Source organism: Pristis pectinata, chromosome 7 (genome assembly GCF_009764475.1).
Source record: "Pristis pectinata isolate sPriPec2 chromosome 7, sPriPec2.1.pri, whole genome shotgun sequence".
Lineage (NCBI taxonomy): Eukaryota > Metazoa > Chordata > Chondrichthyes > Rhinopristiformes > Pristidae > Pristis > Pristis pectinata.
Window position 1 is genome coordinate 7621876 of NC_067411.1, and position 144179 is coordinate 7766054.

Consider the following 144179-nt stretch of genomic DNA (forward strand, 5'->3'; position numbering starts at 1 on the left):
CTCTGAGTATCTACTCTATCTATGCCTCTCATAATTTTATAAACTTCTATCAGGCCTCCCCTCAGCCTCCAATATTGCAGAGAGAACAACCCAAGTTTGTCCAACTTCTCCTTATAGCTCATGCCCTCTAATCCAGGCAGCATCCTGGTGAACCTCTTCTCTCCAAAGCCTCCACAGCCTTTGTCTCAGGAACAGCCCATCGAGTACAGAGGCCTGTGTTATGCAACTGCTCAATGTGAACCACAAGTTCAAGTTCATTATTGTCATAGGCATACACAGGGTATAAATGCAATGAGAAGCAGTTTTTTGCAGCCGCAGCATGAGGGCAAACGTAAGTTAACATAAACTTAAATTAATATAAATTATACATAACTTACATGTGTGCAAAATAAATGACAAAATAAACATGACAACATTAAATATCTTTATTAGTCACATGTACATTGAAACACACAGTGAAATGCATCTTTTGCGTAGAGTGTTCTGGGGGCAGCCCGCAAGTGTCACCACGCTTCCAGCGCCAACATAGCATGTCCACAACTTCCTAACCCATACGTCTTTGGAATGTGGGAGGAAACCAGAGCACCCGGAGGAAACCCACGCAGACACGGGGAGAACGTGCAAACTCCTTACAGACAGCAGCCGGAATTGAACCCAGGTTGCTGGTGCTGTAATAGCGTTACGCTAACCGCTACAGTAAGATCAAGAGAGAGGAAGAATTATATAGTCTGAGGTAGTGTTAAGGTTGTTCAGGTCAGTTCGAGAACCTGATGGCAGTGGGGAAGAAATTGTTGTTGTACCTTGAGGTGTGGGTCTTCAGGCTCCTGTACCTCCTGCCTGGTGGCAGCATCGAGAAGAGGGCATGGCCCGGATGGTGGGGGTCCCTGATGATGGATGTCACCTTCCTGAGACATTGTCTCTTGCAGATGTCGTCGATGGTGGGGAGCGCTGTACCTGTGATGGAACTGGCTGTGTCCACCACTCTCTCACGTTCCTGTGCATTGGAGTTCCCAGACCAGGCTGTGATACAACCAGTCAGAACTGTACATCTGTAGAAGTTTGTAAGAACCTTCGATGACATGCCAAATCTACTTAAGCTTCTAAGAAAGTAGCGACCTCGACAAGAAAGTAGAACCTTGCTAAGGACCACGGCATCCCTTGCTGGACCTTCTTCACAAACATACAGTCCACGAGGAGGTGAATGACTGTCTCATCTGCACCACAGCCACCTCAAGGGCAGTGTGCATTGTGCTGCGCGTGAAGGATGTGACGGGCAGGGCCCTTTCCACCGCCAGTCAAGCAAGATCTTGATGCTTGTTCAGGAGTTCTGGCGATAAGGCATTCTGCTGAATGTCTCTGGCAGTCTTTTTTTCTTATTTTCAAAAGTAAACTTTATTCATAATAAAAAAATAAATACAAAGGAAGAAACAGTACAAAAACAAAATCTTGAGACACAAGAAATTCTGCAGATGCTGGATACACAAAAAGTGCTGGAGGAACTCAGCAGGTCAGGCAGCATCCATGGAGGGAAATAAACAGTCGACGTTTCGGGCCGAGACCCTTCATCAGGAGTGGAAAGGAAGAGGGCAGAAGCCAGAATAAGAAGGCGGCGGGAGGGGGAAGAGCACACAGGCAGGGGAGAGGCGAGTCCAGGTGAGGGGGGGGGAAGGTAGGTGGGTGTGGAAGGGGGAGAAGATGTAATAAGCTGAGAAGTGACAGGCAGAAGAGGCAAAGAGCTGAAGAAGAAGGAATCCAGTGGGAGAGGGCAGTGGACAATGGAATAAAGGATGGGGGAGGTGAGGAGAGGAGATGGGCAGGTCATCAAGGTAGGGGAAGGGAGCCACAGGAATAAGGGAAGACAAAGGAGTGGGAGGGGTGGGGAAAGAAGAAGAAGGGGTGGGGTTACCAGAAGTTAGAGAAATCGATGTTGAGGCCATCGGGTCAGAGACTCCCAAGGCGGAATATGAGGTGTTGTTCCTCCAACCTGCATCTGGCCTCAACGTGGCAGTAGAGGAGGCCGTGGTCAGTCTGGGAGTGGGATGTGGAATTGAAGTGGGTGGCCACCGGGAGGTCCTGGCTGTTGTGGCGGACAGAGCGAAGGTTCTCGATGAAGCGGTCACCCAATCTGCGTCGGGTCTCACCGATGTACAGGAGGCCACAAAATCTTAACATCTTAAATCTTAACATTCATGGTTATTACATTCAGTAGTGTAAACTTTAAAGAAAAAAACACACAAACATGGCACCATTGCCACTCATGTGGTCTCCTGCGGTGATACACCTTTCATTGTTCGAGGTGCTTCCCCACACAACTCCGTCCCTCTGTGTGCAGTAGCAGAAGGAGCCCAGACTGTGGACCTTCCCCACAGAGCCTTAGCATTGGCTGCACTGAGCTTCAGTGCGTCCCTCAGCAGGTTCTCCTGCAGCCTGGACTGTGCGTTCCCTTACGGACATCTCGCTGTGCTGGGAGACCAACAAGTTTCAGGCAGACCAAAAGGCGTCTTTCCCTGAGTTAGAACATAGAACATAGAACATAGAAAACCTCCAGCACAATTCAGGCCCTTCAGCCCGCAAAGCTGTGCCAAACATGTCCCTACCCTAGAAATTACTAGGCTTACCCATAGCCCTCTATTTTACTCAGCTCCATGTACCGATCTAACAGTCTCTTGAAAGACCCTATCGTATCCGCCTCCACCACCATTTCCGGCAGCCCATTCCACACACTCACCACCCTCTGAGTAAAAAACTTACCCCTGACATCTCCTTTATATCTACTCCCCAGCACCTTAAACCTATGTCCTCTTGTGGCCACCAGTTCAGCCCTGGGGAAAAGCCTCTGACTATCTACCCTATCAAGACCTCTCATCATCTTATACACCTCTATCAGGTCCCCCCTCATCCTCCATTTCTCCAAGGAGAAAAGGCTGAGTTCTCTCAACCTGCTTTCATAAGGCACGCACTGCATTCCAGGCAGCACCCTTGTAAATCTCCTCTGCACCCTCTCTATGGCTTCCACATCTTTCCTGTAGTGAGGCGACCAGAACTGAGCACAATACGCCAAGTGGGGTCTGACCAGGGACCTATAAAGCTGCAACAATACCTCATGGCTCCTAAATTCAATTCCCCGATTGATGAAGGACAATACACCATATGCCTTCTTAACCACAGAGTCAACCTGCGCAGCCGCTTTGAGCGTCCTATGGACTCGGACCCCAAGATCCCTCTGATCCTCCACACTGACAAGAGTCCTACCATTAATACTATATTCCGCCAACATATTTGACCTACCAAAATGAACCACTTCCTACTTATCTGGGTTGAACTGCATCTGCCACTTCTCAGCCCAACTCTGCATCCTATCTATGTCCCTCTGTAACCTCTGACAGCCTTCCAAACTATCCACAACACCCCCAACCTTCGTGTCATTCGCAAACTTACTAACCCCCACCTCCACTTCCTCATTCAGGTCGTTTATAAATGTCACAAAGAGTAAGGTTCCCAGTACAGATCCCTGAAGTACACCACTGGTCACTGACCTCCACTCAGAATATGACCCTTCAACAACCACTCTTTGCCTTCTGTGGGCCAGCCAGTTCTGGATCCACACTGCAATGTCCCCTTGGATCCCATGTCTCCTCACCTTCTCCATAAGCCTCGCATGGGGTACCTTATCAAACGCCTTGCTGAAATCCATATACACTACATCTACTGCTCTCCCTTCATCCATGTGCTCAGTCACATCCTCAAAAAATTCAATCGGGCTCGTAAGACAGGACTTGCCCTTGACAAAGCCATGCTGACTATTCCTAATCATATTATACCTCTCCAAATGTTCATAAATCCTGCCACTCAGGATCTTCTCCATCAGCTTACCAACCACTGAGGTAAGACTCACCGGTCTATAATTCCCTGGGTTATCCCTACTCCCCTTCTTGAATAAGAGAACAACATCCGCAACCCTCCAATCTTCCGGAACCTCTCCCGTCTCCATCGACGACGCAAAGATCATCGTCAGAGGCTCCGCAATCTCCTCCCTCGCCTCCCACAGCAACCTGGGGTACATCTCATCCGGTCCCGGCGACTTATCTAACGATGCTTTCCAAAAGTTTCAGCACCACCTCTTTTCTAATATCTACATGCTCAAGCTTTTCAGGCTGCTGCAAGTCCCTACTACAATCCCCAGATCTTTTTCCGTGGTGATTACTGACGCAAAGTATTCGTTAAGTACCTCCGCTATTTCTTCCGGATCCATACACACTTTCCCACTGCTGCACTTGATAGGCCCTATCCTTTCGCATCTTATCTTCTTACTCTTCACATACTTCTACGCCTTGGGGTTTTCCTTAATCCTACCCGCCAAGGCCTTCTCATGTCCCCTTCTGGCTCTCCTAATCTCTTTCTTAAATTCCCTTCTTTTAGCCTTGTATTCCTCCAGATCTCTAACGTTACCTAGCTCTCTGAACCTTTTGTAAGCTTTTCTTTTCCTTTTGACTAGATTTATTATAGCCTTCATACACCACGGTTCCTGTATCCTATCATGACTCCCCTGTCTCATCGGAATATGTCTACGCAGAGCTCCACACAAATATCCCCTGAATATTTGCCACATTTCTTCCGTACTTTTCCCAGAGAACATCAATTCCCAACGCCTTTCTATTTTGTCTGTTCCTATCTGTCTCCAGTGCTAACGTAAAGGAGGTAGAATTATGATCACTATCACCAGAATGTTCACCCACTGAGAGATCTGACACCTGACCAGGTTCATTTCCCAATATCAAATCAAGCACAGCCTCTCCTCTATTAGGTCTATCTACATACTGTGTCAAGAACCCTTCCTGAACACACCTAACAAACTCCACCCCATCTAAACCCCTCACTGTCTGGAGATGCCAATCGATGTTTGGCAAATTAAAATCTCCCATCACAACAACTCTGTTATTCTCACACCTTTCTAGGATCTGCTTCCCTATCTGCTCCTCAATAACCCTGTCACTATTGGGCGGCCTATAAAAAACAGCCAGTAAAGTCATCGACCCTTTCCCGTTCCTAACCTCCACCCACACAGACTCCGCAGACAATCCCTCCACGACGTCCACCTTTTCTGCAGCCGTGACACTATCTCTGATCAACAGTGCCACTCCCCCACCTCTCTTACGTCCCTCCCTGTCCTTCCTGAAACATCTAAAACCCGGCACTTGAATCAACCATTCCAGCCCTGGAGCCATCTAAGTCTCCGTAATGGCCACCGCATCATAGCTCCAAGTATGGATCCAAGCTCGAAGCTCATCCGCCTTGTTCACAATACTCCTTGTGTTAAAATAGACACGTCTCAAGCCTGTCTGAACACGTCCCTTCTCTATCACCTGCCCATGCATTCAAATATATTGCAAGATGATCATACTCCTAGCCTCCTCTATTTGAGAGCCAAACACCTCTTCCCCAGTCTCTCCAGTACGGATCCCACCCCCCAACAATTTTAGTTTAAACTCTCCCCAATAGCATTAGCAAAGCTCCCCGCCAGTATGTTGGTCCCCCTGGGATTCAAGTGCAACCCGTCCTCTTTGAACAGGTCATACCTGCCCCAAAAGAGGCCCCGAGTGATCCAGAAAACTGAATCCCTGCTCCTTACTCCAATCCCTCAACCACGCATTTCACCTCCTCCTCATTCTGTTCCTCTACCCACTGTCGCTTAGCACGGGCAGTAATCCGGAAATTACTACCTTTGAGGTCCTGCTTCTCAACTTCCTTCCTAATTCTCTATAGTCTCTTTTCAGAACCTCATTCCTTTCCCTACCTATGTCGTTGGTACCAATATGTACCACGACCTCTGGCTGTTCTCCCTCCACCTTCAGGATATCTTGGACGCGATCCGAAACATCCCAGACCCTGGCACCTGGGAGGCAAACTACCTTCCGAGTTTCTTTCCTGCGTCCACAGAGTCGCTTGTCTGCCCACATAACTATAGAGTCCCCTATCACTAGTGCCCTCCTCACTCCTTCCCTACCCATCTGAGCCACAGGGCCAGGCTCTGTGCCAGAGACACTGCCACTGTTGCTTCCCCCAGGTAGGCTGTCTCCCCCAACAGTACTCAAGCAGGAGTACTTATTGTCAAGGGGTACAGCCACAGGGGTACTCTCTAGTATCTGACTCTTCCCCTTCCCCCTCCTGACTGTGACCCAATTGCCTGATTCCGATGGTCCCGGCGTGACCACCTGCCTATAACTCCTCTCTATCACCTCCTCACTCTCCTTGACCAGACGAAGGTCATCGAGCTGCATCTCCAGTTCCCCAACACGGTCCCTCAGGAGCTGCAGCTCGACACACTGGGTGCAGATGTAGCCCTCCCGGAGGCAGGGAGACTCCAGGAACTCCCATATCTGACACCGAGTACAGGAAACCGCACTCATACCCCTTACTTAACTCAAGTCACCTCCCTTTCCTCGCCCCTTTATGCCAAAGCCCCTTGAGCCAAAGCCCAGAACACTCTGCTCCCTCTCACTCCGCTGCCCACTCCGATGCTGCCCACTGGATATGGCAGCTGGCTTTTTAAGCTGCTCGCGCCGCACCTGCACAGTCCAGCCCCCACTCTACCACTTAGAACTTTTACAACCCTTATAAAAGTACCTTATAAAAACACTAACCCTAATAAATTACAACCCTATTAAAAACTAAGCCTTATATTTAAAACCCTAACAAAAAAGATAAAAAAGAAAAACTTATCTGCTCCGGTCCTCCGAGTTGATGACCTCCCAGCAGCACCTGACGTCTGTCTCAGTGTGTGTGCCGCCGGGAACAGCCCGTAGATCAGAGAGTCCTCTGTCATGCAGCTGCTGGGGATGATCCGGGACATGGACCCTTCCATCCGTTTCCACACGTCTGTTTGGGCAATCAGTTCAGAGGTAATTAGGGGTAAGCCAGTGATGGCTACATCCAGTGAATGCATCAATAGAGATCACTGAATAACATCTAGGTGGGTATGTCTGAAGCAGCTGTTGTGACTGAAGCAGAAACACACCATTATTAGCATTCCAGACCCGAGTGAGACCATGGTTGAATATTCATCACTCCTCAGAGGCAAATCACTTTTGACTGTGACATGAAAAGAGTAAATGAAACCATTGCATCTCATTCCCCTGAAGCAGATTACAATTGATGAGGGAGCTATTTCATTGCAGGCAGATTTACACTGAGATAATATTTTTGTGATCCAGTGGTTGAATGAATGCTGGAAGATTGAATCTGATCTGTTTCCCTTCCAGGGATCAGACCAGTTTGCGTCCAATTTGCACAACAGGGCAACAAATGCTGTTCCGGATTTGAGTCCCATTCCAGAGATTATGTACAAATATCCGCGCTGTCGTGGAAACACGTGTCCAACAATTGTGTGAGAGAGAGAGAGCGAGAGCGAGAGAGAGAGAGAGAGAGAGAGAGAGAGAGAGAGAGAGAGAGAGAGAGAGAGAGAGAGGCATAGATATACACTAGAGCACAGTACAGGCCCTTTGGCCTACAATGTTGTGCCAACATTTTATCCTGCTCTAATATCTGTCTAACCCTTCCCTCCCACATAGCCCCCCATTTCTCCATCATTCATGTGTCTATCTAAGAGTCTCTTAAATGTCCCTAATGTATCTGCCCCCACAACCTCTGCTGGCAGTGCGTTCCACACACCCACCACTCTCTGTGTAAAAAACTTACCCCTGACATCCCCCTTATACCTTCCTCCAATCACCTTAAAATTATGCCCCCTCGTGCTAGCTCGCTCAACCTATCCTCAAAAACCTATCCTCAAAATAGTACAGTGAAGAAGGTCATATGATTGACACCGGGCAAGAGCATACGTAGCTAAGACAGTTTCCTAGCTCTGTGACATGACCATGAGAAATAGTACGCACAAGGTAAGGGCGTCTGGGAACAACCATCCTGTGATGGGACTGTAGGATGAGAGAAGTACAAACAGGTATCCTTATAATTAAGAACTCTCCACCCTGATAAGGACAGATGTGTTTTGTTTACCCAGGTCTGGGATGAGTGACGACTTGAAGTGACTGAATCACGAGAGCCTAGGCTGGGGTAAGGACAAAGGAAGCCTTTGGAAGATCCGGGGGAAAATTGTATAAAAGAAGGGTGGTCCAAGCAAAAGATCTGGAGACCAGCTATCGTGGATGTCCCTACATCTGAGACGCGGAGACTGCGTCAGGAGTCACACCCGGCCAGAGTGAGCTCCTACTCCCCAGTACTGACCTCTCCATTCTGATTGACTGTTCAGCAAGTGTCAGGGAAACCTAGTGGGTGTGTGTACGGACCCGTTATCTTGTGTGAGTTGTATGCTTACTATTAACCAAACTGTATGTCTGTCTTTAAACCATGTCTGTCTTTAACTGAACCAATAAAGGGAACCAATAGTTAACACAGATTCTCTCTGTGCCGAACCAATCTTGTTGCTGAGGGCGGGAATACCTGCAACACTGTATTTTTAACTTACTAAGAGCTCAGCTCCAGAACTACCTTGAAACTCATCTGGTTCTGTTCCCAAGTTCCCTTGAAAGTTACCAGGACCTTGTTTCACACGCTCCCTTTAAACTTACTGGCTCTACTGGAAAATGTATTATTCTACCAGGTAACATTGAAAAAAGTGAATTAAAAGGGTGTTGGAGTATTAATTGGAATAATATCCAATAGTCTGGAAAATCTACCAGTCCAGCATGAGTAAATTCCCAAAAATGCTGGAGTAATGGAGTTTTACTGTACTTTGAGATTGCTGTACGATCAGAGCTCTCCTCTTTCAGAAGAAACATTAAACCAAGACCCAGCGAGCTCTCAGGTGGGTGTATAAACTCCCATCAAACCCACGCTGGAAAGCAAAAAAAACTGCAGATGCCGGAAACCTGAGATAAAAGCAAAAGATGCTGGAAATACTCTGCAGGTCGGGCAGTGAGCACAAGAAGGTAGGAGCAGGAGGAGGCCACTCAGCCCCTCAAGCCTGCCCCACCATTTAATATGACCATGGCTGATCTGTGCTGGCCTCAACTCCTCAGTTGTGTCCGTGAAAGTTTTGGTGAAAGCTTATTAAGCTGAAATATCGACTGTTTCTCCCTCCACAGATGCTGTTCAACCTGCTGGGTATGTTCAGCGTTCTCTGCTTTTATTTTATCAATCTGTTAATACTAAACATTCAGGGTCACAACGAGAAGACCTGGTGTCTTGGCGAACGAAGGAACCCTCAACCAAATACAAAATCATTATCAATGATTTGATAGTAATTACCTCCATAAAACATTTTGACGTAGTTCTGAGAAAGATGAGTGAGTTACCATATAAATCTGCACTTTCTCTTTTATTGCTATTTCAATGATGTTCTCTTGCAGAAAGCCAAATTGAATCGCTCCATCATTTATAGCCAAGCCTTCAGCTGCTTTGATACTGTGTTCAGTAATTTCCACACTGAACCTCTCCCCTCTCACTCCAGCTTTAAGACTTTCCTTTGATCAGTGTCTCGGTCATTTGTCCCAACATCTCCTGACAAGGCTCTGTATTTGTTATATAACGTTCCCAACAGAAGATTCCGTCCCTTGAGCCTGCTCCTTTATTCCAGTCGATACGTCCTTCTCACGAAAACCAAGATAAATCCAATCACAAAGAAGGCATGCCAGTGGCTCTACATCATTAGGAGTTTGAGGAGATTTGGTATGTCACCAGGGACTCTTACAAATTTCCATAGATGTAGGATAGAGAGAATTCTGACTGGGTGCATCACCGCCTGGTATGGAGGCTCCAATGTGCAGAATCTCAAGAGGCTTCAGAGGGTTGTAGACTCAGTCAGCTCCATCAGGGGATGGCTGTTCCCAGACACCCTTACCTTGTGCGTACTATTTCTCATGGTCATATCACAGAGCTAGGAAACTGTCTTAGCTACAAATGCTCTCGCCTGGTGTCAATCACGCGACCTATTTCACTGTCCTATTTTAAGGATAGGTTTTTAAGGATAAGCTGAGCGAGCTAGCACGAGGGGGCATAATTTTAAGGTGATTGGAGGAAGGTATAAAGGGGGATGTCAGGGGTAAGTTTTTTACACAGAGAGTGGTGGGTGCGTGGAACGTGCTGCCGGCAGATACATTAGGGACATTCTCTCTAGCTAGCAGAGTGTCCTCCCAGACTCAGCAGTATACTTGACACCTTGTCACACATTCACTACCCTCTGGTTGAAGAAATTCCTCCTCGTCTCAGTTTTAATGGGACATCCCTTTATTCTGAGGCTGTGCCCTTGGATCCTAGACTCTCCCACTACTGGAAACATCCTCTCCACGTCGACTCTATCCAGCCCTTTCAGTATTGGTAGGTTTCAATGAGATCCCTCTCATTCTTCTGAATAGGCCCAGAGGCACCAAACACTCCTCATGGGTTAGGGATCATCCTTGTGAACCTCCTCTGGACCCTCTCCAGGGCCAGCACATCTTCCCTTAGATACAGGGCCCAAAGTTGCTCACATTATCCCAAGTGCGGTCTGACCAAATAAATGTTGATCCTGAAAATGAATAAATTAACAAAAGAACCACTGGGCTGAATAACTGCTTCTCTGATGTAAATGCTGTGGTTCTGTGTTCCTGAGCATTGGTTAAACACTATGAACAGAAAATGCTTGAAACACTCAGCGAGTCAGGCAGTATCTGTGGAGAAAACGGGAGTCAAGGCTTTGAGTCAAATCCCCTTCATCAGAATCAGTTAAGGAAATTTGCTTTTGCCTGTATTAAGAATTTTAACTTACTGTTATGATTGAGCTTAAATAAAAGTTGATTGATAAAATCCAAAAATAACACACGGCCTGCATCAGTGTATTTTTCAAATCTAATCACCAAATGTAAAACTTTATGCTAATGTTATTTTCAGAAGTAAAAACATGATATATTGCCGCAATAAATATTAAAATACAATTAAAGCCTTTTCTATCAATGTAGATGTCTCCCTTATCCAAACACATTTGCCTTAATACTATTATTATGATAAATAGATGTAGGGCTTAGACCAATTTTCCACAGATGAGAGTTATACTGCATGTTGCTTAACCAAACTAATTTTTCAAACAGCAATCCATTTTCATAGTCATAGAGTCATACAGCACAGAAAGAGGCCCTTCGGCCCATCAGGTGCATGCTAACCATCAACCCATTTCGGATCAGACTCAGAATCAGGTTTATTATCACTGACATATGTTGTGAAACTTGTTGTTTTGTGGCAGCAGTACAGTGCAAAGACATAAAAGTTACTATAAGTTACAAAAATAAATAAATGTGCAAACAACAAATAATGTTTATGGGTTCAAGGACCGTTCAGAAATCTGATGGCAGAGGGGAAGAAGCTGTTCCTGAATTGTTGAATTTGGGTCTTCAGGCTCCTGTACCTCCTCCCCGACGTTATTAACAAGAAGAGGGCATGTCCCAAATGGTGAGGGTCCTCAGTGATGGATGCCGCCTTCTTGAGGCACCGCCTCTTGAAGATGTCCTCGATGGCGAGGATTGGAGTTGGCTGAATCTACAACGCTCTGCAACCTCTTGCAATCCTGCACATTGGAGCCTCCATACCAGGCAGTGATGCAACCAGTCAGGATGCTCTTCACCGTATATCTAGAGAAATTTGTAAGAATCTTTGGTGATATACCAAATCTCCTCAAACTTCCAACGAAGTAGAGCTGCTGGTGTGCCTTCTTTGTGATTGCACAAATATGTTGGGCCCAGGATAGATCCTCCAAGATGTTGACACAGAGAAACTTGAAGCTGCTCACCCTTTCCACCGCTGACCCCTCAATGAGGACTGGTGTGTGTTCTCTTGATTTCCACTCTCACCTCACCTCAGGACTTCAGCTGTTCCACGTTTGGACCAGGGCTATAATGAGGCCTGGGGTGACTCTTGTGAAACCCAAACTGATGAGTAAGTTATTGCTGAGTAAGTGTCATTTAATAGCACTGTCAATAACACCTCCACCCCTTGGCTTACGTTCTGGGATAGACCAGTTGGGTGGTAATTAGCTGGATTGGATTTATCCTGCTTTTCATGAGAAGGACATACCTGGGCAATATTCCACTGTTGTGTAGATGGCATTGGTTTATTATGGTTTATTGTTGTCACATGTACTGAGATACTTTTGTTTTGCGTGCCATCGAGACAGATCAGTCCATACATAATGACACGGAGAGAGTAAAAAGAAACCAGAATGCAGAATATAGTGTTACAGCTGCAGAGGAAGTGCAGTGAAACAGAGAGAGAAACAAGAGCTGCTGTTTCAGGATGTGCTTTCAGCAGAAGTGGGTAGGTCTGAGGTAGGGTCAAAACCAAAAGAGACCAAGTGATACCATGACCATAAGACATAGGGGCAGAATTAGGCCATTTGGCCCATCGAGTCTGCTCCGCCATCCGACCATGGCTGATTTATTTTTCCCTCTCAAACCCATTCTTCTGCCTTCACCCTGTAACCTTTGATGCCCTTACTAATCAGGAATCTATCAATCTCTGCTTTAAATACACCCAATGACTTCCCTTCACAACCGTCTGTGGCAATGAATTCCACAGATTCACCACCCTCTGGCTGAAGAAATTCCTCCCCATCTCTGTTACAAAGGGACGTCCTTCTATTTGGAGGCTGTGCCCTCAGATCCTAGTCTCCCCCACGAGTGGAAGTCCAGGTACAAGTGGAGTGGTGTCGCTTGAGAGAGGGAGGTGCCCGCAGAAGGACGCAAATGAAATCTGAAATTACCACGCTCCGCTTGATTTTCCGGTGAGAATAAACGCAGACTAGGTGACCGTTTCGCAGAACACCTACGCTCCGTCTGTAACCGCGACCTGCATCTCCCCGTTGCCAGTCACTTCAACTCCCCCTCCCACACCATCACTGATATGTCAGTCCTCGGCCTCCTCCACCGCCAGGAGAATTCCAAGCGCAAACTGAAGGAACAGCAGTTCATTTTCTGTCTTGGATACTTGTGGCCTAACGGCATGAACATTGAATTTTCCCACTGTAGGTAATCCCCACACCCCTTCCCCACCCCCCCCCCACCACGCTTCTTCTCTTCTTCCCTTTCCTAACCTTTTTTCTACCTTTTTTCCTCGCTCTCCTTACCTTTGACCCATCCCTCGGTGGATCGCTCTCCTCTCCTCCCAGCACCTGCCTGTCACGTATCTCTTACCTGCATCTACCTATCACACCCTGTGCCCACCCCGCCTCCCCTCTTTGTCCACCTATCACTGCTCTGCTTTTCCCTCCTATATATTGGGCTTCCCCTTTCCTATCTTCAGTCCTGAAGAAGGGTCCTGACCCCAAAACGTTGACCGCCTGCTTTTCTCCACGGATGCTGCCCTGGCCTGCTGAGTTCCTCCAGCATCATCGTGTTTTTCATCCCTTTGACCTGCTGAATTCTTCCAACAGTTTTTTTTGATTTTAGTACTTCTGGGGACCTATCATTCTTTGTCAGTACATCCTAACGTTGTTAGCATTTTCCAAAAGTAACAACTTACATTTTTCAGGGTTATATTCTAACTGCCATTGGCCCTGCCCATCTTGTCAACTGATCAATATTGTTCTGTAGCCAAAGGCTGTCCTTCTCACTGTCAACAACCCCACTAGCACAAGCACGCTGGCCTTCGTCAGTCAGGGCACTGAGTATAGAAGTTGGGATGTTATGTTGCAGTTGTACAGGACATTGGTGAGGCCGCATTTGGAATATTGTGTTCAGTTTTGGTCACCCTGCTATAGGAAAGATGCCATTAAGTTAGAAAGAGTGCAGAGGAGATTTACGAGGATTTCGCCGGGACTCGAGGGACTGAGTTTTGGAGGTTGAGCAGGTTGGGACTTTCTCCATTGGAACATAGGAGAATTAGTGGCGATCTTACAGAGATGTATCAAATCATGAGGGACATAGATAGGGTGAATGCACACCTTCTTTTTCCCAGGGTTGGGCAATCAAGAAGAGGGCATAGCTTTAAAGTGAGAGGGGAGAGAGTTAATAGGAACGTGAGGGGCAACCTTTTCACCCCGAGGGTGGTCAATCTATGGAATGAGCTGCCGGAGAAGTGGTTGAGGCAGGTACATTAACCTTTAAAAGATACTTGGACAGGTTATATGGATAGGAAAGGTTTAGAGGGATCTGGGCCAAACGCAGGCAAATGGGACTAGCTTACATGGGAATCTTGGTCAGCATGGCACCCAAGTTAGGGCCGAATGGCCCATTTCCTTGCTGTATGACTCTATAATCACTGATCACTGTGTCATTTGCAACTCCCTAATCATACCTGCTACAATTCACATTCAGACTGTTAAACTATATAACAAACAGAAAGGGTCCTAGCACTGATGCCTGAAGTACACCACTGGTCACAGGCATCCAATGACAAAAGCATCCCTCCACCATCTGCTTCTGTCTCCTATCGCCAGGCCAATTTTGGATCCAATTTGCCAACTTCCCTGGATCCCAATGGGCTCTTACTTTTGGACCAGCCTCCTGTGTAACCTTGTCAAAGGCCTTACTGAAGTCCATGTAGACTATATCATACACCCTCCTCATCGATACATGTAGTCACCTCAAAAATTTAATCAAATTAGTTGGACAAGACCTTGAAACAGGATGCAACTAAGTGGTTTTTTGAGGATTCGCATCAATGATGGAGAAAGAACACTTTATAAGGTTACAAAGTAGCGTGGTGGTTGCAGAGATTTACCAGGATGCTGCCTGGATTGGAGAGCATGTCTTATGAGGATAGGTTGAGTGAATTAGGGCTTTTTCTCTTTGAAGAGGAGGAGGATGAGAGGTTGTTTGATAGAGGTGTACAAGATGATTAGAGGCATAGATCGAGTGGACAGTCAGATGCTTTTCCCAGGGCGTAAATAGTTAACATGAGGGGACATCATTTAAGGTGATTGGAGGAAGGTATAAGGGGGATGTCAGAGAGTCAGTTTTTACACAGAGAATGCACTGCCGGCAGAGGTTGTGGGGGCAGATACATTATGGACATTTAAGAGACTCTTAGATAGACACATGAATGATAGAGAAATGGGGGGCTATGTGGGAGGGAAAGGGTTAGATAGATCTTAGAGCAGGATAAAATGTTGGCACAACATCGTGGGCCAAAGGGCCTGTACTGTGCTGTAATGTTCTATGTTCTAAAATAATAAATTTATTAAGATATAGCAAAGCACAGAACAGGGTTAATAAAGCAATTAATAAAATAATGTCACTAAGAGTATTAATAAAGCAACATGTCCCACGGCCTTCTGCCAGTCTGCGGAGTGATTGATGGTTGGCTCAAAGAACTTCGAGGTCTGAGCACAGCTCACGATCCCGGTCCAAGGAGAAGTCCGAAGAGTCATAACGAAGCTCCCGCTTTATATACTAAGGCTACACAATTTCTCATGGCAATCACTTATCAGCAAGTTCGACTGAAAAAAGAAAAAAAGCTTCATACTGCTGTGCATGTTACCCTGCACGTACCAGTTTAACCATTTATTGCTGGATATCATTACAGTTCTAATTTCATTCCCATGACAGATCTCCCTTTAGCAATCAGTGCTGACTATCCCCACCTCTCCAAGTGCAGGTTAATCCTGTCCCTCACAATTTTTTGTAATAATTTCCCTACCACTGAAGTTAGACTGACAGGCTTGCAGTTACTTGGCTTATTCCTGCTTGACTAAAAGTTTCACATTTGCTCTCCTCTAGACATTCTGCCACCTGTAGCCACAGAAGATTTGAAAATTTCAGTCGTAGCCCCAGCGCTCTCTTCCCTTGTCTCTTGTAGCAAGATGGTCCTGATGTAGGGTTCGAACCGAAACGCCGACAATTTCTTGTCCTCCCACAGACGCTGCTCGATCCGCTGAGTTCCTCCGGCAGATTGTGTGCTGCTCCAGATTCCAGCATCTGCAGTCTCTTGTGTCCATCTGTGATTCCATCTTCAATGTAGGTGGTCATTGGTTTGAAGCATTGGTAAAAGGATTAATGGGAGTCAAGGGAAGGAGTTTTTCACCCAGTCTGGAATTCCCATCTTGGAAGTGTAGGAGTCAAAGACAAAGTTGAGTTTATGGTCATCTGCACAAGTACATGCACGCACAGGTGCAAAGAAAAACTTTCTTGCAGCAAAAACCCCCGTCATGTTTCAGAAATACTTGAACTGTGACCTGGAGAGCCATAGATCAAGTGCTGGGCAGCGGATCAGGCTGGGTATCTCTTTATCGACAGACACAGACACAATGGGCTGAATGGCCTCCCTCTGTTATAAATGGTCAGTTATGATGGCTCTGACAAAGCTATTGGGAGGTATCAAAGGAAACCTCAGGAAAGTCACCGAAGGGGTTGAAGCTAAAAACTTCAATGGTAATAAACCTTTACAGGATGGCAGTGCCGAAAACTAACACACGCCTGAAAGCTATGAGCAGGTTTGGGCCAGAATCTCAGGGCAATGGGTGACCCACGTCAGTCACTGCCTGGTCCAGATAGCACTGGTTTCTTGGGTTCCCCACTTTACACTACGTCGACATTTAGTAAACCTTTTATTGGCGGCAGAGCACTAAGAGGGGTTCCCAGTTATTTCTCTCTGTATTTGGGCCTTGCAGGGTCTGTTGGAAGGATAAGAAGGGTCATTATTCCAAAGGCCTTGACTTGACATTGGAAAGGTAGACAGGGATTAAAAGAAATGCTCTGGGTCAGGGCTGAATTACTGACTCAATGAAAAAGATCATTTGGCCCACTGAGTCTATGCTGGCTGTCTGTAGAGCAATCCTATTCCTTCACTCTTTCTCAGATTATTAACAACATTTAAAAAACAATTGGATAGGAAAGGTTTGTGCTGACATTGGAGAGGGTTCAGAGAAGATTCACTAGAATGATTCCAGGAATGAGAGGGTTAACATATGAGGAACGTTTGACGGCTCTTGGGTTACACTCCTTGGAGGTCAGAAGAATGAGAGGGGACCTCATAGAACATTTCGAATATTAAAAGGCCAGGACAGAGTAGGTGTGGCAAAGTTGTTTCCCATGGTAGGGGAGGTCTAGTACAAGAGGGCACGACTGCAGGATTGAAGGCGCCCATTCAGAACAGAGATGTGGAGAAATTTCTTTAGCCAGAGAGTGGTGAATCTGTGGAATTTGTTGCCACGGGCGGCTGTGGAGGGAAAGTCATTGGGTGTATTTAAGGCAGAGATTGATAGGTATCTGAGTGTTCAGGGCATTAAAGGTTATGGTGAGAAGGCGGGGACGTGGTGGCTAAATGGGAGAATGGATCAGCTCATGATAGAATGGCGGAGCAGACTCGATGGGCCGAATGGCCGACTTCTGCTCCTTTGTCTTATGGTCTTATGGTTTGGAGGGATTTGGGCAAACGTGGCAAATGGGACGAGTTTAGATGGGTGTCTTGGTCGGCATAGACCAGTTGGGCCGAAGGGCCTGTTTCTGTGCTGAATGGCTCTATGACTCCAGCCCAGGTTCTAACCCAATTCCTTTCTGAAAGCCCTGATTGATTGTCTTTCCACCACCCCTCCGCATTCTAGTTCATCAACCCCCTCTGTGTTACATCACCCTCCAACCCCTTGTGGACTTTGAAGTACAACCCATACGAGCTTCTCCCCTCCCAAAAAAAACAGAAAATGGAAGATTAATCAGCTTTGTCAGAAGAGTAATTTTGTAAAATGAATTCAGCACTGCTGTAAATCTGAGGGGAAAAAATGAATTTAAAATGTCATCTGACTTCCTGATAAGTTTGTAGAGTCTCTTTCAAGGATAATTCAAACAGAATTAGTTTAGTTGCTCATGTTACTGCAGAAATGGAGAAGCTGAGAGTTATTCAGAGATAATCCTACATATAAAGGAGAAAAATTTTCTCTTGGCAATGTTAACTTAAAGGATAAATGCAATGGTGCAGAATTTTCTGTGTTGAGGTACCAAGGTACTATTGTCATTCAGGCAAAGAGCTTTGCTGGTGGACAGGAAGACCAACACTGGGGGTCTCTGACCACACAACCATGTAATGCAGGTGCGCTGATGGAGGTACAACATAGGTGAGCCTTCGGTGTCTCTCATGATTTTACCCTCATGATTCAACAGACTGATGCTGGAACAGACACAATGGGTCGAATGGCCTCTTCCTGCGCTGTAATTTTTTTTCTGAACTTCCATCATTCTGGTCGTTGGAACTGCACTCATCCAGGCAAGTGGAGAGTATCCCATCAGGCTCCCGGCTTGCGGCCATTGGAAGACAAACCGGACACATCCCCACAAGAGGTAGCAAAAGTATGCCAGATGCTGATACTGTGGAACAATCAAAACTATGATGGCGGAGACAAGAGGTGAGGTAGGTGCCACAGAGTACCCAGACTCTGACAAGGGCAATGTTACGGTCAAGCACATCCTCCACGCAAAATATTCAGCAAGAACAGAGCAGTCAAAGTGGAGAAGTGATGACTGTATTAATCAAAGGTGGTGTGGTTTCACATGAACCTAAAAATGATAAATGGAGCTGGTAGCAAACCTGAATGGTTTTACTTATTGTTCAGCTTGTAACTCTGCTGGGAGAAGATTGCTGATTGCAGAATGAAGATAGAAGAAGGCATGTGCAGGCTAATTAAAGGAATGTTCAGAGATAATGAACCGTCAGAAAGAAGTGACTTACTCACAGATAATCTGTAGTAGAATTAATGCGTGTGGGAAAGTGGGAGAAGGTTTTTCACAGTGCAGTCCAAACTCTCTTGTAGGTCATTTATGTTTTCAGTCTAACAAAGAGGGATCCAGTTCCAGACAATCTGACCATGCATATTGATAATAAAAAGAAGATTTAGGTTTCATGAGAAATGAGAAAATCCACAAGGTAAAGGGAGAGTCTCAGCTCAATGTGCTTGACTGGGGAAGGGAAATGCAGATTTCCAGGGGGACAGGTAAGGAACTATATCCCTGTTAGCTGCCAGCAAAATATTGTCTCCCTCCAGCACCATCTTGTTTCCAGTGGAGAGGGTCAGCAGCTTTAAATTCCTGGGCACTAACATATCGGATGACCTGTCCTGAGCCCCGCACTTAGGTGCAATCACAAGGAAGGAGCCAGTATCTTTACTTTCTTAGGAGGTTCGGCATGTCACTAACACCCCTCACAAACTTCTACCGATGTACTGCTGAAGAAGGGTCCTGACCCAAAACGTCGACTGCCTGCTTTTCTCCACGGATGCTGCCTGGCCTGCTGAGTTCTTCCAGGATCATAATGTTTATCATCTAGATTCCAGCATCTGCAGTCTGGTATGGCAATTCGAATGCACAGGAACGTAAGAAGCTGCAGAGAATAGTGGACTCTGCCCAATACATCACAGGCACATCCCTCCCAACCATCGGTAGTATCTACAGGAGGTGCTGCCTCAAGAAGGCAACATCCATCATCAAAGATCCCCACCACCTGGGCCATGCCATCTTCTCGCAGCTACCATTGGGCAGGAGGTGAGAATAAAGCACTGAACGCAGTGGATGATATTAAGGGAGGTGCAGGTGAATCTCTGTCTCACCTGAAAGGACTGTTTGGGTCCCCGGATGTAGGTGATGGAGGTGGTGTAGGGGCAGGTGTTGCACCTATGGCGGGGGGCAGTGGACAGTCCCCGGGGTGGGAGTGGGAGGGGTGGGGGCGGAGGAGTGAACTAGGGAGTCGCGGAGAGAGCGGTCTCTGCAGAAGGCAGAAAGGGGTGGGGAGGGGAAGATATGCTTGGTGGTGGGGTCCCTCCAGGTCAAAGGAATGGTCGATATTTCAGGTCGAGACCCTGTATCAGGACTGAGAGTGGAGGGAAGGTAGCCAGTGTAAAGGGGTGAGACCAGGGCTCATGGGTGGGGCCAGGTGAGGTGAGGTGTAATGGGCAGTGGGGAGGGTGATGGAGGGGAAGGGGGAGTTCTGAGACTGGTGGGTGATAGGTGAACATAGATAAGGAAAAGACTGGGGAGGGGGTGGGGGGAGGTGGAGATAGGGACAGAGGAAGGTGAGAAGTGAGACCATATAAGGGAGGGATGCTGGGCAGGTAGAACCAGATGTGGGAGGGTTCAGGAAAGGTAGGCTCAGGGATAAGTAACCCAGGTGGATAGGTATGTGGGTGATGGGGAGGTTGAACCAGGTGGGGGAGGAAAATAAATCAAGGTAATGGTGTCATCCTGAAATTAATTTTCCCCTTCTGTCCGCTGTAAGTAACACAGTGCCACGAGGTTGATTCGAACAAATACCTTTATTAGCAGTGCACCGCCAGGAGAATTCTCTTCAGCACTCACTGAGGGTCACTTCCCGAGTTCTCCCTGCACAAAGGGCAGACAGACATTTATACAGGAATTGTCACGCACATCCCATGCAAATGGCGCCGCGAGTTTCGGTCAAGCTATAGAGATCCCGAGACAGCTATCACACCTCTTGTCTTAGTATAATTGAGTTATAACCAAGGCTTTCAAAGGCAGGTATCACCCTTCGTTGTTCACACCAAGCCTTCACCTTGATGTTAATTACACCCAGTATCGCCACCGTCTGACATATCGGAATGGTCCGTTACCCGAAACAAAGGCAGTTAACATACTTAACATTCCAACTTAACTATCGGGCCAGCAGCTTGCTAGTCCTTGCTGGAGAAATATAAATGCATATATATATATATATATATTGTTTACCAGTTATAGGTATGGTTGCAATTCTTAACCCTTCACTTCCTCAATGGGGGTATGAAAATGGTGAAAAAAAAGGGAGAGGGAACCTCGGTGGACCAGTAGGAGACCAGTAGGAGTGGGAAAGGAACACAGGGGGTGTGGGTTACCCGAAACTGGAGCATTCAGTGTTCATGCCATTGAGTTGTAGATTGTTCATGTGGAATATGAGGTGCTGTTCTTCTAGTTTGTGTTTGAGGGGCAACTTTTTTCACCCAGAGGGTGGTCCATATATGGAATGAAATGCTAGAGGAATTGGTTGAGGCAGGTACATTAACAACATTTAGGTACATGGGCACATGAATAGAAAGAGAGATATGGGCCAAACTTGGGCAAATGAAGCTAGCTTAGATTGGAATCTTGGTCAGCATGGACCAGTTGGGCCGAAGGGTCCATTTCCATGCTGTATGACTCTATGACCACTGATTATCGTGTCATTTGCAACCTCCCTAATCATACCTGCTGCATTCACATCCAGACAGCTAAACTATATAACAAACAGCAAGGGTCCCAGAACCGATGCCTGTGGTACACCACTGGTCACAGGCATCCCATGACAAAAGCATCCCTCCACCATCTGCCTCTGCCTCCTGTCACCAGGCCAATGTTGGATCTGATTTGCCATCATTCCTGGATCCCATGGGCCCACCTCCTGTGGGACCCTGTCAGTGGAGAAGGCCGAGGACTGACAGGTCGGTGTGGGAATGAGAAGGAGAGTTGAAATGACCTGCAATCAGAAGCTCATGACGACCGTTGCAGACAGGGTGCAGAACAGTTCCCTCGTCTACACTTGATCTCGCCGATGTAGAGGAGGCCACATCACAAGCACCGAATGCCATACTCTAGGTTGGATTGGTATCGGTATTGGTTTATTATTGTCACTTGTACCAAGGTACAGTGAAAACTTGTCTTGCATACCGCTCGTACAGATCAATTCATTACACAGATCATACCAATCATTCATTGAGGCAGTACAGGGTAAAAACAATAACAGGATACAGAGTAAAGCATCACAGTGCTTTTCAGTGCAGGTAGACAGTAAGGTGCAAGGTCAGGTAGATTGTGAGGTCAAGAGTCCATCTCATCGTATAAAGGAACCATTCAATAGTCTTATCACCGTGGGATAGAAGCTGTCCTTGAGCCTGGTGGTACGTGCCCTCAGGCTCCTGTATCTTTTACCTGACGGGAGAGGAGAGAAGAGAGAATGACCCGGGTGGGTGGGGTCTTTGATTATGTTGGCTGCTTCACCAAGACAGCGACAAGTGTAGACAAGAATCCATGGAGGGGAGACTGGTGTCCGTGATGTGCTGGGCTGTCCCCACAACTGTCTGCAGTCTCTTGCAGTCCTGGGCAGAGCAGTTGCCGTACCAAGCCGTGATGCATCCAGATAGGATCCAGCTAGGAGGAGGTGCATGTGAATCGCTGCCTCACTTAGAAGGGCTGTTTATTAGGTCCCTGGATGGTGGTGAGGGAAGAGGTGTAGGGACAGGTGCTACACCTCCTATGGATGCAGGGTAAGGTGCCAGGGAACTGGGTGATGGCAAGGGATGAGCGGACAGAGGAGATTGGTTTACATATCCAAGGATTCCTGAAGGCAGCAGCTGCACCAGCTTGACAAGGTGGTTAAAAAGCATCTGGGATAATTGCCTTCATTAGCCAGAGCACAGAATGGTACAGTTATGGAAATCATTAGTTACACCAAAGCTGGAGTAGTGTGAACAATGATTACACTGCAGAGGAGATTCACCAGGATCTTGCCTGGGCTGGAGCACGAATGGGATAGATGGTGAGATACTCTTCCCTTCAGCAGAGGCATCTATGACCAGAGGGCATACATTTAAGTAAGTGGTAAGGACTTTAGAGGGGATCTGAGGAAGACTTTTTTCACTCAGAGGGTGGTTGGAATCTGCAAAGCACTGCCTGAGGTTACAGTGGAGCCAGGTACTCTCACAACGTTTCAGAAGTATTCATGTGAGCACTTGAATTGCCAAGCCATAGAAGGCTACGGGATGAGTGCTGGGAAATTTCCTTGGTCTGTTAATACTTAAAAGTTGGCAATTGAGACCTGGTGGTCTTAGGGATCTGTTTCCATGTCCCTTGACTCATGGAGGTATCTCCTCTCATCTCAGTCCTAAGCCTTATTCTCAAACTGTGCCCCCTGACCTTAGACTTAGTCAATGGAAACATAGGTAGTGTAGCAGTTAGCGTAACGCTTTACAGCGCCAGCAACCCGGGTTCAATCCCCGCCGCTGTTTGTAAGGAGTTTGTACATTCTCCCTGTGTCTGCGTGGGTTCCTCCGGGTGTTCCGGTTTCGTCCCACATTCCAAAGACGTACGGGTTAGGAAGTTGTGGGCATGCTGTGTTGGCGCCAGAAGCGTTGCAACACTTGCGGGCTGCCCCAGAACACTCGACGCAAAAGATGCATTTCACTGTGTGTTTCGATGCACATGTGACTAATAAATATCTCATCTCGACCCAAAATGTGAACTCACACCTTTTGCTTCCACAGACCCGCTGAGTTCTTCCAATGTTCTGTCTTTTTTTGCTCTCCTCCATCCTGCCTGTAAAACCCTTTAAGAATGTTGTGTGAGATCTACCGTCGTCCTTCCTGGAACATGAACAGTACAGCACAGGCCTTTCAGCCCACAATGTCTGTGCCAACCACGATGCCCTGCACACGATCCATATCCCTCCACTCCCTGCCTGTTGGTGTGCCTCTCTACATGCCTGCTAAATGCCACGATTGTGCCTGTTTCCACTCCCCCCCCCCCCCCCCTTCCAGGAGAGCACAGTCAAGTCAATCCAACTCTCCTCCTATGTCAAACCTGTTATTGTGAACCTGGACAGAGTTTCAATCATAGCGTCCCACAGCTCAGAAACAGGCCCTACAGTCCATCATATCCCTGCTGACCACTGCACTGAGAGAACATAGAACAGTACAACCCAGAACAGGCCCTTTGGCCCACAGTGTTGTGCCGACATAGCTATTCCCTCCTACCTACAGAATGCCCAGATCCCTCCATTTTCCTCTTATTCATGTGCCCATCCAAGCCCCCTCTTAAGAGCCCGCAATGAATTTGCCTCCACCACCCTATCAGGCAATGCACCCAAGCATCAGTAAAAAACGTACCCCTCACGTCTGTTCTGAACCTACCCCCTCTCACCTTAACTGCATGCCCTCTGGTATTGGATCGCTCAATGATGGGAAAAAGATATTGCTTGTCCACCCTATCTATGTCCCTAATAATTTTATACACTTCCAACAGATCACCCCTCTGCTGCTCCAGAGAAAAGAGCCCAAGTTTGTCCAGCCTCTCCTGATAGCACATGCCCTCAAATCCAGGCAGCATCCCAGTAAACTCCTCTGCACCCTCTCTAAAGCCCCAACCACCCTTCCTGTAGTGAGGTGACCACACTCGTCCATACTAATCACATTTACCCGCATTAGGTCCGTCGCCTTCTATGCCTTGGCAATCAAGTGCTTGTCTAGACGCTTCTTAAATGTTGTGAGAGTCTCTGCCTGCACCTCCCTTAACCCACAATAAGACAGTACTCATAGAATCATAGAACAGTACAGCACAATACAGGCCCTTCAGCCCACAATGTTGTGCTGACCTTTAAACCTTGTCTAAGACTATCTAACCCCTTCCTCCCACATATCCCTCTATTTTAAATTTCTCCATATGCTTATCTAACAATCTCTTGAATTTGACCAATGTACCTGCCTCCACCACCACCCCAGGCAGCGCATTCCATGCCCCAACCACTCTCTGGGTGAAAAACCTCCCTCTGATATCTCCCTTGAACCTCCCACCCCTTACTTTAAAGCCATGCCCTCTTGTATTGAGCATTGGTGCCCTGGGAAAGAGGCGCTGGCTGTCCACTCTATCTATTCCTCTTAATATTTTGCATACCTCTATCATGTCTCCTCTCATCCTCCTTCTCTCCAAACAGTAAAACTCTAGCTCCCTTAGTTTCTCCTCATAATGCATACTCTCTAATCCAGGCAGCATCCTGGTAAATCTCCTCTGCACCCTTTCCAACGCTTCCACATCCTTCCTATAATGAGGCGACCAGAACTGGACACAGTACTCTAAGTGTGGTCTAACCAAAGTTTTGTAGAGCTGTATCATTACCTCGTGCCTCTTAACTCGATCCCACGACTTATGAAAGCTAACATCCCATAAGCTTTCTTAACTACCCTATCCACCAGTGAGGCAAATTTCAGGGATCTGTGGATATTGGAGTTTGTCCTTCCAAAGTGTACCTCCTCTCACTTCTCCAGATTGAACTCCATCTGCCACTTCTCAGCCCAGCTCTGCTCCTATCAATATCCCTCTGCAATCTTTGACAGTCCTCCACACTATCCACAACACCACCGATCTTTGTGTCGCCTGCAAACTTGCCAACCCACCCTTCTATCCCATCATCCAAGTCACTAATAAAAATCACGAAAAGTAGAGGTCCCAGAACCAACCCTTGTGGGACACCACTAGACATAGCCCTCCAATCTGAATGCACTCCCTCCACCACAACCCTCTGCTTTCTACATGCAACTTCTTGTACTCGGAACTGCAGCGGTGAGACTGCCTCGAGATCTTGCCCCGGGACAGGCAAACTTTAATGAGAGAACCCTGACAGCGGCTGAGTCCTGCAGACGATGCCCTCAGATGCCAGAGACATGAAAGATTCTGCAGATGCCGGGAATCTGGAGCAACCCACACACAAAATGCTGGAGGAACTCAGCGGGTCAGGCAGTGTCTATGGAGGGAAATTAATGTTCCGGGTTGAGATAAGGTCGTGTTGAAGGGTCTTGACCCGAACTGTTGACTGTATTGGTTCCCTTATACGATGAGATGGACTCTGACCTCACGATCTACCTGGTTGTGATCTTGCACCTTATTGCACTGCACTTCTCTGTAGCTGTGACACTTTACTCTGTAGAACCATAGAACCATAGAACACTACAGCACAGAAAAACAGGCCATTCGGCCCTTCTAGTCTGTGCCAAAACGTTATTCCGCTAGTCCCATTTACCTGCACCCAGTCCATAACCCTCCAGACCTCTCCCGTCCATGTATCTATCCAATTTATTCTTAAAACTCAAGAGTGAGCCCGCATTTACCACATCAGATGGCAGCCCATTCCACACTCCCACCACTCTTTGAGTGAAGAAGTTCCCCCTAATGTTCCCCCTAAACCTTTCCCCTTTCACCCTAAAGCCATGTCCTCTCGTACTTATCTCTCCTAATCTAGGTGGAAAGGGCCTATTCGCATTAACCCCTCATAATTTTTGTAAGCCTCTATCAAATCTCCCCTCATTCTTCTGCGCTCCAAAGAATAAAGTCCTAACCTGTTCAATCTTTCCCTGTAACTCGACTCCTGAAGACCCGGCAACATTCTAGTAAATCTCCTCTTTCAATCTTACTGATATCATTCCTATAGTTAGGTGACCAGAACTGCACGCAATACTCCAAACTTGGCCTCACCAATGTCTTATACAACCTCACCATGACATCCCAACTCCTGTACTCAATACTTTGATTTATGAATGCCAGGATGCCAAAAGCCTTTTTTACACCCTGTCTACCTGTGATGCCACTTTCAGGGAATTATGTATCTGAACTCCCAGATCCCTTTGTTCCTCTGCACTCCTCAGTGCCCTACCATTTACTGTGTATGTCCTCCCTTGATTTGTCCAACCAAATGCAACACCTCACACTTGTCTGCATTAAATTCCATCTGCCATTTTCTGGCCCATTCTTCCATTTGGTTCAGATCCCTCTGCAAACTTTGAAAGCCTTCCTCACTGTCCACAACACTCCAATCTTAATGTCATTAGTAAACTTGCTGATCCAATTTACTACATTATCATCTAGATCATTGACATAGACAACAAACAACAATGGTCCCAGCACAGAGCCCTGAGGCACACCACTAGTCACAGGCCTCCAGTCTGAGAAAACAATCGTCCACTACCACTTTCTGTCTTCTCCCACACAGCCAATTTCGAATCCAGTTTACAATCTCTCCATGGATACCTAGTGTCTGAACCTTCTGAGCTGACCTGCCATGTGGAGGTTAGTTATTGTTACTGCTATTGTTTTTACCCGTACTACCTTAATGCACTCTGTACTAACTCAATGTAACTGCACTGTGTAATGGATTGACCCGTAGGAACAATTCCAATACCAAGGTACAGTGAAAAACTTGTCTTGCATACCTTTGGTACAGATCAATTCATTACACAGTGCAGTTACATTGAGTTAGTACAGAGTGCATTGTGGTAGTACAGGTAAAAACAATAACAGAGTACAGAGTAAAGTGTCACAGCTACAGGGAAGTGCATTGCAGGTAGACAATAAGGTGCAAGGTCCCAGCAAGGTAGATCGTGAGGTCAGAGTCCATCTCATTGTATAAGGGAACCGTTCAATGGTCTTATCACAGTGGGGTAGAAGCCTATTCCTCTCCACAGATGCTGCCTGACCCGCCGAGTTCCTCCAGCATTGTGTGTGTGTGTGTGTGTGTGTGTGTTTGCACTCAGATGCCGTTCACCTCTCTAAGTGCTCTCTCTCTCTCCCCGCAAAACAGAATCTGCCCTCCAGTGGACTACAGCTGCTCGCTGTATGCAATGGACATCGACTGGGCTCTGCTCCAAATGACCTTGTGTGTTGTCTTTGCAAATTAATATTAAGAGAAAGAACAATACTAATTGCAGCAATAACTTACATGCAATCCTATTTAATACGTCTGGAGAGCCGCGCTTGGCGTCTCATTCGTTGCCCGCTGATTGGATCTACCTGCAAGGAAAGGCGGGCAAGTGGGAGGTGGGGGGGCGGATCCGGGAACAGCCTCTGCCGAGACGGGCGTAGGGGTCGGCCAATGGGAAGGAGGCGGCGGGCAAACGGGGCGCGACGCCCGCCAGTGGCAGCGCGGCGGGGGTGGGCGGGCTCCCGCACGGAGCCAGCAGTGCCTGCGGAGCGCTGAGGTTCCTCGACGCTCCTGCACTCCGGCGGTGGGAGCTGGGAGTTCGGGGTGGGGAGGGGGGGCGGGAAGTGATGGTGGGTCCAAATCCCCCCACCGATGTGGGACCCCCTGGGTTGGGACTGAAGGGTGAAGAGAGAAGTCCTCCCCCTTGCACACCCGGTTTGGCTGGGGAGGAGGTCAACGACCAAACGAGGGGGTCCCAACAATGAGAGGGGGGTCCCGGCGGCTCCCACAAGTCACCCAGTCGGAGGGAGTCCCCGCCTCACCCTAACCATGGAGAGCCAGCCCAACTCCAGCCGGCTCCTCAACGCTTCCCGCCTGTCGCCCGATATTGGCCGCTACTCGCCCGCCGCCATCGCCGGCCTCTCGGCCCTGGTGGGACTCCTGATCCTCTTCACCGTGGTGGGCAACGTGCTGGTGACCATCGCCGTGTTCACCAGCCGAGCCCTGCGACCGCCCCAGAACCTCTTCCTCGTGTCGCTGGCCAGCGCCGACATCTTGGTGGCCACCCTGGTCATGCCCTTCTCGCTGGCCAACGAGCTGATGGGCTACTGGTACTTCGGCACGGCGTGGTGCGACATCTACCTGGCTCTGGACGTCCTCTTCTGCACCTCGTCCATCGTTCACCTTTGCGCCATCAGCTTGGACAGGTACTGGTCCATCATCAAGGCGGTGGAGTACAACCTCAAGAGGACGCCCCGTAGGATCAAAGCGGCCATCGTGACCGTGTGGTTGATCTCGGCTCTCATCTCCTTCCCTCCCCTCCTGTCCATGGACAGGACGGTGGAGGACCTGACCTACCCGGCTTGCCGGCTCAACGACGACACCTGGTACATCCTGCTGTCCTGCGTGGCTTCTTTCTTCGCCCCCTGCGTTATCATGGTGCTGGTGTACGTCCGGATCTATCAGGTGGCCCGGCACAGGACCAGGACGATGTCGGTGAAGAGGAACGGTCCCGAAGGTTCGTCGCAGACCGAGGAGGCGCCGGGAGGAGGGCACCGGGCGCTGGAGGACAAGCAGAACGGTCACTGCAGCCGAGCAGGCGAGGAGCAGCTGGACATTGAGGTGGACGAGAGCTCCACCTCGGAGGAGAAAGGGCGCAGGAGGCAGGCGGCCAAGAAGGACTCCTTCTCCAAGCGCTCCAGCCGCCTCTCCCGGTCGAGCAGCCGCTCTTTCGTGGTGTTCTCCACCCGCAGGAGACGCCGGGGCAGCCGCATGTCCAAGAGCAAAGTGTCCCAAGCCAGGGAGAAGAGGTTCACTTTCGTCCTGGCCGTGGTGATCGGGGTGTTCGTGCTCTGCTGGTTCCCCTTCTTCTTCAGTTACAGCCTGTACGGCATCTGCCGGGAGCTCTGCCAGGTGCCCGAGACTCTCTTCAAGTTCTTTTTCTGGATCGGGTACTGCAACAGTTCCCTGAACCCTGTCATCTACACCATCTTCAACCAGGACTTCAGGAGAGCTTTCCAAAAGATCATCTGCAAAGCCAGGAAAAGGCACTTTTAGTGCAGTCCCGAAGCATGGTTTGGCATTCTCGACCAACTAACTGTTGGGCTGCATATGGTGTACATTGTATTCTGTGTATATAGTATGTATATTGTATGTACATAATATATAGGTATACGTTGTGTGTGTATGTGTATGCTGTGTGTATGTATAATATGGTATATGGATACTTGTTATTTTTAATTGTAATTTTAATTGGATACACTTATTGGTTATTATCTAATGGTTTGACTTTCAGAGGATTTGATGTTATATATAAAATGGTGTAATTTAATATATATTGTTTCAACCACTTTATATATAATTGAGTTTATGTATAAAATGGTGTAATTTAATATATATATATTGTTTCAACCACTTTATATATATATAATTGATTTTTATATAAATGGTGTAATTATATATAAACAATTTATTGTATATAAAAATTACACTTTTTCATATATATAAAATCAATTATGGACGTAAATGGTTTGATCAAGTATACATTATCTGTTTTATTTGTAACAATTCATTGTAAGTGAATTGTTTGATTGTATAAAAATCATCACATATAATGTATATTTTTATCAAACCAACCAAGCTATGAAAGAGTTAAAGTCCAAATATCTTTTGGTCCCTATATTTTCATGTGCCCCTGTGATTTCGTGTGACAACTGGCTTTGACAGGTAGCTGCCCCCACCACACCCCCAACCCCCTCCCCAGCAAAAAAAATGACTAGAAGGATTACACTGTTAAAATATATATCTTATCACCAGAATTGTGAGTTGATTTTCTTTGATTTAAAATTTGATGGCTGTTTTGGGTGTTCACGCATTGGTGAGATTGCTTCTTCAGATGCACACATTCCATTTCATAATTTGTATAAACCAAGGGTTAAAAGTAAAAATCGGAAATAAAACAGAATTTTGTCAGCAGAAAGTTGGCCTGCAGTGTAATATAAACATTGATTTTTTTTTTGGATGCTAAATGTTTCCAGCATAGGTTTCCTCCATTGCCAGTTCTGAATGCACCATTCTAATGATTTCTCCCTGTGTGATTCACAAACCTTAAGCGATCCCTTCAGAATTGTTGCAGTGCCTCAGAGGCCCTCTACTGAATTAAATTGTAACAATATCAATATGAGAATTTTTCAACTACTTAGGCAGAAGTTGTAAAGTAAGAAACACAGGTGATTTTACACTGTGTGTGGTGTGTGTGTGTGTGTGTGTGTCTGTGTGTGTGTGTATTGTGTGTGTGTAAAAATTGCCTTGTTAAATTATAAGGTTAGGGTGGACAGTTGCAGCTGTCCAGCTGGATTGAGCTGAAAGTAAGAAGCCCATGTGTCTGCTACAGGTGATGAATAAGGGGGAAACCAAAATTCGGAGGCTCAATGAGGCAAAAAACAGTAGATGCTAAAATCTCACAGTTGTACAGCACAGAAGCAGGCCCTTCAGCCTATCATGTTCATGCCAACCCTGTTGCCCACCTGCACTAATACCCCATTTGCCAGCATTAGGTCTGTATCCTTCCATGCCTTGCCTATATATGTGTCTGTCCAATGCCTCTTAACTACAGTGATTGTATCTGATTCCACCACTTCCTCTGGCAGCACATTCCAGATACCGACCACCCTCTGTGTAAAGACAAATCCTTGCCTCTCAGATCCCCTTTAAAACTCCTTCCTCTCACCTTAAACCTATACATCTTGTTTTGATACTCCTACCATGGGGAAAAAGATTTTGACTATCTACCCTTTCTATTGCCTCTCGTAATCTTATATACCTCTATCAGGTCACCCTTCAGCTGTCTTTGCTCCAGGAAAGATAAGCCCAGGCTATCCAATCTCTCCCATAACTAAAATCCTCTAATCCAGCAACATCCCTGGTGAATCTCTCAACCGCATCCTTAAATGTAACATCTGAATTGAAAGCAGGGAACGCTGGAATACTCAGCAGGTCCAGTCAGCTTGAAGAGAGAGAGAAATAGACAACCTTTCAATGTCTACTGGTTTGTGATCATCAACCTGTTTCCATCTCCTCAGATGCTGCCTGACCTGCTGAGTGGTTCCAGCATTCCTTGTCATTATCCCTGCTGTGGACCGCTCAGAAGGACGAGAGGATGCACCTTGTATTTGTGATATTATGTGGGTGGAGGAGAGAGAGGAAATTCCACCATTCCGAATGTAACAGCAACACTAGATTATCATTCTTTTACTCCACTTCCCATGGATGGACTTGGGTAGACATCACAAGGGTGAATGAAGCCAACCAAAGGGTTGAGTGGGAGGGTTGGAGGAAAGCGGAGGTTGAAGAGTGCCAGGATTGTGGGTTGGGCGAAAGAATCCTACAGTTCCTGGCCCACAAGCAGTGTCAAGTCGTCGAGCTTATTGTCATGTGCACCAGTACGGTGAGGTACAGGTACAATGAAAAATTGGTTAGCAGTAACAACACAGGCACGTAGATTCAGACAACACACAGAACATAAGTTATACATAAATTATACAAGACAGTGAAGAAAAAGCTGCAAAAAACGCTCAGGTGCAAAAAACCCAATTGGAGACAACTCCATGGCAGTGCAAGAGGTGGTCCGTAGTGTTCCATTGCTGAGGTAGGGTTAGAGTTGTGCAGGTTGGTTTATGAACTTGAGGCTTGTAGGAAGGTACCTGTTCCTGAGCCTGCTGGTATGGGACTTCAGGCTTCTGTACCTCCTGCCCAGCAGTAGCAGCGAGAAGAGGGCATGGCCCGGATGGTGGGGATCCCTAGTGATAGATGCCACCTTCTTGAGGCAGCACCTCTTGTCGATGCTGCCAGTGGTGGGGAGGGCTGTGCCCATAATGGACCAGTCGGTGTCCACTGCTCACTGCCGCAGCTTGCGTTCCTGAGCGTTGGAATTGCTGTACCAGGCCACGATACAACCAGTGTTACAAGAAACTACTTCCCTCCAGTGAATGGACTTTGCAGTTGCCATTCAGCTGCCAGCTTCCTTTAAGTGCTGGCAAACAGGTGCAGGAGCTGCTAAACTGCCAAAGCAACATAATGAAAGCACCCCCTCTCCAGAGCTGGCTTCAGACACACCCAACCTTCCAGAAAGCTGAAATCAAACAGAAGATGTTGGCAACGCCCAACATCAGCTGGGACAAATGAAGAGGTGAATGGGTTTTAAGATGCAGAGAGAAAGGGGAGCTGGGGAGTGAATACAAGGGAACAATTGTGACGGGGAAGGTAGGCATCATGTTGGTGACGAAGCTGGAAGTGATTGAGGATGGTAAGTACATCAGTGCATAATGAAAATTAGTTCAGATGTAAATAGAAATTAATAAAATCTGAACATAACTGAAATTAAAAAAAGAACAATGCTGGAACTGCAAAGAACTGGCTGATTATCTGAAATCGTTAATTCGTCGTTGAGTCCAGAAGGCCATAACGAGCCTGGTCAGAAGGTGAGGTGTCGAGGTTAAAATAGAAACTGGCAGCTTTGTGAAAAGTCAGGTAGTGCAGAAGGTGATTTCTCCCCCACTCCCTCTTCAGTCTCCCTCCCACCCCTTGCAGGAGTGTTAGAGTTTGCTCGCCCTGAACATTTCATCAAATGTGTACAAGCTATGGAAAACCTCCCTTGGGACAGTGGAGTCAGGTTGTATTGATTCATTCAAATGCAAATGGAACAACTTTATTTCTGCAAATGACACCAGTATTTTAGCAAGAGTACTTTGAATCATATTTGTAGTGGCTGTAGTATGCTTGTTAGGGAGAAATGGATGAGAAATTCAACTTCAGATTACATGAGTCGTACAACAGCGTCTGATTCAGTGATGTAAGTGGAACTGAGTTTCACAATGGACTCATGCAAATATGCATGATTATATCATACATCTAGAGCTATTGATCCAAGGATTAATTTCTAAGTGACAGTGCTCCACCATTGGGTATTCCTTCTGGTTTTGACTGAGACAACCTGAGAGTGCCTGCTGTGATTAGCCAATGACCTCATTATCATTTTAATATGCAGCCAATAGGGTTGTAGAAAGCAAACTAGATGGACTCTTGGCCGTTCCTTAAATGGCAGTTCTGAGTTTAATGAAGTGGGGATGCATGACCTTAGAAATTGATTGGAACAATATTAATGATTTACTAATTTTCCCTCCTTCCATCGGGCAGAAGATAGAAAAGCTTGAGAACACACCCACCAGGCTCAAGGACAACTTCTATCCCACTGTTATGAGACTGTCGAACAGAACTCTTGTATGAAAGAGGTGCACTCTTGATCTCACAATCCACCTCAAAAATTAATTGGGTTCTTTCAGGAGTGTTTTGTAAATCAATGTGTTACAAGGTGTGGAGGAAACTTGAATTATTAGTCCTTGTTAAACTGCCACAGGAAAACAGCCTGAAAGTAGATTGGCATTTAGAATCCAGTGACCACAATTTAATTAAGTTTATAAGCAAAGTAGATAGAGCAAAAAAATTGTCCAATTTTAGGAAAACTGGTAATTGGTTTATATCATTGTCCCATGTACCTTGATACGGTGAAAAGCTTTTGTTTGCCTGCCAGACAGATCATTCCATACATAAGTATATTGAGGTAGTACAAAAGGAAAAGCAATAATAGAATGCAGAATAAAGTGTTGCAGTTGCAGAGAAAGTGCAGTGCAGGCAGGCAATAAGGTGCAAGGGCCATGACGAGGTGAATTAAAAGATCAAGAGGTCATCTTTATCGTACAAGAGGTCCGTTTAAGAGTCTTATAACAGCGGGATAGAAGCTGTCCTTGAGTCTGGTGGTGCGTGTTCTCAAGCTTTTGTATCTTCTGCCTGACAGAAGGGGGGAGAAGAGAGAATGACCGGGGTGGGAGGGGTCCTTGATTAGATTGGCTTCTTTCCTGAGGTAGCAGAAAGTGTAGACAGAGTCAGTGGAGGGGATCCTGGTTTTCACAATAAATTGGGCTGTGTTCACAACTCTGCAATTTCTTGGGCAGAGCAGTTGCCATTCCAAACTGTGATGCTAATGGGGTGCTATGGTCCATCGATAAAAATTAATGAGGGTCATCGGGACATGCTGAATTTCCTTTGTAAATTCAAGAAAGATGAAATGAATCCCAGCTCTGTGAGTCCATGACTCCATGGATCCAAGCTCAAATTAATCAATCAGATGTACCGGGTGAAATGATGGGAGATCAACACTGGCAAGTTGCTTCAATGTAAGATCCTGAGCAGAGCTAAAAAGATACATCAACAAATAATTGAATCTTGCAGCACAATTAGAGGCAATCTCGCCCATCTCGCCTGTGGCAGACCTTTGAAAAGCTGTGCACTTGGTTCATCCCTTGGCCTTTTCCCCAAGGATCTGCAAAGATTGAGTTCAAGAGCCAAATGAATTATGTGCAAGCAGCTCAGGAATGATGTGATAAAAAGGAGGATTAGGAAAGATAAGAAACAATTGAAAGCTGTTCGTAGTCAACAGCTTTGGCAGCTTCCCATCTGGTGCTGAAAATGGATAATAAAACATAAATACTAAACATGAAAAGCAAGTTAAAGTAGGAGTGGAAGACTAAGGGATAAAGTACCAGGAATGATGTGCACAACAGCTACTGTAGGATCCTGTCTGGGTCAATAAAATCTTTCAGGCAGGAATTCTACCAACCAAACCCCAATAATTACCTCAAAAATAGGTAGCAAACATTCGGTCATGGGCATTGTTAGAGATGGGGATCAAATGTTGGTCTATGGGTTCAAGTCCCACTTCAGCTGTTTAAGCATATATTAGAAGGCTCTTTCTTGCAAGTGAGATGTTACACTGAAGTGCATAATCTAAGTTGACACTCCAGTGTGGCACAGAGGAAGTTTGTTAGGGAACAGCAGAGATGTTGAATATAGCTTGTCTAAACTGGAATTGGAATTATACCAAAGAATGTGAAGGAGGTTTTAGAAGGAGGAAGGAGTGTAAAGCAAGTAACGATATAATGAGTGACTGTCACATTGACAGCAGCCAGCAAGTATTTAGCAGATGACAAAGTGAACACTTAAACAGTATCTGGGGACAGTTTAACCGGATTTGTGAAGGAAAAGTTATATTTAAATAACTTTCTTTGAGAATTCGGTGATAGACAAATATTATGGTGTTGATGCTATATATTTGAATCCCCAGAAGATGCAAGGATTTAAGCCTTGATGTCTGAATAACTAGAACAGTACAGCACAGGAGCAGGCCCTTCGGCCCACGATGTTGTGCTGACTGATTAAAACTGGTAATTAAATGCCTAACTAAACTAATCCCTTCTGCCTACACAATGTCCATCTCCTGCCATTCCCTGCACAATCATGTGCCTATCTAAGAGCCTCATATCGTATCTGCCTTCTCCACCACCCTGGCAGCACATTCCATGCACTCACTGCTCTCTGTGTAAAATAACTTGCCCTGCACATCTCCTTTGAACTTACTCCTTCTCACCTTAAATGCATGCATATTAGACATTTTGACCCTGGGGAAAAGATACTGGCTGTCTACTCTGTCTATTCCTCTCATAATCTTATAAACCTCTATCAGGTGTCCCCTCAGCCTCGCCCGTTCCGGAGAAAACGACACCAAAGTTTGTCCAACCTCTCCTTATAGCATCATGCTCTCTACCCAGGGCAGCCTCCTGGCAAACCTCTTCTGCAACCTCTCCAAAGCCTCCACATCCTTCTGTAACGGGCCGACCAGAACCAGAACTAACTACAGTTACACAGCCGGTCGCAGATATTTTACAATACAAAGGTGATATTTGTCACTCTCCAAATCCTTGTTATAGCTTCTCTGTTAATACTTCTATTAATAGATATTTATCTTTAAAGTATTTGGAGTTTCTCCATGTTGAAGGTATTATGTCAGAACATAGGAACACTCGAAATAAGAGCAAGGGAAGTCATTCAGTCCTTCTCACCTGCTCCATTCAGTAAGATCATAGCCGACCTTTACCTCAGTACCACTTTCCTGCACTAATTCTACATCGCTTATTCTCTTAAATATCTCAGAAATCTATAATCTTACTAAAGACAAATTGAGGTGATTGTTGGATAAAGAGGGAGCAGATATTTCTCTCTCTTTTTGATGATGTGTTCATATCGAATGGTAGGGCAGGTTGGAGGGAACAGGTAGCCTACTCATGCTCCTAATGTGTTCTGCGAGATGGACGTGAGATTGAGGGAGATGGAGATGTTAAGACTGCAGATGCTGGAATCTGGAGCAGAGAACGAGCTGCTGGGAGGAACTCAGCGGGTCAGGCAGCATCTGTGGAGGGAAATGGACAGTCGACGTTTCGTGTTGAGAAATTGTGTCTGGTTGAGAAGATTAGGAGAAGGTATGATTACAGCATAGAAACAGGACATATGGCCAAATGGTCCATCCTGCTGTTTATGATGACCCTAGCCCCTTCCGGCTCCACTCCCTCCCATTTCCTTCTCCCACTTGGACATACCAAGCTCCCTTTGAACTGCATCCAATGCTATTCATGTAACCTGTCTCTTATTGTTCAACTTCCTCTGGGTAAGAATTTCCTCTGTAGTCTATGTCCAGGTTTAATATTGTCTCTCGTATTAGTGCTTCTTATGCTGATGACTTGTAGTATCCTGATTGCCTGTCCTTGGAGCTTGCAAACTCAAGATGAGGGGCCTTGGATGTTGTCTTCCACTGGGAAGCCTGCTCCTAGTCGGTCAGAGAGAAACAGTGCAAGGCAGGCTCTCCAAGAGTAATTGAAAGGCTCTGCCCTCTGGATTTTCTTGACAGCTGATGTGTCCCCAGATCTATCAGCTGTCAAAGTTGTCACTAATGTTGAATGTGGCTGATATACAAAAATGTTAAAATGAATACACTATTTAAAAAAATAAATAACTGCAAAATTTAAGTATGTTAAAACTAACCAACAATTGAAAGGACTTAAATCAACATGGTTAATTAATATTAAGAGGAAACTCAGCCCTCCCTCCGGAATCCTCTCTTTCACAGAGAGTGGTTATAGCACAGAAGGAGGACATTCAGCCCTTTGAATCTGTTCTGCAATACAGCCAGTCCCACTCCCCTGCCCTTTACACACAAACTCTTTCAGAATGGACGCAGGTCCAGAACTCAATGAGTCTACTGGCCTTACACCAGGTTAACCCGCCACAAGCTCAGCAGGTGACTTCCCAGGTTAGTGTGCAGCAAACCTGAGAAGGTTTTCTCTCTTGTGTTGCATCCAGTGAAGAGAGTGACACTGGAGTGCAGTGTAAAACGTAACTGGAATGTAAGGGTTAATGGTGTGCAGCTTCAACCATGGTGTGACTATAGTTGTGACTGCAAGATGTGCAGGTGCTGGTGAGAAATAAAGAAGTGCTTAAGGCATATCTTGATTTGCTAAAGTTTGCTGTAAGCAACTGCCCAAGTATGTGCAACTCCACATGTAGGCATCTTTAAATTAAGTATAAAGGGAGGGACACAAACATGTAAATCTCCGAGTGGGGATCAGTACAGAGCTCGGGTTACAGTTTACTCTTCTCTGTATCCCTAACTCCTGCTAGCGTTAAATAGTAAAGCATTAATTGTACGCTCCTTGGTTCTGCTGTTGTCTAATTTATTACAGCGTAGGTTGACTTTCACACAGCTCCCCCAAGAGCTTGAATTAATCTCTGTCTGAGATCAGGCATCGAGTTCAGCACAGCAGTTCCAACCAGTCATTGCTTCTAAATTAAATTTTACTTACAGCGTGGTAACAGGCCCTTCCGGCCCAACGAGTCCACGCCGCCCATTTTAAACCCCCAAATTAACCTACCCGTACGTCTTTAGAATGTGGGAGGAAACCGGAGCACCCAAGGAAACCCATGCAGACATGGAAGAATGCACAAACTCCTTACAGACAGCAACGGGAATCGAACCCCGATCACTGGTGCTGTAATAGCGTTGCGCTAACCGCTACATTACCGTTCCATCCTGCCATAATCCTAAAAAAACCCAGTCAGCTTACCCCTCCAATTCTTGTAAATCCTTTATCCACTCACCTGGAATCCTTTCCATAATATACTTACCACCAGGCTCAAGGACAGCTTCTATCCCGCTGTTATCAGGCTCTTGAACAAACCTCTTGTACGATAAAGATGAACTCTTGACCTCACAATCTGCTTCGTCAGGGCCCTTGCACCTTATTGTCTACCTGCACTGCACTTTCTCTGCAACTGTAACACTATATTCTGCATTCTGTTATTGCTTTTCCTTTTGTACTGCCTCAATATAGTTAGGTATGGAATGATCTGTCTGGATGGCATGCAAACAAAAGCTTTTCACTGTATCTTGGTACATGTGACAATAATAAACTGATTACTAATATGGAGTTCGGGTTTGTTGCAAATGTAGTATAACTTCTATCCAATGTTCTATCCAAGTTTAAATTAAGTTGCATGAGAAAGATAATTGTGAGGTGTGGCCTTTAGGGAATGAGAATTTATATTTGTATTTTTCACAACCTCAGGGTGTCCCAGAGCAACTGCAACCAATGCAAGTGCTTTAGAAGTGTGAAAAGTGGTGTGATGTAGTTAGATACTGCAGAGAGCAAGCCCATTCACACCAACGGGACGTGTCTTCCAATGGCCCGCCGGCTCTTATTGCTGTAACTGCCACACTATTTACTTGAGGACAGGCAAAAGGGTGAGGGTGCCTGTTAGCATATCTTCCAGATGGCTTTCTGTTAATGTTTAAAAGTTTAAAGTTGAGTTTTTGGTCACATGCACATGTACAATGAAGAACTTGCAACAGCATCACAGGCATATAGCATCAGATAAGCAGCATTCACAAGATAAACAAAAACTAAACATAAATTATATAAGAAAGAACACAATTAGAACAAAAAGAAACAAAGTCCATTGTAGTCCAAAGTGTTCATAGTGTTGCTATACTGAGTTAGTGATTAGGGTTGTTCAGGTTGGTTCAAGAATTAAATGGTATGATTATTTAAGAAGCATTCAATCAAAGTGGGTGAAAAGGGGTTGAGTAATCATAGAATATTTGGGAAGCTATTTGTCTAATCCTCAACCCAAATCTGGGCTGATACTTCACTGGCAGAAGTGTTGTTTTGCAGCTGTCTCAGTAACCTGAGGTGCATCAAGGATGTGATGGTGCTGTAGAGAGTGCAGAGGTGTTGCTTGGATTGGAGGACTTTAATTATGGGGAGAAGCCGCGTAGGCTGAGCTTGTTTTCCCTGGAACGAAGGAGGCTGAGGGATGTGTCGGCGGACCTTGACACCATTTTGTTGAGTTTAGCGGCAGGGGATTAATAGATTTCATTTATTCAGGACTTCACTACTTCCAGAAATGGCCTAGCATACTCGAACAGTGTTGGTTCAGCAGCTCAAGTTTTTGCCTTGGAACTTCAGCAGCTAACTTGGGAAAACAATCTGCTGGAGGAACTCAGCAGGTCAAGCAGCGCATGTGGGGGAAGAGAACTGGAAGGAAGAGATTTAATTTAATTGTGGAAAGATTGGAGGGAGGTGGAAGAAGAGAATATTTCAATGAGGGACTGGAGAGGGGGTGGCACTTGCTGTCTGAAAGGGTGGGGTTGGAAGGGACGATCAACACACGTACCTGGGTGAGAACCTGGGCTGTGACCATGAAGTCCAGATGAAGGGCCTCCACCCGAAACGTCGACTGTCCATTTCCCTCCATGGATGCTGCCTGACCCGCTGAGTTCCTCCAGCGTCTTGCTCCAGATTCCAGCGCCTGTTTGTGTCTCCGAGAACTTGTGCTGTGACCTGCTGGGTCAGGGAGTATAGAATACAACATAGAACAGTACAGCATAGGAACAGGCCTTCGGCCCACAATGTTGTGCCAATCTAATTAAATTAGTAATCAAGTGCCCAACTAAACTAACTCCTTCTGCCCACACAATGTCCATATCCTTCCATTTCCTGCACATTCATGCACCTATCTAAGGGCCTCTCGAACAGCCCTACTGTGTCTGCCTCCACCACCACCCCTGACAGCGCATTCCAGACACCCCACCACTCTCTGCGTCCGTCACATCTCCTTTCAACTTACCCCCTCTCACCTTAAATGCATGCCCTCTAGTAGTAGACATTTCAACCCTGGGAAAAAGATACCGGCAGCCTACTCTGTCTATAATCTTATAAACCGCTATCAGGTCTCTCCTCAGCCTCTGCCGCTCCAGAGAAAACAATCCAAGTCTGTCCAACCTCTCCTCATAGCACATTAATCCAGGAAGCATCCTGGTAAACCTCTCCTGCACCTTCTCTAAAGCCTTCACATCCTTCCTATAATGGGGCGAGCAGAACTGAATGCAATACTCAGATGTGGCCCAACCAGAGTTTTATAAAGCTGCAACAGAACTTCCAACTCTTGAACTCAGTGCCTCGACTAATAAAGGCAAGCACACTGTGTGCCTTCATTCACCCTATCAACATGTGCAGCCACTTTCAGGGTGCTATGGATTGGACCCCAAGATCCTCTTGTACATCAACACTGTTAAGGTCTTGCTGTTAACAGTGTACTGTCTCTTTACATTTAATCTCCCGAAGTGCAACACTTCACATTTGGTCGGGTTAAACTCCACTGGTTTGTATTGATATACGCTCCTTTTTTGGCCTGCATGGATAAAATGAGCTGGAAGTGTCAATGATCATTAGCTCCCATTGCATTGTGATAAGCTGATATTCTGTCCTTAGTGTGAAAGGTTGTTGAAGATGGAATCACTGCCCAACTACTGGGGCTTTCCTGCTCTTCTTGACAGAAAGCAAGGGGAGCTCTAATTTCCAACAGGTCAGGCAGCTGGCGCCTTGGGTTAGGGATCAATGGATCGATGGTACCTCCTTCTTATGAGCTTTTATCCAAAACTGGAAAAAAGATATAAAACATTTATGTTTTAATTTTGTTTTAAATATATCCTGCTATCATAAAACTATAAAGTTGCCAGTATTTGCTAAATATATTAAGGTACTCTGCATTCAAGGACAAGAAAATCTTTTCCCTCTGGCTTGTGATATCTGCCAATAATGTCCAAAGTCAATAAGATGCCAAGCCATGTTCAGTTCTAAAATGGATGAGCAATTTGTCTGATGACAATTTTCTTTTTGAAGCTTCTCCACGATTGGCAAAAGCTAACTTAAATCCATCGAATTAAGGTGGAAAATAAGGACAAATGGACCCGAGACTGGTTACATTAGACTCATTATTGCTGTGTCTTTGGAAATTATGGTGGCTCAAGGTTGACAGCTCAGAGTTATGCATTTAATATACATAATTCTCATTCTAGAAGGCAACAAGTCTTTAACCTCTTTGGTGGATGCTAATGCAAACGGCAGGCCTGTAGATTGAAGGCCTATTGAATAGAGTGCCCTCTCTCAATATACTTCCTGTCTTCAAGAGTGAATGCCAGTGAGATTTACAGCTTGCACAATCTTCATTCAGGATAGAGAAAAAAAATGAGTGAGTAAATCAAATCAAGCCTCATAAATCTGACAGAACTCTGTTTGATTTTCAGTCCAACACAAGGCTCGTCTGTATGTTCAGTATTCTTTGCAACATTATAGAAAAGAAAGATATCAATTTCTATCTTAGCTTTCATGTGATCTCAGCCCATGAAGTACTTTTAGAAGTGTAGTTGCTCTTTTGGAGCAGGAACTCCTCGCAGTCAATTGGCGCACAGCAAGCTGCCACAAACAACAATGAGGCCATGACTGGGTAATCTGTTTTTAAGTGAGGTGTGAATGTTGGCCACCCGAGCGGACATCTCAGTTCTTCCAAAGTGTTCTGGGGGAATTTTACAGTGCTGGGAGTTCTCTGTTTCATCTCCCATCTGAAAAATGACACAGTGGCGCAGCGGGCAGAGCCACTGCCTCACAGCTTCAGCGACCCAGGTTCAATCCTAACCTCAGGCGCTGTCTGTGTGGAGTTTGCACGTTCTCCCTGTGACTGTGTGGCTTTCCTCCAGGTTCACTGGTTTTCTCCCACATCCCAAAGATGTTGGCCACCGTAAATTGCCAATGTTATGTAGGTGAGTGGTAGAATCTGTGGGGAGTTAATTGGTGATTGGTTTATTATTGTCACACATACTGAGATATAGTGAAAAACTTTGTTTTGCAAGCCATCCATACACATCATTTCATCATTGATGTAGTACAAAGGGAAAAGCAATAACAGAATGCAGAATAAAGTGTTACAGTTAAATAGAAAGTGCAGTGCAGGCAGACAATAAGGTGCAAGGGCCACGACGAAGTAGACTGAGAGATTCATCTTTATCGTACAAGAGGTCTGTTCAAGAGTCTTATATCAAGATAAGATAAGATATCTTTATTAGTCACATGTACATTGAAACACACAGTGAAATGCATCTTTTGTGTAGAGTGTTCTGGGGGCAGCCCGCAAGTGTCGCCACACTTCCGGCGCCAACATAGCATGCCCACAACTTCCTAACCCGTACATCTTTGGAATGTGGGAGGAAACCAGAGCACCCGGAGGAAACCCACGCAGACACGGGGAGAACGTACAAATTCCTTACAGACAGTGGTCGGAATTGAACCCGGGTCGCTGGAGCTGTAATAGTGTTACGCTAACTGCTACACGACTGTGGCTTATTATGAGGGCCATAGATAAGGTGAATGATCACAGTCTATTTCCCAGGGTAAGGGAGTCTAAAATTAGACGGCATAGGATTAAGGTGAGATAGGAAAGATTTAAGAGGGACTTTAAAGGCCAGTTTTTCACACAGAGAGCGGTGGGTATGTGGAATGAGCTGCCAGAGGAAATGGGTACAAGTACAATGTTTAAAAGACATCTAGACATTTACATGGATGAGAAAGGGTTAGAAGGATATGGGCCAAATGCAGGGAAATGGGACAAGCTTAGTTGGGAATCTTGGTCGGCATGGACGAGTTGGGCTGAAGGGCCTGTTTCCGTGTTGGGTGACTCTATGTCTCTAATTTCTGTCAGTGAAGCGGAGTTGAGTTTTGTGCTCATCGATGACTGAAAACTTTCAACTGCATGAGGATGAATTGTACTCTGAAATGCTCAGTCCAGTTTCCCAATGGACTAGACTTCCACAGGAGGTGACCACTACGGTGTTAAAACATGAACCAAATGCTTTTCATGGATAATTTGCACATTTTAACACTGCACATATCTGGCCGTCAGAGTCCTGCATCTTCTGCAACCTTTGAAGCATTGCCCCGTCCACTTGTCCAGCTCTTTGACTGATACCCAAGGAAAGTAAAGGTCCCAACACCAGAGCCTGGGGCCACAACTCTCCCCAGTCCGAACAACAAAAGCTCACTAACAGCCTGCACTTTTCACCATTCCACACCTGCCTTTGCCCTTAACAGTCATTTTCCCAGTCCATATTAAAGTAATTGATCCTCCATTATCACTAATCAGTAGTTCTTACATCTTGCTGCAATTTCCCTGAACATCTTCCTTTCTATTTCCTGCCTTCCCTTCAGCAGTCTATCGAATACACCCTGCAGTGTAACAGCTTTCTATTGCTGAATAATTCTAACCCAATGGATTTACTCTTTGGATGCTCGAATGCATCACCACTAACAATTTGGCAACAATTAACTTTGAATAGTGCTGCCAATCCTCACCATTTTATCTTCCCCACCCTTCCTGGACATGTAGCGAGGAAGATTAAGTGCTTATTCCCCTTCTTGCTTGACCCATGTATCCATTATCTGTACTAGATCATTTATTCTTGTACGCTGGAGAGGGTGTAGAGGAGACTCACCAGGATGTCTGGGATGGAACAGCTTAGTCCTGAGGAGAGGTTGGAGAGGCTGGGCCTGGATAGATGCTCAGGAGTGACCTGATGGAGGTATGCAAGATATTTAAGACATTTATTTATTTATTAGTCACATGTACATCAAAACACACAGTGAAATGTGTCTTTTTGCGCTACTGAGAATGTGCTGGGGGCAGCCTGCAAGTGTCGCCACGCTTCTGGCGCCAACATAGCATGCCCACAACTCCTAACCTGTACGTCTTTGGAATGTGGGAGGAAACTGGAGCACCCGGAGGACACCCACGCAGACACGGGGGGAAGGTACAAACTCCTTACAGACAGCGGCTGGAATTGAACCCAGGTCGCTGGCGCTGTAATAACGTTACGCTAACCGCTACACTACCGTGCCTGCCCGCCACACTTGATAGATGGGGTAGATAGCAAGAATCTTTTCCCCATGGTGGAAGTTTAAGACAAGAGAGCATAGGTATAAGGTGGGGGGTACCCGATATAGAGGGGATTTAAGGGGGAGTTTTTTTCACGCAGAAGGTGGTTGGAATCTGGAACGCGCTGACTGAAGAGGTGGTAGAGGCAGGTCCTCTCACAACATTGAAGAAGCATCCAAACAAGTACTTGAATTGCCAAGGCACAGAAAGCTCTGGGCCTAATGTGAGTAAATAGGATTAGTAAAGATGGGTAGAGAGTTTAGCAGGGACCTGTTGAGCCAAAGGCCCTGTTCCTGTTCTGCATGACTCTTTGGCTCAGAGTGTGTAGGCATTATGCAAATGCTGCAACCCCATTTCAGGAGAAGATGAGAGTTAATGCCATTACCGTGGGTCTGGAGTCACACGTGGGCCAGGCTGGAGATTATTAGCGGATTTCCTTCCCCTCTCCTTGCCCCACCTCGCTCCATCTGCCTCCATCTATCACCTACCTGCCCCTCTCTCAAAGCTCCCCCACCGGGCTTGATCTGCCCATCATCTTTCACCCCTCCTCAGTCCACCAATCACCTCTGGCCTCTTGTCTAACCACTCCCCCTCTCCTTTTTATACTGGCCATCTCCCCTCTCCACTCGCAGTCCTGACGCAGGGTTTGGACCCGAAACGTCGACAATTCCTTTCCCCCCCAACAGATGCTGCTCGACCCGCTGAGTTTCTCCGGCAGGCTGTTTGTTGCTCTAGCATTAGAGATGATAGTTTCATGCTCACCATTCCTGAGATGAGCTTTTTAATGATCCACTGGTGATCTCGAGACTCTACCCCCTTGTTCTAGACTTTGCGGAAACAGCCTCTTCACATCCACCCTCCCAAAACTTCTCCAAAATTTCCAACGTGAACACCTCTCAGTTGTTGCTAATGATCACCACCATATGAAAACAAATTTGTCAAATAAGAGTAATTCTCAGCACCATTTCAGGTTGAGTAGTATTAGTCGAAGATAGAACATGGAACAGTACAGCACAGAAACAGGCCCTTTGTCCCATGATGTCTGCGCGGAACACGATGTCAAATTAAACTAAACCTCTTCTCCCTGTACATAATCCATATCCCTCCATTCCCTGCATACCCACATTCTATATAAAAGCCTCTTAAACGCCACTATCGTACCTGCTTCCACCACTACCCCTGGCAGCCTGTTCCAGGCACCCACCAGTCCGTGTTTAAAAAAACTTGTCCCGCACATCTCCTTTAAACTTTCCCCCTCTCACCATGTCCTCTAGTATTTGACATTTCTACCCTGGGAAAAGATTCTGAAGGTCTATCTATCTTTGGCTCTCGTAATATTATGATATTTTGTCTGGAGCGTCAGAGGCTGAGGGGAGACTTCTCCCCTCAGCCTCTTGACATTCCAGAGAAAACAACCCAAGTTTGTCCAACCTCTCCTTATAGTTCATTCGCTCTAGCCTAGGTAGCATTCTGGTAAACCTCTTCTGCACCCCCTCCAAAGCCTTCGTATCCTTCTTGTAATGGGGCGACCAGAACCGTACACAATAATGTCCTGTAATGGTTATTCTCCAGGCTGGTTCAACCGCAATTCTTGGGTTAGTATATGATGAATAGCTTCTAATTGTGTAAACCATTAAAACACATTTGAGAACAGCACACTCAAATTGTTTACTTTGTGGCTGGTGCTTTCTCAATCACTGCGAATAACTAAGATTTAAGATCTACTCACTTTACCATTTCTTAACAGCAACTCTTAATAATTGAATGATGTTTTTAATAAGTAAGTCCAGAATGGTCAAGCTATTTCTGTACTTGAAGCAATTAGACATTGTTAGTTAAGTGAAAAAATAATGATTTTTGAATGAGTGCCTATTACTGCAACTCCAGAGCTGTAACCTTACTTCAGTGTTGAGTTCGATGGACAGCTATAACAGTTAGAGAGTGACTGACATGTTCAGAGCAATGAAAATAAAAAAAACAGCTGCAGATGCTGGAAATCTGAAATAAAAACAGAAAGTACTGGAAATACTCAGCAAGTCAGGCAGCATCTGTGGAAAGGGGAATAGAGTTAATATTTCAGGTTGAAGACCTTTCATCAGAACTGGTGAGGGGAGATAAAAGAAGTAGTTTTGAGTTAAAGGGTAGATGGCGCAGAAGTCTGGGGACTTGTTGCAAGCTGCTCTCTGCAGTTCTACTCATTATTTATGTTATAATTGTTCTACTTAAAATCTAAATTCTATGACTCTGAGAATTACCAATAATGTTCCTTTAAATCTACACTTTATTCTGCATTCTGTTATTGTTCACCCTTGTTGTACCTCAATGCACTGTGTAATGAAATGACCTGTCTGGATGGCATGCAAAACAAAGTTTATGGCTGTACCTTCATACATGTGACAGTGATAAACCAATTTAGATGATGCTAAGGATGGATAGAACAAAGGGAATATCTGTGATAAGGTGAGACCAAGTTATTTCCAAACAATATAAGATATCTTTATTAGTCACATGTACATCAAAACACACAGTAAAATGCATCTTTTGTGTAGAGTGTTCTGGGGGCAGCCTGCAAGTGTCGCCACGCTTCCGGCACCAACATAGCATGCCCACAACTTCCTAACCCGTACATCTTTGGAATGTGGGAGGAAACCGGAGAACTCGGAGGAAACCCATGCAGACATGGGCAGAACGTACAAACTCCTTACAGACAACGGCTGGAATTGAACCCGGGTCGCTGGTGCTGTAGTAGCGTTACGCTAACTGCTACACTACCGTGCCTGACCAGAAACACTCAGCAGGTCAGGCAGCATCTGTGGGAAGAGAAACAAGAGTTAGTATTTCAGGTCGATGACCCTTCTTCAGAACTAACGAAGGCTCTGAACCTGAAACATTAATGCAATTTCTCTCCCCACAGATGCTGCCTGACCTCCTGAGTGTTTCCAGTGTTTTATCATTTCATTTCAGATTTCCAGCATCTGCAGTTTTCTGATTTCCAGCATATTGTTTTTATTCCTTACCATTTTGCTCATCTCAGAATCAGAATCAGGTTTATTATCACTGGCATACGTCATGAAATCTGCTGTTTTGCGGCAGCAATACAGTTAAGTAACCTTGAATATTTAATTTGTGACCTTGGTCACTTTGCAACCACAAGTCAGTGATGGCCATTAGATTATACTTACTTATCTCTATATGTGCCACTGATTCAGCTGCATTGTTACAATTTCTACATGCAATCAGATGATGAGCCTTTAATTTTGTCTTTGTAGTACTTTTTCCCTTTAATGTTAAGCCTGTGTGCACTGTCCCTTCCTGACGGACTTGATGATCATTACCCATTTAGCTACCCAGCACTGTGCCTTAATGACTTAATGGCACGATGTTTCTTAAGGCTGCCGCTCCTACATTCTGTGGAATTAAACCCTCAGCCTTTGGCCTGGAGACCACATTGTTACTGCTTGGGCAACTCCTGAAGCGCTGCTGATGGCGGAGGCCAGCAAAAGGCAATAAACTGCTCAATTTCACATTTGATTTAATGATGCCCATGTTTTGGAAAAAGCGGGTAATGACTGACTCATACAGCGTTGAGCATTCTTAGAACCATCAGACTAAACACGAGCGGCGGCAGTATCATATGTCAAGATGTGATGTAGGGAACTTCAATCTTTCAGCATATTTTCTCCAGCATCATAAAAATATAAATCAATGAGCCTCTCTGAAACCAGGCCTGAGGGGGGATCTCTTGAGAGAGGCAGGGCAGCACTAACGATGAGGCTGTGCCAGGAGACGGAAGGCAGCAAATGAAAACATAAGATGTAGAAGCATCAGTGGGCCTCCATTGTTCTGCACCAAGGTAGGTGCACGGTGGTCAGCCGGTAGAGCTAATGCCTCACAGCTCCAAAAATCCAGGTTCAATCCTCACCTCGGGCTCTGTCTGTGTGGAGTTTGCACGTTCTCCTTGTGACCGTGCGGTCACCGGAATGGAATGGAATGGAATGAATGGAACACCACCAGGTGCTCCAGTTTCCTCCCGCATCCCAAACGTGTTAATTGGCCAATGTGGGTTGGTTATAGGCCTGATGGAAATGTGGAGAGAAGAGGCTGAGGGGAGAGCCGACAGACGTTCATAAAATTATGTGAGGACTAGATAGGGTAGACAGTCAGTCTTTTTTCCAGGGTAGAAATGTCAGCGGACGTGCATTAAAGGTGAAAGTTTAAGGGAGGTGTGTGGGGTAGTTTGTTTACACAGAGAGTAGTGGGTGCCTGAACAGGCTGCCAGGGGTAGTGGTGGGGCAGATATGACAGTGGCATTTAAGAGGCTTTAGGACAGACACATGAACATGCAGGGACTGGAGGGATGGGGATCATGTGCAGACAAATGGGATTTAGCTTAATTTGGCATCATGTTTGGCACAGACATCATGGGCCAAAGGGTCTGTTCCTGAGCTGTAACTGTGATGTGTTCTATGTGCAGGGAAAATTGGTGGGGGAATGTGAGCTGGCATAGACTTGATGGGTGGAATGGTCTCCTTCTATGTCATATGGTAATATTGGTCTTGTGCCTCAAGCTTATTTGTTGTCTAGTCCTTGCATCCTCTGGCCCCCTCAGAGATGCTGTTGTTTCATAAAGGCGGGAGAGGAAAACCAGTTCGCCTGAGGCACAGGAGACTGCAGATGCTGGAATCTGGAACAACAAACCGTCTGCGGAAGGAACTCAGTGGGTCGAGCAGCATCTGTCGGTGGGGGGGGAGAGGAATTACCTGCATTTCGGGTCGAAACCCTGCATCATTCCTGATGCTGCTTGACCCACTTGAGTTCCTCCAGCAAGTTGTTTGTTGCAGCAGTTAGCCTGACCACAGTAGTCAGTAAAATACCGGAACCACCAACTTGGCAAATCAAATATGTTAAGGACTGTCAACGTGAAGGAAAAATATAGTCTGATAATTGCAGAAGCAATAACAACATTCAAAAGACATTTGGATAAGTACATGGATATTGGTATTGGTATTGGTTTATTATTGTCACTACAGTGAAAAACTTGTCTTGCATACCAATCGTACAGGTCAATTCATTACACAGTGCAGTTACATTGAGTTAGTACTGAGTGCATTGAGGTAGTACAGGTAAAAACAATAACAGTACAGAGTAAAGTGTCACAGCTACAGAGAAAGTGCAGTGCAATAAGGTGCAAGGTCACAACAAGGTAGATCGTGAGGTCAGAGTCCACCTCATTGGAGGGGCTTGGAGGGATATGGGCCAAATGCAGGCAAATGGGACCAGCTCAGGTGAACATCATGGTCGGCATGGACGAGTTGGGCTAAAGAGCCTTTTTCCATACTGTATTACTCTATAATCCAGAAGGATATTTGATGATATAATGCAGGGTAAATGATAGATATAGTTGTGTCCAAATTTTCAAAAGACATTCATTAAGGTACCTTGGGTGTACTTTGGGTGACACAGTGGTGAAGCTCGTAGAGCTGTTGTCTCACAGCACCAGTGACCCAGCTTCAATCTTACCTCTGGTGCAGTGTGTGTGGAGTTTGCATGTTCTCCCTATGACCGTGTGGACTTCCCCTGGGTGTTCTAGTTCCTCCCACATCCCAAAGGCATGCGGGTGATGGGTTGATGGCCCGTAATGCGTAGGTGAGTGGCAGAATTGGTAGTTGATGGGAACCTGGGAAGAATAAAGTTGGATTAGTATAAATGGGTGCTTGATAGTCAGCCCGGACTGGATGGACTGAAGAACTCCAAATGGTTGTGTGCTCATTATGACCTTACACCTTTTGTCTGCCTGCACTGCACTTTCTCTGTAGCTGTAACACTGTATTCTACATTCTGTAATTAGCACATAGAACATAGAACACTACAGCACAGTATAGGCCCTTTGGCCTACAATGTTGTACCGACATTTTATCCTGCTATCTTTCTATGTGCTATAAAGATATATATTTTATATTTTATATTTATATATTATATATATATTTATATATTATATAGTTTATATCACATTATATCAGCTCACATTCCCCCACCAATTTTCCCTGCACATAGAACACATCACAGTACAGCTCAGGAACAGACCCTTTGGCCCATGATGTCTGTGCCAAACATGATGCCAAATTAAGCTAAATCCCATTTGTCTGCACATCTATAAAGATCTATCTAACCCTTCCCTCCCACATAGCCCCCTATTTTTCTATCATTCATGTGTCTATCTTAAATGTCCCTAATGTATCTGCCCCACAACCTCTGCAGCAGTGTGTTCCATGCACCCACCACTCTCTGTGTAAAAAACTTAGCCCCTGACATCCCCCTTATATCTTCCTCCAATTACCTTAAAATTATGTCCTCTCGTGTTAGCCATTGTCGACCTGGGAAAAAGTCTCTTTTCTGGGAAAAAGTTTTTCCTCGTACTACCTCAGTGTACTGTGCAATGAATTGATCTGTACGATCGGTATGCAAGACAAGTTTTTCACTGTACCTCAGTACATGTGACAATAATAAACCAATTTCAATTCCAGTTCAGGATTCACAGGTTTGGGTTGGATTATGGATTAGCTAAAGGGCAGAAAATAGGGGGTAGGGATATTAGGGCTGATTACAGATGACAGAGCGTTACACATGTGGTACTGAGGGGGGGGGGGGATGGGGGTCAGTGGTTGAGATGGAAAGACAGTGAGTCAAAGTTTGCTGATCACCAAGGTCAGCTTGGAGAGAGCTGTGTAGAGGGCATAAAGAGTCTACAAAGGGATAGGGACAGATTAAAAAGTGGACAATGACAGAGCAGAAGTCAGGTGGCCCTCAACCCAAAGGATACCTCAACTAACCGGAACCACCTTTACCTCCCAGTTCAAGGATCCAACTATCCTTTCTCACTTCACTCCAACCTCTCAAGCAACACCACAGGGGAAGGTAGTGTAGTGGTTAAGTTAGTGGACTAGCAGTCAGAGTTCTGGACCATTGATCTGGATAAGTGAGTTCAAATCCTGCTGTGGAAACTGGGGAATTTAAATTCAAGTCAATAAATAAAATCTGGAGTTTAAAATGATTGCCTTTACTAATGGTGACTGTAATCACCATTATGACCATAATCAGGTAATTACCTTTCATAAAATGTTTGAGAGACATTTAAACAGACAATTAAATAGGCAAGGCATAGTAGGACACTGTATTAGTGTGGGAAATGGGATTAGTGTAGATGGGGAAAAGGGTTGGCATGGACATGATGGGCTGAAGGGCCTGTTCTGTGCTGTATGGCTCTACGATCCCAGGTGGCAGTTGAGTACAAGGTGGGAAAAACGCCCTCTGGTTGGAAGATGTAAAATAGGATATTTTGTAAATCGTTATGGAAGAGTTAAAGTGGTCTGGTGATTTGTGATTACCTCTTCACCAGCGTTAAAGTTCAAATATGTCCAGCTGTAACTGAGCTGCTCATTTTCATACGTTCATCAGGGCTGAGTTGCAAACCTGACACATTTGCGGCATGAAGTAACACTTGCTTTGCAAAACAGACCAGTCAATGCCGCTTCCAGCGAGGACATTACCATCGCCGAGCTCTCACATAGTGGGACAAAAACAGATGGAAACACTCAGCTGTTATGTTGAAGCTGTATAAACCTTTGGTCAGGTCACATTTGGAGTACTGTGTGCAGCTCTAGTCACCCCATTACAGGAAGGATGGGGAGACTTTAGAGAAGGTGCAGAAGAGGTTTGCCAGGATGCTGCCTGAATAAGGGAGCATGTGCTATCAGGAGAGGTTGGACAAACTTGAGTTGTTTTCTCTGAGGCGGTGGAGGCTGAAGGGAGACCTGATAGAGGTTTATAAAATTATGAGAGGCATAGATAGAGTAGACAGCTGGTATATTTTTTTCCCAGGGCTGAAATGTCTAATACCAGAAGACATACATTTAAGGTGAGGGGGGAAAGTACAAAGGAGATGTGCAGGGCAAGTTTTTCTTACACAGAGAGTGGTGGGTGCCTGGAATGTGTTGCCTGGGGTGGCGGTGGATGCAGATATGAATACAACATTTAAAGGTATTTAGACATGAACAGGCAGGAAATGGAGGGACATGGACCACATGCAGGCAGATGGGATTAGTTGGACTGGCATCATAGTTGGTGAAGACAATGTGGGCCAGAGGGTCTGTTCCTGTGCTGTACTGTTCTATGTTCCATATTCTATGTCAGTCAGCATCTGTGGAGAGAGAACCAGAGTTAATGTGACCATTCAGCAGACTGGGTACCCTGCTGACACCCCAAAGACATCTCCAAGGTCAGGACTATGATGGAAAACTCTCTACTTGCCTGGGAAAGTGCAGCACCAACAACTGTTAAGAAATTTAACACCATTCGGGGCAACGCAGCCCACTTGATTAACATCCCATCAACCACTCTAAGCATTAATTCCCCCCTCCACCTCCACCACCCCACCATCTCTGTGGCTGCAGTGTGTACCATTGACAGCATGCACAGCAGGCACCTGCCCAGGAGACACCTCTCAACCAAGAAGGCCATGGGGAGCAGGCGCTTGGTGACACCACCATCTGCAGGTTCCCCTCTCGCACACCATTCTGGTCCGGAAATACCTCGCCGTCTTTTCATTGTCACTGGGTCTAAATCCTGGAACACCCTTCACCAGGACCACAGCAGTTCAAGGAGATTCAGTACCAAGTTCAATGGAAATATTCTCATTGCCCCTTTGACTGGCTGGAGTCATAGAGTTCTACAGGCCCTTTGGCCCACTGTATCCATGCTGACCACCATGCCTACCTGTACTAATCCCACTTGCCTGCATTAAATCCGTACCTGTCAAGTTGCCTCTTAAATGTTGTTACTGTTCCTGCCTCCACTGCCTCCTCTGGCAGCTCATTCCAGAAACCAACTACTCAGTGTGTGAAGAATTTACCCTCAGATCGCCTTCAAATCTCCTCCCTCTCACTTTACATAGAACAGTACAGCACAGGAACAGGCCCTTCGGCCCACGATGTCTGTGCCGAGCATGATGCCAAACTAAACTAATCCGTTCTGCCTGCACGTGATCCATCTCCCTCCATTCCCTGCACATTCATGTACCTGTCTGAAAGCCTCTTGAGGGCCGCTATGGTATCTTCTTCCACCACCAACCCCCGGCAGTGCGTTACAGGCACCCACCACTCCCTGTGTAAGAAAACTTATCCCGCACTTCTCGTTTAAACTTCCTTCCTCTCACCTTAGAGCCCTCTGGTATTCGACATTTCTACCCTGGGAAGAAAGGTTCTGGCCATCACCTTAAGCCTATGCCCTCTAGTTTTGGACACCCCTGCCCTGAGAAACAGATAGAACTGTCTGGAATTTTTTGAGGAAAGCGTCAGTGTGCTCAGAGCTTTCAGAACATGCCTTGCACTTCAGAGCGGCTGTGTGATGCATGGACCCACTGAGTGCATTTCAGCACCATGCCAGTCCGAAGCCTTGAGAGGCAAGCAGATGACTGGATCCAGGCCCAACATGTCTTCTCCCACAGCCAAGTTGCTCAGTGCTTTAACACAGCTTGGATCAATTCGTAAGTCGTCGCTGTCATCACTTGACTGATTCCTTTTGCACAAACAGTAAGATGCAGCCTGAAGACAACCCTTGCCAAATGCAAAGCCATTGATATGGAGAGCAAATGATTTGCAGGTCTCTGAGGAAAGAGCAGTTGGAATTATTTGGACAGCTCTTTCAGACTTGGCAAAGCACAATGGGCCGAATTGCCTCCCATGTTGTGTTATTATTTAACTCAATGAAAGCAAAATTTCTGATAAATTCCAGATAAATGATTTTCCACAGAGTTAAATATCACAGAAGCTACATTATCATCCTCTCAACACGAGTGTTCTGTTATGAATATGAATTGGAGATGCCCTTACAAAGAAGCCTCAATTTTATAATCACCTATTAGTCTTTTTGCTTCTGTGTGGGTTGACTGCTTTGGTTTAATAATGCAGTTAAATAGTTCATCAGAACAATACTCAGAGACTCGATTTTCCTACCTGCGGAATAGATCTTCGTCCTGCTGGGGGCCAGCATTCCTTTTTTTCCTGAGGGTCCATTCAGAATTATGTTCATCGAGCTGAGGTTTGGTAGTGCAGGTGAATAGAAACTATGACACTGGTGTTCAGAATCAGAATCAGATTTATTATCACTGACTTAGATGACGTGAAATTTGTTGTTTTGCGGCAGCAGTACAGTGCAAAGGCATAAAATTAATATAAACTACAAAAATAAATAAATAGTGCAAAAGAGGGATAACGAGGTAATGTTCATGGATTCATGGACCATTCAGAAATCTGACGGTGGAGGAGAAGAAGCTGTTTCTCAAATGTTGAGTGTGGGTCTTCAGGCTCCTGTACCTCCTCCCCGATGGTAGTAACGAGAAGAAGGCATGTCCTGGATTGTGAGGGTCCTTAATGATAGAAGCTGTCTTCTTGAGGCACTCTCTTGAAGATGTCCTCGATGGTAGAGAGAGGTTGTGCACGTGATGAGGCTGGCTGAGTTTACAACCATCTGCAGCCTCTTGCAACCCTTGGAGCTTCCATACCAGGCGGTGATGCAACCGGTCAGGATACTGTCCACCGTACATCTATAGAAATTTGTCCAAGTCTTCGGTGACATACCAAATCTCCTCAAACTCCTAATGAAGTAAAGCCACTGGCGTGCCTTCTTCTTCAATGTTCAACCTCTTTTACAATGGAATTGTAATTAGAATTGGTTTATTATTGTCACATGTACTGAGGTACAGTGAAAAACTTGTCTTGCATACTGTTCGTACAGATCAATTCGTTGGTATTGGTATTGGCATTGGTTTATTACTGTCACTTGTACTGAGGTACAATGAAAAACTCGTCTTGCATACCGATCGTACAGATCAATTCATTACACAGTGCATTGAGGTAGTACAAGGTAAAACAATAGAGAATGCAGAGTTAAGTATCACAACTATCATACTGGGGGACCATTCAATAGTCTTATAGAGCGGGATAGAAGCGGTCTTTGAGCCTGGTGGTACGTGCTTTCAGGCTTTTTGTATCTTCTACCCCAATGGGATAGGGGAGAAGAGAGAACGTCCGGGGTGGGTGGGGTCTTTGATTATGCTGGCTGCTTTACCGAGGCAGCGAGAAGTATAGACAGAGTCCATGGAGTGGAGGCTGGTTTCTGTGATGTGCTGAGCTGTGTCCACAACTCTCTGCAGTTTCTTGTGGTCCTGGGCAGAGCAGTTGCTGTACCAAGCCATGATGCATCCAGATAGGATGCTTTCTATGGTGCATTGATAAAAATTGGTGTGTGTCAAAGGGGACATGCTGAATTCCTTTAGCCTCCTGAGGAAGTAGAGGCGCTGGTGAGCTTTCTTGGCTGTGGCATCTACGTGGTTGGACCAGGACAGGCTATTGGTGATGTTCACTCCCAGGAACTTGAAGCTCTCAACCCTCTCGACCTCTGCACCGTTGATGTAGATAGGTGCATGTACACCACCCCCTTTCCTGAAGTCAATAGAGGGAATAAAGTGCACAGAGGGAATCAGAACCAGGTTTATTATCACTGACATATGATGTGAAATTTGTTGTTATAGAGGGACATAGATAGGATGCAGTGTTGGGCTGAGAAGTGGCAGACGCAGTTCAACCCAGGTAAGTGTAAAGTGGTTCACTTTGGTATGTCAAATATGTTGGCGGAATATAGTATTAATGGTAGGATTCTTGGCAGTGTGGAGGATCAGAGGGATCTTGGGGTCCGAGTCCATAGGACACTCAAAGCGGCTGCGCAGGTTGATTCTGTGGTTAAGAAGTCATATGGTGTATTTTCCATCATCAATCGGGGAATTGAATTTAGGAGCCGTGAGGTATTGTTGCAGCTACATAGGTCCCTGGTCAGACCCCAGTTGGAGTATTGTGCTCAGTTCTGGTCGCCTCACTATAAGAAAGATGTGGAAGCCATAGAGAGGGTGCAGAGGAGATTTACTAGGATGCTGCCTGGAATGCGGAGCATGCCTTATGAAAGCAGGTTGAGGGAACTCGGCCTTTTCTCCTTGGAGAGACAGAGGATGAGGGGGGACCTGATAGAGGTGTATAAGATGATGAGAGGTATTGATGGGGTAGATAAAGGCTTTTCCCCAGGGCTGAAATGGTGGCCACAAGAGGACATAGGTTTAAGGTGCTGGGGAGTAGATATAGAGGAGATGTCAGGGGTACGTTTTTTACTCAGAGAGTGGTGAGTGCCTGGAATGAGCTGCCGGAAACGGTGGTGGAGGCGGATACGATAGGGTCTTTCAAGAGACTGTTAGATAGGTACATGGAGCTGAGTAAAATAGAGGGCTATGGGTAAGCCTAGTAATTTCTAGGGTAGGGACATGTTCGGCACAGCTTTGTGGGCCGAAGGGCCTGAATTGTGTTGTAAGTTTTCTATGTTTCTATGTTTCTAATTTGAACTGATGGGCACGTCCTACAGCCCTGCATTTTGTAACTTTGGTGCTCAGTCGTTTGTATCCTCACTCTGTAACTACCATCACTTCATAGCTTACATCACTCCATATCTCTCTCGCTGATTGCCCCCATTAACCATTGACTAGATGTCCCCCACAACCCATCCCCACTGCAACCCTGACCTCAACCTATCAGAGAGATTCCCTTTGTCCTTTCCTTCCCTCCCCACCTTCAAACTAACTTGATTTCTCTCTTCCAAAGCCAAAAGCAATCTGCTGGAGGAACTCAGCAGCCGAACAGCATCTGCAGGAGGAAAGGAATTGTCAGCGTTCCGGGTTGAGACCGTGCATCAGGCATTGAGCTCCTCCAGCAGTTTCTTTATTGCTCCAGATTCCTGCATCCGCAGTCTCCTGTGTCTCCATCTTGCTCTCTCTCTCTTTCTGACAAAGCATCCTCAACCTGAAACATTAGCCGTTTCTCTCTCCACAGATGCTGCTCGACCTGCTGAGTTTCCAGCATTTTCTGTTTTCATCTCAAGTTTCCAGCATCAGCGGTTTCCTGATTGTCACCCCTAATTTGATCCATGTTCCTAGAAACAGGAACCCTTCAAGTCTGCTCCCCCCATTCATAAGACCTGTATCTTAACTCTATCTCTCACATCTGCTCCACACCCTTGAGACCCCCAACTAAAGTAAAATCTATCCACCTCATTCGCAGAAGTTCCCTTGGCCCCAGAATCCACAATCTCTGAAGGAGAAAGCAGTTACTGATAATGTCTACCTTCTGAGTGAGGAGGTGCTTGGTGATTGCGCCTTGGCTTTGGGTACCATGCCTCCTGGTTCTCGATTCCTGCACTCCAAGATATAATTTATTCTTGCCCACCCAAAATAAGTTGCTTCAAGGTTTTGAGTACCTCAATTAAATCACCTCTCAGCTTTCAACACTCAAGGGAATTCAAGTCAAATTTCGAGTCATAGAGTCATTCAGCATGGAATACCTTCACCCCGCCAACCTGCACTGACCATCAACCACCCATTGACTCTAACCCTACACTAATCCCATTTTATTCTCCCCATATTCTTACAAGATACAAGACATTTTTATTAGTCACATGTAGAACAAAACACACAGTGAAATGCATCTTTTGCATAGAGTGTTCTGGGGGCAGCCCACAAATGTTGCCACGCTGTCGGCGCCAACATAGCACGCCCACAACTTCCTAACCTGTACGTCTTTGGAATGTGGGAGGAAACCGGAGCACCCGGAGGAAACCCACACAGACACGGGGAGAACGTATAAACTCCTTACAGACAGCGGCCGGAATTGAACCCGGGTCGCTGGCGCTGTAATAGCGTTACTCTAACCGCTACGCTACCGTGCCTGCACTATCTTATCAACTCCTCCCAGATTCTACCACTCACCGACACACTCAGGGTAACTTACAGCAGCCAATCAACCTCCTGACCCGCACATCTTTGGGATGTGGGAGGAAACCGGAGCACCAGGGGGAAACACACACAGTCACAGGGGGAACGTGCACAGACAGCGCCCGAGGTCAGGATTGAACCTGGGTCCCCAGCACTGTGAGACAGCAGCTCTACCAGCTGTGCCACTGTGCAGCAAGAGGTTTATCCGCCTCTGTTTTCAACCTAATGCATTTCCAATGTTATCTCAGTGACTGCTTTTCAGAGCATGAATTCACAGTCACCCGCTTTGAGGGTGAGAAACTTGGGTCTAAAAACTAAATACATGAACTCGATTAGAATTAAATGAGATTAAATTAAAGATTCTACAGACTCTCACACAGCAGAAGCCCTGTGTGGAACATAGATAATTAAGTGGTGTCACAGAGTCATAAAGCACAGAAAAAGGCTCTTCAACCCACCACATCTATGCCAACCTTTTTGCCCACCATTTGCCTACCTCCTTCTTTGCCTCGCCTATTGAAGTGCCTGTTTAACCGTCACTTAAACTCCGTGAGCTTATCCACCTTATACAGGAGAATACGGTCATCATCAGTGGAGCAATCATTTAAAATTCCATATTTTAATTATTGACTTAAATGTTTAAGAATTTTTGTTATATTTTATTTGGAAAGTTATAAACTTATATTTTATTATATTATTTTATTATGTTATATTATTTCATTATATTAAATTTTAAATTTAAATTAAAAAAATTCTCCAGTTCCCATAACAGGATTTGAACTCATTTCTCTGCATCATTGGTCAAAGGATCATATTATTTTATTTTATTTGGAAAGTTAGAAACATATTTTATTATATTATTTTATTATGTTATATTACTTCATTATATTAAATTTTAAATTTATATTAAAAAAAATTCTCCAGTTCCCATAACAGGATTTGAACTCATTTCTCTGCATCATTGGTCAAAGGATCATATTATTTTGTTTTATTTGGAAAGTTAGAAACTTATATTTTATTATATTATTTTATTATGTTACATTATTTCATTATATTAAATTTTAAATTTAAATTAAAAAAATAAAAATTATCTAATTCCCATAACAGGACTTGAACTCATATCTCTGGATCAATGGTCAAAGGATCACAGTAACAGGCCATTCGGCCCATGATGCTGTGCCGAACTGATTAAGCTAATGATGCCTAACTAATCCTTCCTGCCTGCGCGAGGTCCACATCCCTCCATTCTCTGCACATTCATGTGCCTATCTAAGAGCCTCTTAAACACCTCTATTGTATCTGCCTTCACCACCACTCCCTCTAAGCCGAAAAACATGCATCCTAGTATTAGACATTTCGACCCTGGGAAAAAGATACTGGCTGTCTACTCTGTCTATGCATCTCATAATCTTATAAACTTCTATCAGGTCTCCCTTCAGCCTCCGCTGCTCCAGAGAAAACAACTTGAGTGTGTCCAACCTCTCCTTATAGCACATGCCCTCTAATCCAGGCAGCATCCTGGTAAACCTCTTCTGCACCCTCTCCAAAGCCTCCACATCCTTCCTATACAGGGGTGACCAGAATTGAATGCTCATCCAGTAACTTAACCACTACCCTATCCTACCCCTGTGGTGTTGCTTGGGAGGTTGGAGTGAAGTGAGGAAGGATAGTCGGACCCTTGAATTGGACGTAAAGGTGGTTCCAGTTAGTTGAGGTAACCTTTGGGTTGAGGTCCATCTGACTTCTGCTCTGCTGTTGTTGAGGTACCGAACATTAGCCCCAGAATTCCAATGTGAGATGCAATAAGCAAAGGATGGTTTCGTATCTGTCTAACGAGAGGACTGGATTTATTGGAAAAGTAATTACAGCATCAGTGTAAGCAATAAGACCATCAGTGAATAGATTGATTGAGGCCAGGGGCCAGGCTGTTAATTCCTCCCAAAGTGAGGTTAGAGATTCAGACAAGAAACAAAGACGAAAGGCTGTGGCTGAGGTTGCTGGAGATTTGGGATCTTCCACAGGACTCCAGAAATCAGTAGGGCCCTGGGGAGTGTCGTGGAACAGATATATACGACCAGGCTCAAGGACATCTTCTATCCCGCTGTTATAAGACTATTGAACCGTTCCCTTGTGCAATAAGATGGACTCTTGACTTTACAATCTACCTCGTTATGACCTTGCACCTTATTGTCTGCCTGCACTGCACTTTCTCTGCAACTGTAACACTTTATTCTGCATTCTGTTATTGGTTTCCCTTGTACTCCCTCAATGCACTGTGTAATGAATTGATCTGTATCAACGGTTTGCCAGATAAGTTTTTCACTGTACCTCGGTACATGTGACATTAATAAACCGATAAACTAATCTCAGGTACTTGGTTCCCTTAAAGTAGAGCCAAAGGTAGACAGACACAGTGTAGAAGGCTTTTGGTACGCTGGCCTTCATCAGTCAGGGCACTGAGTATGGAAGTTAGGTGGTTATGATGCAGTTGCTTAAGACACTGGTGAGGCTGCAATTGAAGTACCGTGTTCGGTTTTGGTCACACTGCTACAGGAAAGATGTTGTTAAACTGGAAAGAGTGTAGAAAAGCATACTGCCAACATTCGAGGAACTGAGTCACAGGGAGAGGTTAGACAGTCTAGGACTTTATTCCTTGGAAAGTAGGAGACTGAGAGGACATCTTATAAAGGTGTATTAAATCATGAGGGGCATCAATAGGGTTAATGCACTCAGTCTTTTTCCCAGAGTTTACGTTTAAGATGAGAAGGAAAAGATTTAATAGGAACTTGAGGGTCTCTTTTTTACACGGAAGGTGATACTTATATGGAACGAGCTGCCAGAGGAAGTGGTTGAGGAGGGTACAGTAATAACATTTAAAGGACGGTTGAACAGGTACATAGATAGGTAAGATTTGGAGGAATATGGGCCAAGCCCGGGCAAATGGGACGAGCTTGAATGGGAATCTTGGTCGGCATGGACCAGTTGGGCCGAAGGGCCTGTTTCCGTGCTGTATGACTCTATGACTCCAGAAACAGTTGCAATTACACAGAAAAAAGACATGATGCAAGTAATGCAATAAAATTAATATAAAGAATGGGAGAATCAAATGACAAAGACAAAGGCCCATTATGCCACTTCTCCCACAACTCTGCATTTCTCCATTTCGACAACAGTCATGCAGAGGTACTTCTGCAGCCTCAAAGCTTCAGCAACCCATGGCAGAGTCATCTAAGACCAGAGGCATGGGTTTAAGGTGAGGACTAAAAGTTTAGAGGGGATATTAGGAAGAAGTTTTTGTGAGGAAGGTGGTTGAAATCTGGAATTGGAATTGGTTTATTATTGTCACACTTACCGAGGTACAGTGAAAAACTTGTCTTGCATACCGATCGTACGGGTCAATTCATTACACAGTGCATCAAAGTAGAACAAGGTAAAACAATAACAGCATGCAGAATAAAGTGTTACAGTTATAGAGAAAGTGTAGTTCAGGCAGACAATAAGGTGCCAGGTCATAATGAGGTAAATTGTGAGGTCAAGAGTCCATCTTATCTTAAGCAACCGTTCAATAGTCTTATAACAGCAGGATAGAAGCTGTCCTTGAGCCTGGTGATACGTGCTTTCAGGCTTTTGTTTCTTCTGCCCAATGGGAGAGGGGAGAAGAGAGAATGACCCGGGTGGGTGGGGTCTTTGATTATGCTGGCTGCTTCACCAAGGCAGCGAGAGGTATAGACAGAGTCCATGGAGGGGAGGCTGGTTTCCGTGATGTGCTGGGCTGTGTCCACAACTCTCTGCAGTTTCTTGCGGTCCCGGGCAGAGCAGTTGCCGTACCAAGCTGTGGTGCATCCAGATAGGATGTTTTCTATGGTGCATCGATAAAAATTGGTGAGGGTCAAAGGGGACATGCTGAATTTCTTTAGCCTCCTGAGGAAGAAGAAGCACTGGTGATTTTAGAAAGTTTTAGAGACAGCTACTCTCATAACATTTATGAAGCATTTGGATGATCACTTGAATTGCCAAGGCACTACTGACTAAGTCCCGGTAAATAAAATTGCTATAGATCTGTGCTTGATGGTTGGCACAGACAAAATAGGGCCGAAGGGCCTGCTTCTATGCTGTATGGCTTCATTAGAACTGCAGTAGAGGCCAAAGAAAGAGAAGTCAGAGTGGGTATAGGACAGGTAGCTGCAATCTTGGGGTCACCCTTGCATACTGAATGGACGCGCTCTGCAAAGTGGTCACCCAATCTGGTTTTTGGTGTCTCCAGTGTAGAGGAGACCACATTGTGAGCTCTGAAGCAGGTGCACTAAAGTGGAGGAAGTTCAGGTGAATGGCTGCTTCACCTGGATGGCAGATTTGGGTCCATGGATGGTGGAGGATGAGGATATTGCCACGGGAAGATAAATTGGCGTTGGCAAGATGGAAGATTGATCAAGTATAGAGACTGGGTTGGGTTGCTGTTCAAGGAAGAAGTGAAGGGACCTCATGTCATCCTGGTGTGGGATTAATTGGACATTAGTTGGTACGCCCCTCAGATCTCCAGACAGTGAGGAGGAAAAGGAAGAGGGTAGACTCACAGAATGACACAAAAGTTGTATAAATCATTGGTGAGGCCGCACAACTGTGTAGAGGTTTGGTCACCCTGTGGTAGGAAAGACGTGGTTAAACTGGAAAGAGTGCACCGAAGATTTACGAAGATGTTGCCAGGACTAGAGGGCCTGAGTTATAGGGAGAGGTTGGCCAGGCTAGGTCTTCATTCCTTGGAATGTAGGAGGATGAGGGGCGACCTTATAGAAGTGTTTAGAATTATGAAAGGCAGAGATAAAGTGGATGGTAACAGTCTTTTACCGGGGGTAGGGGAGTCCAAAACTAGGGAGCAGAGACTAGGGAAAGGTTTAAAAGGGACCTGAGGGGAAACTTCTTCATGCAGAGGGTGGTGAGTGTATGGAACGAGCTGCCAGAGGAAGTGGTTGAGGCAGGTACAGCAGTATCATTTAAGAAGCACTTGGATAGGTACATGGAGGGGTGGGGCTTAGAGGGATATGGGCCGAACGCAGGAAATTGGGACTAGATGGGTGGGCACCATGGTCGGCATGGACTGGTTGGGCCGAAGGGCCTGTATCTGTGCTGTATTGTTTTATGACTCTGTGACTCTAAAAGGAGGTCCGACAGCCCATTGTGTCTGGGCTGGTGGAAGAGATCTCCCCAGCCTAACCCCACTTCCCAGCACTGGGTCGGTAGTCCTGCAGGTCACAGCTCTTTTCAAGAACCTATCTGTTTAAATGTGATGAGGATTTCTACATCCACAACTCTTTCAGGCAGAGAGTTCCCGACGCCACAACCCTCTGGGTGAAAAAAAAATTCCTCTCCTTCCTTCTGGAGAGTCCAGAACTAGAGAGCAGAGGTTTAAGGTGAGAGGGGAAAGATTCAATAGGAACCTGAGTGGCAACTTTTTCACACAGGGGTTGGTGCGTATGTGGAACGAGCTGCCAGAGGAAGCGGTTGAAGCAGGAACAATAACAACATTGAAAGGACACTTGGACAGGTACATGGATAGGAAAGGTTTCGAGTGATTTGGATCAAACGTGGGCAAAAGGGGCTAGGTTAGATGGACATCTTGGTCAGCATGGATGAGTTGGGCTGAAGGGCCTGTTTCCATGCTGTGTGACTCTGTGACTCTAATCCTTCCATCAGTTGCTTTAAGTCTATGCCACCTGAATTTTGACCAGTCATTAAAATAGGTACATCTTATCGATCCTATCCAGGTCTCTCCAACGTTATACACATCAGCCTCTTCCAGTCCAAAGAAAACAACCCCTGCTGATTCAATTTTCCCCACTGCTGCAATTTTCCAGTCCTGACAATATCCTCATGAATCTCCCCTGCATCCCTCCAGTGCAATCAGATTGATCCTGCAGTTAAACTGCGTGCTGTGTTCTAGTTGTCAGCAGCTCCAGCATAACCATCCTGCTCTCATAGCTTCTGCCTCATCTCATAAAAGAAAGGCATCCTGTATGACATTCTACGCACATTTTTAAAAAAAATTTTATTTACCGCGTGGTAACAGGCCCTTCCAGCCCAACGAGTCCACGTTGCCCATTTTAAACCCATATTAACCTACCTGTACATCTTTTGACCCGCTGTACTACTGTTTTGGACCTTGTGAACATACCTCCAAGGTCTCTGTTCGTCCACACCTCTTCCCATACATTGTGTACTCTCTTGTTTTGCTGCTGCTCTACAAAAGCACTGCTTCACACATCTCTGGATTTAGTTCCATTTCTGATCAACTGACCAGAATCACCTATGTGCGATAGTGTTTCAGCAGGTAATCCCATTCATTACCCACTGTGGTAGATGTTAGATTTAAATAACAGGATCAAACTTAATGCAAAACTTTAATGCATGGATCCTTGAGTGAGGAAATTTACCCTCCTTGCTGTAGTAATATATATTTAATTTATGTCATAAAATTGAACGTATATAGTTGATTGCTCTTCTCCTCCAAGGCAGTAGGGGTCATGGTTTTTTTGTTGGCCCATCTTTGTGTTGCTGTCTTGTTCATTGGCAGAGACCATTTTGGTTGAGCCAAGTGCAGCCAACAGCTTTCCCAAAGGTTGAAACTCAGTACTATTTTGTATGTTAAGATATAATACTCAGTCTGGTCAGTGTCTTACTCCAGACCCATTGATGTGGTCATCATGGCTTGGTATAGCAACTGCTCTTCTCGGGACCACAAGAAACTGTGGAGGGTTGTGGACACAGCCCAGCACATCACGGAAACCCAGCCTCCCCTCCATGGACTCTGTCTACACTTCCCATTGCCTCTGTAAAGGAGCCAACATAATCAAAGACCCCACCCACCCCTGACATTCTCTCTTCTCCCCCCCACCCATCGGGCAGAAGATACAAAAGCCTGAAAGCGCGTACCACCAGGCTCAAGGACAGCTTCTATCCCCTGTTATAAGACTATTGAACGGTTCCCTAGTACGATAAGGTGGACTCTTGACCTCACAATCTACCTTGTTATGACCTTGCACCTTACTGTCTACCTGCACTGCACTTTCTCTGTAACTGTAACACTTTATTCTGCATTCTGTCATTGTTTTCCCTTGTACTACCTCAATGCACTGATGTGATGAAATGATCTGTATGGATGACATGCAAAACAAAGTTTTTCACTGTACCTCAGTACATGTGACAATAATAAACCAATTTACCAATTTGACATGTAAATATCGCAGAGCGCCACTCAGTTTGGTGGTTCCCTGCCATCCTTCTCATGGCTGTGAGGGACGGGTGATTAATGCTGGCCGTACCAATGGTGACTAGATTCCAAAATATAAGTAAGTCCTCCTGCTGTTTAAATCTTTTCATTTTACTGCCAAACACACAGCCAATTGTTGTATCATCTGTAAATCTCTTTATCATACCGCATATATGTAAGTCTAAATCATTGATATGTATTAGAAAAGACAAGCAGACAAATATTGAACCCAGTGGAACCCCACTGGTAAGAACCAGTTACAAAAATATCCTCATTAGGAAACATGGAACAGTACAACACAGAAACAGGCCCCTTGGTCCACAATGTTGTGCTGAACCAATTAAAGTAGTGATTAAGAGCCTAACTAAACCAGTCTCTTCTGCCTACAGAAGTCCATATCCCTCCATTCTCTGCACATTCACGATCCTATCTAAGATCCTCTTAAATGCCTCTGTTGCATCTGCCTCCACCCCCACCCCCACCTCTGTCAGCACATTCCAGGCACCCACCACCCTCTGTGTAAAAATCCTTGCCCCGCACATCTCCTTTCCCCTTCTTGCCTTAAATGCATGCCCTCTAGTATTACACATTTTGACCCTAGGATAAAGATACTGGGTGTCTACTCTATCTATGCCTCTCATAACCTTATAAACTTCTATCAAGTCCCATTGACCACTACCCTCTGTCTACTATGGGCAAGCCAATTCCGAATCCAAATGGCCAAGTTACCGTGAATCCCATGCATCGTGCATCTGAGGGAACCAACTGGATTATTGTCACGTCAGGCACGGTAGTGTAACGGTTAGCATAACACTAGTACAGTGCCAGTGACCCGGGTTCAATTCTGGCCGCTCTCATTAAGGAGTTTGTACGTTCTCCCTGTGTGTCTGCGTGGGTTCCCTCTGAGTGCTCCGGTTTCCTCCCACATTCCAAAGACGTACAGGTTAGGAGCTGTGGGCATGATATGTTGGCACCAGAAGGATGGTGACACTTGCGGGCTGCACCCAGAACACTCTACGTAAAAGATACATTTCACTGTGTTTTGATGTACATGTGACAAATAAAGATATCTTATCAGTATTGTACTGCCAATTGTGAGATCTTGCTGTGTGCTAGTCATTTGCTGTGTTTCCTACAATGCAGCCTCGACTGCACTTCACAAATACTTCATTGCTGTAAAGTGCCATCAGATGCCCAGTAAATGAATGGGACCAGGCGCCATTGCAATGCAAGTCCTTTCTCATTTACAAACAAAGCACAGACTGAACACACAGTCAGGCCATAATGAATTTGATAAAGGTCAGGCAGATTGATAGTAATGTGATAATATTTGATTACACTACCATTGTATTAACGCTGATATAAAAGTTCTTATTACCCACCCTTTGATTTGTTTGGACTTCTAATCACCAGCTTGCTTCAAAGTAAATAATGAGCGGAGTGCTTGCTGAAATGATTTCATTATTTTCTCATCGAATGATTTGCCCGGAAAGACTATTGATTTTTATATTAAAACAACTTTACTGGACATTATCAGCTGAGCTCACTCAATGGTGGATTATGTTTCGCCTGAGTTTAACCAGATTGAGTCTTATTGCGCTGTCCTCCCTAATTATTGGGAGGCTTGGTACTTGTTAACGCTACATCATTCAGCCCTGGTTCCTCTGCTTTGTTGGTCCATCAGGGTTCCTCAATACAAGGGCTTGACTCTGCTTGCAATGTGCTGGTTTTTTTTCACATTTTCGTTCAAGGAATATGGGCTTCACGGACTGAAGCGGCAATTAATTGTCCATCCCTTGTTGCCCCTGAGGAGGTGGTGGGTGAGCTGCCCTCTTGAACCACTGCAGTCCCTGAGGTGTGGTTATACCCACAATGCTGTTGGGGAGGGAGTTCCAGGATTTTGACTCGGTGCCGGTGCTGGTAATTGGTTTATTATTGTCACATGTACCGAGATACAGTGAAAAGCTTTTGCAGATCTGGGCAGATCATGCCATACATCAACTGGTAACAAAAAAACAGTGCAGAATATAGTGTTGCAGCTACAGAGAAAGTGCGGTGCAGGTAGGCAAATAAGGTGCAAGGGTCACGACGAGGTAGATTGGAAAATTAAGAATTCATCTTTACATATGAGAAATCTGTTCAAGAGTCTGATAACAGTGGGATAAGATAAGATATCTTTATTAGTCACACGTAGATCGAAACACACAGTGAAATACAGCTTTTGCATAGAGTGTTCTGGGGGCAGCCCGCAAGTGTCACCACGCTTCCGGCGCCAACATAACATGCCCATAGCTTCCTAACCCGTACGTCTTTGGAATGTGGGAGGAAACCGGAGCACCCAGAGGAAACCCATGCAGACACAGGGAGAATGTACAAACTTCTTACAGACAGTGGCTGGAATTGAACCCGGGTCACTGGCGCTGTAAAAGCGTTACGCTAACTGCTACACTACCGTGCCTGCCCTGGTGGTACATTCTTTCAATCTTTTATATCTTCTGCCTGATGGGAGAGGGGGGAAGAGAGAATAACCAGGGTGGGAGGGGTCTTTGATTATGTTGGCTCCTTTCCTGAGGCAGCAGGAAGTGTAGACAGAGTCAACAGAGGGATATATTTCCAAGTCAGAATGGTGTGTGACTTGGAGGTGGAGCTTCTTGCCTGAGAAAGGAAAGACATTCCTTAGAAATGCGCAGCGACCAAGGATGGTGTGTCTGAGGGACATCTGCAGCCATAATGGAAGGAACTCCCAGCAGCCAATTCCCACAGAGCAGTGATCACCACCAGATATTTTGTTCGTGGGATAAATATTGGCCAGGACTCAGGGAGTAACTCACCTGCTCTTACAACAAATAGGAACAGGAATCAGCCATTCAAGCTGGCTCTACTATTTCTATAAGATCACAGCCAAGCCTTGACCTCTTTCCTGCCTCTTAGCATCCAAGTATTATTAACCTGGCCTTGAATACACTGTCCCTATAGCAACCACAAAGTCTTCTACACTTATCCGAGAGAGCAGACGTGGCCTCTGTTTTGAAGGCTCATTTGAAAGGCAGCACCAGGCTGTGCAGCGCTCCTGTAGGACTGCCCTGAAACGTTATCTTTCAGTATGTGCCCAAGTATCTGGATGGACCTCGGCATTCGCTTGGAAAAGTGCGGACTCATAGATTCAAAGAGGTGTGCTGCACAGAAGTGGGTCCTTTGGCCCAACTCGTCCAAGTCGACAATGCTCATCCCATTTGCTTCATACCCCTTTCTTCCTTTCCTGTCCAAGTAACTGTCCAAATGCCCTTTGTACCCGCCTCTACCACCTCCTCTGGCAGCTCATTCCATATACCCACCGCCCTCTGTGTGAAGAGCTTACCTCTCAGGTCTCCCTTCTCACCTCAATCCTGTGCCCTTTACTTTTAGACTCCCCTACCCTGGACTGATTAGAGAAAGCCAGCATGGAATTGTGAAATCATGTCTAATGAACTCCAGAGAGTTGGAAAACAAATAGAACTGCAGAAAACAAAAAATGGAAATACTCGAAGATCTCAGCAGGTCAGGCAGCATCTGTGGAAAGAGAAACCAGTCAATGTCTCATGCCAACAATCCTTCCTGAGAACTCAAGAAAGCATTTTGACAAAGGCACAGCGAGGGTCAATGGGGGATGTGTAGTTGATGTTGTATATGTGGACTTACAAAAGGATTTTGATGAAGCGTCAGCTTGTACCCTTGCAACCAATATTGAAGACCATGGAATTAAAGAGGCTACAGCATCATACAGATAATTAACTGTAACCAGAATCAGAGAACAGGGGTAAAAGTTAGTAGTGGATGCAAAATCAATTACAGCATTCAAAGGGGAGATGGAGCAGTATCTGAGAGGAGACAATCTGCATGGCTATGGGAAAAGGGCAGGGGAGTAGGGCAAACTAAATTATTCTTTTATAGTGTCACATCATGTATGGCAGGCTAAGTGGTGTAACAATTCCATGATACTGTGGCTGTTGGGAGTTTTGTATCGGTATTACCATGGCTGATACATATTTCTCAACCAACATCAAGAAAACAGAATTATCTGGTCATTTGTCTCTTTCCTGCTTGTGTGAATTGCTGTGTGTAAATTGGCTGCCACGTTTAAGCAGAGCCCCAGGAGTTTTGCCCCAAAAGTGCTTCACTGGCTCTTATGTACTCTAGGCTGTCCTGATGCTGTGGCAAAGTCAAAATCAAAGTCAAAGTCAAAGTCAAGTTTATTGTCAGATGCACAAGTACATGTATGTACGGGTGCAATGAAAAACTTACTTGCAGCAGCATCAGATAAGCAGCATTCACAAGAAAAACATAAATTATACACAACTTTTACAAGAAAAAAACACAATTAGAACAAAAACTAAACAAAGTCCATTTTAGTGCAAAATGATCAGAGTGGTCACAGTGTTGCTAAATTGCAGTGGTGATTCGGGTTGTGCAGGTTGGTTCAAGAAGCAAACGGTTGAAGGGAAGGAGCTGTTCCTGAACCTGGTTGTGTGGGACTTCAGGCTTCTGTACCTCTTGCAAGCTTCTTGTTGCGAATGCAGCGTTTATCTTCAACATTATCCTCAAGGTTTCTGGGGAGAGGTTTGGGATGGGTGTGGGGTTGTCTCTGAAGAATTATTGAATCATAGAATGATTCAGCACGGAACTAGGCCCTTTGGCCCAACATGTTCCTGCTGACCATCGAAACTAGTCCCATTGACCAGCAAGCTTCTATGCCTTGGTGATTCAAATGTTGTCCAGACACTTCTTAACTGTTGTGAGAGTAATCGCCTTCACCACCCCCCGTGTATTGCAGATGACACAAAGATCGGTGGAGCTGTGGGCAGTGAAGAAGGTCGTCGAAGGATACAGCAGGATATAGATCAGTTACAGATATGGGTAGATAAATGGCAGATGAAGCTTAAACTGGACAAGTATAGGTTGTTGCACTTTGGGAGGTCAAATATAAAAGAAACATACACAGTAAATGGCAGAACCCTTAACAGCGTTGATGTACAAAGGGATCTTGTGGTTCAAGTCCCTACCTTCTGAAAGTGGCAACACAAGTAGGTAGAGTGATAAAGAAGGCGCATGGTGTGCTTGCCTTCATCGATCAGGGCATAGAGTACAAGAGTCAGGAAGTTATGTTGCAGCTGTGTAAAACTTTGGTTAGGCCGCACAGAGTATTGTGTGCAGTTCTGGTCGCCCCATTACAGGAGGATTTGGAGGCTTTGGAGAGGGTGAAGAAGAGGTTCACTAGGATGCTGCCTGGACTAGAGAGTATTAGCTATAACGAGAGGTTGGACACACTTGGATTATTTTCAGTGGTGTTGGAGGCTGAGGGGAGACCTGATAGAAGTTTATAAAACATGAGGGGCATAGACAGGGTAGATATCCAGAGTCTTTGTCCTGGGGTAGAAATGTCAAATGTCGGAGAACATAGTGTTAAGATGAGGGGGTGGATGTCTAAAGGAGATGTGCAGGGCAGGTTCTTTTACACAGAGAGTGGTGGGTGCCTGGAATGTGCTGCCAGGGGTGGTGGTGAAGGCAGATACGATAGTAGTTTTTAAGACACATTTAGACAGACAAATGAACATGCAGGGAACGGAGGGATATGGGTCATGTGCAGGCAGATGGGATTAGTTTCATTTGGCATCATGGTCGGCACAGACATTGTGGGCTGAAGGGCCTGTTCCTGTGCTGTACTGTTCTGTATTCTATTCCAGATTTCAGCCACCCTCCAAGTGAATGTTCTTCCTCAGATCCCTCTAAACCTCCTACCTTTTACCATAAAAAACCTTTAAGACCATTAAGACATCTAGTACCTGTTCTGTTTTAATGGACAAGATTGTCACTTTCAGGTCTTTAACATAGTGACACTATCATGTCGAGTCCACAAGTTAGAGGAGGTAATCTGCTGCAAACAAAGGCAGTTGATCAATAAATATTGGGCAGAAACCACTTTCTTAGAAGCTTAGGGGGATTCAGCATTTCAACAAACTTCTACAGATTCACTGCAGGAAGTATCCTGACTGGTAGCATCACAGCCTGGTACGCCAATTCCAATGTACAGGACCACAAGAAGCTGCAGAGAGTAGTGGACACAGCCCGGTCCATCACAGGCACAGCCCTCCCCACCACTGACAGCATCTACAGGAGGTGCTGCCTTAAGAAGGCTAAAGATGGACTCTTGATCTCTCAATGTACCTTGTTGTGGCCCTTGCCAAAGTGCTAAGAGCTCTCTTTATGACCCTATCTACCTGTGATGCCATTTTCAAGGAATTATGGATCTGTATTCCCAGGTCCCTTTGTCCTACCGCACGCAGATTAAATTTCTCTGCACCCTGCTCAAATCTATCATCAAGGATCTCCACCATTCGGGCCATTCCCTCTTCTCACTGCTACTGTCGGGCAGGAGGTACAGAAGCCTGAAGTCCCACATCACCAAGTTCAGGAACAGCTACTTTCCTACAAGCGTCAGGTTCTTGAATCGACCTGCACAACCCTAACCCTACCTCAGCAACGTGACACTACGGACCACCTCTTGCTCTACCATGGAGTTGTCTCTGATTGTGTCTTGTTTTGAACTAATGACTTGTTTTACATAGTCTTTTTTCTTCACTGTTGTCTATAATTTATGTTCTGTGTGTTGTCTGAACCTACGTGCCTGTGATGCTGCTGCAAGCAAGTTTTTCATTGTACCTGCACCTCACCGCACTTGTGCACATGACAATAAACTCGACTTGACTGGAAGATTCCTCTGATCTTTGCAAAACCCTTTATGTCCACTTGAGAGGCAGTGGGCATCTCTTTCTATCATCTCATTTGGAAGGCTGCTCCTCCTCCAAATTACTCAGAGGGTGCCAGTTTGCAAGTTGCTCGAGGGATCTATGATAATGGTAAAAACTGATAAGAAGTTTTTAAGTGCAGCACTGTTGACGAGTTGGTAATTGGTGATTGGTTTATTATTGTCACGTGTACCAAGATACAGTGAAAAGCTTTTGTCTGTGTGCCATCCAGACGGATCATTCCATACTTAAGTACATCAAGGTAGTTAAAAGGAAAACACTAACAGAATGCAGAATAAAGTGTTACTGTTACAGAGAAAGTGCAGTGCAGGTAGACAATAAGATGCAAGGGCCACGACCAGGTAAACTGGACGATCAAGAGTTCAACACCACCAGGCTCAAAAACAGCTTCTATCCTGCTGTTGTAAGACTCTTGAACGGACATTGTTTACATTCAAGGTTAACTCTTGACCTTTCAATCTGCCTCGTTATGGCCCTTGCACCTTATTGTCCACCTGCACTGCACTTCCTCTGTTACTGTAACTGCAATACTATACTCTGCATTCTGTTATTGCTTTTCCATTGTACTATCTTGATGTACTTATGTTCTGAAATGATCTGTATGGATGGCTTGATCACTGCATCTCAGTATATGTGACAATAATAAACCAATTCCAATTCCAATTCCATCTTTAGCATATAAGAGGTCCGTTCAAGAGTCTTATAACAGCAGGATATAAGCTGTGCTTGAGCCTGGTGGTGCATGTCCTCAAGCTTTTGTATCTTCTGCCCAATGGAAGGGAGGGAGAAGAGGAGAATGATAGGACAAGTAGCCAGGCTGTGAGGCATTTAGGCTCTGGGCAACACAGAAGCTTCACAATGTTCTGACTCGGAGATGTGAACATTATGCGGTGAGCCACGTTCGACCCTGCCTCCACTACAGAGCCAGTGACTGGTTTCAGCCTTTCCTGTGTGGGTGGTAATGTTGGTTCAAATGGCCCGTTCCTGGTTTATCACATGTCTGCTTGTCCATGCAAAGACACTTCATCTGTCCTTACCCCTCTCATTAATTGAACAGCATGGGCTTAAATGCATTATAATCAATTTATTTGTCACAGAGCTGGTTTTAATTTGAAGTACACTGACTCACAGTTTTTGTATCTAAAGTTTCACTGCGCTTTTAATGCTCCTGTTCAGGGATCTAGCACAGTGACTAGTTTCAGTCACAGTGAATATGCAAGAGCCAGTTGCCCCCATTAGCTGTTCTCCTCAGTGGAAACAAGAAGGTGTTTAGTGGACAGGCTACTAACTGTATTGGTGTCCTGGAGATACCAACTTCAGGTAACCCTCAGCTCCAATCCCCCCCTTCCCCCCACTCACTCTCTCTCTCTCTCTCTCTCTCTCTGTCTCTCCCTCTCTCTCTCTACTCTCTCTCTTTGTCTCTCTCTCTCTCTCAGTTTTTCTCTCTCTGTCTCTATCTCTCTCTCTCTCTGTCTCTGTATCTGTCTCTCTGTCTCTCTTTCTGTCTGTCCGTTTGTCTGTCTGTCTCTCCTCTCTCTCTCACCCCACATTCTAATCCATTCCAATTAGGGAATGGACAACTAAATGCTGGCAAAGCCCACATCTCTTGAATGAATATATATAAAAGGAAACCTGCCTTCTAACAACACCTGTAACATTTGCCAAAATGTCTGCAGATCTGAGATTGGACTCCACAGTCACTGTAACGACTAAAACTTACCGACCAGATTATCCTTCGGCTCCAGAATCAGAATCAGGTTTATTACCACTGTTTTATATGGCGTGAAATTTGTCGTTTTGTGGCAGCAGTACAGTGCAGTCATAAAAAAACTATAAATTACAAAATAAGTAGTGCAAAAAAAAGAAACAATGAGGTAGTGTTCATGGGTTCATGGACCGCTCAGAAATCTGATGGCAGAGGGGAAGAAGCTATTCCTGAATCGTTGAGTGTGGATCTTCAGGCTCCTGTACCTCCTCCCTGATGGTAGTAACAAGAAGAGGGCATGTCCCGGATGGTGAGGGTCCTTAGTGATGGATGCTGCCTCCTTGAGGCACCACTTCTTGGAGATATCCTCGATGGCAGGGAGGGTTGTGCCCGTGATGGAGCTGGCTGAGTCTACAACCCTCTGCAGCCTCTTGCGATCCCGTGCATTGGAGTCTCCATACCAGGTGGTGATGCAACCCGTCAGAATGTTCTCCACCGTGCATCTATAGAAATTTGCAAGCGTCTTTGGTGATGTACCAAATCTCCTCAAACTCCTAATGAAGTAGAGCCACTGGCGTGCCTTCTTTGTGACTGCATCAATGTGTTGGGACCAGAACAGATCCTTGGAGATGTTGACACCCAGGAATTTAATCTGCCCCAGGGATTGCAGAAGCAATTTGTAGGCTGGCTTTAGACTCACATTAAATAAAAGAGGCAGCTCACTCTCCTGCCTAAAACAGGACATTAAGTAAACCAACCACCCTCTGACTGCTCTCTATTACCCCTGCCTCTCCTCAATGCTTACCTCCTGATGTATCCTGGACCACATAGATCAGACTGGGCGGCAGGCAAACCTTGCATTACAACTGTATCCTTGAAGTGCAGTGGTCTACAAGGCCGCGATCCACAAGTAGGATTAGGATGGTTTGTTTTCCAGCTGATACCAGCACATTACTCCAGTTGACACCAGTGCGGTACTCCAGCTGATACCAGCAGAGAACTCCAGCTGACACCAGAAGTGAATGCTAGCTGACACCAGCAGAGAACTCCAGCAGATACCAGAAGAGGATGCCAGCTGATACCAGCAGAGAACTCCAGCTGACACCAGCAGAGAACACCAGCTGATACCAGAAGAGAACCTCCAGATGACACCAGAAGAGAACTGACACTGGCAGAGTACTCCAGCTGACACCAGCACAGTGCTCCTGCTGGCACCAGCAGAGAACTCCAGCTGAGTCTGGAGGACCAGACTAACCATCATGCTTTGTGAATAATTACTGTAAGTCTCTGCAAACCAGTGTAGGGAACCTGACTTTAGAATGGTTGTAGCACTGAGACATCTTTTCCTTTCTCAGCTGTCCCTCGGGATCTACATCAATGGTGCTGAGGTCGAAAGAGTTGAGAGCTTCAAGTTTCTGGGAGTGAACATCACCAACAGCCTGTCCTGGTCAAATCATGTAGATGCCACGGCCAAGAAAGCTCACCAGTGTCTCTACTTCCTCAGGAGGCTAAAGAAATTTGGTTTGTCCCCTTTGACTCTCACCAACTTTTACCGATGCACCATAGGAAGCATCCTATCTGGATGTATCATGGCTTGGTATGGCAACTGCTCTGCCCAGGAGCGCAAGAAACTGCAGAGAGTTGTGGACACAGCCCAGCGCATCACGGACACCAGTCTCCCCTCCTTGGAGTCTGTCTTTACCTCTTGCTCTCTTGGTGAAGCAGCCAACATGATCAAAGACCCCACCCACCCAGGACATTCTCTCTTCTCTCCTCTTCCATCGGGTAGAAGACACAGGAGCCTGAGGGCACGTACCGCCAGGCTTAAGGACAGCTTCTACCCCACTGTGATAAGACTATTGAACAGTTCACCTATACAATGAGATGGACTATGACCTCACGATCTACCTTGTTGTGACCTTGCACCTTATTGCACTGCAGTTTCTCTGTAACTGTGACACTTTACTCTGTACTGTTATTGTTTTTACCTGCACTACATCAATGCACTTTGTACTAACTCAATGTAACTGCACTGTGTAATGAATTGACCAGTACGATCGGTGTGCAAGACAAGTTTTTCACTGTACCTCGGTACAAGTGACAATAATAAACTAATACCAATACCAACACCAAGAGAATGCCAGCTGATACCAGCAGAGAACTCCATATGACACTAGCAGAGAACTACAGCTGACACCAGTAGAGAACTTCAGCTGAGTCTGCGGGACCAGACTAACCATCATGCTTTGTGAATAATTACTGTAAGCCTTTGCAAACCAATGTGGGGAACCTGACTTTAGAATGGCTGTAGCACTGAGACATCGTTTCTTTCTCAGCTGACCCTTGGGATTGAGGGTGACTTAATTCCACTCTGGGTTGGTGGGGTCTGAGGTGGCCAATGTGGGAACCACAAACCCTTCCACACAGGGGGCAGGATGCGGTTGACGGGGAGGATGGGTGGGTAGTTTGTCAGGTGGCTCACTCCTTCTGCCACTTACACAGGGCTTCTGTGTACTCCTGATGCATGGCCTTGAAGTTCATGACTCCAGACAGGTCTATTACAACCATTCACTGTGTAGTTTTACATAGACAGTGGGGGGGTGCCTTGAATGCGTTGCCAGGGGTGGTGGTGGAGATGTGATAATAAGTTCTTAGATGGGCACATAAATGCGCAGAGAATGAATCAGAATCAGAATCAGGTTTATTATCACTGACATAGAACATAGAACACTACAGCACAGTACAGGCCCTTCAGCCCACAATGTTGTGCCGACGTATTACCCTGTTCTAAGATCTATCTAACCTTTCCCTCTCCCACAGAGCCCGCCATTTCTCTACCATTCATGTGTCTATCCAAGAGTCTCTTAAATGTCCCTAATGTATTTGCCCCCACCACCTCTGCTGGCAGTGCGTTCCACGCACCCACCACTCTATGTGTAAAAAACTTACCCTGACATCCCCCTTGTACCTTCCTCCAATCATCTCAAAATTATGCCCCCTTGTGTTAGCCATTGTCACCTTGGGAATAGTCTCTGACTGTCCAAGACATATGTCGTGAAATTTGTTGTTTTGTGGCAGCAGTACAGTGCAAGACATAAAAGTTACCATAAGTCACAAAAATAAAAAAAAAAGTGCAAAAGAGGAATAACAAGGGAGTGTTCATGGGTTCATGGACCATTCAGAAATCTGACAGCGGAGGGGAAGAAGCTGTTCCTGAATCGTTGAGTGTGGGTCTTCAGGCTCCTGTACCTCCTCCCTGTTGGTAGTGATGTGAAGAGGTCATGTCCCAGGTGGTGAGGGTCCTTAGTGATGGATGCCACCTTCTTGAGGCACCGACGGCGGGGAATGTTGTGCCTGTGATGGAGCTGGCTGGGTCTACAACCCTCTGAGTCTACAACTCTCTGGGATTAGATGCCATTAGCTGCATTCGTTCGGCACAACCATGGCCAAAGGGACTGTTCCTCTGCTGTACTGTCCTATGTTCTATGTTCTTGGCCCCCTCCCTAATTCTCCTCTCCCCTTCAACAGGTTGTGGACCACATACCCCCAGGAAGGTCAATGGGGCTGCTTCATTTGAACACATCCTTGAACTTTCCATCTGTCGACCTGAGTAAAGGTTCATTGTCTAACTGCTCGGACTGGCAGGGTTGAAGGTACAGATGCTGAAGATGATAGCACCAGACCTGGTGTCTGTTAGCCAGGTGGGCACTCAGCCTGTGTCCAGTGACACAACTGCAGGTGGATGAAATGTTACTGCGATGGACTGGCCTGGGACAGACAGACGGAGACTCCCTCCGGTCTCTCCTGGCTTGTCAGAGCTGGGAATGGGTTTACTCAAGGTGACCACTCACTAGTGCGTACTCGTTCTATTCTGTTGCTGACTGCCTGAGGTAGAATAAAGCTGCACTTAGTGGAGAGAAGTATCCTGAAGCATTGCCTCAGACGTTTGTGTTCCTTGTACCTTTCTAAGTTTCTGAATGCAAGCCCCAGTCTCTGTTCCTGCACTCAATAAAATATCTAGCTCATATTTCCACCCCCTAAATGCTGTCTTTCATATTTCTCACTGCATAGGAGACCATTCAGCCCATCCAGTCTAGGCTGACTCTCAGAACCATCCCATCAATTCCGTTCCCCCACTTGTTTCCTGGTAACCTGGTAACAGAGCACTTTGTCCACAGCCTTCTATATCTTGGCAATTCAAGTCTGGATACTTCTTAAATGGAACATAGAACAGTAGAACGTCAGAACAGGCCCCAGGTTCCTGACCCGAAATGTTGACATGACAACCTAGGGTTGTTTTCTCTGGGGCACCAGAGGCTGAGGGGAGACCTGACAGAAGGTTCTGAAAATCAGGCAGTATGTTCCAGATTCCAACCACCCTGTGGATGAAAAAGTTCTTCCTTCTGAATCATTTACTCCTTACCCTACATCTGTGTTGTGGGGAAAAGTTTCTTACCATTCACCCTACCCACACACCCCCCAATAATTTTGTTTTTCTCTGTCAGATTCCCCTTCAGCCTCCTTCAATCCAAGGAAAACAAACCCAGCCTCACCTCATAACTGAAATGTTCCGTCCCAGGCAACATCCTGGTGAGTGTCCTCTGCGCCTTCTCCAGTGCAGTCAAGTCCTTCCCATTGATCGGTGACCAGAACTGCACACGTTACTCCAGATATGGCCTAATCAATGTTTTATAAAGTTGTACAATAATCTCCCTGCTTTTATATCCTATGCCACAGCTCATGAAGGCAAGGACCCTTTATGCCTTCCTCTCTACCTTATCTACCTGAGCTGCCACCTTCAGAGATCCTTGGACTTGCACAGCAATTGTCTTTATTACGGCCCTACATTTGGGTCTAAATCATTGACATGTTACAACATCAAGTGTCCGAGTACAAAATCCTGTGGGACTCCAGTGGTAACACCCTTCCAATCACTGAAATGCCCATAAGACATGACTCTTTGCCCTGTCACTGAGCTAATTTTGCATCCAATTTGCTGATCTCCCTTTGATCCCAGTTTTTGATGACCCAGGCATTAAATGTGAGCTGGAAGTGATTGCATTATGCAGAAGACATGGCTATTGCATTACAAATAAAAGTGATCTTGGTTTCCTGCCAAATCTGTCTCACCGTCGAGAACTGGAAGACAAGAAAAGGCAATTAAACTGACTCCCTGGCCTTGCTGATCAGGCACACTAAAAATGTTCAGCAACACATCTGTATTGATGCTTTGCTGATTTGCTGATTCTGAGTGAACAGAAGAAATTCGGGAACCATTCCACAATTCCTCGCCCAGAGAAGTAGAGGTGGAGAAATATGAAAATTGCATTGGATCCAAAGAATTAATCATCGTTGTAAACATTTCTCACAAACTCTTCAAGTTCTCTAATTGAAGAAAAGTTGCAAGCCCTCCTTGAAGTTCGAATGTCAAACGATAAGTGGAATCATTGGCTTCACCTTACCTCATCTTCAGAGGAAGTTCTGTATATGTTAGAACATGAGCTCCGACGCAGATTGGGTGACCGCTTCGTCGATCGCCTTCGCTCTGTCCGCCACAACAGCCAGGACCTCCCGGTGGCCACCCACTTCAATTCCACATCCCACTCCCAGACTGACATGTCTGTCCACGGCCTCCTCTACTGCCACGTTGAGGCCAGGCGCAGGTTGGAGGAACAACACCTCATATTCCACCTTGGGAGTCTCCAACCTGATGGCCTCAACATTAATTTCTTTAACTTCTGGTAACCCCTCCCCTTCTTTTTCTTTCTCCCCCCACTCCATTATTCCTGTGGCTCCCTTCCCCCACCTTGATGACCTGCCCATCTCCTCTCCTCCCCTCCCCCACCCTTTATTCCATGGTCCACTGCCCTCTCCCACCGGATTCCTTCTTCTTCAGCCCTTGGCCTCTTCTACCTATCACCTCTCAGCTTATTACATCTTCTCCCCCTCCCCCACCCAACTACCTTCCCCCTCTCACCTGAACTCGCCCGTCACCTGGACTCACCTCTCCCCTGCCTGCGTGTGCCCCTCACCCTCCCGCCACCTTCTTATTCTGGCTTCTGCCCTCTTCCTTTCCAGTCCTGATGAAGGGTCTCGGCCCGAAACGTCGACTGTTTATTTCCCTCCATGGATGCTGCCTGACCTGCTGAGTTCCTCCAGCACTTTTTGTGCACGACGTGAGCTCTTCAGATGCTTGGATGCGATTTCTCTCAGTAAGGGTAGAACCTGTGTCTATTTAGCAGCATAAAGGCCTTAGGGTGTGGAATTGGAAATGGTTTTGCTATTGGTATTGGTTTAGTATTGTCGTGTGTACCGAGATACGGTGAAAAACTTCTGCTTTTGTGCCATCTAGGGAGATCATTAATAATTACATCGAGGTAGTAAAAAGAAAACAAAGCAGAATATAGTGTTGCAGTCACAGCAAAAATGCAGTGCAGAGAGACAAATAAAGTGCAAGGGCCACAACGAGGCAGATTGGGAGATTAAGAGTTCATCTCTAACAAATGAGAGGAAAATATAACGGTTACATTATTTGGACAGGAATCCAGGGCCAGAATTAATGATCATTGTGTTGAACTTCAGAGGCAGTGGTGAATGCAATGACACTTCTACATAATGTGTTCAGTACTAACAGTGGGGGATAATTTTATATTGTTAATTCACTCAAAGGCTATGGATGTCATTGCTGATGTCAGCATTTATTGTTCATTCCTAATTGCCCCTGAACTGAGGAGGCATTTGAGAGGCAACCACGGTCTTTCCTGAAGCTATGACTCATTGATGATTTGAATACACAGGAACGTAAGAAGCTGCAGAGAGTAGTGGACCCTGCCCAATACATCACGGGCACATCCCCCCCCCCCCCCCCCCCCCCACCATCAGTATTATCTACAGGAGGCGCTGCCTAAAGAAGGCAACATCCATCACCAAAGATCCCCACCATCCGGGCCATGTCACCTTCTCGCAGCTGCCATCGGGCAGGAGGTGCAGAAGCCTAAAGCTCCACACCACCAGGTTCAGGAACAGTTACTTCCCTTCAACCGTTGGGTTCATGAACCAACCGGCAAAACTGAATCACTACAGTTTAACAACACTATGACGACTTTGCACTAAAATGGACTTTGCTTTTTTTTATTCTAATTGTGTTCTTTCTTGTAAAAAATTGTGTATAATTTATGTTTTTCTTGTGAATGCTGCTTGTATGATGCTCTGTGCCCCTGATGCTGCTGCAAGTAAGTTTCTCATTGCGCCTGTGCACACATGTACTTGCATATGACAATAAACTCGACTTTGACTTTGACTTTAGAACATAGAACACTACAGCACAGTACAGGCCCTTCAGCCCACAATGCTGTGCCGACATTTTATCCTGCTCTTAATATCTAGCTAACCCTTCCCTCCCACATAGCCCCCCATTTCTCTATCATTCATGTGTCTATCTAAGAATCTCTTAAATATTCCTAATGTATCTGTCCCCAGAACCTCTGCCGACAGTGCATTCCATGCACCCACCACTCTCTGTGTAAAAAACTTACCCTTGACATCCCCCTTATACCTTCCTCCAATATCCTTAAAATTATGTCCTCTTGTGTTAGCCATTGTTGCCCTGGGATCCCTGAATCTAGACTACCCAGTCACTGGGAACATTTCCGTGCATCTAGCCCAGTCCTGTTAGAACGTTGTAGCTTTCTGTGAGATCACCTCTCATTTTCCTTGGGCGACAATTTATTGTACTGTCTCTATGGCAAGAACTTCCTTCCTTAGATGAGAAGGCCAAAGCTGTACACAAAGCTCCAGACAGGGTCTCACCAAGGCCCTGAACAGTTTCTACAAGACATCCTTGCTCCTGCACTCAAATCCTCTTGCAGTGAAGGTCAACATAACATTTGCCTTCCTAACAGGTTGTTTACTGAACATTTGCTGTCTGTGACAGGCGTACAGGTCTTGTTGCACCTTCTCTTTTCCAAATCTCTCACCATTCAGATAATAATCAGTCTTTCTGATTTCAGAACCAAAGTGGATAACCTCACATTCTCCACGTTCTGCTGAATCTGGTGTGTATTTGACTGACCCAACTTGTATAGATCATTCTCCCACAGCCTTGTGAAGGCTGGAAAGGGTGCAGAAAGGATTCACAAGGATGTTACTGGGACTGGAGGGTTGAGTTATAAGGAGAGGCTCAATAGACAAGGACATTTTCCCTGGAGTGTAGGAGGCTGAGGGGTGACCTTGGAGAGATATATAAAATCATGAGGGGCATTGATGAGGTTTTTTTTCTAGAGTAGGGAAGTCTAAAACTAGAGGACATAGATTTAAGGTGAGAGGGGAAGAATTTGAAAGGGACCTGAGAGGAAACTTTTTCACGCAGAGTGTGGTGGGGATATGGAACGAGCTGCCAGAGGAAGTTGTAGAGGCGGGTAACGTTACAACATTTAAAAGACATGTAGACAGGTACATACATAGGAAAGGTTTGGAGGGATATGGGCCAAATGGGACTAGCTTGGATAAACATCTTGGTCGGCAAGGATGAGTTTGGCCGAAGAGCCTTGCTTCTCTGCTGCATAACTCTATGACTAATAACTGGGGCCAAGCTCTGATCCCTGTGGCATTCACTTGTCAAAACCTGCCACCCGGGCAAAGACCCATTTATTCCGAATCTTCGTTCCCTATCTGTCAACCAGTTTTCTCTCCGTATTTACCTCTAGTCTCATGTCCTTTAATTTTGAACATTACCCACTTATGTGGGACCATATCAAAAGGCTTCTGACAGTCTACATACACCACATCCACTCATTTCCTCTTATCTATTCCCCTAGTTACATCCTCAAAAAACTCCAGTAGATTTGTTACACATAATTTCCCTTCCATAAACCCATGCTGACTTTGTCCAAACCATTAGTACTTTCCAAGTGTTCTGTTATTATGTATTACATAGTAAATCTTGCATTTCTGCATCATTGATGTTAGACTAACTGGTATATAATTCCCCTTTTTTTCATCTCTTTTTTTTAAATAGTGGGGTTGCATTTGTCACACACCAGCCTGTAGGAATCCCTCCAGGCACTAAAGAATTTTGGAAGAGGTTCACCAATGTGTTGAATATTTCTGGGTCCACTTCTTTTAGTCCTCTGGGATGTAGACTATCAGGACCAATAACATTGTCAACTTTTAACCCTTTAGTTTCCCAAGCAGAATGGGCACTATATCTTTATTAATTTCCTTCAGTTCCTCCTCTGTCTAGACCCAAACACATTTGGGGAGGTGGGCGAGACATTTTACCCCTCTTTATGATGACAGAACCAAAGGATGTGCTTTCAAAAAACAAACTGCTGGAGGAACTCAGTGGGTCAGGCAGCATCTGTGGAGGTAGAAGGATGGTCGATGTTTTGGCTGAGGCCCTATATCAGGTTCCTGAGTTTCTCCAGCAGTTTGTTTTTACTTCAGATTACAGTATCTGCAGTCTCTTCCATCTCCAAAGGATGTGTTTAATTGTTCACCCATTTCTTCATTCCCAAATATAATTCCCCCCATTTCTGGTTGTAGGGAACCTTCATTGACTACTTTCTCTTCAGGTACTCACAGAAACTTCTCCAGTCAGTTTTTATGTTACCACAAGCTTAATTGCACTATCCACCTTCCCCCTCTACCCGCAATGCACTTCACTCGCCACCTTCCCCCTCTACCCGCAATGCACTTCACTGTAGCTGTGACACTTTACTCTGTCTTCTGTTATTGTTTTTACCCTGTACTACCTCAATGCACTGTGTAATGAATTGATCTGTGTGAACGGTATGCAAGACAAGTTTTTCACTGTACTGCGGTACAGCTGACAATAATAAACCAATACCAATACCAATACCATTTTGTGGGAACGATTTTCCGCTTGACATTTGCAAGAACTTGCTGTCTGCAAATGGGGAGTCACATTCCCAATTATGAGCAAAGGGCTTTGACCAGAAAATACTTTGTCACGTCCTCATGGTCGAGAAAGAAGCAATTTCTTTCTTCACAAAAAACATTGCAAAGCACAAACTTTTTATTAATTGTTGATCTTATTGCAATTGTCTGCTCTCTATAAGTACATTTAATAAAAAAATGAAGGAAAACTGTGAAAATTTGAAAGATTGAAACCATTGTTCATGGACACATTATTGTTATGTAATCCTGGGGGTGGAATCAGATTACTGCTGATTTACCTGCACAAAGGATACACATTACTCCTTGCAGAATGCCTTGCATTTCTATGTTCAATAAAAGAGTGCCTGAAACAGAAAAGACCTCTGTACCAACGAATGCCAAGGCACTACTGACAGCCAAGAACAATTGGCCTGCATTGATTAATATTGCTATTATTCTACAATTCCTGCAACATTTTGGATGTATTTTTTTAAATAATGCCTGCAGGAGGCATGAAGGATAAAAACCAAGAGGTCTTGGAGGAATTAGCTGAATGCAAACTGGGTCTTTCTATTACAGCCACGGATATGGCAAAGATGGAAGTTCAATCCCATTATTGAATCTCTGTGTGATGAACTGTGAACACATCTGCTTTGTTTATTTCTTATAAGCCATCCTTGGCACATGGTCTTCTCTGGTTGCCTGTGAGAATGCAGTGAATCATTGAAGTTCACAGCACTGGGGCAAGTCACTGTGTTGGTACCTGCTCTTTGAAAGTTCTGCCCAATTTACTAGCAATTCCCAGTAATTCTCCTCAACAATGTCCAAATTCCTTTTGGAACATCCCATTGAATCTAATTTCACCACTTCTTCAGGCAGTAAGTTCCCACATCTCCCTGTGTGGCTTCACCTCAGCTTTTAGTGTTTTTTGGTAATTGGTAATTGGTTTATTATTGTCACATGTACTGAGATACAGCGCAAAACTTTTGCTTGCATGCCATCCGGACAGATCATAAGTACATTAAGGTAGTGAAAAAAAACAGAATGCAGAATATAGTGTTAAAGTTACAGAGCAAGTGCAGTGCAGGCAGACAAATAAACTGCAAGGTCCATGACGAGGTAGGTTGTGAGATCAAGAGCTCATCTTTATAAGAGGTCCATTCAATAGTCTTATAAGATAAGATAAGATTTCTTTATTAGTCACATGTACATCGGAACACACAGTGAAATGCATCTTTTGTGTAGAGTGTTCTGGGGCAGCTGCAAGTGTCGCCACGCTTCCGGCGCCGACATAGCACGCCCACAACTTCCTAACCCGTACGTCTTTGGAATGTGGGAGGAAACCGGAGCACCCGGAGGAAAATGTACAAACTCCTCACAGACAGCAGCTGGAATTGAACCCGGGACGCTGGCACTGTAATAGTGTTATGCTAATCACTATATATATACTGTCCTTGAACCTAGTTGTACGTGTTGTCAAGCTTTTGTATCTATTGCCTGATTGGAGGGGGGAGAAGGGAGAATGAGTGGGGTGGCAGGGGTCTTTGATTATGTTGGCTGCTTTCCCCATTGCCAGTAATGTTAACCTGTAATGACTTATCAGCTGTAAGGATCAGTTTCACCTTATCAGAAACCCTGATCATTTGGAATATCTCCATGAGGATTCTCCTTAATCCTCCCTGGCTCTACTGAGAACAACTCCAGCTTCTCCCACCGCTGTCCCTCATCCCTGGGATGCTCCTGGTAACACTAACCCCAACTCTAACCTTCCCAAGGCATGGTCATCCTTCATAAAGTGCAGTGCCAGAACTGGATACCAGGTTCCAGCTGGGCTGACCAGCAATTTAGAGAAGCTTAACGTGACCTTTTATCCCCTACAAACCACAATGTGATAGCGACCATCCATGTCCTGGTTGTACTTCTTAATTTCTCTTGGAATGGGTGCTAAGAAAAGAATGAATAGTGTAGTGCTCGGATAAGGGGCTTTACATGGAGAGAGGACTGAACATCTGAGAGCCAGTTGTCAAAGTTCTCCGCTTCAACATGACAGGAACTCTATTTACAAACTGTTTGAGGTTCCTAAGCCCTTTCAGAGAAGGAATTTCTCTCAAAGATACCTCATTAAATTTGTTTTGAGGGCAGGTTGTGGTGATGTGGAGCACCTTGCCCAGATAATTTGTCCTTGGTGTGTATCCCGGCGCATACTCTAAGTGGAATAGAAGAACTTTTTCAATGTATCCAAATGGTGCCCTGTTGACCATGGGGTCTTTCCCTGCCTTAACAGCGGTGGCCCTCAAGAAAGCTGGGATTCTATACCCCAACACCCAAACTGCAACAGTCAAATAGAGACATAGACTCATGGAGTCATACAGCACAGAAACTGGTCCTTCGGCCCAACTGGTCCCTGCTGACCAAGGTGCCCCATCCAAGCTAGTCCCATTTGCCTGCATTTGGCCCATAACTTTCTAAACCTTTCCAATCCGTGTACCTGTCCAACTGTCTTTTAAAAGTTGTCATTGTACCTGTCTCAACTACTTCCTCTGGCAACTCATTCCACATAAGGGCCACCCTTTGTCTAAAACAGTTGCCTCTCAAGTTCCTATTAAATCTTTCTCCTCTCACCTTAAACCTATGCCCTCTACTTCTTGATTCCCCAACCCTTGGAAAAAGACTGGGTGCATCCACCCTGTCTATGCCCCTCATGATTTTATACACCTCTATAAGATCACCTCTCAATCTCTTATGCTCCAAGGAATAAAGTTTTAGCCTGTCCAACCTCTCCCAATAACTCAGTCCCTCAAGTCTTGGCAATATCCTTGTAGGTGCTGTACAGGAGCTTCCAATCAAGTCCAATGACAATCTGAGCCAGAGGTTGGCTTCAGCATAAGGATAGCCACCCTTGTCACCCTGAATTTAAATAGTGCCCCTTTCCTAAGCTTAGAGTAATGCGGAGTAATTGCATTGAAGTGTAGAAGATTCTGACGAGGTTTGAAAGAAGAGATGCTCCCTTGGCAATTCTATATCTAAGGGACATAGTTTCCAGAGAGAGTGTTGACATCTCCACCATCTTCTTAGGTGCATTTAGGGATGGGCAATAAAATGCTGGCCTTGCCCGTGGCACCGTGAACTATGATGTGAAATTTTATAATCAGTTTAGAATAGTGATATACATTTTTCTTAGCTTATTATAATTCTGTGACACATGCAAATAACATTGTAAAACAAAAACACTTGTATGTAATAGTTAACGTCAAGAATGTGATAACCAACTTGATTAATGCTGGTTGCTCGAGCGATCTTTCAAGTATTTGTCATGCGATAGGAAATTTCTTGACCCTGAGTATAAAAGAAGGAGATTTTCCATTGATTGATTGGACTTCTTTGGATTGGGATTGTGAGTGACTCTAAATGCCATAAACAGAGACGATCCTCTTATATTTACTTGTCACCAGCAGTGGATGGAATGTCAGAACACTGTTTTGCTTGAAAACAGGTTGCTTCTTGGATTCATTGAGTGGACTTCCATGTTGAATCATGGTCATGAGTGTTGTCGAGGGCTATGTAACATCTGCTGTCACCAGGGCTACTCACAAACAGAAGGCATGTTTGCTTTAATAGGGAAAACTGTTTTCTCCTTGTTAACAATTGCAAACCTTCTTGAACAGGTTGATTGGATCCGAACCATATTGTAATAAACCCTTGTTTTGCAATACAGCCAGATCCTGAAAAATAGGTCAATAAACCAATCTCTTTAAATGGGCAAGTTCTTTTTCCTGAGGAAACATTCTCCTGTTCACAATTTCCATCACCAGGAGATAGATCTTTTGTGAACACAACGGCAAGTCGACCCAGCAGCTTCTGTGCTTTATTGTGGTGAGAAAGAGGTTCTTCTCTCTGCGACTTGCAAATGTTTATCTCAATTTCTCTTTATTTAATCACACACAAAATGTTACAATGAGGCAGAAAATCAATTCTGGAAGAGGAGATCATAAAAAGGTCTGCAATTGCTGGAAATTTAAAACAACAAACAAAAATACTGGAAACACTCAGCAGGTCAGGCAGCATCTGTAGAGAGAGAAGCAGGAGCAAGTCAAAGATTCATCAGAACAGGCAAAGAGGGAAAATTAGTTTTAAGTTGCAGAGTGGGTGAGGATTATTCTCTCTCACGTACCCATCAAGCCTCCTTTGATACTTATAAGGTCAAGAGAGATACAGCACGGAAAAAGGCCCTTCAACCCACCGAGTCTGCCCCAACCATCAACCACTCATTTACACTAATCCCATTTTATTCTCCCCACATGCCCAACAAATCTCCTTTGATCCTTTTTGCCACTTATCTACACCAGGGGCAATTAACAATGGACAGTTAACCTACCCACGCACCTTTGGGATGTGAGAGGAAACCAGAGCACCCGGGGGAAACCCATGGGGTTACAGGGAGAACATGCAAACTCCACACAGACAACACCGCTCAAACCCAGGTCACTGAAGCTGTGATTAATGCCAGCAACATCTTAAGAAATAATCTTTTAAGCTAGAGAGGGTGCAGAAAAGATTCACAAGGATGTTCCCAGGACTTGAGTTATAAGGAGATACTGGATAGGCTGGGACTGTTGTTCCCTGGAGTGAAGGAGGCTGAGGGGTGACCGTAGAAGGGTATATAAAATCACGAGGGGCATAGATAAAGAAAATGGTCACAGTCTTTCTCCTGGGATAGGTGAGTTGAAATCTAGAGCATATAGGTTTAAGTGAAGAGGGGAAAGATTTAAAGGAGACCAGGAGGGCAACTTTTTTACATGGAGGGTGATGGGTATATGGAACGAGCTGCCAGAGGAGGTGGTAAGAGGTGGGTCCAATTGCAATGTTTAAGAGACATTTGGACAGGTTCATGGCTAGGAAAGGTTTAGAGGGACATGGGCCAAAAACTAGCAAATGGGACTAGCCTAGGTGGGCACCTTGCTCGGCATGGAACAGATGTGTCTAAGGGCCTGTTTCCGTGTTGTATAATTCTACGACTAAATGAAAAGATGAATAGGCCAGTTTTGTCAATGAAGTGGAACTGGGATACAGCCACCGTTGCAATGACAGAATCACAATTGCTAATAAGGGTGCAAGACAAGCTGGTAGTGTCAAGCTTACCAGCGTAAAGTGTGCCACTTTAAGTGGTTTGCTTCCTTTGATTAACTTAAAGGCATTCTCCTTCCATTACTTTGATAACGTCATTGCTCATGAACACATGACATGAAATTGACTCAAATAAATTTGGTCACCAGCCATCTGTGCAAAGAGAGAGCAGGTGAGGATCAACCAATACCAATTTCACTTCCCATTAAGCTCACTAGTGAAACTTGAAAGGTAATATCTCTGTTTTAAGTCAGTATGTTTTGAGCTTTAATTCACATGTTAGACTTGTTCAGTTATTAGGGTAACCCTTTTTTTCCCTTTAGGTGATGAGAAATTCGCAGTCATTTGAAAATGCAATTGTTCCAGATGAATAAGCAGTCTCTTGTGACTCGTTATGGACTTGTAATGGAAATGGTATCTTCCTCTTGTAAGTACATAATAGTTTAAGGCTTCACTTGAAGTGAAGCTAAAGTACAATTTGTCTGCTACCTCAAGCAGTAAGTAACACTTGTTTTGTCATAAAGTCATGCAGTGTGGAAGCAGGCCCTTCAGCCCAGCATATCCATGCTGACCTACCGAAACAATTCCCATTTTCCGGCACTCCGCCTGTAGCCTTCCACTTCTTAGCGTTTCGGCAGCTCATCCCAATCCTTAAATATTGTGAGAGTATGTGCCTTCATTGTTCCCTCAGGCACGTCACATCACAAAAGCTATGGCTAATTAACTACAGTTATTATGCTTCTTTATATATAATACAAACACCTCTTGATTTGTCAGTTAATAACCACAATTTTTAAATTTGTTTTTCAGGATGAGGGTGTTACTGTCAGGGCAACACCTGCTGAATTCCTCCAGCAGTTTGTTTATTTTGTTCACAGTAGAACAAGTTAGCTTCAACAAGCAGCCTTCCCCCAGTAACATTCGTTCCTCAGCCTGGTAAGGTAAGAGAGAGGAGGACGCGGGCACAGCTGCTCTGCCCAGGACCGCAAGAAACTGCAGAGAGTTGTGGACACAGCCCAGCGCGACATGGACACCAGCCTCCCCTCCTTGGACTCTGTCTTTACCTCTCGCTGTCTTGGTGAAGCAGTCAGCATAATTGAAGACCCCACCCACCCAGGACATTCTCTCTTCTCTCCTCTTCCATCAGGTAGAAGATACAGGAGCCTGAGGGCACGTACCACCAGGCTCAAGGACAGCTTCTACCCCACTGTGATAAGACCATTGAACGGTTCCCTTATACAATGAGATGGACTATGACCTCACGATCTACCTTGTTGTGACCTTGCACCTTATTGCGCTGCACTTTCTCTGTAGCTGTGACACTTTACTCTGTACTGTTTTTACCTGTACTACATCAATGTACTCTGTACTAACCCAATGTAACTGATCTGTGTAATGAATTGACCTGTATGATTGGTGTGCAAGACAAGTTTTTCACTGTACCTTGGTACAAGTGACAATAATAAACCAACACCAATACAAGACTTAGGATGACTGATGCTGGCTTCCACTTCCGACTCCCACCACAAACCACACACAGACAAATGGAGTTTGCTGGGCACGGGGAGTGATCTCAACCACCATGTGACTCACTAAATGTGTGTGTAGAAGAATTAATGGTGTCTTTTGACTATACTGGGGCTGATGGGATACTTGACATTGTATTAGTGTACTGTGCTTGCAGTCAACAGTAAATCTGGGCTTGGAGCCAGCGGGTCTGCAGAGGACTGCTGAAACCAGACTTTGAAATAAAACAGGCTGCAAGGTCAGCCTTGAGTGCACTGATAAGGGGAACTGATTGGGGAACTGTCTTATCTTGATCTATGTGACACATTGATTAAATTCTTAAGTGTGTAACAACCGTAATTGAACTAGTCACGTGATACAGCTGTTGTTTTAACATACAAAATAAGCTTGTAACCTTCTGTCTGTTAAGAGTCTGGGTGACGGTGGAGATCGCTGCCCACTCTCCACCGTACCACGTATAAATAAAGCCTTGGAACGAAACTTGAAGTTATCGTCGCTTATTGTAGATTAAATTAGTGTTTCCTCGACAGTGTGATAGTTCATTGTGTGTACATGCCTCACAAACACTCATGTGAGTCTCGAGCACAGGAGCAGGTCTCCGCGGAGGGTTAGATAAGGCAGAGGTCAGGTGAGTCCATTCACCAGTTGTCCCCAGTGCTTCCCGATCTCCACTGGCTCCCGGTCAAGCAGCAGCTGGATTTTAACATTCATTTCTGTATTTCCAAATCCCTCCGTGGTCTCATCCCTCACTGAGCTGTAAACACTTCTGGTCCTACAGCTCTCTGAGATCACTACTCACCAGCCACCCACACCCCCCACTACAAGAATTACTGGGAGCCGTTGTCTTCAGCTGCCTGGGCTCTGTGCTCTGGAATTCCCTTTCTCAACCTCTCCAGCTCTCACTCTTTTGCCTCCTTGCAGACAGTCCCTAAAACAATTCACTTCCACCAAGCATTTGGTCATCTGATCTAACCATCCCTCTGACAGGGATCTTGGGGGAAAAAATTCCCAATGCTTCATACTAAATTTTAGAGGGAGCACAAGAACAGGAAGACTAGGTGTACAAATCTTTGAAGGAGCAGAGTAGTTCTTTAAAATAAATCATTGAAGGAAGGCCAACAGGTTCTTGAGGTTTGCAGACTGAGAAAAGGGAAGTCAGAATGTAACGCAAAACGCCACAGCAGGAGAAGGTACAAACTCCACCCAGGGTCAGGATTGAACCTGGGCCATTGCAGCTGTGAGGCATCAGCACTAAGCACTGCACCGCTGTCCTGTTTCATTGACAATGAAGAGCTTTGGAGTGTCCCCAGGTTATAAAAGGCACCGGAGAAACACAAAATCCTTCATGGGCAGCACAGTGATGCTGTTGAAACAACGGTTGTCCCACTGCGGCAGAGACTCAGGTTCCATCCTGACCTCAGGTGCTGTCTGTGTGGAGTTTGCACGCTCTCTCTGTGACCTGATGGCTTTCCTCCGGGTGCTCTGGTTTCCTCCCAAAGACATGCAGGTTGGTAGGTTAACTACTCCGTAAATTGTCCCTTGTGTGTGGGTCAGTGGTAGAATCCGGGGAGAGTTGATGAGAATGTGCGGAGAGTAAAAGGTTGGATTACAGTGGGATTAGTGCAAGTGGGTGGTTGATGATCAGCGCAGATTCAATGGGCTGAAGGGCCTGTTTCTGTACTGTATTACTCCATGACTCAGTGAGGAACGTCCTGCTGCCCGACATTCATTTTCAACATTACTACTAACAGGTTCATATCCATTTCTGTATGTCATGTATTTGGATACAGGTAAGGGTTATGGGAGCATTGTGCTAAGTCAATGGACATTTATAACACAGGAGAACATCGAACAGTACAGCACAGGAACAGGCCCTTCGGCCCACGATGTTGTGCTGAACTAATTAAACTGGTCATTAAACACCTAACTAAACTAATCCCTTCTGCTTACACAATGTCCATATCCGTCCATTCTCTGCACATCCATGGGCCTGTCTAAGAGCCTCTTAAATGTCTCTATCGTATCTGCCTCCACCATCACCCCTGGCAGCACATTCCAGGCACCCACCACTCTCTTTGTAAAAAAAACTTGCCCCACACATCTCCTTTGAATTTACCCCCTCTCACCTTAAAATGCATGTCCTCTAATATGAGACATTTTGACCACGGGAAAAAGATACCAGCTGTCTACTCTATCTATGCCTCCCTTAATCTTATAAACTTCTATCAGGTCTCCCCTCAGCCTCCTCCGCTCCAGAGAAAACAACCCAAGTTTGTCCAACCTCTCGTTATAGCACATTCCCTTTAAGCCAGGCAGCATCCTAATAAACGTCTTCTGCACCGTCTCCAAGGACTCCTATCTAGAGGATGGTATCCTCCATGCAATGACTTGAGCTTAAATCCCACCATTGCATGTGGGGAAATTAAACTCATGCAATTAAATACGTCTGGAGCTTAAAGAGAGAGCCTCGGTAAAGGTAACCACCACTGTATGCCTGTAAAAGCTCACGTCCTTCAGGGAAGGAAATCTCCCACCTTTATCCACTTTCACCTAACTGCGACTTGGAGATCCCTCCTCAATTCAGGCACGACTTAGGATGGGGAATAATTTGCCAGTGATTCCATGAATAAAAAAAAAATACACAGTAAAGGCGTGAAGATGTTAGAAGGATACAGAGGCCTACTAGAATGGTTGTATGAAAAGATTGGACAAACTAGGGTTGTTCTCCTGAGAGCAGAGGTTTGAGAGGTGCTTAGATAAGCTATGCCTGAAAGCGGAGAGAGGAGATGTAAGAAGAACTCAGCGGTCAGGCAGCATCTGTGGACAGTCAGCTGATGAAGTCCAGATGAAGATGCAGGGTCTAGGACAGGGTGGGCCGAAGGGCCTGTTTCTGTGCTGTATGACTCTCTGTTGATGTTGAGTGGGAGAGATTTGGAATTGGCAGCCTGGTAGGTTGTACTCAGCAGCAGTCTCCCAAAGGGGATTGGGAAGGAGAACATTTCAAGATAGTGTGAAGGGCGAAGGATTGGGATCAATGGGATTGTGCTTTGGAGTCCCTCCCTATGTCTATGCCACCCCTATCTCCACTAATACCATCTATCCACATTAGGCCAGTAGCCTTCCAAGCCTTGGTGATTCAAGTACTAGTCCAGATGCTTGTGGAACGTTGTGAGAGGATCTGCCTCCAACACCCTTTAGGCAGCACATACCAGATTCCAATTACCTTCTATGTGAAAAAACTCCCCCTTGGGTCCCCCCTAAATCTCCCACTTCTTGCCTTAAACCACGCCCTCTCGTCTGAGACACCTGCACCATGGAAAAAGACTCTTAGATCTATCTGCAATCCATCCCCTATCTCCCTGGCCCCACACTCAGTTCTGGAGCATCTGGACAGTAAAGGCACCTACGTTAGACTGTTGTTTATTGACTACAGCTCTGCCTTCAATACTATAATTCCAAGCAAACTCATCACCAAACTCTGAGATCTGGGACTCAACACCTCCGTCTGTAACTGGATCCTTGACTTTCTGACCAACAGACCACAATCAGTGAGGATAGGCAGCAATATCTCTGCACGATTATTCTCAACACTGGTGCCCCACAAGGCTGCGTCCTCAGCCCCCTACTCTACTCCCTATATACTCATAACTGCATGGCCAGATTCTGCTCTATCTCTATCTACAAGTTTGCAGATACCACTGTTGTGGGCCGTATCTCAAATAATAATGAGTCAGAATACAGGAAGGAGATAGAGAGCTTAGTGACTTGGTGTCATGACAACAACCTTTCAATGTCAGCAAAACAAATCAGCTGATCATTGACTTCAGGAAAGGGGACAGTGCACATGCCCCTGTCTACATCAATGGTACTGAGGTTGAGAGGACTGAGAGCTTCAAGTTCTTAGGAGTGAACATCACCAATAGCCTGTCCTGGTCCAACCACTCACCAATTTTTATCGATGCACCATAGAAAGCATCCTATCTGGATGCATAATGGCTTGGTATGGAAACTGCTCTGCCCAAGATCACAAAAAACTGCAGAGAGTTGTGGACACAGCCCAGTGCATCCCGGAAACCAGCCTCCTGTCCATGGACTCTGTCTTGGTGAAGCAGCCAGCCTAATCAAAGACCCCACCCACCCAGGTCATTCTCTCTTCTCCCCTCTCCCATCGGGCAGAAGATACAGGAGCCTGAGGGCACATACCACCAGGCTCAAGGACATCTCCTATCCCACGGATAAGACTATTGCACGGTTCACTTATATAATGAGATGGACTCTTGATGTCACAAACTACCTTGTTGTGACCTTGCACCTTATTGCCTACTTGCACTGCACTCCCTCTGTAGCTGTGACACTTTACTCCGTTGTTGTTTTTACCCTGTACTACCTCAATGCACTGTGTAATGAACTGATCTGTACGATCGGTATGCAAGACAAGTTTTTCACTGTACCTCAGTACAAGTGACAATAATAAACCAATACCAATAATACCAATACCAATGTGCCTTTCTATCCCACTCTGGATTTCGTATACCTCTATGAAGTCACCCCTCAGCCCCCTCTGCTCCTGAGGAAGCAATCCCAGCCTAACCAGCCTCTCCTCATAACTTGGAAGTTCCGACAAAGCAGGATGGCTAAATGACCTTTCCTTGTTTAACCATTTCATGAACCAATGTGAAGAGTCTCATTTTACGCTGTTACATGTGGAATGAAAGGATTAAAATATTGTAAACAAAAACACATTGAACGCAAAGAAAAGGATGCAGAAAGGCAGCAATTAAACAAAGTGACTGCGGGTGGAATAATTCCTGCTGTTTGTTGTGTTGTTTTGAATGATTTTTGAAGCAAATTGTACCTTTCTTGGATGTAGCACTCTCAGGAAAACAGTCTATGAGTTGATGCAACCCATTACTGGTGAGCATTATACATTTGTTGTGGCGTTTACATTTACATGATCAGGCTGATGAAAGTAAATGAAAAACACGGAGCTGGTTGATTGTTCTGTGTCCCTGACAATCAAACCCCATACAGAAAGAATAAACACGAGACAGAGTAGTGTTACAGTAAAGGTACGGTTATTTGACATAGAGCAGTACACCGGCATGTTGAGAGGGAGTGTCCCGGCTGACTGAGAGAGCATACAGTCTGACAGTGGGACAACACTGAGGGAGCACCCAGATCAACATAGTCACACAGCACGGAACCAGGCCCTTCACTCCAACCTGTCCATGCTGATCACAGTGCCCACCAAACCAGTCCCTTTTGCCAGCATTTGGTCCATATCCCTCTAAACCCCTCCTATCCATGTACTTATCCGAAGGTCCTTTAAGTGTTGTTATTGAACCTGCCTCAACCACTTCCTCCGGCAGCTCGTTCCATAGATACAACACCCTCTGTGTGAAGAACTTGCCCCTCAAGTCCCTTTTGAAATCTTTCCCCTCTCATCTTAAACCTGTGACCTCCAGTTTTCAGATCCCCTTCCCTGGGAAAAAGACTGTGCACATTTACCCTCATGATTTTATAAGATAAGTCACATGTACATCGACACACACAGTGAAATGCATCTTTTTGCGTAGAGTGTTCTGGGGGCAGCCCACAAGTGTCGCCACACTTCCGGCGCCAACATAACATGCCCACAACTTCCTAACCTGTACGTCTTTGGAATGTGGGAGGAAACCGGAGCACCTGGAGGAAACCCATGCAGTCACGGGGAGAATGTACAAACTCCTCACAGACAGCAGCCGGAATTGAACCTGGGTCGCTGGCACTGTAAAGCATCATGCTAACTGCTACACTAAGGTCACCCCTCAGCCTCCTATGTTCCAAGGAAAAAGTCCTAGCCTGCCCAACCTCTCCTATAACTCAGGCCCTCAAGTCCAGTAACATCCTCGTAAATCTTCTCTGCACTCTTTCCAGCTTAATGAAGCCTTTCCAATAATAGAGTGATTAAAACAGTACACAATACTCTATGTGCGGTCTCACCAATGTCTTGTATAACTGCAGCATAACATCCCAACTCCCGTTTGCGGGGCTGTATTGAGGGAGTGACTTGGTCAAGCAAGGAGCACCACGAGAAGATGGCCAACCTCTCTCACTGTACTGTCTATCATCCAGGAGTCGAATTCCATGTGCCAACGCACACCAAGCCCCATTCACCTTTTGTTCCAATGTCTCCTCACTTATGCAGGTTAAACAACAGCTGGATTTTAACATTCATTTCTTAATTTCCAAATCCCTCCGTGGTCTCGTCCCTCATTGAGCTGTAAATACTTCCTGTCCAACAGCTCTCTGAGATCAGTCACCCACATCTCCAGTGCAAGAATTATCTGTCTGTTATTTGAGCCATTGCCTTCAGCTGCCTGGGCTCTTGAGCTCTGGAATTCCCTCCTCAAACCTCTCCAACTCTCTCTTGTTGACACTCCTTAAAACAATTCGCTTTCATGAAGCATTTGATCATCTGAACAAATATTTCTTACTATCTTAGATCTGACAAATGGTCCTCTTTCTGAAATATAATTAGTAATTGGTTTATTATTGTCACATGTACCGAGATACAATGAAAAGCTTTTGATTGTGTGCCATCCAGACATGAGTACATTGAGGTAGTACAAAAGGAAATACAATAACAGAATGCAGAATATAATGTTACAGTTACCGAGAAATTACAAAGTAGGTAGATAAATCAAGTGCAAGGGCCACGATGAGGTAGATTGGGAGATCAATTCATGTTTAACATATATGAGGTCTGTTCAATAGTCTTATAACACTGTGCTTGAGCCTGTTGGTACGAGTTTTCAAGCTTTTGTATGTTCTGCCTGATGGGAGAAGGGAGAGGAGAGAATGACCGACGTGGGAGGAGTCCTTGATTATGTTGGCAGCTTTCCTGAGGCAGTAGGAAGTGTAGACAGAGTCCATGGAGGGGAGGCTGGTTTCCGTGATGTGCTGAGCTGTGTTCACAACTCTGTGCAGTTGCTTGCAGTCTTGGGCAGAGCAGTTGCCATACCAAGCTGTGATGCATCTGGATCGGATGCTTTCTATGGTGCATCTATAAAGATTGGTGAGGGTCCGTGGGGACATGTTGAATTTCCATAGCCTTCTGAGGACGTCAAGATGTTGGTGTGTTTGCTTGGCCATGGAGTTTCCATGATTGGACCTTTCTGCTGATGCTGCCTGACCTGCTGAGTGTTTCCAGCACTTTCTGTTTTATTTCAGATTTCCAGCATCTCTAATTTTTTTTTATTTTCATCTATTTATGTGTTAAGTTTTATCTGAAAGCTCCCTTGTGAATGTCTTTGGGATGTTTTGCTACATTAAAGGCTCTCTACCTGTTCATATTCATTGACAATTAAATGGATTTCTTTGAACCAGATCTCTTTCCACAGGGGATTTGCAAGTTCCCCTCATTCATATCTGATGTTTCAAGGATTGAGATCTGAGACTGCCTCTTCTTCTTCAGTTGTCACCTTGGCAACCCCTTGTAATCTGTATTTGCAAAATTCTGCAAGCAATCAAATCCTTCCCGTAAAGCAGAGAAATAAATGTTAGCAGGTGCAGTCCTTTGGCTTTCGGCTACCACTGTTATGAGAGCAAAATTATTCTTTAATGCATATTGTTCCAAGTTTCTAGAGAGGATCTAAGAAAGACTTACCGTGCACGTACTTAAACACACAAGGCATGGGAGAAAAGGTTTGAAGAGCTGCAGATGCAAATAACCAACAGGATTATGATTTTGTAGTGATAACAGAGACCTGGTTTAAATTGTGTGCTGAGTAGTCCTGAATGCAAACTTTGTAAAGAGCTGGTGGAGTGTCTGAAGACTCTTAATGCTGCTGTTTGGCAAAGGCTATTGACATACGTTGAGCTATCAGACGAGAACCCTTTATTGAAGGCAATAACTCTCAACCAATAAGTGTCTGGTACAAGAGTGTATCAAAAGTTAGACCACTTTTGGTTCACTAAAGGGAAACCATGCAAATTATGTTATCTATACGCCAGAACCTCTGTCGCAGAGCTGCATTATGCGGGTGATGCTTACCTTTACGCATGCTTGGGGACTGGTCTCCAAGCTATAGTTGACTCACTCACTGATGTAAACAAGAGAATGGACCTTACACTCAACATGTGCAAGACAGAGGTCGAACAAAGTAACCCCATTGTGCAAAAACTGTCCTAACCCTGGACTAATTCCTATATCTCGTGAGCCATCTCTCAGTGAAGGTAGACATCAGTGATGAATTTCAACCCTGCCTCCCCTCCATGGACTCTGTCCACACTTCTCACTGCCTTGGTAAAGCAGCCAACGTAATTAAAGACCCCACTCACCCATGACACTCTCTCTTCTTCCCTCTCCCATCGGACAGAAGATACAAAAGCCTGAAAGCACGTACCACCAGGCTCATGAATGATAGAAAAATAGGGGGCTATGTGGGAGGGAAGGGTTAGATAGAGCAGGATAAAATGTCAGCACAACATTGTGGGCTGAAGGGCCTGTACTGTGCTGTAGTGTTCTATGTTCTATGTTCTAAGGACAGCCTCTATCCCGCTGTTATCAGACTGTTGAATAGTCCCCTAATACAATAAGATGGACTCTTGACCTCGCAATCTACTTTGTTATGGCCTTGCACTTAATTGTCTGCCTGCACTGCACTTGCTCTGTAACTGTAACACTTCATTCTGTATTCTGTTATTGTTTTCCCTTGTACTACAGGAGATATAGAACTTAGTGGAATGGTGTCATGACAACAACCTTGCCCTCAATGTCAACAAAACAAAAAAGCTGGTAATTGACTTCAGGAAGGGGGGTGGTGTACATGCACTTGTCTACATCAATGGTGCTGAGGTCGAGAGGATTGAGAGCTTCAAGTTCCTGGGTGTGAACATCACCAACAGCCTATCCTGGTCAAATCACGTAGATGCCACAGCCAAGAAAGCTCATCAGCGCCTCTACTTCCTCAGGAGGCTAAAGAAATTTGGTCTGTCCCCTTTAACTCTCACCAACTTTTACTGACGCACCACTGAAGGCATCCTATCTGGATGTATCACAGCTTGGTACAGCAACTGCTCTGCCCAGGACCGCAAGAAGCTGCAGAGAGTTGTAGACACAGCCCAGTGCATCACGGACACCAGCTTTCCCTCCTTGGACTCTGTCTTTACCTCTCATTGTCTTGGTGTAGCAGCCAGCATAATCAAAGACCCCACCCACCCGGGACATTCTCTCTTCTCTCCTCTTCCATCGGGTAGAAGATACAGGAGCCTGAGGGCACGTACCACCAGACTTAAGGAGAGTTTCTACCCCATTGAACGGTTCCCTTATACAATGAGATGGACTATGACCTCACGATCTACCTTGTTGTGACCTGGCACCTTATTGCACTGCACTTTCTCTGTAGCTGTGACACTTTACTCTGTACTGTTACTATTTTTACCTGTACTACATCAATGCACTTTGTACTAACTCAATGTAACTGCACTGTGTAATCAATTGACCTGTATGATCAGTAAGCAAGACAAGTTTTTCACTGTACTTTGGTACAAGTGACAATAATAAACCAATACCAATACCAATAATAATGAATTGCTCTTTACGATCGGTATGCAAGACAAGTTTCTCACTGTAGCTCGGTACAAGTGACAATAATTATAGACCTTCAATGCCCCATAATTAGAACTGAATACAACTGACTCCAGCAACCCAAGAGTCACCTCTCGCATAATTCGGAGGGTTTCTCCTGGGTATGTTTCCAACATCATTTTATTGGGCATTTCACCAACTTCCATACTGAGTTCAACAATTTCACATAGTCAACTTTGATGTTATTCTCTGATTATATTTTCTATTTCTACCACCCTCAGTATTTACTAATACTGATAATCAGATAATGTCAGATAGGTCAGATAATGTTCCTGCTTCACCGTTTACATGTTGTCTTGACACCGTGTCATGGTCAGGATGCACTTTGCATCTGACCCCTCAGCTTTACGCTGGGGATAGCTGCCATTTGTGAAAGTTCATTTATTTAAGTGTGGGTTGCTGGCTTTAATTGAAAGTTGTTTTTAATTTATGTTACTTAATCTTATCGTTTTTGATTAATTCTTCTTATTTAAATATGTATTTAGGTAATTGAAAAAGAACATGTTAAAGTCTTTATTTCATATTTCCATCAACATTTTGTATAATTTATTTATTTTTATAAGTAAATTTATTGTTTACTTTTTAATAATGTTTATTTTCTAATTAATCAAATTTATTTCGATTGCTTTTAAATAGCTCTGACTAAAACGAACTACTTAGAAGCAGTCGAAAAGGTATTTAACAGCAGCGAGCTGTAACAAGGTTATGGAATCACAGTCATACAGCATGCAAACAGGCCATTTGGCCCACCGTGTCCATGCTGACTGCTGGGCATCCATCTTTATTAATCCCACCTTCTAGCACTTGGCCTGTACCCTCTATGTCTCAGTGATTCAAGAGGCCGACGAGACTCTTCTGAAATGTGACTCTGCTTTCATCACTCTCTCCAGGGGCTGCATTCCAGATCCTCACCATTTTCCAGATGAAAATTGTACCCTTCAGATTCCCTCTGAATCTCTTACCCTTGTCCTAAATCTACATCCTCGGGTTTTATCTACCTCTGGTGTGGGGAAAAGTTTCCTGCACTCTACCCTTGTATACCTCTCATAATTTTATATATTTCCTGCTCTGTTTAAACTCACCAGGTTCACTGGAACATGTATTATACTGCTGTGTAATAAGTTAAAAATATAATGGAAATAAAAGAGTGTTTCGGAATAATCCAATAATCGGGAAAATCTGCCAGTCCAGGACCAAAGTCTCACAGGTGCCAGATTTACTGTAGAGAGGAACACTGGTGGGCATTTGGACCACACGGCCACAAATATGTCAGTGGGATGGGAGCTGGCGAGAAGGGATGGGTACAAAAGGCGGAAAAACAAACTGCTAGAGGAACTCAGCGGGTCAGGCAACATCTGTCAGGCAGGCACGGTAGTGTAGTGGTTAGCGTAGCACTATTGCAGCGCCAGCGACCCGGGTTCAATTCTCGCTGCTGTCTGAAAGGAGTTTGTACGTTCTCCCCGTGTCTGCGTGGGTTTCCTCCGGGTGCTCTGGTTTCCTCCCACATTCCAAAGGTGTACGGGTTAGGAAGTTGTGGGCATGCTATGTTGGCGCCGGAAGCGTGGCGACATTGCGGGATGACCCCCAGAACACTCTATGTAAAAGATGCATTTCACTGTGTGTTTCCATGTACATGTGACTAATAAAGATGTCTTATCTGTGGAGGGGAATGGACAGTCAACGTAATGGTTGTCGACTGTCCATTTCCCTCCAAAGATACTGCTCAACCCACTGAGTTCCTCCAGCAGATTGTTTGTTAGTCCGGATTCCAGTGTCTGCAGCCTCGTGTGTCTCCACAGAAGGGGATAAACAAAGTTACGGCAAACCTTCAGAGACCCTAGGTTAAATCTCAGGTGTGCTGTTTTGGACTCTGGCACTTAGAGAGGGTCCGAAGACCAGAGAAGTGGAGCTTCACCGAAGTGGTCCCCAGGAATGAGGAATTCCAGCTACATTGGAGAGAGTGGAGGAGCTGAGTTTATTCACAGACCAGAGGATGTCAGAGGGGAATTTAAATTGAAAATCACTAAGTGCTTTGTTGCAGGGAGAAACAGTTTCCTTTGGCAGCAGGGTTGTAACAAAATAATGTAGAGCTGAAGTAATTGCCAAGGAGCCAGAGGGAATATTTTTTTATATAATGACATGATCTGCAAGGCCTGAAAGGGCTGTAGAAACAGATTGAATTGTAGACTTGAGACAGGTATAGGATATATACTTGAAGGGTGAAAATGCAGCATTGTGTGGATGTGGGAGCAGAACAGGAATATTAATTAAATAGTTCCTTTATTATGGATCATTATGAACACAATAGGCCAAGTGGTCTCCCTGAGTGATGTATCATTCTAAGATTCCATATTAGGAAATTATTCTAATCAGTTCACAATAACTCAGTGTGGGTTTCAAGTACAGATGTTTAATTGTAGTTTTTCATTAGCTGATTTTTTTGCAGTTTATTTTGAGAAATCACCAGGCACATAGTTGATAGGCATGAAATCAAATCAAAATCAATTGTCAGCTGCTTAATTGTCCTTTAATTTGAATTTCTCTGCACTAGATTATATTCTGTCTGAACCATTGCAAATTATGTGGAAGTTTGATAAATGAAAAACACTATGATGCTGGGGGAGCTCAGCAGGCCAGGCAGCATCAATGGAGAATAGCAGGCGGTCAACGTTTCGGGTCAGCACCCTTCTTGACTGAAGATAGGAAAATGGGAAGCCCAATATATAGGAGGGAAAAGCAGAGCAGTGATAGGTGGACAAAAGAGGGGAGGTGGGATGGGAACAGGGCGGTGATAGGTAGATGCAAGTAAGAGATAGTGATAGGCATGTGCGGGGGAGGAGGGGAGAGCAGATCCACCGGGGGATGGGTCAAAGGTAAGGAGAGAGGAAAAAAAGGTAGAAAAAAAGAGGGTAGGAAAGGGAAGAAGAGAAGAAGCACCATGGTGGGGGGGGGGGGAGTTGTGGGGAAGGGGGGTGAGAATTACCTAAAGTGGGAGAATTCAATGTTCATCCCGGTGTTCCCCAATTTGCCAATTTACTTCATAACTGAAACACTCCATCCCAGACAACATCCTGGTGAGTCTCCTCTGCACTCTCTCCAGCGCGATCACATCATTGTGGTGACTAGAACTGCGGACAGCACACCAGCCTCGAAGGGCTGAATGGCCTACCCTTGCTCCTATTTTTCTATGTTTCTACAACACCTCATCACAGAGTACAGAAGAAGGTTACTAGAACGTTGCCTGGATTAGAGGGTATGAGCTATATGGAGAGGTTGGACAAACTTGCGTTTGTTCCTCTGGAGCATCAGAGGCTGAGGGGAGATTTGATAGAAGTTTATTAAATTATGAGAGGTATAGATAGGGTAGACAGTCAGAATCTGGGTAGAAATGTTGAATACTAGACGACATGCTTTTAAGATGAGGGGGGAAAGTTTAAAGGAGATGTGCAGGGCAAGTTTTTTTACACTGAGAGTGGTGGGTGCCTGGAACGGGCTGCCAGGGGTGGTGGCGGAAGCAGATACAACAGTGGCTTTTAAGAGGCTGTTAGATAGACACATGAATATGGAGGGATATGGATCATGTGCAGGCAGAAGAGATTTTCTTTATATAGTATTTGGCACAGACATTGTGGGTCATTGGGCCCATGTGGGTCACTGTACAGTTCCATGTTCTATCCCTTATTATTTCAATAAGTGCTGCTGAACTCTCCTATTTGGCCTGATGTGTCGCATCTAATGATTGCTGATCAGCAGTTACTGAGCTGTTTCCTGGTACAACCTCTTAACATTAAGATGATCAGCATCTCAATCCGTTTGCAGCTAGCTCCACATGGAGAAAGGGAACAAGAACTTAACATGAGTATACCCCACAGAACAAGGGTGACAGGTTGACAAGTTTAATTGTTCCCTTTTGAGAATGTTTACTTTGTTTGCCTCCAAGGCAAAGTATAGAAACCACAAAGACTAATCACCATTGTTGCTTTGAATACAGAGCAGGACAAAGAATCTGTGTACATAGACCAATCAAACCCATGGTGAGAACATTGAGTTATACAACACAGAAACAGGCCCTTCGGCCCAACTCATCCATGCTGTCCAAGTTGCATACCTGGGCTAGTTCCATTTGCATGTTTTTGACCCCTATCCCTCTAAACCTTGACTATTCACGTACCTGTCCAAATCTCCACGTACCTGTCCAAAGGTCTTTTAAGCATTTTAATTGTACCCGCCTCTACTGCACGCGCAGTGGAGAAGCTGTGCTCGGTCTTGTCCTTCTCGGCCTGCGTGTATGCGTACCGAGCGCCTGAAGTTGGCATTACGCAGTGGCCGAATGGAGAGAAACAGTGGGCCCTCGGAGCGGGAATGGGAATGAGGAGTGGCCTCTGATACCGGTACCAAGCTGTGCCGGATCCCCGCTGTCTGAGTTCACTGTGGAGCAGATAACAGAGGATCGGTTGCAGGTCGGGCCGCTGGGAGCATTGAGGAAGGGGCAAGCATGGTGTTGTAGGGGTCAGCGTAATGCAATTACAGCGCCAGCGACCTGGGTTCAATTCCGGCCGCTGTCTGTAAGGAGTTTGTATGTTCTCCCCGTGACTGCATGGGTTCCCTCCGGGTGCTCTGGCTTCCTCCCACATTCCAAAGACGTACAGGTTAGGAAGTTGCGGGCATGCTATGTTGGCGCCGGAAGCGTGGCAACACTTGCGGGCTGCCTCCAGAACACTCTACGCAAAAGATGCATTTCACTGTGTGTTTCAATGTACATGTGACTAATAAAGATATCTCATCTTACCACTTCCTCTGGTAGCTCATTCCATATACCCATCACCCTCTGTGTGAAAAAGTTGCCCCTTGGGCCTCTTTTAAATTTCTCCCCTCTCACCTTAAATCTACACCCTCTAGTTTTAGACTTCCCTAATGACTTAGAAACCTCTATAAGGTCACCCTCAGTCTCCATCGCTACAGTCCCAGCCTATCCAGCCTCTCCTTATAACTCAAACTCTCTGGTCCTGGTAACACACATTTGAATCTTTTCTGCACCCTTTCCAGCTTAATCCTTCCTATAGCTGGGTGGCCAGAACTACGCACAGTACTCCGAGTGTGGTCTCAACAACATCTTGTACAGTTGTAACATGACGTCCCAACTCTTGTATTCAGTGCCCTGACTGATGATGGCAAGTGTACCAAATGCAGTCTTCCCCACCCTGTCTGTCTTTGCTGAGCTCTCCTGTTTGACCTGATGTGTCACATAAGATAAGATAAGATAAGATTTCTTTATTAGTCACATGTACATCGAAACACACAGTGAAATGCATCTTTTTCACGTAGAGTGTTCTGGGGGCAGCCCGCAAGCGTCGCCACACTTCTGGTGCAAATATAGCATGCCCACTAATCCGTACATCTTTGGAATGTGGGAGGAAACCAGAGCACCTGGAGGAAACCCACGCAGACACTGGGAGAACGTACAAACTCCTTACAGACAGCAGTCGGAATTGAACCTGGGTCGTTGGCGCCGTAATAGCGTTACGCTAACTGTTACACTACTGCGCCTGCTGTGATGATTACTGAGCAGGACCTCCAGTCCTGGTCAACAACGTCCTTGCATTTATATAGCACCTTTTTGAGAACTTGGGAGACTTGTTACATGGAGCACAACCAATAAACCCCTCGAATGTCTGGGCATTTCCACATGTACCGATGTAGCAAGACTACACTACTGGAGAGAGCAAAACTGAACCAAAATCACAGACGAGGAGAGGTAGCCAGTTCTGATGCAAAGATCAGATTCCCTAATGTTGGGAGAATTCACTACTGGGTCCAGAAGCCTATAACATGCCCAGATGGAAAATGAGGTGCTTCTCCTCAAGCTTGTGTTTGGCCCAGTGTAGTTGTGCAGAAAGCCACATAGAGTCATAGAAATATAAAGCATAGAAACAGGCTCTTCAGCCCAATGAGTCCATCCCACCCACTAACCACCCAGTGACACTAATCTTACATCAATCTCATTTTTTATCTTCTCCACATTCCCATCAACTTCCCCCAGATTCTGCCACTCATTTGGGCACAGTGGCTAAAAAAGCTACCAACCTATGTTTGCTTTCAGTCTGTAGGAGTGACCTTGAGCTTCAGGTTACCTGTCACTTTAATTCCCCACCTCACTCCCACTCTCTGCCTGTGGCCCCCTGCGCTATTACAACACATCACACAGATGAAGGAACATCGTCTGATTTGCCACATTAACTCATCTGGTCTCATCCTATCAGAGATAGAGTCATACAGTTATACAGCACAGAAACAGCCCAACTCGTCCATGCTGACCAAGGTGCCTATCCGAGCTAATCCCATTTGCTTGTGTTTGGCCCAGATCCGTCAACCTTTCCATTCCATGGACCTGTCTAAATGTCTTCTAAACGTTGCAATGTGTCTAAAACTAGAGGGTATCAGTTTAAGGGAGAAAGGGAAAGGTTTAAAGGGGATCTGGGGGACACTTTTTCACACAAGAGGGTGGTGGGTATATGGGACGAGCTGCCAGAGGAAGCAGTAGAGGGGGGTACAATTATGTTTAATGGATAGGTTCATGGATAGGAAGGGTTTAGAGGGATATGGGCCAAATGAGGTCAAATTACACTAGCTCAAGAAGGCAGATGAAAAACTCAATGATGCTGGAGGAACTCAGCAGGCCAGGCAGCATCCGTAGTTTCTGTAGCTCAGAAAGGCACCTTGGCCGGCATAGACCCGTTGGGCTGCAGGTCCTGTTTCCGTAAGACCATTAGACAAAGGAGCAGAAGTCAGCCATTCAGCCCAGCGAGTCTGCTCCGCCATTCTATCATGAGCTGATCCATTCTCCTTTGATGCCCTGGCTACTCAGATACCTATCAATCTCTGCCTTAAATACACCCAATGACTTTGCCTCCGTGCTGTTTAACTCCATGACTCTGTCCTCTCACCACCCACCCTGCCAGCCCCTCTCTGAGTTTTGTGTACCTCAACAAGATCACCTCTCATTCTTCCAAACTGCAGTGGACACAGAACAATCTTACACAATCCTCACAGGTTTAACACGTTATCCCAGCACAGCACACTACCTCCAAGGCCATTATCTATTGCAGAGAGATACACATACTTCTTTTCCATTTAAGAGCAGTTATGGAATTTGGTTTTATTTTTTATACCGTTAATGCCTCTTGAATTTCATTTTGCAAATTATGTTGAATCAAAGTGGCTAATAGATTCACTTATACATTTGCTCCTTCAGTAAGTGGCAGGATTGTGGAACGTAATTGTATAATTGCATTTACTGGGCAGGCAAAACCTACCTTTCATTTTATTCATCAGTTTAAGAGGAATAACAACACTTTAAGCCAAATAATAGAACAGAGTTCGAGTTCCCTTGGTCTTCATCTTTCACCCTATGAGCCTCTGCATTCAGCACATCACAGAGTCATAGAGCACTACAGCGCAGAAACAGGCCCTTCGGCCCAACTCGTCCATGCCGACCATGGTTCCCACCCAGCTAGCCCCAATTTCCTGCGTTTGGCCCGTATCCCTCCAAGCCCCGCCCCTCCATGTACCTATCCAAGTGCTCCTTAAATGATATTATTGTACCTGCCTCAACCATTTCCTCTGGCAGCTCGTTCCGCATATGCACCACCCTCTGCGTGAAAGAGTTGCCCCTCAGGTCACTTTCAAACCTTTCCCCTCTCACCCGAAACCTATGCCCCCTAGTTTTGGACTCCCCTACCCTGGGGAAAAGACTGTTACCATCCACCTTATCCAATAATTTTAAACACTTCTTATAAGGTCACCCCTCATTCTCTGACATTCTAAGGAACAAAGTCCTAGCCTGGTCAACGTCTCCCTATAACTCAGGCCCTCTAGTCCTGGCAACATCCTCGTAAATCTTCTCTGTGCTCTTTCCAGTTTAACCACGTGTTTCATATAACAAGGTGACCAAAACTGTACACAGTACTCCAAGTGCGGCCTCATCAATGACTTATACAACTGCAATAAGATAAGATTTCTTTATTAGTCACATGTACATCGAAACACACAGTGAAATGCATCTTTTGCGTAGAGTGTTCTGGGGGCAGCCCGCAAGTGTCGCCACACTTCCGGCGCCAACATATCATGCCCACAACTTCCTAACCCGTACGTCTTTGGAATGTGGGAGGAAACCGGAGCACCCGGAGGAAACCCACGCAGACACGGAAAGAACATACAAACTCCTTACAGACAGCGGCCGGATTGAACACGGGTTGCTGGCACTGTAATAGCGTTACACTAACTGTTACACATCCTTCGTCATTTCCAAGTCCCACCACCAGTTACACCTTCCCCTCCGCACCCCTTTGTGGTTTCCACAGGGACCACTCTCTCCGTGACTCCCTGGTCTGCTCATCCCTCACCACCCACCCCTCCCCGTCTCCTGGCACCTTCCCCCTGAAACTGTAAGAGGTGCAACATGTCTCAACACCTCTTCTCTCACCACCTCCCTCACCACCACCTAACCAGCCATTCGAGGTCAGGCAACGATTCACGTGCACCTCCCCCAAGCTCGCCTTCTTCACGCTATGCTTGTCTACACCGGTGAGACTAAACATAGCCTAGGTGACTGGTTTGCAGAGCATCTGCTGTCCGTGTTAGCCATCCTAATCTCCTGGTCGCATGCCATTTCAGGTCCCCTTCCCACTCCCAAACGAACCTGTCCATCATTGGCCAGGGTGAGGCCAGATACAAACTAGAAGAACAGCACCATATTCCGCCTGGGTAGTCTACAACCCAGTGGTATGAACATTGAATCCTCCAATTTTAGGTAGTCTGCACCCCCTGCGTTCCCTTCCCTCTCTTTCTGATCCACCCAGGTTCTCCGAGAATCCCACCCCACCCCCCCCCCCCACCACCCTTCTCCCAGTCACCCAGTTTCCTCCCCTCCACTACCTGGTTTGATCTACCACATGGGTCTCCCATCCCTTCCCCCTAATGGTTCCGCCTGTCCAACATCCGTCCCTTACCTGGTCCTACTTCTCACCTCCCTTCTCAGATTTCAGCAGCTGCAGCCTCTTGTCTCTCCACTTACCACCTTCCCGCCTCTGTCTCGACCTCCATGAACCTACCTCCGTCTGCCCACTTTTTTTACCAGGGTCTCTACATATCGCTCACCGTCCCAACTCCACACCTCTCCCCTTCTCCATCTGGCCCTCATCCCCTCCCTCACCTGGATCCACCGATCACCTGCCTGCCCCTGCCTCCCCTCTCCCTCCCACCTCCTTATACTGGCCATCTCCCTTCGACACTCGCAGTCCTGATGCAGAGTCTTCACACAAAACGCTGACCGTCCCTCTGCCTCCACAGATGCTGCTTCACCTGTTGAGTTCCTCCAGCAGTTTGTTTTTTGGCTCCAGAGTACAGCAGTCTCTCATATCCCCCGATGTCCACCACTGCTGTGACTAGCAACGACAAACAAAGGAAATCTGTAAATCCAGACAGTCATAAGAGAAACAGCGTGGATACAGGCCCTTCAGCCCATCGAGTTCACACCGAACATCTAGTACCCATTTACGCTTAACTCTTAACCTGTTTTATCCCATCATGTTCCCATCAACTCTCCACACTTCCCAGCTTGGACTAATCACCTGCACACTGGTGGCCAATTAACCAATCAGCATAGGGACCTAGGAGTACAAGTACATAGTTCCCTGAAATCAGCGTCACAGGTAGACAGGGTGGTGAAGGAGGCATTTGGCACGCTGGCCTTCATCAGTCAGGGCACTAAGTATCGGAGTTGGTATGTTACATTGCAGTTGTACAAGATGTTGGTGATACTTCACCTGGAGTATTGTGTTCAGTTTTGGTCACCCTGTTATAGGAAAGACATCATTAAACTGTAAAGAGTGCAGAAAAGGTTTCTAGGGACTAGAGGGCCTGAGTTATAGCGAGAGGTTGGGCAGGCTGGCACTTTATTCCTTGGAATGCAGGAGACTGACAGATGACCTTATAGAGGTGTATAAAAACATGAGGATTATAGATAGGGTGAATGAACATGTCTTTTTCCCAGGGAAGGGGATCTAAAAAACTAGAAGGCATAGGTTTAAGGTGAGAGGGGAGAGATTTAAAAGGGACCTGAGGGGCAACTTCTTCATGCAGAGAATGGTCAGTATATTGAGTAAGCTACCGGAAGTGATTGAGGCGGGTACAATAAGAACATTTAAAAGACATCTGGATAAGTACATGGATAGGAGAGGTTTAGAGGGATACGGACCAAGCTCAGGCAAATGGGACTAGCTTGGTGGGCACCATGTTCGGCGTGGATGAGTTGGGATGTTTTGCTCTATGAGAAACAAAGGACTGCTGATGCTGGAATCGAGGTGAAAAACACGATGATGCTGGAGGAACTCAGCAGGCCGGGCAGCATCCGTGGAGAAAAGCAGGCGGTCAACGTTTCGGGTCAGGACCCTTCTTCAGGATTGAAGATAGGAAAAGGGGAAGCCCAATATATAGGAGGGAAAAGCAGGGCAGTGATAGGTGGACAAAAGAGGGGAGGTGGGGTGGGCACAAGGTGGTGATAGGTAGATGCAGGTAAAAGATAGTTATAGGCAGGTGCGGGGGGAGGTGGGGAGAGCAGATCCACCGGGGGATGGGTCAAAGGTGAGAAAGAAAAGGGGGTAGAAAAAAGAGAGAGAGGCTAGGAAAGGGAAGAAGAGAAGAAGCGTGGTGGGGTGGGGGGTGGGGGGGAAGGCGGGTGGGGATTACTTAAAGTGGGAGAATTCAATATTCATGCCGTTAGGCTGCAAGGAAAATGAGGTGCTGTTCCTCCAGTTTGCGCTTGACGTTCTCCTGGCAGTGGAGGAGGCCGAGGACTGACATATCAGTGATGGTGTGGGAGGGGGGAGTTGAAGTGACTGGCAACAGGGAGACGCAGATCGCGGTCACGGACAGAGCGCAGGTGTCCTGCGAAACGGTCACCTAGTCTGCATTTGGTCTCACCAATGTAGAGGAGGCCACACTTGGAGCATCAAGTGTGCTCAGATGGTCAATGTTTCGGATCAGGAGCCTTCAATCCTGAAGAAGGGTCCTGACCCAAAATGTTGACAGTTTTTCTCCACGGAAGCCTGGCCTGCTGAGTTCCTGCAGCATCTTGTTGTTGTGTTACTCTTTGACTTTAATTCACATACCTTTGGGATGTGGGATGAAATTGGAGCACTCGGGGAAACCCACATGGTCGTAGGGAGAACATGCAAACTCCACACAAACAGTACCCAAGGTCAGGACTGAACCCAGGTCGCTGGAGCTGTGATACAGTTGCTCTACTAGCTGTGCCAATGTGCCACTGGAGATGATATTGATTTGAAACACTTGAACTACCTGTTTAGATCACAGGCGCTCAGTGCTATCGACAGTCTCATTTTTAGAGTTTGTTCTCAACTGGCCTCATTGACTGCTTGAGGTTAACTGTCTGAAATGAACAACAAGAATGAAGAAGCTATTTTACTTTCAGCAAAAATCAAGGAGAAACACTCAGCAGGTCAGAAGACAATTGTGGAGAGAGAAACAAGAGTTAGATTCTGGTCTGGGGCCCTCATCCGAACCAATCTGGATAATCAAAGTCCCGATCATGTGGATTGGAGTCATAGAGTCAAACAGCACGGAAGCAGGCCTTTTGGCCCAACTGGTCTATGCTGATCACAAGATCACGAGCAGAAGTAGGCCATTCAGCCCATTGTGTCTGCTCCCAAAGAAAAGGGAGAAAAGAAAAAGGAATGTAAAATTTGGGGGGGGTAGGGGGGGTGCAAAATTCTAACCCCAATTTCCAGCCTTATCCCCATATCCCTTGATACCCCGACTATTTAGATATCTATCTATCTCTTCCTTAAATGCCTCCAATGATCTGGCCTCCACTGCTGTACATGGCAAGGAATTCCACAATCAAAATCAAGATGCCCATCTAAGCCATTCCCATTTGCCCATGTTTGACCCATATCCCTCTAAACCTTTCCTATCCATATACCTGTCCAAGTGTCTTTTAAATGTTATTACTGTATCTGCCTCAACCACTTCCTCTGGCAGCTCATTCCTTACATGTACCTTCCTCTGGGTGAAGAAGTTGCCCCTCAGATTCCTATTGAATCTTTCCCTTCTCACCCTAAACCCCTGCTGTCTAGTTCTTGATTCCCCAATCTTGGGAAAAAGACTGTGTGCATTCACCCTGTCTATGCCCCTCATGATTTTATACACCTCTATAAGATCACCTCTCAGTCTCCTACACTCCAAGAAATAATGACCAAGCCTGTCCAACCTCTCTCTATAGCCCAGTCCTAACAACTTCCTCGTAAATAGGGGTAGATACGGTAGCGTAGGGGCAGGCACGGTAATGTAGCGGTTAGCGTAACGCTATTACAGCGCCAGTGACCCGGGTTCAATTCCCGCCGCTGTCTGTAAGGAGTTTGTACGTTCTACCCGTGACTGCATGGGTTTCCTCCGGGTGCTCCGGTTTCCTCCCACATTCCAAAGACGTACGGGTTAGGAAGTTGTGGGCATACTATGCTGGCGCCAGAAGCGTGGCGACACTTGCCGGTTGCCTCCAGAACACTCTATGTGGAAGTTGCATTTCACTGTGTGTTTCATGTACATGTGACTAATAAAGAAATCCTAAATCTTTTTTGCAGCTTAATGGCATCTTTTGGATTAGTAGAATATTTCTGCTTTGGAAGCCATAACAATGAAAGGTTCTAAGTCCAGGAGATGACCAAAACCCCTAATAAAGACAAGTGGGCAAGTTTCACCTGAGTGACTGTAGCAATAAGGTAGAAAATATAACAGCAGGCAGATTATGGTCGAACTGTATTGAAATATATGTTATGCCACAGCTTGAGTACTGCGTACAGTACTGTGGTCATCACACTGTAGGGAAGATGTGACTGCACAGGAGGACAAAGAGGAATTGTCACCAGGAATGGAAAGTTGTAGCAATGAGGAAAGATTGGACAGGCTGTTTTCTATGGAGCAGAGAAGACCAAGGGGAGACTTAAACGAGGTGCACAAAATGATGAGGGACATGGATAGAGTCAATAAGAAGAATCTATTCCCTTTAGTAGAGAGGTCAAGAGCCTGAGGGCAGATATTTAAAGTAACTGGTAGAAGAATAAAGGGGACATTTTTTTCCCCAGAGGGTTGTGGATCTGGAACACCCAACCTGAAGGAGTGGTGGAGGGCAGAAGCCGTCAGCACGATTAAACAGTAGTTGGGTGTGGCCTACGGGAGCCGTGACTCGTAAGGGCTGGGGGCAGGGATGAGGCTGGGTATAAGTAGAAACGGCTGGAGATGCTCAGCAGGTCAGGCGACATCAGTGGGAAGAGAAACACAGTTAACGTTTCGGGTTCAATGACCTTTCAATAGAATTGGATTAATTAGAAATCAAAGATATTCCACCTCATCCTATAATCTCCCTCTGCTTTTAACCTCTTAACACTGATCCAACAAAGCCAAGGAGTAGCACTTCATTCTCCAACCCTTGGAACTCACGATTCGATTTAACAGTTTTGGATAGCCACTTTGTCTCATAACTGGTCGGTTCTGATGTAAGTCTGTAACATTCAGTCTGATTCTCTCTCTCCAGAGATGCTGCCTGAGCTACGACGCAGAGCATAGAACAGAACAGCATAGGAATAGGCCATTCAGCCCATGATGTCTGTGCTGAACACGGTTCCAGATTAAACTCCCTTCTGCCTGCACATGATCCATATCTCTCTATTCCCTGCATGTTCATGTGTCTATCTAATCTGCTATTATATCTACTTCCACCATTATACCTGGCAGCCCGGTCCAGGCACCCACCACTCTCTGTGTAAAATAACATGCCCCACACATCTCTTTTAAACTTTCCCCCTCTCACCTTAAATGCATGCCCTCTAGGATTTGGCATTTGCACCCTGGGAAAAGATTCTGACTGTCTGACCTTCTGGAATTTCCTTCTATTTCATATTTCCAGAGTCTCCTATGCTTTGCATTGTTTTATCCTCTCTCTCCTCCATTCATCTCCCTCTTTTGGGAATCTGAAAGTGCAATTCCAGCACATTCAGATTCCCAGCATCTGCCTTTTTACTTTGCTTCTCATTTCTGCTGGGTAATTCTTCCGCCAACAGCCCGGACACGATAGACCGAAAGGCCTCTTCCTCAGCATATGATTCCAAGATCGCAATCAAGGGACTGTGAAATGTTGGGCTTTCTGTTGCATACGAGAACTTTCATCTCCAACCACATCAGAAGAATAAGAGTATGTTAGGATGAATTGATGGTGCAGTCGGGCTAAGGACTGTCTATTTAGTTTGATAGCGCAGATCATTAAATCTGATGGTAACATTATACTGAAGATTGAAGGTCAAGTTCTCTAATGAGATTGATGTATAAACAAAGAAATAATGGAATGAGAGATGTCAAATCAGTTGTCTCAGGAAGTCTGGTCTAAACAAGAAGGAGAGCTGCTGTTAAGATGATAAATCACTTTCATTTACTTCAGTCCGCACTGCTATCACTGGGAGTTATGTCAGCGATATCTTTATTAGTTACATGTACATCGAAACACACAGTGAAATACATCGTTGTGTAGAATGCGCTGGGGGCAGCCCGTAAGTGTCGGCATGCTTCCGGCGCCAACATAGCATGCCCATAACTTCCTAACCTGTACGTCTTTGGAATGTGGGAGGAAACCGGAGCACCCGGAGGACACCCGCGCAGTCATGGGGAGACCATACAAACTTCTTACAGACAGAGGCAGGAATCGAACCCTGGTCGCTGGCGCTGTAATAGCGTTACGCTAACCACTGCATTACCATGCCTGACCTAAAACGAGAGCCGCTCCTTCGAGCCGGAGTCAAACCAGTGACCTGAAGATGACTAATGAAAAACACGATGATGCTGGAGGAACTCAGCAGGCCGGACAGCATCCGTGGAGAAAAGCAGGCGGTCAGCATCTAAGGATGACTACATTTCCACTGCAGTCCTCTGCTCTATCAGCTGAGCTATCAAAGGAAAGCCAGCCTATCAAAGAAAAGCCAGCTTATCGAAGGACATCCATCAGGTTCCATGCTTTAGCCCCATCCTTCATCCTTTTCCCAATAACTATTTTATGCAGTGATGGTTCTGTTTCACCTTGTCCAACATGGCCTGTTGTTTGAGTGCGTGCACTCTCCCGTCTCTGCCAAGGTGTTTTCCTCTCATTCATGTGTCCATCCAAGTCTCTCTTAAAAGCCCTCAATAAATTTGCCTCCACCACCCTATCAGACAATGCATTCCAGGTATCCACCGCTCTCTCAGTAAAAAAACGTACCCCTAACGTCTGTTCTGAACCTACCTCCTCTCACCTTAAATGCATGGCCTCTGGTATTGGATTGCTCAATAACGGGAAAAAGATATTGCTTGTTCACCCTATCTATGCCCCTCATAATTTTATACACTTCCAACAGATCACCCCTCAGCCTCTGCCGCTCCAGAGAAAAGAGCCCAAGTTTGTCCAGCATCTCCTGATAGCACATGCCCTCTAATCCAGGTAACATCCTGGTAAACCTCCTCTGCACCTTCTCCAAAGCCTCGACATCCTTCCTATAGTGAGGTGACCAGAACTGCACACAATACTCTAAATGCGGCCTAACCAGAGTTCTCTAGAGATGTATCATGACTCCTATACTCAATACCTCAATTAATAAATGCAAGCATTCCATAAGCCTTCTTAACCACCCTGTCTACCTGTGTAGCCGCTTTCAATGAGTCACAGACTTGCACCTCAAGGTCTCTCTGCTCTTCAACACTGTTAAGTGTCTTGCCCTTAAGAGTGTACTGCCTCTTGACATTAGTCCTACCAAGGTTCAACACCTCACACTTATCCAGGTTAAACTCCATCTGCCATTTCTCTGCCCACATCTGCAGCTGATCTATGTCACACTGTATCCGTCGCCAGTCTTCTACACTATTCACAACTCCACCAATCTTGGTATCGTCTGCAAACTTACTAACCAACCTATCAACATACTCATCCAGGGCATTTATGTACGAATGCCAGGCTGAAGAGGAGAAACTCAGCATTGTGGAACTCAGCGGGTCGAGCAGCATCTGTGGGAGGAAAGGAACTGTCAGATCGAAACCCTGCATCAGGACTGAGATGGCGAGTGTAAAGGGGAGAAGGAGTGTGGTGACACAGGAGCCTGACCGGTGGACTGAGGAAGGGTTGTAAGCTGACGGGCAGGTTGTTCCGGGTAGGTGAGGGAAGGGGGGTGTTGGAGTTGGGAGACAGTGGGAGGTGGATGATAGACAAAGAGAAAAAAGAGAGGCAGATGGATTGAGGTGGAGGGGAGGGGAGGGTGAAGGTTGGAGACGACTGCTGGAGGGAGATGAGCAGGAACACAGGGGTTACCAGGGCTGGAATCTGACAAGTAAAGCAGGTGAGAATGGGAACCATTAGGGGAGAGGTGAAGGGCAGATGGACCCAGGACCAGATAGGGGAGGGGCAGGGGGTGGGGGAAGCCTGTGTGCCTCGTGGGTGCATGGACCATTGTATCGATCTACCTGGGAATCACCCATGCTTCGAACACAGAACATCAGACAGTACAACACAGGAACAGGCCCTTCGGCCCACGATGTCTGTGTTGACCATGATGCCAATTTAACCTGCCCATTTATGTCTTGTCAGGGTTTGGTTTCTGAACTTAAACCATGAAAGCCAAGAAACCCCCACACCAAAGGCCTTTCCGGTGATCTTTTATTTATCCCTGACAACACAGAAAGAGATTTAACCACCAGACAGAATTTATGTTTTCATTCATTTTGCCTCCAAAAAAGTTGCACGTGAGCTTCAGAATGTTCATGGAGCTTTCACGGGCTGGGTTAGAGTTTAGAAAGGCCAGAAGAGAACACAGCGAAGGTGGAAGGGGACGCAGTGGCAAAATGTCCTGTGATTTGTGAAGGTTGTATTGAAGCAATTGAAGTAAACTTATTGTGTGCAGTTCTGGTCGCCCCATTACTGGAAGGATGTGGAGGCTTTGGAGAAGGTGCAGAAGAGGTTCACCAGGATGCTGCCTGGATTAGAGGGCATGTGCTATCAGGAGAGGTTGGACACACTTGGGTTGCTTTCTCTGGAGCGTCGGAGGCTGAGGGGAGACCTGATAGAAGTTTATAAAATTATGAGAGGCATAGATAGGGTAGACAGTCAGAATCTTTTTCCCAGGGTAGAAATGTCGAATACGAGAGGACACGCATTTAAGGTGAGAGGGGGAAAGTTTAAAGGAGATGTGCGGGGCAAGTTTTTTACACAGAGAGTGGTGGGTGCCTGGAATGCGCTGCCAGGGGTGGTGGTGGAAGCAGGTACGATAGTGGCGTTTAAGAGGCTTTTAGATTGACACATGAATATGCAGGGAATTGGAGGGATATGGATCATGTACAGGAAGAGGGGTCATTGATTATATTGGCTGCTTTCCCAAGGCAGAGTGAAGTGTAAACAGAGTCCACGGAGGGGAGGCTGGTTTTCGTGATGGACCGAGCTGTGTCCACAACTCTCTAATTTCTTGCGATGGTATAAAACCAGAATATTTAAGCTAAGCCTAAATTGTTCTTATTCTGAATCATCCTTACAATCTTTCCTAACTGTTCAAAAACTTTTGTTTTTCCACGGGACTTCAATACAATCTTATATTTCCCTTATATCTATGATCAAACAGAGTCATAGAGTCATACAGCACGGAAACAGGCCCTTTGGCCCAACTGGTCCATGTCAAGCAAGATTCCCATCTAACCTAGTCCCAGTTGCCTGCGTTTGGCCCATATCCCTCTAAACCTTTCCCATCCATGTATTCATCCAAGTACCTTTTAGATGTTGTTAATATACCTGCCTCAACCACTTCCTCTGGCAGTTTGTTCCATAGACAGACCATTCTCTGGGTGAAAATGTTGCCCATCAGGTCCCCATTAAATCTCTCCCCTCTCACCTTAAACCAATGCCCTCTAGTTCTTGATTCCCCAACCCTGGGGGAAAAGCCTGTGCGTGTTCACCTGATCTATGCCCCTCATGATTTTATAGACCTCTATAAGATCACCCCTCAGTCTCCTACGCTCCAATGAAAAAGGTCCCAACCTGCTCAACTTCTCTCCATAACTCAGTCCGTTGAGTCCCAGCAACATCCTTGAAAATCTCCTCTGCACTCTCTCCAGCTTAATGCCATCTTTCCTATTAGCCGGGTGACCAAAACTGAACACAATGTTCCAAATGCGGCCTCACCAACGTCTTGTACCAGAATGCTGCACCTTCACTGCTTACTGCACATGCTGTCAACTGTACATGGTGTTCTTAAAAGGAAAATACCTGTTGGTCTTAGAGTGAATACAAATACAGTTTTGTTGCCCTTATAAAGGACGTGCTAATTTTGGAGACAATCTGAGAGAGAGTCTCCGGGCTAATTCCTGGGAGAGTTGTCCTATCACAAGAGGCTAAGGAAGTTGGATCTGTATTCTTTGGAGTTTGGATGGAAGTGGGGAGACCATAACGAAACATAATATGTCCTGAGGGGGTGTCACAGGGTTGATACTGAGATGTTTCCATCAGTGGGAGAGTCTCGAACAAGGGGACGTAATTAAAAGATAAGGGGGCAGTCACTTAAAACCGACACATGTTGGAATTTCTCTTTGCAGGGGGGTGGGGAAGCTCTGGAATTCTCTCCCCCGATGGATTGTTGAGGCTGGATCAATGTGGATATTTAAAGGTGAGATAGATGAGAGAATTGAGGGCTATGGGGGATGGAGGAGGTGTTGGGGACTGGGGCAGGATGATCGTTTTGAACATAGAACACTACAGAACAGTACAGGCCCTTCGGCCCACAATGTTGTGCCGACATTTTACCCTGCTCTAATATCTATCTAACCCTTCCCTCCCACAAAGCCCCCTATTTTTCTATCATTCATGTGTCTATCTAAGAGTGTCTTAAATGTCCCTAATGTATCTGCCCCCACAACCTCTGCTGGCAGTGCGCTCCACGCACCCACCACTCTCTGTGTAAAGAACTTACCCCTGACAGCCCCCTTATACCTTCCTCCAATCACCTTAAAGTGATGGCCCCTCATGTTAGCCATTGTCGCTCTGAGGAAAAGTCTCTGACTGTCCACTTGATCTATGCCTCTTATCATCTTGTACACGTCTATCAAGTCGCCTCTCATCCTCCCTCTCTCCAAAGAGAAAAGCCCTAGCTCGCTCAACCTATCCTCATAAAACATGCTCTTCAATCCAGGCAACATCCAGGTAAATCTCCTTTGCACCCTCTCCAAAGCCTCCACATCCTTCCTATAATAAGGTGACCAGAACTGAACACAATACTCTGTGTGGTCTGACCAGAGTTCTATAGAGCTGCAACATCACCTTGCGGCTCTTGAACTCAGTACCCCAACTAATGAAGGCCAACGCTCCATACGCCTTCCTAACAACCCTACCGACCTGCGTGGCAACCTTGAGGGATCTATGTCCGTGGACCCCAAGATCCCACTGTTACTCCACACTACTAAGAGTCCTGCCATTAACCTTGTATTCTGCCTTCAAATTCAATCTCCCAAACCTTTCAAGAGGTACTCAGACATGCACATGAACAGGCAGGGATTGCAGGGATATAGACCATGTGCAGGCAGATGTTCAGTTTAATTTGACATCATGTTCATCTGAGGGGCCTGTTCCTGTCCTTTCTGCTCTATGCTCTAGTAGCAGGGCAGGCTTGATGGGCCGAGTGGCTTACTCCGGCCCCAATTTGCTTGTGTTCTTGGCTACCATAACATACAATTACATCATAACAGTGTTAGGACGTTTTCTACAACCTTCCACCTTTCCCCTTTCTTGGAGGTGATCATTTCACCCTGAATCCTCGATTCCTCTCCTTTCATCCTCTACCCAGCAGTGACACTGGTGTTCCCCACCCTGCCTTCACCTGCCCATCTCTGGGCCAAGATGCTCCTTTCCAATATACGTTGCCTCAATCCCTTTGGAAGCTCTGTTTCTGCTAACCATAAGAGTTCTGGAGCAATATAGCATGGATATAGGCCCTTTGGCCCAACCAGTCCATGCTGACCAGGGTACCCACCCACCTAGTCCCAATTTTCTGCGTTGGGCCCATATCCCTCCAAGGCCTGCCCCTCCATGTACCTATCCAAGTGCTTCTTAAATGATACTATTGTACCTGCCTCAACCACTTCCTCTGGCAGCTCATTCCACCCTTTGTGAGAAAATGTTAGCCCTCAAGTCCCTTTTAAATCTTTCTCCTCTCACCTTAAACCTATGCCCTCTAATTTTGGACTTCCCTACCGCAAGGAAAAGACTGTTACCGTCCACTTTATCTATGCCTCTCATAACTTAAGGTCTCCCCTCATTCTCCTACATTCTAAGAAGAAAAGTCCTAGCCTGTCCAACCTCTCCTTATAACTCAGGTCCTTGAGTCCTGGCAACATTCTCGTAAATAACTGTTTCAACTCAGCAATAAATCATGGCCAGAACAAATTTATCCAGCAGCCAAGTGGGTGAAGCGGTTGAGTTGAATAGCACTTGCGTCCCATGTAAGGGAGTCGCTGATGAATCCAACAGTGAATTCAGGGGAAGTTCCTTTAACTGGAGACTGGCAGGAATGTGGCGGACACTTTCACAGTGAGAGATTTGTGAGATTACCAGAAGTGTACTTAAACTGAATCTGGTTAAATGGGCCCATTGTTGTCATGCTATCTCCCAGCAGGAAAATCCCCTCAGTCCTTCTGATTTGCCCTCTTGCTCTGCAACTCATTCCCTCACATTTACCCTCAACTTCCCTCGCCCACACTAATTTGCAGTGGCTAATTAACCTGCCAGCACGTCTTTGGGATGTGGGAGGAAACGAGAGGAACCAACACAGTCACGGAGAGAATACGCGATCTCCAGACGGCACCTGAGGTCAGGATCGAACCTGGGTCCACAGACCTGTGAGGCAGCGGCACTACCTGCTGCGCCAGTCAAGGGGCAGAGGGACAGGTCGATTGAGTTAAATGAGATGACAGAAGGAAGGAGTGGGGTATAAATCCCTTTGAATCAGACTGAGATGGCAGGATGGATGTATGCAGAGAGACTGGGTCAATTAGGCTTATGTTCACTAGAGTTCAGAAGATTGAGAGGGGATCTCACAGATGCCTACAAAATTCTAATAGGACTGGACAGATTCGATGCATGTTCCTGATGGTGGGGGGAATCCAGGACCAGGGCTCACAGTCCAAGGACAAGGGGTAGGACATTTTAGATTGAGGTGAAGAGAAACTTCTTCTCCCAGAGGGTGGTGAACATGTGGAACTCCCTCCCACAGAAAGCAGGTTAAATCAATAAACCTATTGAAGAAGGAGCAAAAGACAAACTGCAGGAGGAATTCAGCAGGTCAGGCAGCATCCGTAGGGGGAAATGGACAGTCAACATTTTGGGCTGACACCTTGTATTGTGGAGGGTCGTGGCTGTCACGTGACAACACTGCCCCTACCTGGTCGGATGACAGCACTGCCCCTACCTGGTCAGAAGACACACCACTGTCAATCAAGGTTTGGCTCCACCCCCACCCATCAGTGCACACGTGATCATTGGTCCTTTTAAGCACCTTTGTACTTGGCCTCAGGCCATTGGCCTGTTTGAACTACCTGGGCTGGACCCCCAGCCCTCTAGCACTATAAAGAGTGCCACATGTGCGTTATTCTCCCTCTTTTGTCTCCGAGGGATGCCTTGTCGGTAAGCTGTGCACTGTTTAAGAGTAATTAGTTAGGATTCCCGGGTAGCATAGAGCCATGCCTGCACTGAATCAAGGGACGGCAGGTATTGTATTGACTGTTCCTTGACTGTATGTACCCAGTTAGTTGTGTGTGTGTATTTTACCCGTTGTGATTTTTCCCACGCTTGCTATCACCGGTGCGGCGTGTGTGTGTGTGTGTGTGTGTGTGTGTGTGTGTGTGTATGTGTGTTGTCCCTGTTACCTTTTCCCTGCTTTTGTCTTTGTAAATAAAATCCTTCCTTGCCAGATTGTGTTCAGAGTCCTTTAATTTCGAGACCTCGAACTTGTTTTGCAACAGACCCACATGAAGGGTCTCGACCCGAAACGTCGACTGTCCATTTCCCTCTGTAGATGCTGCCTGACCGGCTGAGTTACCCCAGCAGATTGCTTTTTGTTCCAGGTTCCAACATCTGTCTCTATATTGAAGAAGGAGTTAGATATTCTGCTTCGAGCTACAAGGATTAAATTACATGAGGAGAAGGCTGGAACAGGGTACTCAATGTGAATGACCAGCCAAGATCTTGACAAGTGGAGCAGGGTCAAAGGACCAAATGGCCTACTCCTGGCCTAGTTTATTGTTCCTATGTTCCTATGAGGTGGGCCCTCTGTAAAAGTTAGCAAACATTAATTTATACCGACAGTGGCATCAACATTGACCTTGAGAAGGAGTTTCAGCTGCGGGAGACATGCTCAATCCTTCTCAAATCGCCCTTCTTTATCGCCAATACAGTGAGATACCTTCACCAGTGCAAGAAGGTGGATCACTAACACCTTCAGGTCAAGTCGAGTTTATTGTCACGTCCACAGGTACGGTGAGGTACAGGTACAGTGAAAAACTTGCAACAGCATCACAGGCACATAGGTACAGACAACGCGCAGAACATAAATTATACAACACAGTGAAGAAAAAGTCTGTGCAAAACAAGCCATTAGTGCAAAAAACACAATCAAAGACAACTCTATCATAGTGCAGGAGGTGGTCCATAGTATTCCATTGCTGAGGTAGGATTAGGATTGCGCAGGTCAGTTCAAGAACCTGATGGTTGTAGGAAAATAGTTGCTCTTGAACCTGGTAATCAGGGTTGGGCAATAAATGCTGCCCAGATACCCCCTCATAAAAACCTTTGCCCAATTTTAAATCTGTGTTAAACCTCTATCTTAAATCTCTCAATAGAGGGCCATTAGTCTGGGTGAATCAGGCTATAAACATCCAGGAAACCCAAGGAAAGAGTTAAGTCTTTCATTGAATGATGACAAAATGGATCTAAATGTTAACCCGTGCTAATAAAAGCAAAAAATGCTGGAAATATTCAGCAAGTCAGGCAGCACCCAAGGGGAACGAAACAGAATCAACGTTTCATCAGAACTATGGTGTTGCCCTGATGAAAGATCGTCGACCTGAACCATTCGCTCTGTTTTTCTCTCCACTGATGCTGCCTGACCTGCTGAGTGTTTTCACCATTTCTGCTTTATATCAGATTTCCTGCATCTGCGTAGGATCACGGTTACCTTCTGCCAGTTGAACCTGGGGAAGGGGGCAAACAAATCCTTTGTGCAAGGGTCGCAGTCAGATAGTCAACAGTCTGAGGAGGAGAAGCAGTTAAGTGGAATGCAGTGGAAAAGGCAACATCTCATGAAATAGATTTCTTCATGACTTCCCGATCTTAATTTCAGGAGACTCGATAGGATTGTGAAGGAAAATCTTTCAGCTAGTTCACGCTGAGATTGAAATTAAAAGGAAAAGTGCACATTTAAAGCAATCATGCTTCAATTGAAAACGTAAATATAAGAGAATCATGGAATAATTGAATAGCCTGCTGTGCTTTGCACTTTATAACACACAGTGTAGGAGCAGATTTGAGATACAAAAGATATGCACAGGCAGATTCAGATTTCTTAAATTAAATATATTTTATTTACTTATTAAAATGTTTTATTCATGATGTTTAATCTTCATCATTCAGCAGAGGCAGTCTAGCTTCTGTAAGGCTCTGCTGAGACGACTCGTGGAATGTTGTACACAGGTCTGGTCACCTTACCTAAGGGAGGGTATACCTGCAATGAAGGGAGTGTAGCAAAGGATCACCTGCTTGATTCCAGGGAAGGGGGATTGTCCTGGGAAAAGGGATTAGGCAGACTGGACCTATAAGATAAGATAAGATCTTTATTAGTCCCATGTACATCGAAACACACAGTGAAATACATCTTTTGCATAGTGATTTTGGGGGGGCAGCCCGCAAGTGTTGCCAAGCTTCCAGCGCCGACATAGCATGCCCACAACTTCCTAACCTGTATGTCCTTGGAATGTGGGAGGAAACCAGAGCACCCGGAGGAAACCCACGCAGACACGGGGAGAACGTACAAACTCCTTACAGACAGTGGTCGGATTTGAACACGGGTCGCTGGCGCTGTCAAGCATCATGCTAACAAATTGAGAGGTAATTTCATTGAAATGTACAAAAGACTCATACAAATTTCTATAGATGTACGGCGGAGAGCATTCTGACTGGTTGCATCACCGCCTGGTATGGAGGCTCCAATGCACAGGATCACAAGAGGCTGCAGAGGGTTGTAAGACTCAACCAGCTCCATCACGGGCACAACTCTCCCCACCATCGAGGACATCTTCAAGAGGCGGTGCCTCAAGAAGGCGGCATCCATCATTAAGGACCCTCACCTTCTGGGACATGCCCTCTTCTTGTTACATCAGGGAGGAGGTACAGGAGCCGTAAGACCCACACACACAATGTTCCAGAAACAGCTTCTTCCCCTCTGCCATCAGATTTCCATGAACACTACCTCATTATTCCTTCTTTTTGAACTATATATTTATTTTTGTAATTTATAGTAATTTTATGCCTCTGCACTGTACTGTTGCCACAAAACAATAAATTTCACATCATTTAAGTCAGTGATGATAAATCTGATCCTGATTCTGCCACTGTGTCAAAATAAGGGATTCTCAGGGTCGTGCTGCTCTGCAAGTCAGAATTATAGGACTATACAGCATGTAAGTAGGTCTTATGTTCAATGTTATAGAACTATACAGCATGTAAGTAGGCCCTATGTTCGATGTTCTATGTTATAGAACTATACAGCACATAAGTAGGTCCTATGTTCTATGTTATAGAACTATACAGCACTTAAGTAGGCCCTATGTTCTATGTTCTATGTAAGTAGGCCCTTTGGCCCATCTCATCCATGCCAACTAAGTGCCTACTTAAGCTAGACCCATATGCCTGGATTTGGCCCATATCCCTCTGAACCTTTCTTGATCTTATTGAATGGTGGGGCAGCTGTGAGGACAGATGAGCCTTTTCCTATGAGTAACATCCTATCTAAATGCATCACAGCTTGGTATGGCAACTGCCTTGCCCAAGACAGCAATAAAACTGTAGAGTGTTGTGAACACAGCCCAGTCCATCGCTCAAACCAGCCTCCCCTCTGTTGACTCTGTCCACACTTCCCACTGCCTCGGGGAAAGCAGCCGACATAATCAAGGATCCCTCCCACCCTGGTCATCCTCTCTTCTCCCTTCTCCCGTCAGGCAGAAGATACAAAAGCCTGAAAGCACAAATCACCAGACTCAAGGACAGCTTCTGCCCCGCTGTGATCAGATCCTTGAACAGACCTCTCATATGCTAAAAGATGAACTCTTGATCACCCTTGTACTTTCTCTGTAACTACACCACCATATTCTGCATTTTGTTTTCTTTTTAATGCCTCAATGCAATCTTTCTGGATGGCACTCAAACAAAAGCATTTCACTGTATCTCGGTACATGTAACAATAATAAGTCAATATCCCATATCCAATATGCCATGTCTTATGTACATGATGGAATTAATGCAAATCCAAAATACTGCAGATGCCAGAAATCTGAAACGAAAACAGACAACACTGGAGATGCTCAACAGGTCAGGCAGCATCCGTGGAGAGAGAAGCAGGGAAAACTTTTGACCTTCCGATCAGAACTGGAAAAAGACAATCAAGTTTTAACATAAAACATAGAACACTACAGCACGGTACAGGCCCTTTGGCCCACAATGTTGTGCTGACATTTTATCCTGCCCTAAGATCTATCTAACCCTTCCCTCCCACATAGCCCACTATTTTTCTATCATTCATGTGTCTTTCTAAGAGTCTCTTAAATATCCCTAATGTATCTGCCCCCACAACCTCTGCCGGCAGTGCGTTCCACACACCCACCACTCTCTGTGTAAAAAACGTACCCCTGACATCCTGCTTGTATCTTCCTCCAATCACCTTAAAATTATATCCCCTCATGTTAGCCATTGTCGCCCTGGGAAAAAGTCTCTGACTGTCCACTCGATCTATGCCTCTTATCATCTTGTACACCTCTATCAGTTCACCTCTCATCCTCCTCCTCTCCAAAGAGAAAAGCCCGAGCTCGCTCAACCTATCCTCATAAGACATGCTCTCCAATCCAGGCAGCATCCTGGTAAATCTCCGCTGCACTTAAAGTGCAGAGAAATGTGAAAGTAGAAAAGTAAAGCTCTATAATGGGATGCAAGCCAGGAAGGGGATTGAATGAGAAAAAGGGTGGTGGTGCAAGTCAGAGGGTGGTTATGGGGCAGGAAATGGATCAAAAGATGGGGCTGGAGGAAGTGGAGATAGAAATAGTAGATTCATTATCTGATGGAGTCTCGATCCAAAACATTGCACATCCATTTCCCTCCACAGAAACTGCCTGACCCACAGTTCCTCCAGCCGCTCGTCTTTTGCTCTGGATTCCAGCATCTGGCCTGTGTCCCCACTGTCTGACATTGTTGAACTCGGGAGCTGAGCCTGGACGTCTGCGGTTCACCAGGTCAGAAGGTGAAGAGCTGTTCCTTGAGCTTTGTCGGAACAGTTCAGGAGATCGAGGACGGAGAGGTCAGAGCAGGATGGGCAATGAAAGTGGCAGGCAGCTGGGAGATGGAGCTCATGTTGTTATACTGAGCAGAAGTGTTGCTCTGTTGATTCATTTCAAAATGTATTTGGGACATACATGAGCGTATAATCCGGGCCAACAATGTGACGTGGAATGAATACTGCCCTGTTGGAGGGATGGAATGCCAACCCATGAGTGCCTGTAAGCAGGTGTAGTCACCAGCAATGGCTCAATGATCTCCCTGTTCAGCAGCAGATCCAAAGAAGGATAATGATCCATGTGTCCAAACCCAGCCCTGGCCTTGTGTATGATAGAGGGACTGAACAAACCACCCTCTGGTGAGAAGTCAGCACCACCTGCCAACATTGGCCTGCAACGTTAACAGAGTCATACAGCATGGACGCAGGCCCTTCAGCCCAACTCATCCATGCCAACCAAGGTTGCCTTCTTAAGCTAGTCCCATTTACCTGTGTTTGGCCAATATCCATCTAAAGTGAGAAGAGGCATAGATCGAGCAGACAGTCAGAGACTTTTTCCCAGGGCGACAATGGTTAACACAAGGGGGGCATAATTTTAAGGTGATTGGAGGAAGGTATAAGGGGGATGTCAGGGGTATGTTTTTTACACGAAGTAGTGGGTGCATGGAACGCACTGCCGGCAGAGGTTGTGGGGGCAGATACATCAGGGACATTTAAGAGATTCTTAGATAGGCACATGAATGATAAAGAAATGGGGAGCTATTTGGGAGGGAAGGGTTAGATAGATCTTAGGGCAGGATAAAATGTCAGCACAACATTGTGGGCCGAAGGGCCTGTACTGTGCTGTAGTGTTCTATGTTCTATATTAAACTTTCCTATCCATGTACCTGTCCGAATGTCTTTTAAACGTTGTAACTGTACCTGCCTCAACCACTTCTTCTGGCAGCTCGTTCCATATACTGACCACCCTCTGGGTGAAAAAGTTGCCCCTCAGGTCCCTTTTAAATCTTTCCCCTCTCAGCTTAAACCTATGCCCTCTAGTTTTGGACTCTTGTCTGGGAAAAAAGACTGCATCCATTCACTCATCTTTGTTCCTCAAGATTTTGTAAACCTCTGTAAGGGTCACCCCTCAGCCTCCTTCACTCCAGGGAAAACAGTCCCAGCCGATCCAGTCTGTCCCTATAACTAAAGCCCTCCAGTCCCTGCAACATCTTTGTGAATCTCTTCTGCACCCTTTCCAGCTTAGTGACGTTCTTTCTAAAGCTCGCCGGTGGCCACCACAGCACACAGTGCTCCAAGTGTGTTCTCACCATCCTCTGGTACAGCTACATCATGACAGCCCAACTCTTGTACTCCATGGCCTGACTGATGAAGACCAGCATGCCAAATGCCTTCTTCACCGCCCCGTCTACATGTGTCGCCACTTTCAGGGAACTATGTACTTCTACCCCTCTGCCTTGTTCTACAACACTGCCCAGGGCCCTCCCATTCACTCTGCATGTCCTGCTAACTTCCTAAAATACACCACTTCACATTGTCCGAGTTAAAATCCATCTGCCATTCCCTTGCCCATGATCTTCATCTTCAGCCATTTGGTTCTTGAACCAAATGGCAAAAGATAAGATTTCTTTATCAGTCACATGTACATCGAAACACACATTGAAATACACCTTTTGCGTAGAGTGTTCTGGGGGCAGCCCGCAAGTGTCACTATGCTTCTGGCACCAACATAGCACGCCCACAACTTCCTAACCCGTATGTCTTTGGAATGTGGGAGGAAACCGGAGCACCCGGAGGAAACCCACGCAGACACGGGGAGAACGTACAAACTCCTTACAGACAGCGGCGGGAATTGAACCCGGGTCGCTGGCGCTGTAATAGCATTATGCTAACCGCTACACTACTGTGCCTACCTAATCACTAACCTTAATCACTACAGTTTAGCAACACTATGACTACTTTGATCACTTTGCACTAAAATGGACTTTTTTTGTTCTAATTGTGTTCTTTCTTTGGAAAAATTGTGTATAATTTATGTGCAATTTATGTTTTTCTTGTGCATGCTGCTTATCTGATGCTATGTGCCTGTGATGCTGCTGCAAGTAAGTTTTTCATTGCACCTGTGCATGTGACAATGAACTTGACTTTGGGTTTGCATGTTTCCATTTGAATATGGGTTTCCATATTTCCATATGACATAGAAAGACACCACTTCGGCCCATCAAGTATATGCTGGCTCACAGAGTAACCTCATTTGCCTGCTGAGTTTCCCTGTAACCTATTCTCCCCATGTTCTCAGATTCTACCCCTCACCCTCACAGCAGGGGCAATTTACAGTGGCCGTTGAACCTACCAACCTGCACGTCTTTGGGATGTGGGAGGAAACCGGAGCGGTTACAGGGAGAACGTGCAGGTTGCACACAAACAGTGCCCAAGCTCAGGATTGAACCGGGGTCACTGGAGTTGTGAGGCAGTGGCTCTACCAGCTGCGCCACGATGCCACTAGGATTTCACAGTGGAAAACAAGGTCTATGGATTAGCCCTGCTCCTGTTAACTGACTGCAACAGGGCAGTATATTAGCATAAAACAAACACTTCAATAATTCACTTCAAAATCTAGTGTTCAATCATTATCACATGGCAACACATTAAAATCTCATTCTCCTGCTTTTTTGGTCTATGAGCTTCCTTTCTAATGTGGCTCTTCACACTTCAGAAAGGTTGTGCTGTTTCCTGCAAAGGATTTAGATTTAACTACTCTTTGCCCCCGGTTGCAATCCCTCTGAGCTGGGCAGCAACAGGTGGGTTGAGGATGGGGAGGGATGGTTAGCGTGGAGATGTTTGGTTGGCAGTTGTGGATGGCTGGGGGTGGATGGGGTGTATGGGTGGGGTTTGCATAGGAGCCAACCAATCTCAGGAGGGGAGGTGTGTCAGGGTGCAAGGAACAGAAACATTTATTTGAAGTGGCTTGTATGAACTGCTTAAAATTCCTCCCACACAAATCAGTTACAGAGTTCACAGAGTCATAGAGCAATGTACCATGGAAACGGGGCCTACAGCCCAACTTGGGCACTGAGTCTAGGAGTTGGGACATTATGTTACGGTTCTATAAGTTATTGGTGAGGCCGCACTTGGACTACTGTGTCCAGTTTTGGTCGCCCTGTTATAGAAAAGTTGTGGTTAAACTGGGAAGAGTGCAGGGAAGATTTACAAGGATGTTGCCAGAGCTAGAGGGCCTGAGTTATAAGGAGAGGTTGGCCAGGCGAGGTCTTTATTCCTTGGAACATCGGAGAATGAGGGGCTACCTTATAGAAATGTTTGAAATTATGAGAGGCATAAATAAGGTGAATGGTAACAGACTTTTCCCCAGGGTAGGAGAGCCCAAAACTTGGGGGCATAGGTTAAGAAAGAGGGACAACTTTTTCACGCAGCGGGTGGTGAGTATATGGAACGGGCTGCTAGAGGAAGTGGGTGAGGTAGGTACAACAGTATCATTTAAGAAACACTTGGAGGAGTGGGACTTGGAGGGATATGGGCCGAACGCAGGAAATTGGGACTAGCTGGGTGGGCGCGGGCTGGTTGGGCAGAATCCGTGCTGGGTGCTCTGTGACGCCATGACGCTATTGTCCATGTCAACCAAGATGCCCGTCTAAGCTAATCCCATTTGCCCGCATTTGGTCCACATCCCTGGAACCCTTTCCCATCCATGTCCCTGTCCAAGCGTCTTTCAAATGTTGTTGTACCTGCCTCAACCACTCCCTCTGGCAGCTCGTTCCACATACACATCACCCTCCGTATGAAGAAGTTGTGGTTAAACTTGTCAGCACAGTTTCCTTTAAATTTAAAGGAGATTTAGGGTTCCCTTTACATCTCTCCCCTCTCACCTTAAACCTGTGCCCTCTAGTTTTTGATTCCCTTTCGCTGAGACTGTCTGCATTCACCCAGTCTATGCCCCTCTGTGAGATCACCCCTCATTCTCCTCTGCTCCATTTAATGACCCTTGGTGCTGATTTCACATCATACTGTATGACCTAAGCTCTGTGAGGAATGTGGCCTCAATTTTGGATTTAGGCCAAAACAGCCCATAAAGTGTTGACTTCATCCTCTGACGGGGAGTTAATTCTCTCGGAAAATTAAATTAATAGCAGAATGAATAGGCAAGGGTCATTGACTAATTTGCTCGGATGGACTTACTTCATGCAAGGGATTGACTGCCAATACTCGGAAGATGGCTAATTAATATTAATTATGTTGATAGAATCTCACCTACATTGCTTGATGGGGCAGGTCTGTGCCAACATTTGGAGTGGATGCATTGAATATCAGGCTTGCGGAGGTAGGGTGGGGGAGGATGGATTTAATGCTGACATCATCAGTACGCCCACAGGCTGATCACACGCCCTCCCCATGGGCTGATGAACACTGAGCCACTGTGGGCTTGGCCTGAGGTCAGCAGGCTGGTTGAAGAATGCCAAACCTTGACGGCATACTGACACATGCTCTGTTGAAGAGTATCAGACCGAAAATGTTTCCCCCCTCCACAGATGCTGCCTGACCTGCTGAGTGGCTTCAGCATTTTTTGTTTTTATTTCAGATTTCCAGCATTTGCAGTTGTTTTTGAGTTTTGTTGATTTTGATGATCTGCCCTGTTACTGTGTTTCTCTCTCCACAGATGCTACCTGACCCACCAAGTATTTTCAGTAGCTTCTTGGTGTTGCTTTCACATTACACCGTATGATCTAAGCTCCACGAGGAATGTGGCAACAATTTTGGATTAAGGCCAAAATAGCCCAAGAAGTGTTTATTTCATCTCTGAAGGGGAGTTAATTCTCCTGGAAAATTCCCGTCATGAGGGAGGCCTAGATCAAACCCCACCCACAAAATAACTGGAGAAACTTTGACTTCAGATTCCCAGCATCTAATTTATTTTGCATTTATATCACTAACAATTTGTCATGGTCCAGCCACATTGATGGTACGGCCAAGAAAACAGGCCAACATCTCTACTTCCTCAGAAGGATATGGAGATTCGGCTTGTCCATGATGACTCTCACTGATTTTCACAGATATGGCACAGAAAGCATGCTATCTGGATGCATCACAGTTTGGTTGGCAACCGCTCTGCCCAAGACCACAAGAAACTTCAGGGAGTAGTGAACACAGTCCAGTCGATCAGCGCAAACCAGCCTCAGGCTCTCAGGCTTTACTAGCATGCTGCCACATTCCAAAATGGTGAGACCTTGTGTGACAACAGGGCCATGTGTGACGGAATTCCCATCGTGAAGGAGGCCCAGATCAAACCCCACCCACAAAATAACTGGAGAAACTTTGACATCCAGCCAAGCCAAGGCCCCTTCCTTCACTGGCTGTCAAGGGCACTGAATATCTCTGGATGTCTGCGGCATTCAAAGATGCTCACAAATCGATGAAGCAATTTCAAAAATATTAAAAATTAGAGTTGAAAGTAAATTATTGATAAGATAACAACACAAAGACATCTTAAAGTCATTATAACTGTCTCATTAAACACAACTCATTCAAAACTGTAAATCATCTCATGTTTATCATAGAGTTGTAGAGTGAGACAGCACAGAAACAGGCCACATCTCCTCCGTGGATTCTGCCTACACTTCCAGCTGCCTCGGGAAAGCAGCCAGCATAATCAAAGACCCCTCCCACCCTGGTCATTCTCTCTTCTCCCCTCCCATCAGGCAGAATATACAAAAGCTTGAGAACATGCACCACCAGGCTCAAGGACAGCTTCAATCCCACTGTCGTGAGAATCTTGAATGGACCTCTTATACGATACAGATAAAGATCTCTCAGTCTACCTCATCATGGCCCTTGCATTTTATTTGTCTGCCTGCACTGCACCTTCTCTGTAACTGTAGCACTACATTACACATTCTGTTTCTTTCCTTTTGTACTACCTCGATGTACTTATGTATGGCATGATCTGTCTGGATGGCACGCAAACAGAAGTTTTTCACTGTATCTTGGTACATGTGACAATAGTAAACCAACAATAAGCGAACAGCAGGTTCCCCTTCAAGTCACACATCATCCTGACTCAGAAAAATGGTCATCTGGAACTCCCTCCTCTGTCACACTGCGGGAGTACTCTTGCCACACAGACCGCAGAGGTTCAAGGTGTCACACAAACATCATGTGTTTTGAGAGAAAGATTGATGACGAGGTTAGAACATAGAACATAGAACATTACAGCACAGTACATGCCCTTCAGCCCACAATGTTGTGCCGACATTTTATCCTGCTCTAAGATCTATCTAACCCTTCCCTCCAACATAGCCTTCCATTTCTCTATCATTCATGTGTCTATCTAAGAGTCTCTTGAATGTTCCTAATGTATCTGCCCTCACAACCTCTGCCGGCAGTGCGTTCCACGTACCCACCACTCTCAGCATCTGGCTGCTGCTATTCATAAGGCCACTCAGCCCCTCAAGCCTGCCCTGCCATTCAATATGGTCAGGGCTGATCTGCACCAAACCTCAGCTCCTATTTTTTGTCAGTGCCTTGTAGGCCCTCAATTCCCAGATCTGTCAAAAGGTCATCTTCTTCCTCTTTAAGAGTCTCCAATGATCTTGTCCCCACAACCATCTGGGGTAGCAGATTCCAGAGGTTCACCGTCCTCTGCAAAAAGAAATTCCTTTGCACCTCAGTTTTAAATGACCACCTCCCCCCATTCCTGTAGCTCTGCCCCCTTGTTTGAGATTCTCCCACTTGTTTAAACGTCTCAACATAGAACAGTACAGCACAGGAACAGGCCCTCCGGCCCACAATATTGTGCTGAACTAATTAAACTAGTAAATAAATGCCCAACTAATCTAATCCCTTCTGCCTATATATCCATATCCCTCCATATCCCTCCCTTCTCTGCACATTTATGTGCCTATCTACCCTGTCATGCTCCCTCAGGATCTTAGATGTTTCAGTAAGATCACTCATTTTTCTAAAGTCCAAATAACACACAGGCCGTTGCTGGGTTAAGAACACCCGACTTATAGACGCCCCTAAATATGAACCATCTCCCATAATATTATTAAATTCAGAAGTCTGACATACGTACATACATTCATTCCTGTGAACGATAGAAGAAATTTCCTCTCTCTCTCTCTCTCCACTTTCAGTAATTGTTCTTTCTTATGAGTAATATGTGCTTTTGATGCCATTCATTACAACACTGTGGAGACGTGGTTACCATATCGAGTGATTTTTTGTGTCCTTTCCAACTTACAGACAAATTTGACTTATGGATGTCTGTAAAAACAGGACCTGTCTGTTCCTCAGGAATGGCTTTATCTAGCTGTTTGTTTTCAGAGAATACTCTCATCCCAGGAATTACCTCAGTGAAGCTCTTTTGGACTGCCTCCCATGCTAGTATATCCTTCTTGAATAAGGGGACAAAAATTTGACATGCGTGTGTCCTCCATAAGATATAGGAGCAGAATTAGGCCATTCAGCCCATTGAGCCTGCTCCACCATTCAATCATGGCTGATTTTCTTTTCAACCCCGCTCTCTTTCCTTCTGCCCGTAACCCTTAACCACCTTACCAATCAAGAAGCTATCAATCTCTGCCTTAAATGCACCCAATGACTTGGCCTCCACAGCCCTCTGTGGCAACGAATTCCACAGATTCACCACCCTCTGGCTGTGCTCTTGGAATTCCTCCTCATCTCAGTTTTAAAGGGATGTCCCTTTATTCTGAGGCTGTGCTCTTGGATCCTGGACTCTCCTACCAATGGAAACATCCACTCCATCCAGGCCTTTCAGTAGGTTTCAGTGTGATCCCCCCTCATCTTTCTGAACACCATCGAGGACAGGCCCAGAGCCATGACAACCGTTCCTCATACGTTAACCCTTTCATTCCTGGCATCATTCTTGTGAACCTCCTCTGGACCCTCTCCAGGGCCAGCACATCTTTCGTTAGATACAGGGCCTAAGATTTCGCACAATGTTGCCTCATCAGAATCCTATACAATTGTAGCAATACTTCCCTTTTTCTAAACTCCAATCCTCCTGCAAGAAAGGCCAATGAGCCATTTCTCTTCCATGCTTATTATTCATTAATGGTGACCTTAAGTCGTGCACTGAACTTGCAACCATTACCACATAGCCTTAATGAATCTGCCCATAAATTAATTACAAGCCTGACAATCGTGGCACAGCTGGTAGGGCTGCTACCTCACTGCTCCAGAGAGCTATTCAATCCTGACTTCTGGTGTTGTCAGTGTATAGTTTGCATGTGACTGTGTGGGTCTCCGATGGGTGTTCTGGTTTCCTCCCACATCCCAAATACATGCAGATTGGTGAGTTAATTGGCTGCTGTACATTGTCCCTGGTGTGTAGATAAGTAGATCTAGGGGGAGTTGATGGGAATATGGGAAGAATAAAACAGGTGGCACGGTAGTGTGACGGTTAGCGTAACGCTATTACAGCGCTAGTGACCTGGGTTCAATTCCGATCGCTGTCTGTAAGGAGTTTGTACATTCTCCCCGTGTCTGTGTAGGTTTCTTCCCGGTGCTCCGGTTTCCTCCCACATTCCAAAGACGTACAGGTTAGGAAGTTGTGGGCATGCTATGTTGGCGCTGGAAGAGTGGCAACACTTGCGGGCTGTCCCCAGCACATTCTCAGTAACGCAAAAAGATGCATTTCACTGTGTGTTTTGACGTACATGTGACTAATAAATAATCTTAAGATGCTGGAAACACTCAGCAGGTCAGGCCACATCTGTGGGAAGAGAAAGAGAGTTAACGTTTCAGATTAAAGACCCTTTGTCAGAAATTTGTAATTGGTTTATTGATGTCACATGTACCAAGATACAGTTCAGAATTCGGATTCAGATTTATTATCACTGACTTATATGATGTGAAATTTGTTGTTTTGCAGCAGCAGTACAGTGCAAAGACGTAAAATTACTGTAAATCACAAAAATAAATAAATGATATAAAAAAGTTTTGCATGCCATCCATGCAGATCATTTCAAAATATAAGTAAATCAAGATAGTACAAAGGGAAAAGCAATGACAGAATGCAGAGTATAGTCTTACAGTGATAGAGAAAGTGTAGACAAATAAAGTGCAAGGGCCATGAGAGGGTAGATTGAGAGATCAAGAGTTCATCTTTATTGTACAAGAAGTCCACTCAAGAGTCTTATTACAATGATATAGAAGCTTTCTTGAGCCTGGTGGTACGTGTTTTCAAGCTATTGTATCTTCTGCCCGATGGGAGGGGGGACAAGAGAGAATGACCAGGGTGGGTGGGGTCTTTGATTATGTTGGCTGTTTTCCCAAGGCAGCAGGAAGTGTAGACAAGAGTCTGTGGAGGGGAGGCTGGTTTCCGCGGTGTGCTGAGCTGTGTCCACAGCTCTCTGCAGTTACTTGCGGCCTCAGGCAGAGCAGTTGCCACACCAAGCTGTGATGAAGTTGATGGTTGGTGTGGACTTGGTGAGAGAATGTTCTATTTCCATTCTGTATGAATCTATGATATTGATGTCAATTTGAGAAATAAAAACAGGAGACTAGGCAGGTTGGGTCGGTATTCCTTGGAGCTTGGAAGAATGTGGTGTGATCTTATTGAATCATATAAGATACTAAGGGGGACTTGAAGGGGTCAACGTTAAGATGTTTTCACCAATGGAGTCTTAAAGGAGGGGAGATAGTTTCAAGATAAGGGGGTGGTCATTTAAAATGGGTGCGTAGAATTTCTTCTTGCAGAGGGTGGTGAATCTCTGGAATTCTCTTCCCTGGGGGTTGCGGAGGCTGGATCACTGTGGAGATTCAAAGAGGAGATGGATCAGGGATTGAGGGCAATGGGGAACAGGCACAGAAGTGGCGTAGGGCCACGGTCAAATGAATGGCAGGGCAGGCTTGAGGGGCTGAGTGGCCTACTCCTGCTCCTATTTGAGTGCTGTGTGCTGTTGGTCGGTGGCAGTAGTTCCACAACTTCCTGAGTGAGCACCACCTGACCACCTGCTTTCTGACGAAGCTGATCCCTTGAGCCATCACTAGGAGTCTATGGGATGAAACCGGAGCATCCAGAGGAAACCGGGTAACAGGGAGAACACGCAAACTCCACTAAGACAGCACCCAAGGTCAGGATTGAACCAAGGTCCCCGGAATTGTGAGGCAGCAGCTCTACCAGCTGAGCCACTGTGTCGATGTTCCAGAAGTCCATGGGTTGGTTCAAGTGTTTTGAGTCGAGAATTCAATATAATACAAGTCATAGCCATTTACAACACAGAAGGATAATCTTTCAATCCAACATGTCCATGCTGAATAAAAGTGTCATTCAACACAACCCTGCTTCAGGCCTGTGGACTACACAGACCAACTGCTCATCAAAGCACTTCGTAAACCTGATGCTTGTTTCTCCCTTTCAGGCAGTGGATTCTTGACCAATGTCACGCCTCCCCATTCAAAAAACATTTGCCTTCAACTCCCCACCTCGCTATCTTAAATCTACAGGTTATTGACTTCTCGGTTAAGGGCAGAACATTTTAGGGGACTGAAATCACTATAAATTTTCATTGTTCATTTAAATCTTTGCTCAGCTGCTTCTTTTTATAGAAAACAATCTTCCAGCTAAGACTTCTCATAAATCTTCACTGCACTCTTCCTATTGTTCATAGATCATTCATGTAAGGCGGTGAACAGATTTGTACACGGCACTCTCACTGTGGCTTAAAACATAGAACAAAGAACATAGAACATTCCAACACAGCACAGGCCCTTCAGCCCACAATATTGTGTCAACATTTTATCCTGCTCTAAGATCTATCTAACCCTTCCCTCCCACATATCCCTCCATTTCTCTATCATTCCTGTGTCTCTTAAATGTCCCTAATGTATCTGCCTCCGCCACCTCTGCCGGCAGTGTGTTCCACGCACCCACCACTCTCTGCGTAAAAAACTTACCCCTGACATCCCCCTTATACCTTCCTCCAATCACCTTAAAATTATGTCCCCTCGTGTTAGTCATTGTCGCGCTGGGAAGAAGTCTCTGACTGTCCACTTGATCTATGCCTCTTATCATCTTGTACACCTCTATCATGTCACCTCTCATCCTCCTCCTCTCCAAAGAGAAAAGCCCCAGCTCACTCAACCTATCCTCATAAGACATGCTCTCCAATCCAGGCAACATCCTGGTAAATCTCCCTTGCACCCTCTCTAAAGCTTCCACATCCTTCCTATAATGAGGTGACCAGAACTGAATACAATACTCCAAGTGTGGTCTGACCAGAGTTCTAGAGAGCTGCAACATCACCTCGCGGCTCTTGAACTTAATACCCCGACTAATGAAGGCCAACACTCCATACGCCTTCTTAACAAACCTATCAACCTGCATGGCAACCTTGAAGGATCTATGGACGTGGACCCCAAGATCCCTAGGTTCCTCCACACTGCTAAGACCCCTGCCATTAACCTTGTATTCTGCCTTCAAATTCGATCTCCCGAAATGTATCACTTCGCACTTATCTGGGTGATACACTTTGGGAGATCTTAAGTTTTATGTTGTTCTACCATCAGGTTCCTATTCTAATATTCTATACCATCTTGGAAATATATAAGATAAGATAAGGTAAGAGGTCTTTATTAGTCACATGTACATCGAAACACACAGTGAAATACATCTTTTGCGTAGTGTTCTGGGGGCAGCCCGCAAGTGTCGCCACGCTTCTGGCGCCAACATAGCATGCCCACAACTTCCTAACCCAGACATCTTTGGAATGTGGGAGGAAACCGGAGCACCCGGACCTTCATTGTGACTGGGTCTAAATAGAGCCATAGAGTCATACAGCAGAGAAACAGGATGTTCGGCCCAACTGCTCCATGTCGACCAAGATTCTATCCCATTTGCCTGCGTTTGGCCATATCCCTCTAAACCTTTCCTATCCGTGTTCCTAAATCCTGGATCTCCCTCCCCAACAGCACTGTGGGGGCACCTTCACCAGAGGGACTGCAGTGGTTCAAGAAGACGGCTCACCCCCACCATCTGAAGGGCCAGTCAGGGATGGGAATAAATGCTGGCTCTTCCAGTGACACCTAGATTATAGAGTCATGGAGAGATACAACACAGAAACAAACTCTTCAGCTCACCGAGTCTACACTGAACGTCAACCAGCCATTTACACTGAACTCTACATTAATCCCATTTTATTCTCCCCACATCCTCATCAACTCGCCCCCAGATTCTGCCACTCACCTACACACTAGGAGCAATTTACAGTGGCCAATTAACCTACCAATCCGTACATCTTCAGGACATGGGAGGAAACCAGGGCACTCGGGGGAAACACACGTGGTCACAGGGAGAACATGCAAACACCTCACAGACACCACCGGAGGTCAGGGTCGAACCGAGGTCACTGAAACTGTGAAGAAGTTGCACTACGTTCTACGCCACTGTACCATGCCTATTGTTTTGCAAGCCAACCTCCCTTCCTTCATATAAGAATACCGTTGTAATTGCTTTCCTTTATAAATAGATTCAATGACGTGGGTGAAACCAACACTTATTGCTCGTTGAACTAAGTGAACTGCTTGTGGAGAAATGCCTAGAGTTACCTATAGGTCAGGCAGCCTAAGGACAAATATTGCAACAGATTTACTTCCCACAGGACAGAGCTGAACTTATTGAGCCTTTATGGAACTCCAGCTTTTCGTGGTGGTTGTGTCTGCTGGTAGTATTTTAAGTTCAATTCACACGATCACAGGGAGAACATGCAAACTCCACACAGACATCAATCAAGGTCAGGATTGAACCCGGGTCTCTGGAACTGTGAGGCAGATCCCAAAAAACAAATAAATGGACAAATAAAATCATGCTTGCTTTGTTTGTCTTCCTCAAATACGTTGCCTCACACTTCAATGGTTTGAATTTTTTTGATTTTCTGTCCCCGAAGAGCTTCATTAGCCAAGAAGCACTGTGCAGTTTTGTGATAGAAGCAAATGGTACAAAAACTGAAGAGAAAGTTGTTATTTATGCACTTCAGGAGACCAGAGAATGTGGTAAACAAACCACTATCATTTCATAGCATCAGATAGTTTGTTGTTTCATTTATTAAGGAGGGGAAAGCTTTACGTAAGATGCTTCATGTAAGCAATTCCTGGTGAGCTTTGTGCACTAATAACCACGTATATGTTTACAATATGCCATCCTGGATATTTATCTCGTACCTTTTTGAACTCACCTCCTTTCAAACAAAAGTTTAGGGATTCCTCATGCTGATAATTATGTGCTAAAGCAACTTTAAGAGCTGACATTTAGAACCTAGCCGCTAATCTCTAAATGGAATTGTTTAATGGTTCAAGCAGGGAGATGGATTGCAACCTACAAAGCCATTGTCAAGATATTTCTAGGCAAAATGTCAACAAAAGTATCGCCCTGTTCCAGAGGCAGACTCAGAAGTTCACAGTTGGTAACAATTACTGTTTACCAGTTTGTGTCTAACCACCAGAAATATGATAATTTTGAGATAGATGTGATTCACTGCTTTTCTGATAAGGGTCTTCTTTGGGATGGAACTTGGTGCAATCGTGAACCCTTCCATGCCTGCCGAAAATCGAAGAGAGAGCTGTAGATTCTGGAAATCTGAAATAAACCAGACCATGCTGGAAATGCTCAGCGGGTCAGGCAGAATCTGTGGAAGGAGAAACAGTTAATGTTTCAGGTCCAAGACCCTTCATGAGGACGTGGCTCTAATGAAGGGTCCCAGACTTGAAATGTTAACTCCTGTCATTCTCTACTGATGCTGGCTGACCTGCTGAGTGTTTTCAGCATTGTCTGTTCTCAAAGGCAATTAGCTTTAGTGACCTGCCAGTGTCAAGTTTCTAGTAAGTGATGAATTGGTAAATTGGTTTATTGCAGTCATATGTACCAAAGTACAGCGAAAAGCTTTGTTTTGCATGCCATCCCTACAGATCATTTCATTACATCAGTGCATTGAGGTAGTACAAGGGAAAAGTATAACAGAATGCAGAATATAATGTTACAGATGCAGACAAAGTACAGTGCAGGTAGACAATAAGGTGCAAGGTGATAAGGAGGTAGACTGTGAGGTCAAGAGTCCATCTTATCATACTAGGGAACCATTCAATAGTCTGATAACGGTGGAACAGAAGCTGTCCTTGAGCCTGGTGGTACATGCTTTCAGGCTTCACCAGCATGCTGCCACATTCCAAAATGTTGAGACCTTGTGTGACAACAGGGCCGTGTGCAACGGAATTCCCATCGTGAGGGAGGCCCAGATCAAACCCCACCCACAAAATAACTGGAGAAACTTTGACATCCAGCCAAGCCAAGGCCCCTTCCTTCACTGGCTATCAAGGGCATTGAATATCTCTGGATGTCTGCGGCATTCAAAGATGTTCACAAATTGATGAAGCAATTTCAAAAATATTTAAAATTAGAGTTGAAAATAAATTAATACAACACAAAGACATCTTAACATCATTAAGAATGTCTCATTAAATACAATTCATTCAAAAATGTAAATCACGTTACGTTTATCATAGAGTTGTAGAGTGAGGCAGCACAGAAACAGGCCCCTCAGCCCACATCTCCTCCATGGGCTCTGTCTACACTTCCCGCTGTCTTGGGAAAGCAGCCAACATAAGCAAAGACCCCTCCCACCCTGGACATACCCTTTTCTCCCCTCTTCCATCAGGCAGGAGATAAGCCTGAAAGCACATACCACCAGGCTCAGGGACAGCTTCTATCCCACTGTTATAAGACTCTTAAATGGACGTCTTTATGATAAATATGAACTCTTGATCTCTTAGTCTACCCCGTTATGGCCCTTGCACCTTATTTGTCTACTTGCATTGCACTTTTTCTGTAACTGTAACACTATATTCTGTATTCTGTTTTTTTTTGTGCAACCTTGAAGTACCTATGTATGGAATGATCTGTCTGGATGGCACACAAACAAAAGCTTTTCACTGTATCTCGATACATGTGACAATAATAAACCAATTACCAATTACTAATTATGTTCATGCTCACGATTAACAAGCTTTTCATACTAATTCTATTTACCTGCACTTAGTCAATAGACTACAATGCCTTGGAGATCCATATGCATGCCAATAAAAAAGAATGGGGTCACTCCTGTGTGAGGTTAATGTTGACGTGCATTCAAGGGGCAAATTCCCCCTACAAGACGGCTGGACTATTCAGCAAGTTTGTGCTTCACCAGTAACTTCTGTGAACATTCCAACACTGGGGACCTATTGTCAAAACTACAGTAAAGTGAGGCCAGCAATTTCCGGACTTCCACACTTCCGGACTTCAGGAATGTCAGTCTTGATGGCACTTGATCACACCCCCCTCCACCCCTCATCTGGACCCACCTATCACCCAGCAGCCCTTCCCCTCACCTTTTCACACTGGCCATCTCCCCTCTTTCCTTCCAGTCCCCATGAAGGTTCTTGACCTAAACTGTCGACTGCCCATTTCCCTCCACAGATGCTGCCTGACCCACTGAGTTCCTCCGGCATTTTGTGTGTGTTGCTCCAGATTTCCAGCATCTGAAGTCTCTCCTATAACTGTCATCGTCATCATGTTGTTTGTGGGATCTTGCTGTGCACAAACCAGCTGCTGCACTTGGTACATTTCAACAGTGATTGAAGAACAACAACACCTCAGTGGCTGTAAAGTTCCTCAGGGTGCCTTGAAAGCCAGGTAGCAGGCGCTACATAAATGCAAGTTTCTCTCTTGTTCCATCTATTTCCCCTGTTCAGCTGTAAATCAACCAGCAGTTTCAGCCTTGATGATAATGTGATGGTCCATTAGAGATGGGAAACCATTGCTCAGTGCTCACAGTAAACAAGCAGTGAGACCGAGAAGTACCCAGAGAGAGGAGGTAATGACCCAATGTATCTGTGCAAGGCACTCACGCTACAAACTGCAAATTGATTCTGTGGGCCAATAAACAATTTCATTACAAGCTATTTCTCTTCCCTGGAAGAATTGCTCATTTTTCTGCTCAGTTCGGCCTGTTAGACCAGCTGAGAGCAAATTGCAATTCAACGGCAAGTGTCCGAACTTCATTTACAAATGCCCCGAATATGTAGTTAAGAGGTTTTTTTTATCCTTATGTGAGAGAAGCAATCTCGTTCTCCATAATTGCTTAGCCTGGGTACCGCATATGATTTTGGATTTTAACTGAAGGAAAGTAGCAAGGCTTAGGAATCTTGCAGAAACTCTCCCGGGTCAGGAGGGAATTTCAAAAGAATGGAGAGGAATAAGCCCTAACTCTCTTGAAACTGCTCGACAATCCATTGGGAGACCTAAAATAATCTTCTACGCCTAAGAGCCTCTTAAATGCCTCTATCGTATCTGCCTCCACCACCACCCCTGGCAGCACATTCCAGGCACCCACCATTCAAGGCCCCGCACATGTCCTTTGAATTTACCCCCTCTCACCTTAAATGCATGCCCTCTAGTATTAGGCATTTCAACCCTGGGTAAAAGATACTGGCTGAGAGTAGACTCCTCTCATATTCTATGCCTCTCATAATCTTATAAGCCAATCAGGTCTCCCCTCAGCCTCCATCACTCCAGAGAAAACAACCCAAGTTTGTCCAACCTCTACTCATAGCACCTGCCCTCTAATCCAGGCAGCATCCTGGTAAACCTCTTCTGCACCATCTCCAAAGCCTCCACATCCTTCCTGTAATGGGGGCGACCAGAACTGAATGCAATACTCCAGATGCGGCCTAACTCTGGTACAAGCCCTGTGTTGACCTTGAAGGGGCGTTTCCACCTGACGCTGTTGGAAACTGATGTGAGTGTTTGGGCGGAGTGACTTAGTGATGGAGGGGGCTGCTGACAGGAGATTGGGAGGCAGTTACCCTTTGGGGTTGATTCTGAAGTGCCAGCAAGGAACAGGCCCACAGGCTCGCCAATGGTGATGTGGTCTTCAGCATGGCTGAACTACGTGGATGTTACGAGCAGATTCAGCAGGTAGTTCGCAGCTCGCACATAGGGAAATGGTGGGAAGGCCGTGTGTCATGTGTGTGGAAAAGGTGGTAAGGCCAAGGCTCACGTGTGTGGAAAAGAGGGAAAGTTAGTTCACCTGTGTGGAAAAGACAGGAAGGTCACGGGTCATGTATGTGGAAAAGACAGAAAGCTATGGGACATGTATGTGGAAAAGGCAGGAATGCTATGGGTCACGTGTGTGGAAAAGATGGGAAGGCTTTGAGTCACATGCGTGAGCCTGGTTACAGCATCTATGGAAGATGTCCAGCCTCAGAATGCCCTGTAAGGATGGCCCAGTGTTATCATGGTTGCAGTGTAGGGTACAGGGGGCAAGTCCTCAAAGGTGGTACAGACCAGTGGAGATGGTGGTCCCTGTATGCTCTGCA

At 45.6% G+C, this 144179-nt stretch overlaps 1 protein-coding gene across 1 annotated transcript; it reads left to right on the forward strand.

Moving 5' to 3' along the window:
* Positions 1-27848: 27848 nt before the first annotated feature.
* Positions 27849-29398, forward strand: adra2c (adrenoceptor alpha 2C). Its single transcript, XM_052019767.1, has one exon. It carries the CDS (start codon positions 27943-27945, stop codon positions 29167-29169), a length of 1227 nt encoding a protein of 408 aa, XP_051875727.1. The 5' UTR covers positions 27849-27942; the 3' UTR covers positions 29170-29398.
* Positions 29399-144179: the final 114781 nt, after the last annotated feature.

Excerpts from the sequence above, each read along its gene's own strand:
- adra2c (XM_052019767.1), top strand. The coding sequence starts at position 27,943 with ATGGAGAGCCAGCCCAACTCCAGCCGGCTCCTCAACGCTTCCCGCCTG.